The 144,179-nt window shown below is 35.5% G+C and overlaps 5 protein-coding genes and 1 long non-coding RNA gene across 10 annotated transcripts; 5 read left to right on the top strand and 1 right to left on the bottom strand.

The window, feature by feature from the left end:
- Positions 1–1,366: 1,366 nt before the first annotated feature.
- On the top strand, positions 1,367–27,199 carry LOC149960204 (transforming growth factor-beta receptor-associated protein 1 homolog). 3 transcript variants are annotated; one of them, XM_090166582.1, is made up of 23 exons: positions 1,368–1,506; positions 1,642–1,794; positions 2,677–2,777; positions 3,323–3,375; positions 3,654–3,750; positions 3,854–3,955; positions 4,837–4,923; positions 4,993–5,094; positions 7,694–7,828; positions 10,512–10,675; positions 16,006–16,138; positions 17,557–17,652; positions 18,501–18,605; positions 19,594–19,782; positions 20,660–20,850; positions 21,300–21,368; positions 21,940–22,012; positions 22,608–22,751; positions 23,336–23,436; positions 23,644–23,755; positions 25,494–25,654; positions 25,996–26,265; positions 26,999–27,199. In XM_090166582.1, the coding sequence occupies exons 3-23, from the start codon at positions 2,697–2,699 to the stop codon at positions 27,138–27,140; spliced, it is 2,607 nt and encodes an 868-aa protein (XP_090022708.1). In that variant the 5' UTR covers positions 1,368–1,506; positions 1,642–1,794; positions 2,677–2,696; the 3' UTR covers positions 27,141–27,199. The 3 variants fall into 3 exon arrangements, with proteins under 3 accessions (XP_090022707.1, XP_090022708.1, XP_090022709.1); XM_090166581.1 differs by lacking the exon at positions 1,642–1,794 and having other exon boundaries at positions 1,367–1,506; XM_090166583.1 differs by lacking the exons at positions 1,368–1,506; positions 1,642–1,794 and adding an exon at positions 2,309–2,326.
- Positions 27,200–31,641: 4,442 nt separating this feature from the next.
- Rnb (BTB/POZ domain-containing protein Rnb) lies at positions 31,642–42,147 on the top strand. 2 transcript variants are annotated; one of them, XM_090166584.1, is made up of 7 exons: positions 31,642–31,820; positions 34,244–34,522; positions 36,563–36,593; positions 36,910–37,096; positions 37,375–37,537; positions 37,812–39,364; positions 41,298–42,147. In XM_090166584.1, the coding sequence occupies exons 1-7, from the start codon at positions 31,806–31,808 to the stop codon at positions 42,076–42,078; spliced, it is 3,009 nt and encodes a 1,002-aa protein (XP_090022710.1). In that variant the 5' UTR covers positions 31,642–31,805; the 3' UTR covers positions 42,079–42,147. The 2 variants fall into 2 exon arrangements, with proteins under 2 accessions (XP_090022710.1, XP_090022711.1); XM_090166585.1 differs by lacking the exon at positions 31,642–31,820 and adding an exon at positions 32,411–32,728.
- Positions 42,148–55,289: 13,142 nt separating this feature from the next.
- LOC149960206 (ATP-dependent DNA helicase DDX31) lies at positions 55,290–84,074 on the bottom strand. Its single transcript, XM_090166586.1, has 13 exons — positions 83,924–84,074; positions 82,092–82,249; positions 78,195–78,495; positions 76,604–76,645; positions 75,019–75,083; positions 73,503–73,622; positions 61,449–61,558; positions 60,894–61,237; positions 59,547–59,606; positions 58,623–58,813; positions 57,835–57,910; positions 57,181–57,280; positions 55,290–55,628 (listed from the first exon to the last, which is right to left on the bottom strand). Exons 1-13 carry the CDS (start codon positions 84,011–84,013, stop codon positions 55,330–55,332), a joined length of 1,956 nt encoding a protein of 651 aa, XP_090022712.1. The 5' UTR covers positions 84,014–84,074; the 3' UTR covers positions 55,290–55,329.
- Positions 84,075–86,655: 2,581 nt separating this feature from the next.
- Positions 86,656–108,918, top strand: LOC149960207 (WD repeat-containing protein 36). Of its 2 annotated transcripts, none has more exons than XM_090166588.1 (19): positions 86,656–86,907; positions 88,831–88,858; positions 88,966–89,066; positions 93,388–93,505; positions 95,441–95,628; positions 95,956–96,088; positions 96,513–96,809; positions 97,080–97,229; positions 97,932–98,074; positions 98,606–98,720; positions 98,776–98,941; positions 99,058–99,166; positions 99,448–99,527; positions 105,780–105,982; positions 106,039–106,193; positions 106,950–107,057; positions 107,133–107,217; positions 107,667–107,854; positions 108,705–108,918. In XM_090166588.1, the coding sequence occupies exons 1-19, from the start codon at positions 86,767–86,769 to the stop codon at positions 108,852–108,854; spliced, it is 2,658 nt and encodes an 885-aa protein (XP_090022714.1). In that variant the 5' UTR covers positions 86,656–86,766; the 3' UTR covers positions 108,855–108,918. The 2 variants fall into 2 exon arrangements, with proteins under 2 accessions (XP_090022714.1, XP_090022715.1); XM_090166589.1 differs by having other exon boundaries at positions 108,765–108,918.
- An 18,474-nt stretch (positions 108,919–127,392) lies between these two features.
- LOC149960208 (uncharacterized) lies at positions 127,393–133,689 on the top strand. Its single transcript, XM_090165193.1, has 2 exons — positions 127,393–127,686; positions 132,242–133,689. The coding sequence occupies exons 1-2, from the start codon at positions 127,415–127,417 to the stop codon at positions 132,978–132,980; spliced, it is 1,011 nt and encodes a 336-aa protein (XP_090021319.1). The 5' UTR covers positions 127,393–127,414; the 3' UTR covers positions 132,981–133,689.
- A 3,901-nt stretch (positions 133,690–137,590) lies between these two features.
- Positions 137,591–140,869, top strand: LOC149960209 (uncharacterized). The gene is made up of 2 exons (XR_016478403.1): positions 137,591–137,806; positions 140,721–140,869. It is a non-coding gene; the product is annotated as an uncharacterized LOC149960209 (long non-coding RNA).
- Positions 140,870–144,179: the final 3,310 nt, after the last annotated feature.

Genomic DNA, 144,179 nt, shown 5'->3' on the forward strand with positions numbered 1-144,179 from the left:
AAAACTGGACACCTTCAAATCATGATTTCATTTGTAGTGATCACTTTTTAGAACGTGATATACAAATTGTAAATGGCAAAAGGTGGGTCATGCCAAAACTCATTCCAACTCAGGTTTTCTTCCTATAAAATGAAAACAAGTAAAAACAGTCTAAATAATTTTTGTTACACCCACTTGAAAGTGAAATAGAAAAAACCGGTGATGCTAACCTCTTACCTTTAAATTTTGACCACGGATCATTTCGTGTAGGTTTAATTATGTTATTATAATATGAGCGGGATCTCCTTTTGGTTTTAGCCAATTTGGTTAAGTTGATATGAAGATATATTCCTCTCTCTATAAAAGAAATGTAGTCTAAGAACTAGAAATTTTACCATACCTACAGTTGAAACAACTTTATTACAGAAATGTTATGGTGAAAATAATAACGATGAACGGTTTCAAGTTATCGAGTCCATTCAGGAACCCTCCAAAATAACGATTTTTCCTGGTAATAGCGGAATTCCTACTTCAGTTGAGAAAAGCTCTATCAATTTAGATGATCCTTTGACGGTTACTTTTTCGGGTTGTGTGGACTCATCAATAGCTACGGTTCTACATTCGGTTGAACAGAATTCAGTAACTTCCATTAGGTCACTGTTGAAAAGGAATATACTTCAGATATTTCAAATACAGTAGGCGAAATAGAAGATTTCTTAGTAAGTTATTGCCCCTGAAAACAAAAACATGTTTTGTTTGATTCAGTAAATTAATTTAAATATTATTAAAATTATTATTTCAAGGACAATAGCCTCATACCTTTTGAAGAAACATCCATTTCATAAATATTCTATTTACTTTTATTTACAATTTAGAAACTCATAATTATATAGTCAGAATATTCCCATAACAAGCCATAGCCACATCACCTGTAAATGTAAAGTACATTAAGCCTTTGACAAAATATGATTTCGTCAATTAGAATTTTTTTATTTAAAAAAAAAAGATCATCTGCTGCTTTTTATTTGGGTTTCGAAAGAATGAATTGACTTATTTACAAATTATAATGAAAATTTACCTTATTTTAAATTATCACAGCCGAAATATTCGAGAATCACATCAGATTACCTAAAAGATTACAAACACTATTCTCTATGCACGAACACATGACGATTTTTTTATTTTATCACCTAATCGACAGGTGTCGCCTAAAAGTAGTACCACAGGAATACAGAACAAATGCCGGCTGTCTGCTTGGCGTCGCCTCCGTAATAACCGCCCGTAGAATCTTGGGTCTATTTCTTTATTATGTCTATGGACTGACATAAAAAAGAAAACAAGTGTAGTCTGCTTATATTTCTACTTCGTGTTGGTGGGTTTGAACATTTTAAAGGATAAATAAAGGATAACGTAATCTGCAATTGTGATATAAGTAAATATCTCTTTATAGCTACAATTTTGAAAATATCGTACTACTTAATTAAGTGGTGTGTTTTTTTGTCAAATCTTCTGCAGTAATATTGCATGGTAAGTTTATCCTAAGCCTACCTACTTAATTGCACTTAGGACTCTTAGGACTGGGTATTAGTGCTGGTTAGTTCAAATTACAAGAGGATGGTCAGAACTGATCAGATGTATCATGTGTTAATCTAAATTATATAGTCTCAGTGGCTGTAGTAACATAGACAGTATATGTCTCCAAGGGGAAGTCAATTCAACAACAATATCATCACTGGAAGATGCTCTGTGTTTGAAAGTGGGAGTAATATAAATCTTCAAGCACTTTGAATTTCTTTGGAAGCTCCTGTTTTGAAAGTAGGACTTTGTTTATTGTTGGGGTGCCATAGAAAATAAGCCTTCATTGAAAAATGTGTTGAGAGAAAATTTTGCTTACAAATTAGAAATAACCTTTAAAGGGGCCATTATGAGAGGGTAACATGCGAAGAATGCTTGGAGACTTCTCAATAACTTCCCCAATAACCACTTCTAACACTAACTCTAGTCTTAAGTATCGTAATAGTCATATTAAAACCTTAAATCTTTTTTATTTCACTCAACTATTTTATATTTTTGCGTATTATTAATACCTTGTGTTTAACTATCGTGTGCTGTGCTACCTTAAATAAAGGTGAGCCACCCTGTTACAAAAGGGTTGTATTTTTTTTACCCACCAACAAACAAATCTTTAGTCTAAATCTTTAACAATGAAATAATCATTAAAAAACCTCTCTCAAAATGAAATTACCCTTTTTATGGAATTGAGTTTGACGTGAAGTAGCTCTTTTTTCAATAGATGTCACTAGTGTCAAAATCAAAAAGGCGGTACTTACCTTAGAGGTGGCTGAAAGTTAATACATTTTTTAATCTGCATTCCTTGAAAAAAATAGTTCATGTTATAACAAATATAAAAGTGTATATTTTGCCTCTATTTAAGTAAGATATCAAGTATTCTCTAATTTTTTTCATGGAAAAAATGTGTCCATAAAACATTTTTGTTCTCAATAGTTAAATTTAAAACCATTTTCTTCAAGTAAAATATTCTATTTTCACTAAGTGAAATATAGGTTATTTTACTATTTTTAAGCACAGCTCATAGAAAGAATTCATATAATTGTCAGAGCTGAAATTTAAATGCATATTTAGAAATTATTAGTTTAAGAATAATATATACTAAAGTTGCATATTACATTTGAACAGAAAATTTAATTTGCTTTTCCATGAGCGTGAAAGCTTTTGATTTGCTTCCGGTCATCGAAAAAGTCACAATTGGTGTTAATGAAGCCCAAGTTCATACACTAGTAAGTATTCTTTGCGTACAATTAATTTTAGATTGTTAGTCAGTTTTGTGATGCCTAAATTCAGTGGTGTATCCCGGATTAAAATCAATTCAATTCATTACTTTAGCAGGTGTCACCTGCTCCCCCTGTTGTGAACTACTGCTTAAATTAATTTAATTTGTATTATAAATCTTGGCTGCATTCAGTAACGCTCAACGAAATATCTGAAAAATTAGTTTCGTTGAGACCTTTGCTAAACGTGACATAGGATTTTGTTGAACGCTTATAAAGCTTGTTGTAAATTTTGTAAAATATCATATATTGCGGCATCTGCAACTAGCCTTCCTCAGTGCTGCAATGTCACGTGGCCTTTGAGCAACGGAAAAACCGGCTCTTACAGCTGATGACTTCGTTGCTCACTGGACAGGTAACTTGACGTCAAGACCAGAAACGTCAAAAAGCGTACAGTACGAATCCTTACTCAACAGTGAGTCCGTTTGAGTGTTACTCAATGTAGCCCTTATTCAAAATATATGTGCTTAAAGGTTGTTAATTTATCTTTTTAGATTGAATCTTTGGAATGTTGTGGAAGAAACCTTTATGTAGGAACATCTGACAGGTTAGTTGGAGAAGTTGATTTTAGACATTTTAATCAGCCTTATTGTGAGGGGAGTTGAGACATCATCTGAAACGGTTAAGTATGTCCATTTCCAATTAGGAAAACTTTGGAAAAGCAAGGATGGTGACTATGTGGCCGGCTGAATATAATATAGAGTACTGAGTCTTTCTTAAGCGCCCGGTTCATATTTATTTTAAGTTTTTCTCTCAATTGCAAATTTACATAACTCTTTCAAATTATTTTCGTGTTGGGTAGTGAATTTATTTTCTTATTTTTAGCTATGTTATTCGATATATGTTGGATGAGAAATTGGTGGTAGATGCAGATTGCGTTGTTATAACAAGTCAAAAGGAAAAAAGTGTATCAATTCATAATGTAAGTACTCTCTAATGCCAATTTTCAACATTCAGTCGTTGATGTTGCACATTTTTGTATTTTTACCTACAAATCTGTAATTTTTCTAATTATTCAATTAAAGGTGAAGAAACCTGTAACTCAGCTTAAAGCTGTGTCTGCTTTAAACCGACTTCTGTGCCTTTGTGACAACATCCTTTTTGTTTTGGACATGTACAATCTTCAGGTACAGTTGAATTATTTTTTATGAAATTGCATCTTTAGGTTGAAAATATTATTTTTGTGAAAAAATATGAAAAAGCAAATGTTTGTGTTTTAATTGTACAGAAAATAAACCAATTAGATTTGTTGGAAGTTCGAATGAAATTAATTAAACAAAAATAAAAGAATGTGAACGTGAATGAATACGAATAGTACCTTTCCCCCTTCCCTCCTTAACCCACAAATAAGACAATTGGCAACATTTTATGCTCTCTCTCCTCGCTCTGGGCTGCCTCATCTGGCTCAGCTCGTTTGCCCCTACCAGTATACCGTATCCCTATAACACACAATAGACCTTGTGGTGAAGCCTGGGGGCTGGTCCAAGGGGCTACGCAGCACCTGATATTTATAATATTTGTGGTTATTTTAGCATGAAGGTCAGGTAAATTAATTAGGCATGTCTAAGTCTTGATTTTAGGGTTTGAGTCGAATCTAGAGTATCTAAAATTTACGTGATCCAGTTTTGAATCAAGGTTTATTTTTTTTTCTCGAATTGTCTGTGAGTCAGATTTCATTTTGGTTTTCATGTACATCCTTTAAAAATCATATCCTATTAGGAAGATACCCGTTTTTCCTCAAGGTCTTTGGGAGGGGCCATGGTAAATAACATCAATGAGTGTTGTTTGGCGGGATTTTGAAAACTCGCGAGTAGTGCCTTGGATAAAAAAGATGTTTCGGGTACTTGAAAAAATTATAAAAAATCATTAAAGGATGATTTTTTAACGTAGTAAAAACCTAATTTTTAATTTAATTGAACATTATTTGAATCGGAATGTGATAGAATTATTTGATGCCAAAAAGTATTTAGCTCAAACTAATTTTTATAATAAATTTTTACATTTACAGGTTATGCCTTCTCTTTCCAAATTACGGGGAATTTCATTTTTTTGTCTTAATGAAAATCCATCCGATTACAACCCCTTCACAGTTCAGGTAAGAAGATTTGTAATTATAGCCACACTGATGAATATCGATGACTCAAAATGTGTTATTTTAATACAGCTATGCATTGCACGAAAGAACAAAGTGCATTTATGTAACATGAACGAGGATAGAATTCAAATGAGCAGAGAATTTCCAATACCAGAGTGTCCCTTAGCAATGGTTAGTAATAAGTTATAACCTTAAATATATTGTTTGAATCACATCAATTAGTGTTATTACTAGCTATGGTTGATAATTCTACATCAAGGTATGCATACCTGACATTGTAAATTACTAGGGGAATGTGCGAGTCTAATTTTTTGTGTTTCTAAAATTCAGTGAGCCTACTGGTTTAAGTTAACTTGTTTTCTAAGCTTCTAGTCAACAAGTTTTAAATTTTATCTAATATTCGAACAGGATTACAAAATTATTAAGGAACAAAACTAAACTCAGTGAGTTTCTCAACACGGCTTAGAGAATTTCAAACCGAGTGCTTAAATTCAAAGTAGTTAAAGCACACCACTAGCAAACCAAATGATAAATTTTAAACAATATCTTGACACTCATTTTCTAAGTAGGTTAGTTTCATCAGTTGTTCTGACAATATTTTGATAAATCATAGACGAAGAACGGGTAAACCCTGGACACGCGACGTACGCCTCACCACTAAAAAATGTTAGTGCCACAAGACGCACTAGTAGTTAGTTTGCTGGTGTGCTTGTTCTCCACCCTCCTCCTCTCTCCTCTTCCGGTGTTGACTCACGTGGGTCGTGGAGATCCCACATGTTGAAAGCTAAGGCTTAGAAATTTGACTTGAAGAAATATTAAATTCAAATGTTAACGATGAATTTATTGATGAAATGTTTAATGGTGAGTATTATTAACATTTCTGTATTTCACTCTTCCTAACTGCCTCAACATAATAAATTTTTGTAATTTAAAAATAAGCACTTTCTACTATCTCCACATCAATATAAAAACATACTTGGAATTCTAAATCCACAATATTTTATTGCTTTAGGGAAAACACACCACAAATTGTCGATTATTTATAATTATCTATTTACAAATATCACTGTTGAAATCAGCTGACTTTGACGCCTGTATAATATTAGGGCGACCTCTAGTGAGAGATTTGTGTTCATAATTATATGAGCCTGTTGGCAGACTGGTAGTTCCTCCTGATAATGTCAAAGTGATAGGTTAGGCTAGAAGTCACAATGCTGAATACTAATGTCTTAAATGTAAATAGACATTGTTTTATAACTAAATAAATTAACCAGTTTATATTGAAAAGCAAGTCTGGTTTTGTTATCCTTTACTTCCTAACAAACACACTAAATGCAAGATTGATTCTTTTATAAGTTGTGAAACCTTCTTGATAAGAGGAAAAGAATAATTGTATATCGCATATTAAATTAGTTTATTTAACAAAGTGTTAATAATAATTATTAATTACAAGGTACATCATAAGCATAACTGCCTCCATCAACAGTGTGTTTTTTTACGGTTCAAATCCATTCCCCGTGTTTACTAAATGAACCGATTATTGAATTTTTACAAGGAGTAATAATACATCTTAATACTTGGGAGTAGTGACAAAAAGAATACTTAAATAAACAAGGAGTAATGATGTAACCGATTAGGTTCTCAGTAAGCCTGGGTTCGAAACTTTGGGATTAAATAAATGGGGTCAACGCAAGGCCTCCAGGGTTCAAGTATTTTTATTTGTATTGTAAACCATCCTAATCAACGAATAGGTTATAAGGCAAATTTGTACACAAAAACATTACTTTTAAAGATACTAAGAGGAATTCGATGTTATTTTTAACATCCGAAAGCTTTAACAAAAGGAAAAGTTAACACTCACCAAACTACGAAGGGCCATATTCGGAATAATGGAAAAGAACTCTGTCTCGTCAGGAAGAGCGAACTACAAGTGAGCAAGAACGCTAGAGGGTTGTCGGGCTACGCGGAAGACAACTAAGATGGTGATGCGGGACTGGCTACTCTAACCCTCCCTTAATTACCTAAATAAAATACTGCCAGTCCTATTCCCCTTGGCTACTTCTTCTGAACTCCACACGCGACCTTTTAGACTCCTCAATATATATATTCCAGAGAATTATAGCGCCCCCTGGGGATGGGCGATGATATCAGCTGTCAGACCAATCATAGTTTGGTGGGCGTGTACATTAGATAAAATAATAATGGGCAAAGGTAGGAATGTAGGATATGTCTGGCTGTCAAGAGGAAACAACTGGTTCCCCCTTTGCCTAGGCCCAATTACGTAAGCTAATGAAAATTTTATAAATATAGAATACCACTTCTGTTACAATGATATTCTAAAATATGACTCATTCTTTTTATTTTTCCCTAACAGATTCAAACTGACAGGAGGCTAACAAAATGGCGCGACTTACCTCGACTATGACCCAGAGACTGGTATTTAATGAGAAACAAAAGTTCGCGCTTGCGCAGTAGCCGTTATTTTGATGGTGGCCGCTAGAGGCATCAGCGTCGCGCATCAGTAAATTGCGAACAATTTTCAAAAGCTCTCTCTCTATTGTGGAAGGTGTATGTCGCGTGTCCAGTGTTTACCCATTCTACGTCTATGGATAAATAACAGAAAATCTCTTAAGTGCTTATACCATGATCTTTATTAATGAAGAGTATGGTAGAATAAATAGATATAAACTTGACTGTCACTTTTTGAGTTCAGTCAATTTGACTATTTTATTATTATTATCATCCCCAACAAATTTTGTTTTATTTTTAGGCTATGGATGGAAAATATGTCTGTATTGCTTTAAGCAAACACTACGCAGTCCTAGATTGTGATTCTGGAAATTTACAAGATCTTTGTGACTATGATAGTTCAATATCTGTTGCTTTCATTAGGCGTATTACGAAGGTCAGTAAAATGTTTTCGATGATCAAATATTTTTTATACAGGGTGTCTGAAAATATTCGGCATGGACATTTTTCTCAAAGACCACTTACCCTAAATTTAAGATTTTTTAGGGTATATTCCCTTGTAATGGACCTCTTTATCTGTAAATTTCAGAAGAATCGGAGAGTATTTCTCGGATTTGGAAAAAGTATTTATTCACCGGCAGGTGGTAGACAAAAATGTCCAATGACAAAATAAACATTCAGAGTGCCCTATATGTGAGCAGTCCATTGCAACTTATAGTGAAATTCTTCACCAATTATTGCATGGCGGTCGTTATTCAGCAGACATTTTTTACATTCGGGCTTCAGTTGAATTCCAACGTTAAGATATTTATATTCATTGACAAAGTGGAAAAGACTACTCTGAAACCTAAGAATACATTTTTTTTCTGTGAATTTAGGGCTTTTTTGACCTAAATAATCGGTCGCGAAAAATAACAAGTTGGTACTACTTAAATCATGCATTATTTTGTACTTACAAGTTAGTTTTCAACATATCAAAAAAATTCAAAAGGTTATCAAAATTTGAAATTTATTAGTTCACAAGAATGGTGCGATGAATCAACCATTTGCTGCTATGCAAGTCTCGCAACGATAAACCAGATTTTGGAAAGTTCTTCTGACCGTATCAGGTGTGACCCTTGGTATGCCAATTTCGCTACTCGCAATTCTTATGCTCGACCTTGAAAATGCTATTAATTTCCACGTCAATGTTGTTAGCCCCTCCTCGACCTCTTCCATACACATTGAAGTCACGAACAGTATGCTGATTAGGAGTGTTATTGGGATAGCGCCTTCTAAATAAACGACAAACTAAAGCAGCGTTTCGATTACCTTTGCAGCCGTACGGGTACATTAGGCCTACATACCGGTGGTAGCGGGTAAAACACCCTGGAGCCAGGAGACATTTATTATTTTTGTAAACCACGAAGAGAGAGGGGCATGGTTGAAACAGACGTTATAGAACTGCCTACACGTTGCAGGGCTGCCAGGTAGGATTCTCGTTAATATGTTCTCTGTTACCTACATAAGTCAGGTTGTAAGGAACTATTTGTTCCTGGAGGGAAACATCTCTGATGATACCATCGTCCAGAGAGACCACAGCAGGCAAATAAGGCAGACAGGTTCAAAGGAAGACATGACTTTATTAAGGTAGTTCTTTACTTAGCTACATTTTGTAACTAAAACCACATAAATTAATACAGAAAGCCTAGCTCCTTTGGAGGCTAGGTGTGGAGTGAGGGACAAAGGTTGGTACTACCTTATATATATCTACCCTTATCTTGGCTAGGTCTACTGACCTTTAGTACCAAGCGTGTATATGCTACTCTGGCCTACTCGGCTGGAGCGCCATCTAGGGGATAATTTATGTGCAAGGAACCCTTGGTCCCTACAAGGTGAGAAGGCGAATCAATGTGGCTGTCCTGTTTCACGGTAACATTTTTTTTACCTTCCATTGCGGAAGTAAGCAGAGGTTTGCTAATTAGGCAACGTGCTCCTGGAAACAAAATAAAGGGCAGTCTAAAATCTGCAGGCGACTATGGCCCTCTCAATGTTGGTAACGTTCTTTACATTTTTTTTTCTCTTCTTAATTGTTTAGTATCCTAATAGTTCCTGGATATAAGTGTTATTATATATATATAATAAACCTTTCCGGGTCTTCTCTTTTACATATAACAATACACCTCATTGTGATAGGCCTACGACGTAGGGTTAGGTCGTGTTGGATTCGGTTATACCTAACCCAAAATACCACTCAACCATTAATGTGCGCTGTTCATGAGTATAACGAGGCATACTTGATGCGTCCTGATTGAATAACGAAAATGTTTTGAAGCGTTTCATTTTAATACGTTTAAAAAAATTGATCGAAGGAGATAAAAAATGAGTGTAAATTATTTGAATATTTTTTAATGGATTTTAATAATTAACATCTATTTTTTTATCTCCTTCGATCAGAACTAAGTACTTTTAAACTAAATAATGCATGATTTAGGTAGTACCAACTTGTTATTTTTTGCGACCGATTATGTAGGTCAAAAAAGCCCTAAATTCACAGGAATGTATTCTTAGGTTTCAGAGTATTCTCTTCACCTTTGTCATTGAACATTTTTGTCTACCACCTGCTGGTGAATAAATACTTTTTCCAAATCCGAGAAAAATTTTCCGATTCTTCTTAAATTTACAGTTTAAAGAGGTGCATTACTAGGGAACATACCCTAAAAAATTCAGATTTCTAGTATAAGTGGTCTTTAAGAAAAATGTCCATGCCGAATATTTTCAGATACCCTGTATATTTCATTTTATTGTTGTATAAAACACTAATTTCTGAAATGCTTTCATTAAATCTTTGATCAATAATATAAGCTTCACTCTTTATTTATATTATTATTCCAGCATGTAAGACAAACTTCGCTAGCTTGCATAAATTTATTATTTTAGTAATGAAAAATACAAAGGCTGAGTTATGCGTATATTGGTTGCAAAAAAATTTGCTTTGTATCTAAGCAGTAATTGTCTGCCCAGTTTCAGTGCCCTTTAACTGTAACTCCCTCCCTGTTTAAGTTTAAATAAATAAATTAATTAAATTAAGGATAATTAATTATATTCGTAACCAATAAATTTACAACTTAATTTTCCAGGAGGAATTTCTGCTCAATGGTCCAAGTGCCTTAGGGATCTTCGTTACTTGTGCAGGAATATCTGAACGACCTCCAATGCCATGGGGAGAATGCGAAATAATTTCAGTTGCCTACAGCCATCCATATATTTTAGCCCTGTCAAATGATTTTCTTTCGGTTTATAGGTGAGTTGTAAGATTTTCAATTATTCTTAGATTGACTATTTCCAGCATTAATTGAGGATGTTGATGGACATATCGTTGAATTGGACAGAACAGATGATTCCACCCTTACCAAAAATTAAGTGGTCTAGGAACTTGGTTTTAAGTTTGTATTTGGGACAAATACCAACTAAAACCATACATAAAAACAACTGATTACCAACTAAAACCATACTGCCAACTTAATATCCACTTATTACCCCTTTAACTAGTTTATTGAAAAATGCTGACAACATAAAACCAACTTAATACCAACTAAAATGTGTATACCAACTAAATACAAACTAAAAGCCAACTTATTTTTTGGTATGGGCAATGGGCGCTTGTTATAGGTGTTTAGTTCTTACAATGATTTGGTAATAGGTAATCTAATGGATGTGTGTGACAGTAAAATTACTGGGAAAAATGTCTGTTTTAGTTCATCTATTGACTATATCCTACTGAGTGAAAACTTGGTACCGAACGTTTAGTCAATTTCAATAGACGAGGACGGTTCCAACAGCTTGGGAAGTGACCATAATTTAATTACGGCGTTGGTTATGTTACCAAGGACCACACGTACCTGGAATTCGAGAGTTAAAAGTGCACGATCCACTGCCGAAGTGAGTCTTTTGGGATTTTTCTGATATGGAGAAGGTGATGAAATATACTCAAAAAATGGAAAGTTGGGTGACTGAGACGGGAGGGGAGTGCTCTAATAGTAATTTCGTAGAAGCTATTTAATCCACAATGAAAGTGACACTTTCTCATAAAAAGAGCAAGGCTCGATATACTGGACAGGACAAATGCCTTAAAAGCTGGTTTGATGATGAAATTAAGGAGGCAATAGCTTGTTGTAAAGCGGCATGTCGAGCTCACAGAAAAGCCCTAAATCAAAAAGAGGATATGATCAGAACTAAGGTGAAATGGGATTTTTACATGAAAGCTAGACTTGACTGCCAACTCTTAATTGATAAAAAGATACGAGCTTTAAATAAAAAAATAGAGAATTATTACATCATGGTCGCTGGAAAAGAGCGTGGAAAGAATTTTTGTATTTGAAGCGGCCATAGGTGTTAAAGAAAAAAATGGATCTTTGTTATTTCAACGGGAAACTATTGTGAATCATATCCAGGAATATGTTCGTGAGCTTGAAAAGCTTGAAGCTAGGGTGGCACTTATTCATAAGGACAAAGATAAACCACAAGATTAGCGAAACTCGTATAGATCTATAGCAGTTACATCTGTGCTGTACAAGGTTGTTGGTGCGAGAGCGTCTGAGTACCGAACTCGAAGCAGCTAACTCTTTGGACGAGGCGCAAGGTGGCTTTCGAAGAGACCGTAGGATAGCTGACAACATATTTGTCTTGACTCATCTAATAGAAATCTCACAAAATCGAAATCTTGACATTTTTCTGGCTTTCCTTGATATCACTAAGGCGTATGACAGTGTGGATAGAGGTCGATTATGGAAGAGTCTTGAAGCAAAGGGAGGTACTATGGAAAGCATTAATTGAACTCATTAAAAGCTTGTATAGCAGGTATGCTCTTTAACGATGTAACGAACACACCCATCAAAAGCAGAATTTAACTACGTCAGGGCTTTCCCCGGTCTCCATTATTGTTTACCGCTATTCTGGATGAGCTTGGGTTTAGTCTGTCTTCCTTCGGTGTGGGAGCTTGGGTCCCTAAGTACAATGACATGGAAGAGCAGGTGAAAGGGAAGTTTACCATCATTTCCTGTTTGATGTACACAGACTAAATTGTTTTGATGGCAAATAATGGTGACGATTTGCAGTTACTTTTTGTTATCATTTTATGTTGTTCGGTAATTAATACACTCGATTAGTAATAAAATATTTAATATAAAAAGAAACTAATTAACTGAGTTACATAAATACAACGTCCTGCGCCAGGATTCATGACCAGCCACTCCGAAGTGAGAACTCAGAAAAAAAACTTTTTAAACTTAACAGTGCTGCCAAACGAGTGATAAGGAAACTAATGACGTAAGGTGATCCCCTTACTAAAAAATAAGCTGGTTTTTTAAACTGACTGCCTACTTATTTACTATCACAATACAAGCTAATAAGCTCCATGTTAATAGCTAGTTTTAACCTTGTATTTGTCTCAAACAACATGTTAATACTATGTACATACAATCTTCATAACCAGGTTCATACCAAATTGATTTTCGCAAAAATTAAATAGCTTTAACAGCTGTTGGAAACTAGGTCACTACCGATGTATTACCAGGCTTGTTCCAATCAGAAACTAGGTCTGTACCTCTATAATACCAGCTGTTTCCATTTTGAAACTAGGTGACAACCCATGTAATACCAGGTTAGTTCCAATTAGAAACTAGTCCACTACTGTTGATTACCAGGCTTGTTCCATTCAGAAACAAGGTAACTACCCATGTAATACCTGGCTTGTTCCATTTAGAAATTAGTACAATACCCATGTAAGACCAGGTTTGCTCTGTTTGAAAACTAGGTCACTACCCATGGAAGACCAGCTTAATTCCATTTGGAAACTACGTCACTACCGTTGGATGCCAGGTTTGTTCCATTCAGAAACTAGGTCACTACCCATTTAAGACCCAGTTTGTTCCATTCAGAAACTAGGTCACTACCCATTTAAGACCCAGTTTGTTCCATTCAGAAACTAGGTCACTACCCATTTAAGACCAGGTTTGCTCCATTCAGAAACTAGGTCACTACCGATGTATTACCAGGTTTGTTCCGTTTGGAAACTAGGTCACTACCCATTGAAAACCAGGTTTGTTCCGTCTGGAGACTAGGTCCCTATCTATTTAAGACCAGGTTTGCCCCCAACCCCACATTAGCTTATTCAATTAATAATTAAAGTACTGTTGCTAGGTTAGACAGTTTTATTTTTCTTTAAATATCTTCTAACTGAAGCGCACTTTTCATTAATAATACATGTAACTTTTTCTAAAGTAAGTTCCATGTCATTACATTTTCTTCTGACATAAACTAAAAAATTACATATTTATTTATCTGTGTTGCAGGTTGTTATATAAAATTATACCTGTAAATGCCTGCAAAAGTTGTTTTGGTATCCCTTTGTTGCCCCTCTTGCCCTGGGCAGTCATGTTGCTTAACTCTTCCGAGGTGAAAAGCGTTGTCAATATTATTCGAATAACTTTTCCAGGGTCGTCATTAGGAGTCAGGTCAAAGATAGCCTTTTCTTTATCTTTGACTCTGACTCCTAATCCCTGAACTAATTCCACCTGCAAAAATTAATAAAGGTTAGTAAAATGCCTCCATATTGACAAGTTTCCTTAAATACCAAAACTGCAGGACTGTCTGTGATTTTAAATTTTGGTGTGTCTACATCTAGCCTTCTAACAGCCTGTAAATTTACGTAAAGGTATATATATATTAATTACATTGACTATATTGTATGAAAACTAACCGTAGACTGTTGACCACAGGAGCCAGGGTTTCCTTTTAAACAATCAACCAAAAGTTCTAGAAACTCCATTTTGGATGGAGTAGCTAAAAGTACAAAATTATGAAATATTTAGTACATGCATAATATATAAATCAAATTGCTTATTCGCAAACCCAATTTAAATGACAAATAAACTATTCCAACACTTTTGAATGAATGTACGAATTTCGCTGAACAAAAAAAACTGTACTTCAGCGCCAAAAAATCTAAGGTCTTGCCCATTCTATCGTCGACCTTGGAGTGTAAAAAAAATATTAAATAGTTGATCGAGTCATTCAAGTACTAGGAGTGGAGTTCTCAGGGAGGAATTATCTTGAAAAGTGAGAAAACTTCCTAGTGTCTAAAGGAAATAAACTTCGGTGGATGGTCTGTAACCTCGCAGAGAAATCCTATAATTCGTACTCCGTTGCTCAAACTTTATGGAAGACAGTAGCTGTAGCAGTGATAACATATGCAAATGAAGTTCTCAACGCTGCTAAACCTATTTTGGAATCTCTTGAATATGCCCAACGTGAAGTCGGCCGATACGCCTTTTGTGCTGGTCCGATGGCGGCGCATGTAGCCATGACGGGAGATATGTGCTGGAGCCTGATGGTGGAGCGAGAAGCACGCAGTAAACTTAAGTACCTCGGACGCTTGAAGTTCATGGCTCCCCACTGGTTGGCGAAGGAGGTTTATGTAGTCGCCCGCAATTTCATGCATTTCAACTCTCGTTTCTTGAGACGCGTGGCTATTCTTGATCGCACATATGGCGTTGGAATGCAATGTTTTGAGGCACAATCAGAAGTGCAGTGGAACTGTTATGTTGACCACCCCGTGGATATAAATTGGCTGAAAAAGTGGAGTCATCGTTCACTTCAAGTGTACAAAACTAAAGCAAAACCAATTCTGAAGACTGTTAGGATGGTAGCTTTCCCAGTAGCTTTCTTTTTCAAGCTCGGACAGGTGCTCTATTAACCGGTGAACGTTGTGGCCAGCTATTCAGATCTTCAAAAAGATGCAAACAATGCGGTGAAGATGTTGAAACTTTAGAACATCTTTTACTGGCTTGATCAGCTTTAGATGATTTCCAGGAAATCCAAGATTGGAGAGAGGGGACTTTTTATTTACCCGTTAAGACCTTCTTGGTTTATAAGGAAAGAAATGGATCCCCGCTCTCATCAACACCTTTTCACAAAATGGCATTGGCAAAAAAATCGTATTCTGTAACAGAAGAGAAGTTTGGCGACTAAATAATATTTTTTGGCTCTGGTTTTTTTTACTTCTATAAATATTCTTAGATTAATTTGGCTCAATGTAATTGTTTTAATATTATGTTGTTGTGCTCCCCTAAGCGGAGCCACGCTGATATAAAATGGCACATTTTGTACGCAAACAAATAAACCTTTCATTCATTCAGTGTTTTCAAAAATTTTCTGTTGAAGCAAAAATTTATTCATTTTTTGTGGTAACCCAGGATATTATGGATTTCCATTCTGTTTGAGGTTCGAGAAAGTCATGCTAATTCACAGGATCATATAAATTTATCATTGTACACAATAAATACGGTTGTTTTTAAAATTGTTTAGTGTTAACTCATGCACAAGCATCTGTATATAACTCTTTGGTTTTTGATTGTTTTATGAAAATGTTTGTTGAGCTAACATCACATTAGGCCAAAGCTAGAAATCAGTTTTATGCGTACATTTATGTTGGAATCAATCCTAACTAACAAAATTTCGTGTAGAAGCTAAAGTCTATTGAAAGCAAAATTTTATTCAGTGAGAATGTTTGAGGCCAATTTGGTATACTAGAAAAATTGCCTAACCTTTGGTTGGTATTTTTATGTATGATAGTATTATAGATCAAAATGTAAAGCAAAGGATTGCTTTTTTTGGAGGCTCTCAGCTAGGAAATTTTGATGGGAGGATTCTAGTCTCTTCACCAGATATAGTGTGTGCCCTAGTTCCTGTTCCGTGGCAGCGTCAGGTAAAAAAATGCCTTACTAAATTCTTATTGTTTGAGAAAATGATCTGTTTGGGGCTTATGAAACCAAAAGTAAATAGGGGGAGAAAGTCTATCACTGCCTCCAGATTTTACCTTCCACCATGCTTGAAACCCTTTTTAAAGAGCTAGTAATCCAGTGATATTTCTAACCAATAACGATAGCACATTACGCGCGAAGTAGTGCATTTGTGGTATTCCGGTCCTCGCTCAAGATGAAAATTTTGAATTTTATTCCCTGGCAACCATGTCACCGCCTCGCAATTTCAAATAGTCTCTCTGTCAAACGCTGACCATTATTTCCTTCGATAACGGTTGATTTTAATTAATAATTACTATATCAATTGTAAAATAAACAAAAAAAAGCTCGTAGCTATAGCTATTATTTCAGTTAAACTTGCAAATTGTTAGGCCTTAGCATCGTAGATTTACCAATTAGTCCCGATCTCTGCTCTTAGATGGCGCCATGCTCTCCACGATTTAAGTGAGCGTTATTCTAGTTACGGTTTATTTCTTTTCAAAAGTCGTGTTATTATTTTTAAAATGTTGCATTTTAGTTTCTATCGTATATCTACTTTATTTAGGAACTAAATTAACCAAATTATCAAAAGCAAAAGTTTAATATTCACATATTTAATAGAGAACTATTTTTCATCATGGCGGAGTACAACCGATACCTTTGTGTCCCTGTAAAGAGGTGAGGTGGAAGTCATTTCCAAAGCCCAAAAATTTTACCCCTCAAATAAGACGTCGTGCGGTTGGACCCAAGTGCCAGACTTTCTCCCCCTATTTACTTTTGATGAAACTAGTCACTAGTGATAATCTTTCGTGGAAACCCATTGTTACTAGGCGAGGGAAATAATTAACCATGCTTTCGGAAAAAGAGTACAAAGGTGTTGCACGACTGTACCTTTTTAAAATGAAGATCGTTTGGAAATGAGGAGTTACAATAAACACCTTCATACATAGTCAAAAGGGAAAACGAATCCAGCCACCTCGGCTGGCTATCCAAAAACCAACTACTACCTCAACCCTTCTCGGGCCAAAACCAAAACCCAGGGGGAGTAGCTTTATGATGGCCTAGAGCCCTAGGGGTTTTCCGTCATTAGTGCCAGCACATCACAGTCGGGGATAGGGAGAGAAACAAACAAACTTTGAACAGCCACATTCCTTTCTCTTCCCGCGGCTACTTTCGTGTCAGAAAACTCTGTCCGCACCAATTGTTTTAATTAATTTTGGGTTTAAAGGGTATCAGTGGCACTGTTGGATATTTGGTTTTAGTTAAGGCTTTTCAGTGGTAGCTCCAAGAATTGTTTAAGAAGAGCTAGTGGGACTTTATTTATTATTTAGCAGTAAATATTTCTTTTTATAATTCTTATTTAAGGGAACTATATTTTTTCTAGGTGGAAGGACTCTTGGGTGATAAGAAAGTGGAAGAAGCTTTAGAACTTGCCAGGTACTCAAACAAAGGAGGATTGCCAGAGGAACAATTTAAACAAGTGTGTTAAATCGTGTTGATTATTTGTATCAAAAACGTGGTTTGGAAATGTTTTCCTGAAAATGAAAAAGCCAGTTTGGTATTAACCAGTTAACACTACCCGTATTTTATATAACAAGAAGTCTGGTTTGGGTGAAATATTTTTCCATTTATGTATAACTCTAATTAGTTTCCTATTTTTTAGTCTGAAATAAAAAATATTTTGCCATACACTTTTCTTAAAACCAGTCGGTTGAAACAGATTTTGTTTGGTTTTATCAAACCGGCTTTATAAAACGGTCATCTTGAGGGGTCTCAAGCAGCAATATTTCTGATTAGAGTTCTAACTTTAAAATTATAAATAAAAACCTTTCAGCTATTGTAACAAAGCCATACACATCCTAAAAATTTCACATGGATCGAAACATGTATAGACGAAGTGGTTTTTTTTTTCAATTCGAAATCAAATATCTTGGGTCACAGGCAAAATATTCCAATTCAGGCTGTGTTACCACCTGCATAATATTGAACTCTACGTTTGTCTGTGTCAAAACTTTAATTAAAAAAAAATTAATAAGTTCTGTAGGGGGTGGGACCACAATCTGCAGGTGCCACTGTCTACATAAGGACATTATTATTATTATTATTATTATTATTAACTTAGTTTCGCTGTTTTTCTCCACACCAGGCAAATTTATGAAGTATCCATCTGATCATCTCGGTTCTCGATTAGACAGTCGTGTAGAGAATTAAAAAAAAAATACAATTATTATTCAAAATTATAATTTCACATTGAATGATTTACATTTCATGTTTTTAAATGTTCAGCACTCAGCAAGGTATTCCCTAAAATATTGTCTTTAATTGCAGATCATGAGGACTATTCAGCAAAAATGTGGCTTTATCAAGTTTGCCCAGTTTCAGTTTGACCAAGCGAGGGAATTTTTCCACCAAGGACAGGTGGATGTTAGAGAAGTACGTGTTTTTGGCAATTTTTTTTTATGTTACTCTTAATAAAATTTGGCAGTCTAAGGAAAAACAGCTTTAAAATAATGTATACAATTAAGATTATATATTTTCCATTGTATCACATTTTTACAAGTATCTAAAATGTTTTCAGTTATAATAGAAAGTGGGAGAATGACGCTTAAATAAAACCTGTTCAGCGATTTGCCTGGAAATAGTAATATAGAGAGAGCCAGCTAGGACATACTTGTAAAAGCATTACATTTGAAAGCGCGCTGCTTAATATTTCAATACAGAAGGGCTTGTTCAATTTCGTACCCGCCTCCTGTAAGAAAGAAAATGCACGCATGCTATCAACTTTAGCCTTTCAAATGTTATTCAGTGACCCGCGCGTAGGGGGGGGGAGTAAAAGAGGGTGTTATTTATTGAAACGTCCGCCTGACCTTGATTTAAAGTAAAAAATGCTTAGTTATTTAAAAAGTAGCTAAAAATGAGAAAAGGCTGTTAGAAGCAGTTAAAAAAGACTGCAAATCAGAATAGATGTAACAAAATTAGTTAAAAGTATAAATAAAGTGAGATTTTTAAAGTTATACAAAGAGTTGAGTTGTAACCAAGTATTGATCTATTAAAAGTTTAGAGAGTTAGCAAGAATTTTCAGTCGTTTTTGTTAATTGTGATAAGCCTAAAGCTCTCCCTAAAAAAATTGTTAAGCTGTGCAAGGAAAAGGGCACAACAGAATGGTTAAAATCTTTGTCTTACCATCAGGGGCATAGCCATCCTTTAAGCAAGGGGCTCACCTGAGAGAGGTTGAGAAGGGGGTGAAATTTTAGTACAGCCAAAGTTCCACCCAACCACTGAAACCTTCCCCTTGTCAATGCCACTGCTTTTCATATTGATATGTAATCTTACTTGAATACGTTTTTCGCATTCAAGTTTTCACTTTATGTCCATTTTACTATATCTTTTGTTATTGACATACTTCACATTCTTTTTATAGCTTATAAGTCTTTACAGCAATATGTTATCATCTAAGTCTTCATTTGTAAGAAGTTCTCCATCACTTCATGACATGGTCAGCATAAACAAGCTGTGTAAAGATGAATCTGATGTGACGAAATTCAAAGAATTCCTTTTACTTTATTTGGAAGATGTAAGGAACAGTATTGTTGATATGGAAATAAGAATAGTAAGTATTCATTTGTGATTAATTGAATCGATGAAAATTTAAAAAAACCTCCCATTTCCTTATAGTGAAATTATATTTTTTTCCACTGCATAATTCAGAAATAAGTGGTTTTAATAGTAGTGTATCACGTTTTTACTGAACTAAATTAAAAATTGCAAGATAAGCAAGAAACTGGCAAACTTAGATAACAATGTAAAAACTGAATAGAACTTAATTTATATGAATCCTACTACATTGAAAAATCAATTTGATAACAAAAATGTCTAAATCGTGACTTAGATTGTGGTGTAGATTACAGAAAAATTTAAATAAAAATAGTTCAGTGTAATTAAAGTGTAACCAAGGTTATAAATAAGAGTACTTTGTAAATGGGTCATTAAACGGGATGATGGTTTACTAATGTAGCTGAAAATAATTGGGTAAATATGTTTTATTAAAATAAAATTTTCTTGTGCAATTTCAATTTTGCGTACTTTTATTTCATATAAGTAACTTTGTGCAAGTAACTAGTATTTACCTTAATTCCGAAAAATAAGACCATTTAAACTTTAAGTACCATATAAATTTATACAACTTATCTACCGAAAATTATGTTTAACTTAATTTTTAGACCAAATTATTAGTGGGTAGTGGCAATTCATCTTATTAGTTACACATGTCAGCCATGTGAAAATTTTACTGTGGTCTAGATATGAGCTTGAACTCAGTTTTTATTTATATGAAAATAGTCAAAAGCTCTGTTTAACCAAAAACAACCAAATTGATGAACTAATCTTTGCTAGGAAAGAAAGTTTATTCATATCTAAATAAACCTTTGGGACATTTATGTTATTTGTTGAATTTCAGTAGAGTAAAAAATTTATTTTTGGTTTTCAAGGAAATAGATACAGCTCTTCTGAAGCTGTATGCAGAATATCATTCCAATTCTTTATTGGAGTTTGTATCCAAAGCAACTTGTGATGTTAAAGAAACTGAGTCTATACTTCTGCAGTATAAACGATACCATGCTCTTGCTCTTTGTTGCCAAAAACGTGGTGAAATTGACAAAGCTCTTCAATTATGGAATAAGTATGTACCACTATTAATTACGGCTGTGAATTTCCTGTAATTTTACCTATGTTTATCAATTTACAAAAAAAATTAGTTATGGTTAAAGGGTGTTTGTTTTAAATTAACTTGTTTTTAACTTAAGTAATGTTACCAGGTGTGATAGACATAGTGTAGGACCATTCATGCCGTATTGCACATCTCTCTTTTCTTAGGTATAGTAATGTAAAATCTCATCTTCCAACATTGCTAAAATATACTTTTAATTTTAACAAATGGCTCATTCAGTATATAGTATTTTAACTTGATTGTCGTTTAATACCTACGGAGATTGAGTCCTTTTGATATTTATGGGTAGAATGATTAAATTCAAAATTAGCTGTAAGAATGTTTTTGAACTTTACTGTGGAGGATTGCTGAACTGTTTGAATTGTTGCTTGTTTTTAATTAATTGCCTTCCATTTGTTTAGGATGTTATCTGGTATCCTAGAGGATGATTCTTTTCCCGGTGTCACATTTCTAGTCACATTCCTAACCAAGTATGTTATATGAATGATTTATTTATACTTAGGAAGGTGGACTATGTTGATAAAATTATTAGCATTGCTCTCAATTTCACTCCCAAAAGCAAACAAATCAGCCAGATTTTAATCCCTAGAAATTACATCTTCTGACACAATTGAAGCACATCCTGCTGATGTTTTTCTTCTTGTGAAAGGAGAAAACAAACCATGATACCTGCAGATCGTTTTAACATAATTATTCTCCTTAAGTATTAATGAATACTAGCTTAGAAAATAATGAATAACCTTCAGTTGACATCGTACACCCTACTGGTTAACCTTACAATTTTGTAATGGTTTAACGTAAAAATTTATAGTTTTAAAAGAATCCAGTTTTTGGTCTTAATTTTTTTTGGGGTTATTTTCCATTAAAATTTTTAAGTCGATCTAAATGGAATTAAGACCAAATTATTTTGGTTATGGTCATTTCAATGATTTCAAAATATTAAATAACTTAAATTAAAATAATTATCTATGCTCACTTTTGTTTGCCCTAACTTTAGTCAGATTAGTCATAATACTAAAATAGTATATTTATAATACCTAGTCTTAAAGATTATAACCTTCTATGGAAGTATTCAGAAAATATCTTGGAACATGATGAAGAACTAGGATGTAAAGTGAGTAAAAGTTTAATAATTTTTTGAGGTGTTGCATTAGGAATAAAATACTTAACATTAGATTTTCACTCCCAAAAAGAAGCCACTGTTTTCATATAAGCTTAATGACTTTTCATTCTGTTTAATTTATTGAGATTCAAAAAGTGATTTTGGAGATTTGGTTACTTTCTGACGTACTGTGAGAATTATTGAGAGCACACTTCTTTTATTTATATTCATTTCCAGGCTTTGCTCAAAATTGCGCAAGCACTATATTTAGAGCGTGCTCCTAAAGTATTAACTATTTTATGCATGTACTTGTCTTTATTATTTGTCAGAATCACCCATTTCAAATAACTAAATATGATTAGTTTCAAATTGTTAAAATTTTCATTTATTGCACAACTTAATTGCCTTAACTTTCACAATTATCTTTCTTTCATATTTAAACGTTAACATTATTTTTGGTGCCGTGAGTATGGATTCATTATTCTGTTGTGGGAATTGTTTTAAAATATATCAAAAACATTATACTTTTATATAGCTCTTCATTATGTACATATGAGATGTATGTTGTAAAACATTAAATTTTTGTAAATACTATTTATATTTCTAGATTTTCACAGACAGGAATGATGTCTTTGAAACATCTGTAACTGAAAATGGATTAAAGGCGGATTCAGTTGTAAATTTTTTACAAAGGTTTCCTATTGCAGTTCTGAGGTTCCTGGAAAATATTGTGTATGAAAAAAAGTTCAAGGTTGAGTATTTTGTGTATTTCTAAAAACCATTATAATTTAATAAAAAGTAAACCAAAATTAAGGTAGTATTTTATATATTTAGTTTTATCAGAAGTTTATAATATATCACTTAAATGAAAAGTATCAATCTAAGCCTTAAAAATGAAACGTGTAAATTTGCAGGCTCGACAGATTCCATTGGGCTAGAATTTCCTGGCAAAGTAAGGATGTGTACAAAAATATCATGTTACAAAATTTGCCATGAGTATTATTTTTCCTAACCATGTAAAATGTTAAAATTACACTTTGTAAGATTATGTACTAATTAATCAATCAATTTGCCTATACATCCTAGTTTTGGAAATTCGCAATTTGATGAAGTTTTCCTCTTCTCAAAATCATTTTGAGAAATCTGCGGGGGCCTGGGAAGGTACAGGTTTCAAGCAAATAATATTAGCATGGTAGTGATATTAAATTAATATGATATGAGATATATTGTACATTTATGTTTTTAGTAATTATTATTTGTTTCTAAATTGAGGTTTAAAAACATTAACAATGTAATTATTTTTTCTGTTAATACATTTACACTACTACTTTATAGAAAGAAAAATTTCATACTCATTTGGTTATGCTCTATTTGGAACAAGTAATATCTCTGTTAAAAAGTGACTCAAGTGATTCAGAAGAATTGACAAAAAGCAGGTAAGAACATTTTATTTCCACAGGAAAGATGTAGGTCATTGAAACCTTTAACTTTTATTATAAATATACCACAAAAAATAATAATAAACAGTTAATTGTAATATATGAATAAAAAATGTATTCTACAAATAATTTCCTTATTTTATCTGCCAAAAACTACGTAATATTTTTGTAAGTGAATACTTAAATAATTCCATTCTTTTCTAGGCAGTGTTTTCGACGTTTTTTAAAATTCTCTAGAAATTATCGGATACAGCTTATTTTGGGGAAAACACTTGAAAATAATTTGGAGTTTGAGTCTGCCATTCTCTATGGAAAGGTGTGTAAAGTTTAGTTATGTAACTAATTCCAGGAGATTAAAAGAAAGTTTCACTTTGTAATTGCTGATGAAATGGATCATGAGTAAAATTACTTTATAAAGAAGAAAACATTGATGGTTTGACACATTTTCTGAGAGTTAGTTGAATCATGAAATTACTTGATGTACTAACAAAACTTAAATGAAACGCAAGTTTTGTTATATTTTTAATAACTTTCAAATATGCGTACTAGAACTGCGAATACTTTCCTTTTAGAAAAGTTTGAGTTGGTATCACTACGGAGTCCTATTTATAACAAAAGTTTTCATGATTATGGAACATCCGAACATATAATATAGACCAAGGATCAAACAAGCCGAGGGCTTAAAAATGTTCAGCTTGGCACTGAGTTCAAGGGTCTTCTAAATGGTCAAGGGTCTTCTAAATGGTCAAGGCTCGGTTCGATACTCGGCCCTAAATGGATCAAACAAGGGTCTAAAAACTTCCTCTGACCAAGGCTGATTATTGTTATAGACAATGTTTTTAATGATAGAATCACATAAGCAGCATTTTTCTTTTGATAATTTGTACCACTACATGTAATCTTGCCATAGACCCTAGTATAGTCAAAGAAAGGTTGCCACTATTATTCTATGTGAGCTATACAGGGTGTCCACTAAAACATGGACCAGGGTGAATATCTCCAAAACATTTTAAGTAGGAATTTGAAATTTGAAACCTACTCTGAAAATTTCAATGACCTTGAACCATGTCTTCAAGGTCATCCAAAAACTCGAGAACCGTAAGTGTTTGAAAGTAGGTTCCAATTAGAAAGGTGTTCCCCATCACTTTTCAGGCTTAACTAGGCAGAACCCGATTGGATTCGACCAACAGGAAGTCGAGAAAAAGTTTACCAAATTCACAATGGTCTTAAAAGGGAAAATTGCAAGAAAATGCTAATAGCTCCAAAAAAAGTCGTGCTATGTTATCAAAATTTGCTAGACAATCTCGTCATGGTGGGAGATATTAATATTCGAAAAATTGTATAGCCTTGAACCATATTGTAAATAGTCATGTAAAAAACATTTTGAGCTTTGCCCTATTCCCGCCAATTTCTCCATGACGTCAGCGTAATGGTCACATGGCAACCCGGTGATCTTAAGAGAAGCAGTATACTAGTCAGTCTCTCCCTGCCTCTCCAGCTAACCACTTCAGTTAATGTTAAATAGAATAGCTTGCTAATAAATTGTTTTATTGTTAACTATGAAGTATTCATTCATTCTTTAAGTGTTCAAACTTACCCCTCCTTCACATATCATCAAGGTCATACTAAAATTATCTCGGAAACCATTTTTTTATAGCAACAATTCCAATTTTATTACAATTTCAAAACTTATTTCAAGTTATTAATACTTAAAATGTGACGAAGAACAACTTTCTAAATGGAATTTTTGCTCTAAACCTAATGGTTCGCGAGATAATTTTAGTATTACCTTGATGATATGGTTCAAGGTCATACAATTTTCCGAATATTAACATCTCCCACGCAAATTTCGATAATGTAGCATGACTTGTTTTGGAGTTATTAGCATTTACTTGTTATTTTCCCTTTTACGACCAGTACGATTTTAGTGAACACCCTGTATATAGTTGTCACTAAGCCATGTTCTTTTAAAATTTGACCTTTTTAATCAGGGATGTAAATTACCCTAATTTGATATAACTGTAGCCTAACACTTTTTATTCTTTTAAATCAAGCTAGAAGACCATGATAAAGCCCTTCGTATCTTAGTTCACCATCTGAATGACTATAAATCTGCTGAACAATATTGCATAGAAAATGCTGCAGGTCAAGAATTAAAAAGCAGACAAAAAATATTTCACTGCCTTCTTGGTGTTTATCTAGACCAGAATTTAGAGTAAGTTGTTACATAAGTTTTATTTTAAGACTATATAAAAGGTCTGGTTTAAGAAAATTTCATCCCCCCGTATAACAAAATGGGTTCAAACATCTTTTCCCTTCGTTATTCCCATATTGATAGTGACAGTAACCTCGTAATTCAGACTTCGCAGGTCTCAAGGGTTTTGTATCAGTTTACAATTTTGACAGCGCTTACTTTGCCAGATTTAAAAGTTCAACATGGAGGGGTTCCAAGGGGGAAGCAAAAAGGATGTTTGAACACTTTTTCGAGTAAGGGGGTGAACATAGGCTTTTAACTCTTCTTACTATTTTTCTAATGGAAAATTTACTTATTTACAGCACACTAGTGAGAGAAGCTCTTTTAGAACCAGCGATAAATTTGTTAAATAGTGACATTGTGGAGTTTGATACAGGGAAGGTTCTACAACTTCTACCCAGTGATTGGTCAATTAGTATGGTACAAAAATTTCTCCTTCGCTCACTACGTTTGAATAGTCATCATGGTAAAACGATACATTTGGAGAAAGCTCTTTCTAGACAACAAACTCTTCAGTTTCAATTGCAAAAAATACATTATTCATCTGGAGTAGTTCAAATTACTGAAGAAGAGTAAGTTAAAAATACCAGTAGTATCATTTTAAACTCAAAACAGGGGTACTGAAATTTTAGAAGTAATTTATTAGATATTGAACCCATTCCAACTCGTTTATTAAATGCATATTTTAGTAGAACAATATTTTAATTTTTTTTAAATCAGTGCTGCCAAAATTTCATTCCTGTTCAACATAATTAAGCTTTTACACATGGAATAATAATCTTATATATTAGCTTAAGCTATTATATGATGTCATAGAATATAACTTCTATCCCCAAATTTTTCACATTGCTTAGAGACATTTTTTACTATTGTTATATTGTCTTAAATACTTTGGTTGCAAGTTCACCCCTTAGCTAGGCCAGTGCAACCTTATTCAAAATGATACATTTACTGGCCAATTCATTTCTTATGAGGAGATAAGTTAGAAGCAATTTAATAAATTATGTTAATTTCATGACACTTTTCATTGAATTAACGCGACCTGAGAATACAAAGGCAGCATCTTGCTCACAATGTTTTACCGAAAAAAGTACACGCCTCTTATCTTTTCCCAACCAAGGGAATAAAAACACACTGCTTGCGTTATAGTTGCAGGCTCGCTCACTTTTTAGGTGGGAAATATCCTCCATAAATCACAAAAGCAGAGACTATTCTCAGCTAGTAGGAATTAACTCTTTCTAATACATTAATGTTTATATAGTTTTATTTTTCCATTGCATTCTCATGGTATTTTTTCTTTTCTAGACTTTGTGCTGTTTGCAAGAAACAATTTAGTGAGGCAGCATTTGCTTGGTATCCCAACAGTTTATTGACTCATGTTCATTGTGCAAAGCAGTTAAAATGTCCTGTGTCTGGAAAATCATTTTTGTGCCCACCTCAATCTTAAAAATGATTCATAATTTTAATCATAACATGTAACCTTAAAATGTTAATAAACTCATACGTATAAATGGTTAAAATGAACGTTAATGAAATAAATCTTGTTTATTAGAGGTTTTTACACTTGTATCTTATTTTCTCTTAAGATTCTTTTTGATTTCTTTTGGAAATTCTTGGCTCACATGAGGTAAATTTCGCTGGTTTTCTCTCTTTGACTGTTTTGTTACATGTATATTGTAAAGAAATCATGATGTTTGTTAACATTACCATCTGCATTTATTAGAAACTGATTACTGATACTGATTGAAATTTCCCAGGCTTTTGTGATTACTAAGAATAGAATTTATAGTTGGAAATTGTTCTTATTCTCCCAGTATAGAGATGGGAGATTCAAATTAAAGACAAAAGGTTTTAAGATATTATTGAAACAATGACAACACTGTAGAAACAGAGTGAGACACAAAGGCCTATTTGTTGGCCAAGTTTTGAAGAATGGCCGGTTTTTCTGACCAGGGCTTAGCTTGAAAGATTTAAATCTAGTAATTTTGGTGCACATTCTTTTGATTATACAAAACTAAATGATATTTATGTTAAATTGATTTAGTAATATCAATTGACAAACGCGTATCATTTAGTAGGAGGTATTTTTTCAAGAATTAAGTTTAATTTTCTTTGCCGGTTAAAGCACAAAATCTCAACATTTGATGGAATGTGTGAACTTATGTGTTTCGGGAACCAAACTATACTCGACAACAAAGTTGTGTAAAAATGTTGGCTTGTGTGAATAGGTGTTTAGAATGTTTGTAATATCCTGTTTCGGTAAGTGTCTGACGTACATAAGTGAAGGTTATTCTTGGTGGTGAAGAAATAAGGCCGATAACTTACATATAAACTAGATCTTTATTGCTTCTACTTAATTATACTAGCTATTACATTTATAAAACCACAAATTATTTTGGGGCTAGGTAGGCTAGGTGTGGAGTGCTTAACCCTAGGATTTATGGCAGTTACATATTTGTAAATTTTATATTCAATTTACCAGCTGTATGGGTTAGATAGCAGACTCTTTCTGTCTCTTTCCGAAAAGCCAAGTTAAAAATGATTGTCCGACATTTTCCCCCAATACCAAATCCCCCATTTTCATTAGAATAGATGAGACAAAATCCCCGTACAAATTTATAGTTTGGTTTTGGCAGAGTAGGATTCTTATTTATAATAAAATTGTAATTTTTACTTCTTAACAAAGATGAGATTTTTTGTAAATTTTTTAATCTCACTTTTACAATAAAACAGATTTAAAACCCCTTTTACGATAAAAACAGATTTAAAATAGGCGTTTTAAGTCATATTAGCTTTCTTTCCTGACACGAAAATTGCTTAGTAAATTCTGTTTTTGTTTTATCTATTTCCCACTCCTCTTCATTGACAGATATTTAGAACATTATAATAGTAACACTGATTTGTCTAATTTTATATTCATCATAATTTTCATTGGCTGCCATACGTTTTAGGATTCCCATTAAGCTTCACAATTGGTAGCGTCGTGGTAAAAGGGAAATTTAAATAAAATTTTAGCTTTTAAGTAATTGTAACAGATGCTACAATTTACATGGTTTGCCAACGATGAAACGGTGGTTAAATACTCCTAGCTATGGTGAATAAAGGTGTTATTTTTAGGCTTGGGAAGGGTTATAATTACTTATTATTATTTGAGGGTCAAGTGGTAGGGTCTAACCTAACCTACCCCAGACCTGGAATAAATTGGGTAAATGTGGATAAATTTGGTTAATGGGAATAAATTTGGCAAAAGTGAAGAACAGCCCCCCCCCCCCTTTTTTTATTAGTTTTTTTTTAGATGAAAGCCCAGTGTGTAAGGAGTACGATGGTATTTTTGTTATTTACCGCAAATGAGAATTAGTGAAGTGAACGCGTTTTGAAAATCGCCAATTTCAATTCATTTTCGTAACTTGTTTAATGGAAGTTCTATACTTTTTCCCCCGAGATAGAGCAGGACACGTGAAATCAAAATGTACGTTTGGTGTGTACTAAGTAGTAATACTGAAAATGAAATTTGTAGTGGTAGTAGGATACATGACGTAGAAATAAGTGTGTAGACTATACTTAATATTCCAAATAAGGGATTTGGGTGTTATCTGAATATGTAAATGATATGTACCTTAAAGTACTTCGTTTTCCACGTTTTCATAAGGGTCTTATGCTACTTTTGCTATAACATAAGTGTATAACAATGTTATATATTATGCTATAATTATGACATTGTCTATTGTTTATTTTTTGTAGAAACGTCCTTTGTATATTTACCACCTCGTCAGGCTAAAAGCTCAATTTTTAATAATAATAATCAGCTAGGCTAATACCCAAGGCACCTCCTTAGGCCCAAGTCGCATTTACTTAAATTTACTCGCATTTACCCAAATTTATTCGCATGTATCATAAGTTTATAACTATGATGTACCCAAATTTATTCGCATGTACCATAGGTTTATAATTATGATGTACCCAAATTTATTCGCCATTTCCAAAATGTATCTATATTTAGTTTATTTACCCACGTTTCCCTATATTTACCAAAATTTATTCGCAATAACCCAATTTATTCACATTGGCCCAATTTATTAGCAATTACCCTATTTTATTCGCATTTACCCAATTCTATCCACATTTAGCCAAGTTTAAAGGGCAACGCAAGCTCTGTGGCAAAAAAGAAGAAGCACCGTGCTTTTTAACCCCCTACATCCCCACTCGGTACTGGCGAGACCACGTTGAGTTTACCGTAAATTTCGCACTTTGCATACATAGTCACACAAATGCCAGCTCACTTGCGTTGCCCTTTAATTGTATTTTCCTAATTTATTTGCAAATTAATGTATACATTAATTAGTCTATGTTGTCACTTCCTATCCTTCTAAAACCATAGAATCCTTGGAACGACCAAGGCTTAGGAGCTTAAATAAACTACAATATACTGTCAAGTGCTGTTAATGCAATTAATAAAGTGTTCGGAGAAGTAGGTTTATTGAAAAAATAGTTGAAATTCAGGTTGAGCTTTTCTGGGGCATTTACAAAGTCTTTGCAGATTCTTTTGACCCTAGGCCTAACTCTTCTAGGCTTGTTATGGGTTTTAAAAACGCTGGTGGAATATCCCACATCGACGACTTGTTCCATTGAATTGGGAATAATACTGCTAGAATTACAATTACGATTTCAGTTGCCATGGTTACGCGGGACCTTTTCTGATAAGACTGTACGAAATTAATATTTATAATTAGGTGGTAGCGCCATCTATATTTTGTAAAGTTATATGGCTAAAAAAAATAATTATGAGCTAACTCACCGTAACTCGAGTTAAAAAGAATCGTGTTGACAGAATAAAATTATTTTTAAACAACTTCAAAGGTTTGTTTGTTACGAGTAATCATACATTTCAATTTCGCATCAGATTCGCGAAAAAATAAATTGCAATAAAGTTGCCCCCACTAGAGACAGATGCCACCACGGTAGAACGATAAAGTTGATAAAGTTTAATTATTGAACGAAATTGGTCCCGCGCCAGCCAGATTTATTCCCAACTCAATGACTTGTTCCATTTTCGGAAAGTGATCTCTTAACCCACGGCCAACTATGATCTCTTGCACTCTCTCGCGCTACAGCGGCCGTTGACGTTTCTGTGTTAACCTATGAGCAAAAGATGTGTATGACGTGAGCGCCCCTAGCGGATTATTATTTTTAGAATAGTTTTTACATTGAAGCCAATATAGAAACCGAGCGTGACGCTGAACTCCTACACGTTATAATACAGTTTATAGGGGTAAAATCCTTGCTCGCGGAATTTCTACGAATGTGTTGGCCACTGTAGCGCGAACAGTGCGTGATCAAAGTTGGCCGTGCTGAACCGAACCGTATTGGTCATTTTCCCCTACTTTTTCTAAACTACTCATTATTTAACTTCATCCGCACAAACCAAAGATAATTTAAACTCGTACCCTAGATTCGAAATCACTCTCTCACGCGTTGCCGATAGCGTTTACCCACTTCCCGCTGGAACTCAGAAAAAATTCGCTCCATGGTTTGCGCCTTACCGCAACCGAAGGAGGCTGATTTTTCTGAGGTCACGTGCCGGAAAAGGGTAAACGCTTCGTAACAAAACCGTCAATGGGAAAACTCTCAGTATTCGAATCTAGGGTACGAGTTTAAATTATCTTTGCACAAACCGAGCGAGTTTATAAATTTCAATAAAGCTACATTGGGCTGACTAAAATTCCGACGCCAAAAATTCCTTCTCAATTTAGAGGTTTTCCATTGGCTTAAATAAATATGTTAGTAGCCAATCTAACGTAGTCCACCTTTTTACTGGTTTGTGGTGAAACAAACCGTTAGTGAAGATTTTTGAATGGAATAAAGGTACAGTGGCATACTTATGAGTAATTATGTTACAAATGATATAAGGTGTTGCACCGCCTAGTTAGGTCTATCCGTATTTCGTTTCTTCGGGTATCCCACGTTATTGAATTTTCTCGTTTTTCAAAAATATAAAATCGTCTGCTTCAAAAATTCAAAATGGCTTCTTGACAGCAATATTGTATATCGAATTAAAATTAAATATAGAATTATATTCATGCCAAGTTTTTTTTATATATAACTAATTGTAAACATGGACTTGAAAGAAGTAAGTCTGATATGTTTGGTTTGGATTAGTCACACATCTGTGTATTTTTAATACTTTTATGTCTACGTTATTTTTCTGAGACAATGTTTAGCTGTGTTGGCCACTAGATGGCAACAGAATTATTTATGGTCGTTAATTTTAAATTCAGTTTTTGAAAATAAATTAATTTACAATGTTCTAAGCCAGAGATGTTTTAAATTGAAATTTTTGTTGAGAGAGGTGCTAAATCTTTTATAGAGTAATGGCATTGCTACGTCACACTACGTCACCCATGATTTTTCCTATTCATAAAAAACTTCGCGCCCACAATAGAGTAGTATCACCTCGTAGTTTTGGCCATGGCCGCCATTTTAGGCGCGTTTTTTTATATATAGGAAAAAGCATGGGTGACGTTGCGTGACGTAGCACTGACACTAATCTATGGCGGCCATGGCTAAAGCTACGGAGTGCTACTACTCTATTTAAATAAAATGTCGATGATATTTTTTCATTGAGAAAAATGCACCCAAATTCAAACTCAGTTCTTTAGTTCTTTAGTTCGATTGAAGCCTGACAAAGTAGTAGAAGTAATGCTAATCGAACATGTCCAAGTACGTAGTAAGGGCCTTACGGAACTGAGCACAGCTGGGAATGTCCTTTAGGTACTCCGGAAGCAAATTCCACTCCTGTACAGAGGAGGAGGGAAATGAATTTTTGTGGATGGCAAGTCTGAAACCCGAAAGGATCATAGAGGTGACCCGTTTGCCTCTTGAAGGGCGACGCCAGTAGGATAAGACCGCCGAAGCTATTTACGATAATAGCCATTGAACTACTCCATGCGAATCCAACACTATTCACAAAATGCAGGGCACGCCGCTCCCAGTTGATGGGGACAAGACTGGCGAACAGTACTCTAGGATCAGGAGGACGTAGGTTTTAACTACTAACGACTTTGTTGCTAGGGAGCATGGAACAAGTTTCCGCGTAGGAAACCCAGGGACCTAGCGGCCTAAGCCATGACACGGTTGGTGTGGGTGGACCACTCCCAGTTGTCTGTTAGGGTCACTCTTGAGATATTTTTGAGTGGGGATTGTTGCTACCACTTGTTGAATTCATTGAATAAACGCTGTTTAGTGAGTTAAAACATTTAATAAAATAAGTTAAGAACAATCATTATTATATACAACGGGAGCTACACGCCTGATCAACACGAAGACACAATGCCGAAAGGGAGAATACCCCCCCCCGACTTAGCGAACTGAGCGGAGGATCTATGCAGGTCTTCTAGGCATAATTACAGTGTAGGACATAATCCTCATATCACAGTCCATTTCCAATACATACTTTGCGGTAGCAGCCACTGTGCTCACTACACTTGCCAATGGTGTCGAGGTTGAAGAGCAACGCAGTCCTGTGGCAAGAAGATCGTTCTGGAGAGTGCTACGTTGTCAGCGAAGATGTAAAGTTTGGGGAAGACGTTGTCTCCCATGTTGTGTATGTAGATTATGAATAGGAGAAGCCCCAGGACTGATCCTTGCGGAACTCTTATGTTCTCGAGGTATACTGATAGCCAGTTCATTGTCAGACACCCGACAGTGTAGGAGTGAACAGTTTGTGATGGTGATATACCAAATTGTCATAATTTTCTTAGGTTTAGCCTTAGCTGTTCCCGTGGAAGAGGTGTAAGATTTTCTTATGACTAGTTAGATTAGCTAATTTTGAAATGCCTATAGGTATTCTGGAAAAGATTGGTGGTCACATGATTTCGTTACTTTTTGTCGTATGGTGAACATATTTGAGCGCGCGCTTTTTTTTTTCATTTTTAATGCGAGCAAAATCGCGCTAGTTACAATCTACTAATATATCCAGAAAGCGCAACCAAAAATTAACTCTTTTAAAGACTTTTATACTTGTATTTTTAGTAATTATCTTTCAGAATCACCTATTCAGAAAAATCTAATTAGGGGAAAAGTTAACATGTAGAATGTTAAGGAAAGTCAGGCAGTCGTCACAATGTTATTTCCCCACTCTAAAACAATTCACTTCTTAAAACTTTGATTAAGTTACAGTATTTCATTGCAGTTTTTCAATTGCTAGTTTTGAATTAAATGAAAAAGAAAAATAGGATGCCTTAAAATGAAACATTTTCCATTCTTTAATTTGAAAGATAAGCTAAGAAAGCTAAATGTCCAATGGATAGTGTAATAGTAAAAACCATTTTTTAACTTTACTTTAAGTGTAGGAGAATGGAACTTTAGCTGCTAAGAGTATCAAAGTGGGTTGACTATTTAAGTCACTCGAAATGTTGTAGGTTGTCAAAAGTATTACTCCTGTAAGAAATCAAGGATCTGACCAAATTTAATCACGAGATACCTCCTACAGCCCGAAACTACATAACTCACTTTTCCTTCAATAATAAAAAATGCTACATTTTTTTTAATTAGGGTACTCAAGTTAAGAAAATGAGTGGAAATCTAGAGCAGAAATCAACTCAGTCTTCCTTTAAATACCTCCTTCATTGTCTGCAAAGTGATTCAGCTACCTCAGTACATAGCGCACTAGTGAAAATTAGAAGTAAAACGTCAGGAATAAGTGGAATTGCTGAATTTTACAAATCTGGTGGACTTAAAATCATTTTGCCTCTGCTAGAGAAACCAAAGTTATTAGACCTGACTGTTAGTATCCTCGCCAACTGCTGCCTCAACACGGAAGCGAGAAACTGGGTAGGGTTTATTTTATTAATCAAGAATGTACATATTTTGACACAAGTTACTTTAAAAAAACATAGGACTTTTAATACAGATATAACAAGAATGTATTGGTTTCTACTTAGGCAGAATGAATATATTGGATGATGTTTAGTTTTGTTTTTTATAACGCAGTTCCCAGGTTTTGATTCCTGCCCGAGGTGCAATGATTTTTCTTATTTCTTATTGTTTTAATTCCTGCGCTATAAAGAACAAATTAAATCCTATGACTGCAGGCTATGAAGGACCAGTTTCAAAAATCAATTTGACTTCGGCATGATCAAAAAGTGTTAAATTTAACCCGTCTAAAAAGTAAGCGAACCATAAACCGATTGAGTCCTTCAGAAATTTTATGTCCGAGGACCGTTTACATGTGACCTCTGTAGTCCAATGGATGTGGCCATTGGGATGGTTAGTTTTAATGTATCAATTATTTAACCAAAATGCACTGTTGCATATTATTGAGCGTTTTGCACAAAATATTCAGTTATGGTACGAAACCTAGCATATGTGATTTCTCCGTTTGTACTAAAAGAAACAAATTTAGTTATCAGAATTTTAAAATAATTGGTGGAATAACTTTGCTAATGAGATGAAATCAAATTTATCACTAAATTTTAAAATCTAAATGTATCTAGTATAGAGGATTGAGACACCGACCAAATGAATTTATATTTTTAATTTAACTATAGAGTGCCAGTAGCTTGAAACCCTGCGACGTCACCAATGTTAAACGTCTTTTGAGAAAAAATGCGAGTTTTCATGACAACCATTACGGAAGCTACGGCTGTGACGTCACTAACTTTTAAAAACGCATCCACAGCTAGCACTCTATAGGAGTCTTCTAAAACAGATTATTATAAATGGGAATATCCCAATGAAGTTTTAATATTATTATTATCATCATCAAAGGGCAGGAATCAAACTCGAGTTTGATTCCTGCCCGAGGTGCAAAGATTTTTCTCATTCACTAGGGTATGGGAGCATTATTAAATAAAAAATGAATTTTAGCATTGCTCCAAATCTTTCTCATCTTCAAAAAAATAAATCAGCCATAAATCTCATTGGATCTCTGAAACTGACGACTTGGCGTCTTTCCGCCACACTTGTTCTGGGGGAAAATTTTCAAACATAATACCTGTTACATAATACGTAGTAACTATGTTGAGAAGATCCCTAAGTGTAAATAAATACATTATTGGTAAAAAATTTAAATCATAAGGCCTATTCACAAGGCCCACATTTTTACCCAACTCTATTTTTCTAAATACATTATCTACAATTTTGTGCTTTAAAAAAAATATCTACACTACTTTGGCAAAAACTGGCTAAATCTTGTGCATACACTAATGTAAAATATAAAGAAACTGACCACTGATGCACAGTATAAAACCCTTTATTAACAACATAATGCTGCTTACGTTTGGACTTGATCTCTCAAGTCGTTGTCAGGCAATAAAATTGCGTTTACCACAATGATTCCGTAGATTGCGACAACAGAAAAAAACATTTATTATGATTAAAAACTGTACAAAAATACGATATTGATCTAAATTCATTTCACTGAATACAATAGAGAGCAAAAAACACGAATGATGGAGATGAACGGGGAGGAAGGGTGATAACAAATTTTTTATAGTTAAATGTACAGTGGTGTAATGGGTGATGGATTTGTTTATTAATGTCTTTTAGTTTTAAGATTTCAACCGATTCTCATGTATTCAGTTTAAACCAATTTTTTGTACTCTTTTCAAGTTCTACTTCTTTAAAATCTATATTATGCCGTGGTTTATGACTTTGTGGCCTGACGATACCTTGGAGGATTAAATCAAAACGTACATAGTATTATGGTGTTAATAGCGGGTTTCAAACTGTGCATCAGTGGTCTGTTTCTTTATATTTTACGAATCTACACTACTTTAACAAAAAAATCATCAAAATTGAGCTTACAGTTTTGTAAAAAAATCTAAAATGACAAAATATTTGTAGTGACATCTGTATTTGGTTTTATTGCAGGTAATTGATAACAATGGAATAACACCAATACGTAAGTATTTAAAATTAATATAATAATAGAATAAGTTAAACTAAGTAAAAAACCACTTATTGTACAATAAAAATTGTACATTTATTTTTATTGTATAATAAGTGGTTTTTTACTTAGATCAACTTATTTTTATGTACAAGTGTCACCTCATTAACTTTTAGATTTTTCATATAGTAGTGGATGATTTTAGATATTTAACGCTAGGGGGTGTCGTTGGGTTTATTGGGTATTGGTATTTCAGGCATATTTTAAAGAGCTTTTAATTGGAATGGTTATATTACCATTTATAAATATTAACAACCATTTTTTACTGTAGTGCATGCTTTCAAGTGTTTAGCTTCTGAGAGTGTACAGAACAGATGTTGTCGAGCCCTTGCAAATCTTGCTTTGTCACCAAAAGGAGCATTCATGTTGCATAAAGAGAATATTTTATCAACTATTGTCAATTTTCTCACGAATACAACAAATTCACTTTGTCAATTAACAGCCATAAGAGCCATTCGGTAAATATTACAGTTTTGAAATATTAGAGTAAAGCTTTGACAAAAAAAAGTCCAGTGTTGGCAGTATAAAGAGAAACCAGTTAATTATAATGTCGTAGTAGGCCAGACTTTGATGATGATTTTATGGAAACACCTATTCTATTGTATCCATGTTCTTAATCATGAGATATTATTGGACATGTGTTATTAATTTGCATGTATATTAAAAATTAAAATTAACCAATATAAGCTTTTCGGTCATTTTAACCATTTGTTTTTTTTTTTTTTTCATTTTTCAGACTGTTAGCGAGTGGATCTTTTTATAAAAGTATACTTATTGAAGAAGATGGAATAGTTCCAATTGTAGATTTGCTGAAATCCGCGAGTAAAGATGTTGTGTCATGCGCTCTTAAAACTCTAGCTAATCTCACTGAAAACTGTAATCAAGAAATTGCTCAAGAAGTAAGAGATCATATGGCTTATCTGAAATTTCATACCAAATCAACCTGTGTTAATTTATACTTTCCCATAACTGTCCACTAGGTCCTTCCATAATAAAACTTAAGAGCCAGACTTGCGAATAGTGATGTTTTTAATGGGGGTCTATTTGTTAAACATTTTTAAAAAGTTTTATAGAGATTTGATTTCTACTAATTAGTTAATTATACATAATTAAGTGTACCTTTTAATGTTTGAAATTACATTGAGGATTGGTAACCTCCTTTTTGTTTTACAGATTCAGAAAAGTCAAGGTTTAGGAAATTTATTATCTCTGTGCTCAAGTGAAGATGGAGAGAGCAGAGGAAATTCATTATTGACATTAGTCAATCTCTCAACTCAGTCAGTCATCAGACCAATGTTAGGAAATGCCGGAGCAATACCACTGCTAATCAGTCTTATTGACAATAGAGTATCTGGGAAACCAGATATAATCAGCTTTATTATAGCCCTGTGTTTCTACTGTCGAGAGTCAGTTAATCGTGTTAAAATAAGAGATGCAGATGGTTTAAAAACTCTTTTAAATCTTCTTCGTTTGGAAGACTATTCGATTGCTCATAACAGAATAATTCATTCATTACTCGCATTTCGTTACGATGAGGCTAGTTTGGATGTTCTGATGGAGCTTGGCTTGGAGCTAGTACTTGTATCTCACTTAAATAATTACACTATGAAAAATAAAAAAAACCATTTGGAAGTAACACAAACTGAGCATGATAAATTACTTGAAAAAGTTATTGCGGCTGAGAAGAAAAGAACTTTTGTTAAAGCAAATCCAAATGAAATATCTCGAGAACAAGCGAGTGAAATAATAAGTGTCATGAAAGCTGACAAACTTTCAAAGGTGTTCTGCATACATAGCCCTAGTTACCAAATTGTTCAAAATGAGTTGATAGAAAAACCTAATGTAACCGATGGGGATAGCAAATACATTGAAGCCCAAAGTCCTTTAAGTGTTAGCAGCTTTTGTGTGTCTCCAGATAGGTCATCATTAGATTGGAGTCTCCCAAGTTCACCACTGAGTAATAGGCCTAATTGGTCTCCTTGTTCCTCTCCCTCACCATCTACTTCATCTAACCAAGGCTTTGATATGTCATCCAGAGCATCTTCACCAGCATCTATTCAATATTCACCTATTCTCCATAATGACAACTACAGCGATGTAGAAACTATAAGTATAGCTGAATCGGATAAAAACGATGTATCACTTGATTTGGCACCTAAACAAATACCAAAAAGAAGGCAAAGGAAGAGGACAAACAGTGACAGTTCTAGTCCTAAAAGGAATAAGCTGATGAGACATTCATTTTCTAGTACCAGCTCCAGTTTATCTGCTGATGTCAAAACATATAACTTGGGTATAGCTGAAGAAGAAACAATAGGAGGTCAAATAATGTTACTTTTATCTCATCTATCACAAGTTGATAAACACAGCGTATCCATCGCTACTAAACAGTGCATTGAAGCGGTACTTAACTATCTTTCGTGTTTACCTTTTATTTCATCACGCGCCCAAAGGCTGTTGATTCGTCTTTTTGGAAATTACAAATGTTTTGAAGTTTTGGTACTTTTTAATGTTATTGATCTAGTAAATGAGAAAATCGCTGTGATCCACTTTGCGAATGAATGTCAATACTGTGCAAAATTAGGTCGCATTAAACTAAAACTTACATCAGTTCTCACAAACGTATCTGAATCAGGATATGGTATTGGAATTTTATCACACATAATTTTAACTGGAACTTTTCAAGAGATTGCCCGATGTGTATTAGCTATTCCTCACATGATAAGGTACGTAAATTGTAAAAAGAAACTATGTAGAAATAGTGGGATCCGAATTATGTTTAAAGGGGTTCCATCACTATTGAGGACATAATAAATTAGGAGAAAAATGGATTACAGATAGAAGTCCTCAGAAATCTTTTTGAGTGTTAATAGAGTTTCTTAAAGCAAGTGGTGGTTCCTGTCTAGTTGTATTTGCTCGCACTATATGTCGTTTGCGTAAAAATAAAAACAAGTTGTGTGAGCATGCAAATCTAGCCTAAAACGTGTGGCAAATTGGGGGCTTTTCGGAATCGTGATTATTAATCACGTGGTTTCGGGAAGCCTTTCGCTTTAAGTCCCTGAAAGTCCTGCCACCTAGAAGTTCTTTTAGAAGCATTTTTGTAAATTATTTTTACTTTTTTTGATAGAGCCGCCACTTGCTTTAAAATAAATTTAACAAAAAATATATAAGTATAAAATGTTTCTCTTACGTCACAAGACAGAGCTTTATTAATATAATCGTAGCACTAGAAATTCCTTGTGACTTTATCATGGGCTCGTAGACTTGAAGTAAGAGACAGTGACTTAAAACAAGTTAATACATAAAAAGTTAAAAGGAACCACCTATGGACTGCATTGTACAGGATGAAAAATTGGTGAATTAGTAGATAAGTCCATAATGAAAAGGGATAATAAAGCTAAACCCTAAACAAATTTGAAGAAATTTAAAAACTTACTAATAGCTCGTACCGATAGGTCTTCGAGCGGATGAAAACGCGAAACTCGGACCAAATAAATCTTCGAGTGAATAATTAAATAAAATAAAATAGCCAGAAAATCCAACGGTAGACCGGTTTCGTCCTATTTGGGACTCGTCAGTACCGTGCGGGAAATCTGGCTTGCGACTATAACACCGAATAGAGAAACTAAGCCTAAATATTAAAAATTTCAAAACGAGTTGCATAGCAACGGAAAGCCGAAAAGGGGGAGAGTGGTGGAGATTATTATATACGTAATGTTAAGTTAAAAGGAACCACCTATGGACTGCATTGTACAGGATGAAAAATTGGTGAATTAGTAGATAAGTCCATAATGAAAAGGGATAATAAAGCTAAACCCTAAACAAATTTGAAGAAATTTAAAAACTTACTAATAGCTCGTACCGATAGGTCTTCGAGCGGATGAAAACGCGAAACTCGGACCAAATAGATCTTCGAGTGAATAATTAAATTAAATAAAATAAAATAAAATAGCCAGAAAATCCAACGGTAGACCGGTTTCGTCCTATTTGGGACTCGTCAGTACCGTGCGGGAAATCTGGCTTGCGACTATAACACCGAATAGAGAAACTAAGCCTAAATATTAAAAATTTCAAAACGAGTTGCATAGCAACGGAAAGCCGAAAAGGGGGAGAGTGGTGGAGATTATTATATACGTAATGTTAAGTTAAAAGGAACCACCTATGGACTGCATTGTACAGGATGAAAAATTGGTGAATTAGTAGATAAGTCCATAATGAAAAGGGATAATAAAGCTAAACCCTAAACAAATTTGAAGAAATTTAAAAACTTACTAATAGCTCGTACCGATAGGTCTTCGAGCGGATGAAAACGCGAAACTCGGACCAAATAGATCTTCGAGTGAATAATTAAATTAAATAAAATAAAATAAAATAAAATAGCCAGAAAATCCAACGGTAGACCGGTTTCGTCCTATTTGGGACTCGTCAGTACCGTGCGGGAAATCTGGCTTTCCGTTGCTATGCAACTCGTTTTGAAATTTTTAATATTTAGGCTTAGTTTCTCTATTCGGTGTTATAGTCGCAATGTAAAAAAAAAATGATTCCATATGCACCAGAAATGTAAATAATCTCTTATTAATAAGAATCTACTTACTAGAAAAAATGCTGTTGTTGTTATGTACAAAACTGATTTACAAATAACTTTATCATTTACTTTAGGGGCCATTACCAGCTACGGAAGTTACTGTGTGACTGTGGTGGGCTTTCACGTCTACTTCAGCTTCTAGATAGTGAATACAAAGAAGCAGCAATACAAAGTTTAAGTACTCTATGTCAGAATTGCTTTTCGCAAGCATTTAAAAGTTATATTTCATCTAGTTCTAATGAATCAAAAGCAATATGTGTATATAAAAATTTAAGTTCTGACATAAAATTTATGTTAGATGATTGTTCAATTGTTAATGGAAATCGCTCTAAGTTGTGTGAAAATTCTAACTATTTCAATGCAATGCTGAAAGGTTCATTTATAGAATCAAAAGAAAGCAAAATTAAATTGGAAGACACTTCAGCTAATGCGCTTCTGGTAGTGTTCCATCATTTGTATGGCTGCAATATTAGAAACTGTTCTCCATTCAAAGAAAATGATGCAATTTCCAATATTGAACTACTTACATTGTGTGATAAATTTTTAATTGATAATTTGTCAAAAATAGTAGAAACTGAACTGATTTTGAATTTAACTCCTAAATCAGTAAAAACCGTATATGCACATTCCATTAAGTATAACCGAGAAGAATTAAGTACCGCTGTCCTCAGGTATGTAATGGTGGGTGAAATGTCTAACTCTGAGAGAAAAATGTGTTTTCTAGATTTAAATTCTAGCCCTTCGATTCACAAGGTTTTTATTGGTGATATTAAAGACACTATACTCAAACAATTTCCTGACAGTAAGTCAGCCAAAAGTCTTGAGTTAGAGGATGAAATTATACTACCTGAATAAAAATATTGTGTTCCTTTACATTATTCCATAATATAATTATTTTATGTAACTTACATGTATATAAATATATTCTACACTGATTTCGAAACTCACTTCTTTCATGTATTTATGTATGTAATCTCACCATTTCAGATTTGATCTTTTAAAAAGTGCTTGCTGTTTCATGTTGGGTTTCTTGACCTTTCTTCCCAGTTTGTCTTAGAGCTATACTTGTTGGTAAATTAGTGGCAACATTTATAACGTTATTAGGTTTGTGTGGTTATTTATTTGGTATAAAATCAATCTCTTTAAGGTTTGAACTATGAGACCAATTTTAACATTCACAGCGAATGTTTGAAATTCTTTCTTTATGCAATTTCGAAATCAACTTCTAAAAGCAGAATGTTAATTTCAATCAGCCCTTTCTCCAATTGTTTTTCTGCTTTTCGTTTTCCAGGTTTTACACTGTGAAAGGTTAATGGAATATATACCCCTGTAGCACACGAGAGTCGGATTCAGGTCGGTTTTGGGTCGAAAGGTCGGTTTGAGGTTAATGACCAAATGCCGACCCAAAAAGTCATAATCTTTTTTGATTAAAAAAAATATGTACGTTTTTCAGACTTTTTTTAGGCAGGTTGGCGACCGAAATATATAGTACAATTTCCGACCTTAAAAAGACCTTACATTTTTTCGGATAATTCAGACTTTGGGCATATTATGTGTTTCATGAACCCAAAATAGTACAAATAATACTGTGCTCACTTGAATACTTAGAAGAATAAATATATATTTTTTGTGCTAGCTCTCAAATGTTTTGAAATTCGCGCTGTGTAATATCGTAGCTCCATCTGCGGTAGCACGGCCAACTTTGATCACGCGCTGTTCAAGTTGGCCGTGGCGGTAGTATTAATTCTAGCTAAAAAAAGAAACCGACAAAAGTTCGTGAACTTGGCGCGTTCGAGGACGGTTGTTGAGATGGTTTGTTTTTGTCCAGTTTTATAGCTTTTAGTTAGTCTCAATTATTGGATATCGAAAATTCTAAAGTAAGTTTTCGATCATGTTTCTATAACATACAGTATTATGTATATTGAATTTCTTCCTTATACTACAGGCGTTGTTCTACATCTTAGGCCTTGGCCTTTTGCATACCAAATGAATATTGCTATAGGAATGTATATTTATAGGTTTTAAGCTTGCGATAGGTAAATTGCAGTACATAAAGTTGAATATATCAATAGGAAGAAAATAATGTCTAAAAGGGCTCCGTATTAAGATGAGCCTGATATAAGTGATAGGCAAAGAAGAAGAATATGATCGGAATTCGTGAAAAATGTTTTAGGACAGGTCTCAGAAAGCGAATTACCCCAAAATGTAGTTAGTAACGTTTAAACCTCCGAAAGCGATTGCCCACCAGGTCCTTCATTAGAAAAAGACAGAGAAGAAAGTGTTGTCAGTGTTTGTCATAGTGATGAGATCTGGTAAGATTTAAGTGAACCTGACTTAAGTCCTCCTAACCCTAGCTCTTCAGAAAGTAGTGACGAAGACATTTTACCAAGTATTTCTTCAGATATAAGAAATTGGGCTTTAACCCATAATGTCAACCATGATACGTTAAATGACCTTCTTCCATACTTATAAAAAATGGACATGAATTACCTGTTGATTCAAGAACCCTTCTGAAAACCCCAAGGGCTACAACTGTTTTGAATATAGCAGGCGGCGATTTATGGTATCTTGGATTTCAGGATGGTATATCCAAATTTATAGGAGATAACCCAAATTATTCTGATGAAATATCATTTGCCACTAATATTGATGGGTTACCAATATAAAAAAGTTCAGGGAAGCACTTTGGCCGATACTGGCTGCTGTTTATTCTTTTTCTCACAGTACAATTGGGAAACCGTTTATTGTCGCACTGTATTATGGTGAGAAAAACCTGGAAGCCTGGAAGATTTTTTACTTCCCTTCCATTACTGAACCGGAGGAACTCGAAAGAGATGGATTTACTTACAATGGTCAAACATATATTTGTGATTTACAAGGGCCATTTATATTAGACACCCCAGCAAAAGCCATGGCTAAGAAAACCAAAGGTCACACCGGTTATCATTCTTGCGATAAATGGGACATAAATGGTTTCCGGTACAAGTGGCGTACTGTGTTTTTTTTCTCGTCATTTAGGGACGAAATTGATGATTTACAATTGTAACTTTTTTGTAACCACAATAAATGAAACTTGTATCATGTAAAATCTAGGTTTCACATTTCCGACCTCTGAGAGGAAGTTCCATTGGAGACACTATAAGAAGGATTATGAGATATGCACTTGAGCACAAGCTTGTTCTCAAAATAAATTGGACACGGAAAAATGATTTAATAACATTTGCAAAACTTAAAATTTAAGATGTTATTTTAGGTGAATTATATATTATTATAAGTGATTAATTATAGAATGAACTAAAAATCCGTTTTTTACAATCTTGTGATACAGATTCTGTTCGTAAAAATTCAAGGTTTAGAAAAGTAACTACTTTTGAGATTGAAGAATTAATGAAAAATTGGTTGAAACACAAAACTGATCGATCTGGTGCGAGAACACGAAGAATGATGAGAATCGAATCAGCCAAGAAACTTTGCCAGAAAGGCTGTTACGGAAGATGACTTTGACTACGGTTACATGGAGCTCGGAGCGTCGACGTTTATTTTTCTCATGTAATCGCACGAACGTCGATGTTCGGAGAGATACGTCGGCTTAACGAAAACTACCTCGATCCGTCGATTTAACGCCTTACGTCGATGTTCGGCGCTGCATGTAACCTCTTAACGACGACGTTTCCTTGGCCAGTAGGGATTTTTCCTACCGCATATCCGACTGTTCCGAAATAATTTCGTTTTAATTTGAGTTTTTTTATATTATTTACTATTTATATTTATATACTAATTATATAAATATTATTTTATATACTTATTTTATTTCCTATTAATTTATAAATAATTTCAAATATTTCGAAACAATTTACTAACTACAAATTGCAATTTATAATTTATGAAACTTTTTAAATTATACTGAAAATATTATTATGAACATAATTTATAATTAATATATATAATAAATTAATCAACGTATGAAAGATGTCATTTTATATATTATTATATGAAATACTTGATATATTTATATTTAAAAATGTATGATTTTATAATTGAATAGCAATAGAAGCTTACCTAAAATTATATACTAATAAAACGCAAGTAAAGCATATTTTTAAGGAGCGCCAAAATACTCTGTTTTGGAGGGGAAAATCCGTAGTATTTTTTGAAACGACGATCATGTAACCGCTCCCCTTACTTCGATGTTCAGAGCCCCATGTTACCGTAGTCATAGTTTTACAGTGATATCTTTTATAAAAGAAAATTATAAATGTTATTGCATATTTAAATACAAGTTGTATTTAAAATATAATATTTAAATGCATTTATCATAAGTAAAGAAGCTATTTACTTCGGTAATACAAATGTGGCATGCCTTATTTTATTTACTTTTAAATAAAATTTATTGAAAAAGTTCTATGTATTGTGAAAGGTTTTTCTTTAACTGTGTACAAGATTAAAGGTAAAACAAGATGGCAAACGCTGTAATAGAAGAAATGCCAAAATATTTATTTTCACAGCTTTCGACTTGACGTATTTTTCTTTAATTCTTGAACACCATTCGTCTGGTTCTAACACCTATCTTAAGTAATTTTTGGGTCAAAAATAAGACTTATTACCAAGTCGGCCCAACTACGTTTCGGAGTCCATAAGACTAACATTTTATTGTGATGTGTAAACGTTTTGTCACTTTGACCTACCGCCACTAGGGGGCGTCATCATGCAAGTTATTTTGTTTATTTGTCTAATCAGTCAGTTCTGGACTAGCTCTTCTAGTGATAACTTCGTAAATTATGTTTTCCCTAACTTATTGTACATAGCTTGTAAATATATGAGTTTTAATATCATTTAACAAAATAAACTATGTTCGTTTAACGCAAATATTAGTGCTTTATTTTCCAAACCTCAACAAGTGGTAGCAGAGCGTGGTTACTTTCCTCAATGTGGCGCCGATTTTTAGAACAGTTTTAAAAACGGGCCTATTCTTCATTGGACATGCATGGTTTTTGAAAACGATTTTGGCCAAGGGTTTGGTCTGCAGGATGTATCAAGGTATTGTTCCAGTTTAAATGTTTTGTACAAGATTTTCAAGTTAAAGAACTGCAAACCAAATAAGTCAAGATAACAAAATGGCGGTAGGCATATCTTTGGTTGCTCATATGACTAAGTTACATTCAAGCAATAATTATAGAAGTTGGCAATATGAAATTAAAATGATTCTAAACGAAAGATTGCTTTGGGGAATAGTAGATAAATCTGAAACTGCGCCAGGCTCAGAGGCAAAAGAGGAACTGAAACAAAAATATAAAGAGAGAGAGAGGCCAAGGCTTATTCTATATTAGCACTAAGCATTAATGAAGATTTAAGAAGTATAATAGAGGGTGTACAAACTGCTGCAGGCATATGGGATGCCCTTCAAAATGTTTTTGAGCCTAAGTCAAGAGCAAGAATTGCTGTTTTAAGAAAATAATTTAACAACCTTGAATTTCAAGTAGGTGAGTTATGGCAGTTAAGAGACAGTTGGACAACGCTGGGAAGAAGATCGATGATGATGAAGTTGCGTACCAACTCATTGGATCGTTGCCTGAGTCATATCAACCTTTGGTTCAACATATGTATCAATTAGATGATGCAGTTTTTACGTCGGAAGCGATCAAGAACATTTTACTGGCAGAGTATGGGAGGCAAAGCCGAGCGGTTTTTCAGGAATCAAACGGTAATGCATTAGTTGTCCAGAAAAAGTTAAATGGTTCACGAGAAGATAACCAAAACCGGGATAACTCACTGAAGCAACGAGAAGATAAATTTCAAGGAATTTGTTACAATTGTCGAAATAGAGGACACAAGGCGGAAAGTTGCCAACTAGAAAAACCCGGACGTGGGAGGAGTTTCCGGAGAGGCACTCTGGGTCGGAGAGGTCGTTCAAATGAGATGATGTCAAGACGGGGGTTCTTGGCAACGGCTTTTTGTACATCCAACGCCACAGACCAGTGGATTATTGACTCTGGGGCAACGCATCATTTTTGCAACCGAAGAGACTGCTTTAGTACGTATACTGCATCTGCGGAAGATGATGTCAAGATTGGAGTTGGGAAGATCAAGTCCGAGGGGTTTGGAGATATCTGGATTGAAACTGACAACCATGGGCGCAAGCAACGATTTCGTCTAAACAACGTTATTTATACTCCCAGTATGAGACGAAATTTACTGTCAGGGAGATTAATCGATGAAGCTGGTTTCAAGGGTGTAATGAAGAGATATTTTTTTACCATATATTTTCCGGATGGAGAGTTTGCTTTCCAAGCTAAGCTGCAGAATAATCTATACGTACTGGATGGGAGCGTCATACATGACTATGATTGTCAAAAAGAAGTGGGATAATCTTATGACACTTCAGCAACGAAAAACACTCCCAACGCTATCGAGATATGGCATCGCAGACTCGGTCACATAAATGAAAATGATCTTAAATACATGGCGACTCATGAAATGTTACATGGTTTAGAAGGCGTAAAAGGGAAGCTAGATACCTGCATTTCATGCAAAATCAGCAAAAGTACAAGACAATCATATCCACAAAATAATAATGGCATCAAGAGTAAAGATATCCTGGAACTTATACATTCCGATGTCTGGGGTCCTGCTCCTGAACTCTCTATAGGGGGAGCAAAATATTATGTATCATTTGTAGATGACTACAGTAGACATGCAAAGCTCTATACAATGAAGACTAAGGATGAGGTTTTCAAATGTTTTGAAAAATACAAAAACCTTGTTGAACGACAGACCGGAAAAAAAATAAAAACACTGAGAACAGACAACGGAATGGAATATTGCGCGGGATATTTTCAAAGGTACTGTGAAGACAATGGAATACGCCATGAAAGGACAAATGTTTACTCTCCTCAAATGAATGGAGTGGCGGAGAGGATTAATCGAACTTTAATTGATATGGTCAGAACTTATGGACAGGAGATGAAGTTGCCAAGTAATCTTTGGGCAGAACTCGTTTACACGGCTGCATACCTGAAGAATAGAATGAAGCATGCTAAGCTTGATAATCAAGTACCTCTGGAACGTTGGACAGGTCACAAACCGAGCGTAAGACACCTGAAACGAATAGGATGTCTATCATTTGTACATGTTCCAAAACAACGAAGAAAGAACAAATTACAACAGAGGGCAAAACTAGGAGTTCTTGTGGGCTATTCTTTTTCTACCAGAGGTTATAGAGTCTGGGATCCAGAAGACTAGATTGTAAGAGATACTAAACATGTCACTTTTGATGAAGAAATGATTGGGGTCCTTCATATTCAAGATTCTGGTACAGTCCAAAAGCAAGAACATGGAATCTTACGAGTCCCATTATGGTCAACCTCGGAGCCGAATGTAAAGAGCGTAGAAATTTCGCTAGACAAAAATAAGGATATACATTGGGAATCACCAGAAGAGATTCAGATTCCTACCAAATCAGATGAAGAGACATCTGTAGTCGAAGAGAACCCAGAGGAAGAGTATTAAGTTATTCCGGAACTACCTGACAAATCTAAGGATGAATTACCCGATGGCTGGAGTCGGGAGGTTCATGTTCGTAAGAAGGGGCAAACGAAAGGAGATGTTGATATTTATTACAAGGGTCCTTTTGGAGGAAATACTTTAAGATCGAAACCTGATGTGGCAAAATATCTCCAGGCGCACAATTTAAATTTAGATCTCAACTTATTCGATTTTTCGAAAAAGAATTTGGATATTTTCTTATCAGATCTACGTGTGGAAGACAATGATGAAGATAAATACGCAGCATATCATGCAGAGGTTATAATACGGAAGAATTATGAACAAGCAATCAAGTCACCTCAACATCAACAATGGCAAGAAGCAATGGAGGAAGAGATGAAAACGTTACACCAAAGAGATGTAATAGAAGTTGTTCCAAGACCAGAAGATAAGAAAATCCTGGGTTGCAGATGGGTATATGCACTTAAAAAGGACAACAACAATCAAATCCTACGTTACAAAGCCAGATTAGTGGCACAAGGCTATACTCAAGTAGAAGGAATTGATTATGAGGAGTCATTTTCACCCGTAGTTGACTTTTCTTTGATACGAATGTTTATTGCCATTTTTGTAGTCACAATGGGATGGATACACTGCCATCTAGACGTAAAAAATGCATACCTATACGGAACCCTAGATCAAGAGACGTATATGACAATGGTACCTGGTTTTGAAATGGCAAACGTTTTATCACATTGTATTAAATTGTAAATTGAAGAAGGCTTTGTATGGATTGCAACAAAGTGGGCTGCAATGGTTCAAGGAACTTGACCGATCTTTTAAAGAGTTGGGTTTTCAAAAATTCCCTGGAACAAATTGTGTATATCACATACCCAATCACGTCATAATCCTAGTATATGTTGACGACTTGGCAGTACTAGCGAAGAATAATAACATATTAGAAGATACGTACCGAAAATTGTCAGAAAAGTATGAATTAAAAAGACTGGGACCTCTGAAGAAATTCTTAGGTGTTGAATTTGAAGATGTAAAGAATGGAATGAAACTTCACCAATCGACTTACATCAAAGAAATGGCTGGAAAGTTTGGAATACATCTGGAGAAAACAGTCAACCTGCCTATGAATTCAAGTGTAATATTGACGAAAGAAGATTGTCCAGTTGAAGAGGCAGAGAAAGAACATATGAAGAAATTTCCATATCGTTCATTAATAGGAAGCTTATTATTTATAGCCAATAGAACCAGGCCAGATATTCTGTTTTCTGTGATAGTTCTATCGCAGTTTAACAGTAATCCAGGGTTCAACATTGGAAACTTCTATGCCAGCTCACCAGATTCGTATTATCAACTGCAGATTGGGGATTACATTATCAGAAACAACAGAATACCAGATTAGTCGCATACACAGACAGTGACTATGCATCAGATCGAGATTCAAGACATTCGATAAGCGGTTATGTATTCTATGTCGGAACATCACCAGTCATCTGGAGAGCTATGAAGCAGAAAAGTGTCACACTATCTACGATGGAAGCAGAATTCATTGGTATATCAGAGACTGTTAAAGAACTTTTATGGTTGATGCCCATAATCAATGATTTACACATTTTTGGTATAAATTTTCCCAAAACATTAATTTTCTGTGATAACCAATCCGCTATACATTTTACTAAAAATAATATTGAAAAATATAATTCTAAACATATAGATATAAGATATAAATTTACTAGAGAAAAATATGCAGGTGTTTTTGATATAAAATATGTTAGATCTAAAGATAACGTTGCAGACATATTTACGAAACCTTTAAGTAGAATTAATTTTGATAATTGTGTTGAAATACTACATCTAAAACCTGAGTGTGGCATGCCAAAGTAGGGGGAGTATTGTGATGTGTAAACGTTTTGTCACTTTGACCTACCGCCACTAGAGGACGTCATCATGCAAGTTATTTTGTTTATTTGTCTAATCAGTCAGTTCTGGACTAGCTCTTCTAGTGATAACTTCGTAAATTATGTTTTCCGTAACTTATTGTACATAGCTTGTAAATATAGAGTTTTAATATTATTTAACAAAATAAACTATGTTCGTTTAACGCAAATATTAGTGCTTTATTTTCCAAACCTCAACACATTTAGCGTCTGCAGAAGTAATTTTTGGGTTGAAAATAAGACTTATTACCAAGTCGGCCCAACTACGTTTCGTAGTCCATACGACGAACATTTGGAGTCGGCAGAAGTCGAACAAATGACGTCGGGCCGACCCAAAATCAAGTAGGACATTTCGACCTTAAATAGTGAGGTGGGCCGACGTCTACCCGACTCGTCGAATTTCGCAGACATTCGACGTCAGCCCGACTCAGAATTGCTACAGGGGTAATGGTTGTAGGTTTGCCATTAATTATGAAGATTCTTGATACACCTCTGAAAAGTTACCTTACATATAATTAACAAATACTTTGAAAATGGATATTTTAGGCTGTTTAAGGAGAATGAGCTTTTGATCATATTAATCTTTCGTTAAACCATACAAATTTCATAGATTCTATCCTTTACCTCTTACTTTTTCCAGAATTTCCAATAGTCTTCAGTTAACTGCCACAGATGATCATTAAACCAGAACGATTTTGGAATATTTTTTAGTTCCATTTGATGAAGCTGAATTTAACATAACTCTTAAAGTCTGGTTTCTAAGTAACATTCACAATATCCTCGAGCATTTCTAAGCCTTGAAACTCGCTTATAAAATTAGAAGGGTAGTATGTGTTATTTTTTTTAAATTATAACTAAACTAAATGTACTCTAAATCCAAAACATAAGCATCAAAATCGTATACCAACTTCGTAATTGCCATAAATAGTAATTCCCGGGTATACTCTATTTGTCAATCACATCCGAAGACTTTTGTTTAAGGAAACAAATGAGATAACTGGCCTATTTGATTGGCATTTAAGGGGAGGATAATATCTTTCCCCGGGCATTGTAACCCGGCCACCTGAATTAATGGCTTGACTTAGGCCTAAGGTTGTGTATTAGCCTAGCTGAAATAAATTTTTGGTATGACCAAATGTCACAACTTGTAATTGTTTATCTATATACCACCCTCAGTGTTTCGTTATTTAAAAATATTTCAAGCTTCTTTAAATTAACTTCAATTGAATAGTTCCGGGAAATTAGGATTTCACCTAGAAAAAATTAGAGACAAGCCAATCTCAACGGAAATGTGTTCAATAAATTGAGTTAAATAAGGAGAAAAAGTTTTCCAAAGTTGGAGGGGTGTGGAACTGCCTCCAAAAATGGCCGCCATCTTGGAAATTTCGTTTTTTTCTATTTTACGGCGAACGGCTAGAGCCTATAGCTATCTTAATGGATCACTTAATGTTATGCATAAAATTTCCTATCGAACAAGATATTCCTTGAGAAATTCAGGCATTAAAAAGATACAACAAATAAACAGCCACCATCTTAGAAAATTTGGTATTTTGGTTTTTACGGTGAAATGTCTTTGTTGTTGAGAATGCTGTCCTCTATTGAAAGAGATACAACTCAAAATCCTATATAGCTTTAGTTAGGGTGCATATAATTGTATTATATATAAAACATTTGTGATAGAAATTATTTATTAATTTTCATCTATAGTATCACTTTCATTGTGGTCATGAATATATCTTTCAGAGTTTGCACATTGTCAAACATTATATTCAAAATTTTTTGCACGACCAGGATTTTCCACAGTTAGTAGAAATATTAATTTTAATGTACGGTGAAGATCTAGTGGGCTGTCTTACAGTAAGAATTGGGTTTAAAACCATCTTGCAATTTCCGCCCCTATTCTTAGGGATTCAAAACGTTGCCAATCCAAAGCTGAGTTTGAAGGTAACTTTAAATTGTAAGGGGTGGCAAGCGGCACACTTTGACCCTAGGTCCATTGTGCAACCCAGAACCTTTGACTTAAGGTAAAAAATCATATTTCCAACACAAGATGCTCAAACCTTTGAGCCGAATAATAGTTACAGCTACAAAGAATGTGAGAGGTAGTTTCCTCAGCCAGACAAGCCCTACAAATTAGGTCATCATGGACTCCAATTAGATTTAAGTGTCTGTTAAGTTGACAATGACCTGTAAGTAGGCAAGTTACCAACCTTTTCTTTTTGCATGTTTCCTTGAAAGTCAGACTGACCCAATGTGTTTACGTTTTCCGTAGTAATTAATAACTAATGAAGATGACTTTTTCCTTATTTTTGTTCTTGTTTGATGGTACAATTTGTCTCATCATATCTGTCAAACACTACAACCGAGCTTAAACTGTATTGATATTAAATACAGGGTCTTTTTTTTTGCTCGGAAAAGTGTTTTTTTTCAAAAACTATTTATAGTACCGATTTCAAATTTGGAAGGTCAATTCTCTATACCGGGGGACATCAGTTTGAGAAATTTGAGCGTTTTCGGTAATGTTTTTCACCAATTTTGAAAAATTATTTTTCGACCACTAGGTGCTAGATAAAAAATTTCTATTATAAAGTTGTAGGCCGTCATCGAAAACCCTTAAAAATTGTTCACTCGACGAAAAACAATTTATTTATCAGTGAAAATTTTAGCTTGAAAAATTTACAAGTTGGTGAAGCCAAATTACGATTGTTTGAAACGATAATTGAAACCGAATTACCTAATCCAGTTGAAACTTTGGTTAAAAAAACGACCGGATTTAAAAAACACGAGGCTATAGGTCAATCCTAAACATGCATTGGGTATTTAAAGGAAAACTTTGGGAGATTATTATCAGTGTTTGATAATATTTCGAACAATGCCTCGTTATTCAGTAGCTGAGCGTACCGAGATAGTTGCCATTTACTATGGAGAAGCAGCGCAAAACCTTAGAAGAGTGACTGAAATCTTCGCAGAAAGACATCCAAATGGAGCACCATCTGTAAATACAGTAAGACGAGCAATTCACGATTTCAATCAATTTGGTAACTTGCAACCTAGGTTTCGCGGATTGGGTCAACCGGATTTAGACTTCGAGAACAATGTACTCGCGTACTTTGTGGCATATCCTCGTCACAGTTGCGCTAACGCCGCTGCTGATTTGGGTTGTTCTGCAAATCGTGTGTGGAAAATTCTTCGTAAGAATCGCTATCACCCATACAGAGCTACGCTCCACCAAGGACTAATTGACGGAGACCATCAAAGACGTTATGAATTTAGCAACTGGTTACTAAATGCTGTCCAAGAAGATAGACAATTTTTGCGCCATGTTTTGTTCTCCGACGAAACGTCATTTTCTAGAGATGGGCCCTTTAATCATCAAAACAGCCATCTTTGGTCTGACATCAACCCACATTGGGGTTTTGAATATCTCACCAGGTTCAATTTGAACGGGTCAATGTTTGGGTTGGACTTGTTGGAAACCGTTTGATTGGTCCCTTTTTCCTGCCGACGAACCTCAACGGCCAAAGGTATTTACATTTTCTACAGAACGAACTGAGTGACGCAATCGACGACCTTCCATTGGCTGAAAGACGTCAGTTGTGGTTTCAGCAAGATGGCGCCCCTCCGCATTTTTCCCGGCAAGTAACTGAGCACCTCAACAACGAGTTTCCTGAAAGGTGGATAGGGAGAAATGGTCCAGTGCATTGGCCAGCAAGGTCACCTGACCTAACACCGCTGGATTATTTTCTCTGGGGATTCGTTAAAGCAAAGGTATACGCCACGCCCATTGAAACTAGGGAGGAACTCATTAGACGAATAATCAGTGCTTGCCGAGACGTCACACCAGAAATGGTAGAGAAAGCGTTTGAGAACTTAATTGTCCCAAACCTGTGTTGCAGCCAATGGTGATATTATTGAAAATGTTTTGTAAAAATTTATGTGAATAAAATATCTGCATTTAAAAACCAAACGTGTACATTTTTTCAAGTGTGAAAACTCTACTACGTTTGTATTAGACTTGTTCCCTTTTCAATTATCGTTTCAAACAATCGTAATTTGGCTTCACCAACTTGTAAATTTTTCAAGCTCGAATTTTCACTGATAAATAAGTTGTTTTTCGTCGAGTGAACAATTTTTAAGGGTTTTCGATGACGGCCTACAACTTTATAATAGAAAATTTTTATCTCGCACCTAGTGGTCGAAAAATAATTTTTCAAAATTGGTGAAAAACATTACCGAAAACGCTCAAATTTCTCAAACTCATGTCCCCCGGTATAGAGAATTGACCTTCCAAATTTGAAATCGGTACTATAAATAGTTTTTGAAAAAAAAAACACTTTTCCGAGCAAAAAAAAGACCCTGTATAATCCATGTATTGTTGCAGAATCATTTCCAGGTTTTCCCTGACCATTTTTGTAGAAAAAATGAATGTATTTTTTAATACATAACAAACCATCGTTTATTATCCAAAAATGGTCAGGGGAAATTCTTTCCAAAATTTTCTACAAACCCTGTAGTTGAATCAATAAGCAGCAGCTTGTTACTAGATTAATTTAGTAAAATAGGAATTGTATAGTAAGCCACATGTTAAATTATTGAAAACCTTGTCTGTATTGTATTAAAATTTATTAATATTATATACAGCTGTTTAAAACTACTACCTTTTTAGTAAAATTTATTTTTTCTTTTTCTTGAAATTTATCTCATTAAGTCCACTACTAAATTCTGAAACTTCACTAGATCTCTTTAGGTTTTGAATATTTGATGGCCTTCTATATTCTTTCTGGGAATAGGTTTCTTTGCCAAAAGATTGTCTGTAGCTTTGGTGGCCCATCATATTAGATGATATTTCTGATGGAGTTTCTTGAAGGCAAAAGCTTTTGGCTACGTGTCCCAAATGTAAAGTGTTGAAAGGAAGAAGTTCTTTAACTGCTTTGGGATATGATGCATAAGATCGTACGTAAGCAACACACGCTAGAAAGAAATATTGATGTTAAAAATATTAAACTACAATTTTAACTATACTAACAATATTAAATATGATTTAGAGCTAGCATGCAGTTCTATATTCCGAAGTTGAGATATTCAAATTAGCAGCTACAAACTAGAATTTAGCCCATCACACGTTTTTCATTCTTATTGACATTGATTGCCCCTACCCTATTACCAAGCAGAAATTAAATTACCAAATAATCAAACTATTGATGGAATTTTTGTGTTGGTGTAAAATTGCAAAGCAAATAATTTTGCTCTGGTGTAAGCAAATAATTTTAAACAAGTGTATTTTTGTTGCCCTACGAATTAATATCTAAGAGATGTTCATAATCTTTGGGAGTGTCCAAAATCTAACATTTAGGTGGAAAGGTTTTTCTCAAAGTAAGCTAATATTGCTATTTATGTCCACCCACTAAACTTGAGGTCCCTAAACCACTAAGGTTTTCATGTACATTGAAGGCTTTAACAGTAATGGCTAAATTATTATAAATACAATTCTATAAAAGAGACAAAAGTTGTTAAATGTTTTGAAAAAGTTATTTGTCATGAAGTATCCTGTCTCTTTTATAATTTTATTTACACTAAGATTTTCCATTTTCATGAATAGAGAATATAAAATAAAGCACATGAAATGAGTATCCTAAAAAGATTTTAAATTCTAATTCTGAAATCAAGACATGGATTTTACTATTTTTTTGGCACGTGCCAATATATACTACAGAGCCATTATTCTTAGTGTCTTACACTTGCAGATTTTATCTTACACTGCAAGAATTATATGGACATTTGAACTATTTAGTGGCCCGGAAGAAGGACAAACTACCCACTTACGTAGAGAAATGAAGCAAAAATAGATATAAACATATTGGATGGTAAAACGATTGAAATTTACAAAAAGTAAAGTAAAAAATTTCCATTAATCCAAATTAAGACTAAGGTAATTAACTAAGCCTTTGCAATAGACATTGAAAAACCAATGGTAACTGAAATGGTTTTCTTCTTATTATCTAGGTTATAATTAAGATAATTTAAAATACTTCTATGAATGATAATTAATAGATAGTAGTAATAATAATAATCAGCTAGGCTTATACCCAAGGCACCACCTTAGGCCCAAGTCACCGAGCGATTTTTAATGCCTTAAACAATTGGAAGGGTTACAATGCGTAGGAGGGTGGTGGCAAGCCTTTCATGTCACGCAAGCATAATACCAAGGAATGCTTTATTTATTAATTAGAATAGCTAGCAAAGTGGCCCTTTTCACACTATCCACTGACTGACCTTGTAAACATGCTGTAGATATATGGGATTTTTATGTTCAGAAGGCATGAAGCTGTTAAAAGGGCCTCTGGCCTGTTACAATGCAGATAATAAACATCTAAAAATATTTGGTATATTAGAAAACCACTTGGGTGGTATAAAATGAAATGCGGCCCATTTATTGATTGCTTAGATAATAGTAATTATATAAAAAATGTCTTTTCAAATTGTTAATTAAATAATTGTTGAAATTATTTCAAACAAAACTTACCATTCCTAGCACTTTCAACCATTATGTTATTAGACAATATTGCATGTTCGTATATATCTTGTAAGGCTGTACCACATTCTTCCGTTGTAACAGGACTTCTCTGTAAGTAAATAATATGCTTATACAGTACTGCCCATTACAAAGAATCAATTTAAATAAATTATTGCTAAATAATGCGTATTAAATTCATTTTTGGAAAATATCTACCCTCAATTTATTTTATCTAAAATGTTTTAATATTAACAACCTTGATCATAAAATAATAATAAATGGCACTTAGGCTTGCCATTAGGTTTGAAGTTACCAGAACCTAACCCAATTTGTGGCAAGCCCTAGTTACATTGGGGCTTTATTACAATAATTATACTAAACATATGAAGATGGACAATAACAATGCTTCCATATAATATGGGTTTTCAACAAATTTTTGCATAAGTTGAGAGGTATAAGATAGGGCACTTGGATTAGATTAGCAGACAAAAATATGTCATTGTTAGGAGTGGGTAGTTCTGAGAACTACTTACAGGTTGCTTAACAAAAATTGCATGCAATGAACAGTAAACCAATACTAAAATATTGCTCCTAGCTACAATAAGGTAAAACTATTTAAGCCAATTTATACAACCACTTACTCTACAAGAGAACATTTTTTACCTTTCGTTTTCCCTGAATAGCTGAAAGTAATAATTTTGATGCTGGAAGTATTTCTTTCACTACCATTTCAGATAAACTACAATATAAAGAAAATATCAATAGGTTTAATCAGGAATCCATAACACATGTTGGAATGATCTCCAAAACACTTTCTATGCCATTGTGGCAGAATTTTTGCTGTTAGGCTTCTTCATAATATAATACTCAGAATATAAGTAACTTTTAGCTAATTAATCTTCATTGTTTACTTAGAATGATAATTGCATGTACCAGTGTACACTTCATACACCCTCTTAGTTTTCCCAGAACTGATGTGACCATTGAATATAAAATTTAATACAGAATCCGTAACACCACTTAAGAATAATTATCCAGCATATTATTTTTCCAGTTCTACCTTAGCTAGAATGGTACTCTTGATCAAATGAAGAGATTAAATACTACGTTTGCTTTCAGATTTAAATACCGAAATTAACTAGATAAATTTTGCACCGACCGTTGATGATTTTATAAGCTCTCTAAAAACTTCATTAAGTGAGGAAATGAATAAAAGTTTCGTAAGTTTATTTTCCAGAGAGTTTATTGCAGTCTATGGCATCCATTTTCTTCTTGGCAGTAAGCATACCTGCACAAAACACTACTCTTTTAACAACCTCCGACATTAGACTTGTATGACATTTTGGTCCAACTCATATTAACAAAAAAAAACCATAAGGCCAGAAATTCAAGTAGCGGTACAGATATCTCATTCTGTGCTGCTACCAAAAACAATGAAATTGTTCTCTGACCTGATTTTATGTTTCTGTAACATCTCTAAAAACTGGTTTTCTGATGGATGTAAAAATATCACAGAACTTCCTTTTGTTCCAATTCGTGCAGTTCTCCCAATTCTGTGAATATAATCTTCCACTGATGATGGACAACTATACTGTATAATCCAGTCAACATTTGGTAAATCCAAACCTCTCGCAGCTACATCCTGATAAAATTAATTTTTAATTATTTTTTTGCAATGTCTTCAAGAGTTCTACTTAAACGCAGCAGAATACAAACACATACTACTCATGGATGGTAATAATCCTACACAAGACCCGCATTCGCCACCCATCGTCTGCTGTCAGCTTACCTCTAGATCTCTTAAATAACGCGTCTTGACTGTGATGACTTTTAACATTGCCAATAAAATTATGAAAGGTACCCTTTGTAATAAGTTAAGTTTGCAGACTCAAGTTTCTTTTCTGTCATAGTTTCATATTTATTGTTTAATAGAATTAGTTAAATAATCTTTAACAAAAAAAATTACATTACATTACCTTGTCAATTTAATTTACATAGAAAAACAGTAAATCAATTTATAATTGTTGCCTCCAGCTCGTTCTAAAGACGCTATTTAATTTTTAAATCCCAAAAGCCCCATAGCGGCCCGGTGACTACCTCCGGTACTACTTTTTATTTAAAAAAAATGTCAAATTGCATAACCCGGGAATATTCATCTCAATATACTTTAAAAATCTTAACTATTTCTTCTGTATAAGTCAGATGTGCATACCAAAATAGAAGAAAAGCTCTGTTTTAGCATGGAATTTTATCTATTTTACCAAGAGTTTGCTATGTTTTGGTCAATGATACCATAAAGGTTATAAGTTTTCTAATAATTTATGTTGATATATTTTCGCCTAATAAACAGAGTTTAAATTAATTACTGGACTTACAGTGCATATAAGAACTCCATTATTTGTTTTACGGTAATCATGAAATATTTGAGTTCGATCCTGAAAAAATAATTAAACATATTAGAATAAGTTTGCAGTTAATAGTTCAGTAAACCAAAAACAAATAAATAATATTGCATCCTATATGCTTTTTCCACCATCTTTTAAAATGGCAGCTGGTAGTTTTGTATTAAACATAGACCCAGAAAAGGTTCTTAAAGGGATAATGAAAAGCCTATATTATCTATATTTTATCGATTCCTACTCCTAAAAGAAGTACAAAAATGATACTCACGTTACGAGATAATTTAAATTCAATTTTTAATTTCGTTAAAAACTGACTTAAATATAATTTAAATTATCTCGTAACGTGAGTAACATTTTTTTTACTTTTAAAAGGGAGTTGTAGAGGGTGAGTTGAGAAGTATGCCTGTTTTTTCCTCATTTTCCTACAATGCGTTAAAAGAGTGCCCGAGAACTTCAAAGTGTGACCTACTAGCCCCTGGAAGTAGGCTGCAACAAGCACAAAACCAAGCAGCAGGGACTTTAAATACTGTTTAAGTTTATTTTTTTTACGCTGGTTACCTCGATTTTTTTACCTTTTTTTACCTAACCTTAATGTTCGCATTTCCCTGCTGCTTGGTTTTGCGCTTGTTACAGCTTACTTCCAGGGGCTGGTAGGCCACACTTTGAAGCTCTCTGGCACTCTTAACTCATCGTAGGAAAATGGTAAAAAACAGGCATACTTCTTAAAATTTTTGCGAAACCTTTTGAAACACCCTGTAAAGGCTTTTCATTATCCCTTTAAGATATTTTACAGGGTAAACACTTAAACATCATTTACATAACTATAAAAAATATAAAAAATTAATCATATTGAATTTGTTTGCTGGTAAATTTTTTTGCTAATTGACTGAATGTTTGTGCACCTGTTCCTACACAGTACTGATGTGCCACAAAAGGGCAGAACCGATCTACTGTTCGAATCTCTGGCCTAATTTTGACTTTTGATAAGTATTTCTTAACTATAATGTCACTGAGATTTTTCTATTATTTTTGGAGTAAGCACAAATATTAATTAAATATGTTCACAAATCTGTTGTCCCTTAGAACTGATATGGCCTATTTCAGGTTAAAGTGCACTACAAGTGGTCAGGCAAAGGGAGGTGGGAAAAATGGTTGGGAAAGTGAATTAAGTTACTCTCTCTCCCCTTCTACAATATTATTAGTTTTTCTTTAATTTCCCATAACAGACTAAAAACAGTAAAGTTTATATTCTTGACTTTCCCCCTATCTGTGCTTGGTTACTTGCATTGCACTTTAAGTTTTAGGTACAAGCAGTATTACCTGTTGCTTCATATTTCCATGTAGTTTGAAGAAATCAAGTTTTAAATCACTTTCATATAGTAGATCTCTTAATATTTGAGAAAAAATTAAATAGTGAAAGTCAACCACATTTTGTGCTGACATAAATATTAAAGCTTTTAGTTTTCCTCTGGAACACAAATCAATTAAGAAACATGAGAGAGTTAAGAGCCGTAGTTTTACTGGAGCAAATAAAATATGTTGCTTCAGATTGTTTGGGATTGTAAACTCAATGCCACTGTTGGATAATACAACCTCTTTTGATTTTGGAGTGATATCAATCATCACTGGATTTTTCATTGCCAAACCAGCGACTGACTGAACTTCTGTAAGGCAAAAATTTTATACTATAAGACATTGTAGAAATACCACCATGAATTCATTCATTCTATTAAAAAAATTTCTGGATCAAGTTAAGGCTTCAGTTATTACATTAAATGCAGAGACACAGCCAGGTGGTAGAAAGGTAATAATAGATATAAATACATTCATGATATCAGTAGTAAATTTAATTCAGCACATGGCAGATATTTTTACCATTGGTTAAAGTTGCTGAAAGTAAAATAGTTTGTCTTTCCGTCAAACTGCATTCTTGTACTTGTTTCACTATATTTGCTATAGTTTCTTTAAACCCAAGTTCTAGAAGTCTGAAAATAAGCATTTAAGAATGATATAATACATGAATTTCTAAAGATTTATACTGTATACATTCCTTCAATATCTTAATAAAGAAATATAAATTTGAAATTATCTTACTTTCTACAAAGAGTGACTTCAAAAAGTTGCATTGTTTGAAAGATTTATTGAAGAATAGGAATCGTACAGGAACCCCAACCCCGACCCTGACCCCGATAGTCGGGGATCCCTGGGTTTTCATCCCTGTCCCCGATCAGGTTGGGGTGGGAAATGAGTCGGGGTTTTTAAAAAGGTCGTTTTTTTGAAAAAAAAAAAAAAAAACGTTTTCTAAACGTCTAGACTAATAAAAATAACTGACGCAGACAGCCAGTGTTCGTTGTGCATGCTTGAAAAGGAGTCTGGACAATACCATTATTAATTTTACCATTTTTAGCGTAGGATAGGTATAGGATTCTCTATTTTTTGCAAAATTTCGAAGTCTTTAAGTATGACGCACAGGCACAACGGCACTTTGTACTTTTTAAAGTGATGGTATGGTTTGATGCGTTCACTCCAGTTTTCTCTTTAAATTATTGTAGTTATTGGCAGTCAACACATCAGGTGCATCTTTAGGGAACACCAGAAGAGTATATTATACCATGGCGCCTAAATTATCTGTAATTTGGGATCATTTTGAGAGTATACCTAACAATAAAAATTCTGCAAAATGTATACACTGTTGTAAGACTCTGGCAATAACACATTCATCAACTAAAACTCTTTGGGACCATTTAAAACGACTTCATCCACATCATGAAAAGACTGCTAGGGAAGCTTCCAACAATCAGAAAAAGGAAAAAGAAAGAACACTTCAAAAAAGGAAGTCAGTTTACCATCTATTTACTGGTAAGTTAAGTTCTTGTCGCAAATCTACAAGTCAAGGACAAGAAATTGATGTACCTAATAGAAGTGGCTGCGTCGGCAGATTAAGTAACTTACAACAAATTCAAAATTAATCAGATTTCAAAGAAATACAATTTTATTCAGCTGACGATGATCAGAATGAAAATCCCGATTCAACTATATCACCAGCACCTTCACCGTGCTCTTATCAGACTTCTACTACTACTACTACTAAATTTGTAGGCCACGGCTTTGGAACTATTAATCGTAAACCAAGACAAAGTTCCGTTCTTGATAGATTATTGGTTTCATGGTTGGCTGACACTTCGCTGCCATTTCTAACAGTTGACAATCCCAGATTAACACATTATATGAAGTTCTTAATCAGTATCCTCATTGCTATTCCATGCCCCATGAAGGGAAGCTAAGGTTGTCTACCATGCCCTTGCTTTACAATGCGATTAAATTAAAAATAAAGCAAATTTTTGAAAATGTGGAGTGGTATTGTTTTGATATCGACATGTGGATGTCGGCAAGTCACCATTCATATCCGAGATTCGTGGGACACTACATCGAAAAACCGATCTAGGTTAGAAAAATGGCAGCGCTGGAGTGTAAGCCTGTGTACACTCGACATGACAGCAAAAGTATTAATGAAGCACTTGATAACTTTCAAAATGAGCGGGGTTTGAAAAGATAATCTTTGCACTTGGCCCTTCGGGATTCGGAGATAAACATGGTTGCAGAAATGCTAATCGGTCAAATAGATGATGCCAACTGTTTCCTACATCTCCTCAATCTAGTTGTCACGAAGGGAATATTAGATCAACATGCAGTGAAGGATATGATAGCGAGAGCCATAATGGTCTCTCATGATTTCACATACCAAGTCAATTTCCAAATAGCTCTAAAAAAGCTTTTGAAGACAAAGGAAAGAAAACACTTAAACCTATTAAAAACCAACCAACTCGTTGGAACAGCACGCATTGTATGTTGAAAAAAATTATAGAAATTAAAGACGAAATAGTTACTGCAACCTAGGAGCAACAACAAACACAAGGAGAACGCATCTAGCCTTTAAACACGCTAACGAAGGGTTGTGTACGAATTTCATTGAACGAGCGTCACGAGCCTTTATGATTAACGTTTTACAGGCGGGGGGAGAATTTTCCACTTTCCGACGGCAGCAGGCGCTAAAGCGTCTAGCCAATGAAAAACGTACAGAAGAAAATCCACGATTTTTGACGGGTTGCGTTCTCCTTGTGTGGGGTGTTGTGTTTGTTGCTCCTAGCTGCAACAGGGATGTTTGAGTCAGATGGAGTATCTATTGGCAAAAGTAAGCCCAAACCTAACGATTGGTTGCTAATTGAACCGCTTTGTGAATTATTGGGTTGTATTTACGAAACTACTCTTAGGGAGGAAAATCTTTAATCGGAGGCATTAAATCATTTGAAAGCTCTAACCTATGAAAAGTGCGAAACTCGATTAAATTGTTGGAAATAAAGTAACATCCTAAATCTGTCAGTCAGTATCAAATTTTTATTTAACATTAAACATTAAACAAAGCATTAAATTATAAGGTGTTAACAATCATTACGAACGATCCATTGCCATGAGAACGGGTTAAAAAACCAGAAACAAGCAAGGGTGCCAGGCAGACAGATTAAATTTCCTAATTTCTTTTACAAAGAGCGAGCAATACGTAATAACTTATTGACGAAGTACTATTCCGAACAAAGTTCAGCGTATCTCGATAGGCGCAGTTCCAGCGTGCGTGCGTCAACTAGTACTGATGGTTCCTACTGGAGGAATTCCACAGAGGCCATCGAAAGACTTTCAACTCAAAATCAAAATGATCCAATTTCAACTGTAAACCAGTCTCTGACAATTTCATACCACTCATTAGAAATTGAGGTAACGCGTCAAATAGATGGTTACATGCACCATATTGATTTAGATCCGGATGAAGATCCATTACAATATTGGAAAACCAAGACACTAAATACCCAGATTTCTCGAAGCTGGCCAATCAATAACTGACAGCTCCACTCAGCAGCGTGGCCAGTGAGAGATAATTTAAAATTGGTAAAAGAACCATAACTGTGTAACAGACGGATTTTCGCGCATCCTTAGTTAACAACAGAGCTAGGCCTGAGGTAAGTGTGGTAACAGCATTACCTGCTTGACAATCTGCCACATCCTATTTCCTACTTATATTATATTTTTGTATAACTGTGAAGACTACTGTTATACTACTTTATTGTTTAACTTACGTCGTTATGTTACTAGTGCTAATTCACGGTACTAGTGCAGACGCTGGAAGTGCGGGACATAGGGCAAAAGTGCTATTTATTATATACGTTTCGCCACGCACCGGACAGAGGGCGTTATCATCAGTCGGGAGATATATACTTCGGCGGCAGAAGGAGAAGGTCAGAACCGTAAAGAAGGGAGAGAGAAACAGGAGGGCTGCGGAGAGATGAGCCTCCGCTGCAATAGTCCAGTCCAGCCAGTGTAGTTGTTCTTTCACTGAACAACCCTCTCATTAGTCCTTGGTTATCTATTAAGTTCGACCAGTATTGTTTTGCCGTCTATTATCTAGATGTACAGAGGTTAGTGTAGGGCCTATTTTCACCGGTCAGTCGCCATGGATCTAAATGCATTGGTGAGTGTACTTTGCCATTATGGTTTCTCGTCGCTATTTAACTATTAATTTACAAATACTACTTTAAACTGATATTTAATTCCTTATAATTATTATTATTATTATTATTGAGTGGGGTGGCAAGCCAAACACTTCGACCTAAGGTCCATTGTGCATCCCCAAACTGGTTGACTTAAGTAAGTCCTATTGCCGACATAAAGCTTAAAATCTGCCCGGCCGTGATATTAGAGACGTCATACGTCTCCAACCGATGCATACCCAAATGCTCAAACCTCTGGGCTGCATAGTAATCGCAGCTACAGAGTACATGTGAGGCAGTTTCCTCCTCAGCTAGACAAGCTCTGCAAATCGGGTCATCACTTACCTCAATAAGCGTTAAATGTCTGTTAAGATGGCAGTGACCTGTAAGTAGGCCAGTAACAATCCTAATACTGGACCTAGAGAGCGAGAGTAATTCTCTAGCTCTCTCCCTAGATGGGCCAAGAGTGAACTCTTTGGCCTGCCTTTGACCCTCAATTTCAGACCATTGTCTGAGTTGACGATCCGACATAAACTTGGAGATTAAGCCGCGTACAAGTCCTCGGGAGATGGGGAGAGCAGGTTCTGGACCAATGAACCCAGCCCTCGCACCTTCCTTGGCCAAGGCGTCGGCCCTTTCGTTCCCAAGATGCCCCTTATGCCCAGGTACCCAACAAAGTTGAACTTTATTGTGCAACCCAAGAGTGCAGAGGAGATCTAAGCAGCTAAAAACCAGTTTAGATAGAATACTATACTGGCTGAGAGCTCTAAGACCAGCCTGGCTATCTGAATAAATCTGGATAACCTTCCCATGATACCCCTGATGTAAACAGTGAGCAACACAGGAGCAAATGGCAAAAATTTCAGCCTGGAATACACTAGTGTGTATCCCTAGACTTTCATAGAAGCCAAAATTATTAGTAAGGCAATACATCCCCGCACCAGTGCCATAGTGTGTCTTAGGACGATCTCTCCTCTGGTACCGAGGGTCAAGTGACTCCACTCCACACGGCTAGGGAAGTTGACCTCAAAAGGTTTACTAAAGTGGAGTTTAGTAACCATCAGATCAGAGCCCATTGTTAAAATCGGCATTCCTTACTCTTGTACTAGTTAAATAGGCTTAAGCCTTAGCGCGTTGTAAATTAATCGATGTCGAACGATTTAAAATTAAACGTCTTTTCAAGTCACTCTTTATTGTATTTTTAATACTTTAAGCTCGATCCCAGGTCTACTGGAATCCATATCGGTTACAGTAAATAAAAAATGGCACCTGAACTGGGGCACGAGGTTTTCTGTAAGCCTTGTTGCAGGTAATCTTTTGTCCATTGGCACGTGTTTTGCGGGCCTTGGCCAAAGTCTAGATAAATTGGTTTTGACTTTTTATAATGTCGTCTTTGAGAAAACTATAATAGAATGTCGTTATACAGACACTTCTAGCAATTAGCGTTGGTATACGTTACTTATCCTTTACTATTTTTTTCCCGGAGCTATACTCTAGGACACATGGCGCATTATCACAATTGGCGCAATCCAGTGGCTGAGGATGAAGAAGAGTCATTGGAACGGGTACAAAGAATACCAGTTGCTCCTACTAGAAATATACCGGTTACTGGAGCAGGTGATCCCTCGGAATTTAGATTGAGGGCTCCCAGACTCTTGGTCCCTCAGAGAGTAAGAAACCCGGAACAAACGACTGATTCTCTAACGGCTGGTTTATTTCCTTCAGGCAATCAAGCGACACTTTCCTCCACGAGGAATGCACCTCCAGTCACACCCACGCCTGAGGACCATTTACCCCGAGAAGACACCCCTCGGATAAGACATACTATTTTTGGGGATTTTCCAACGGTTGGTAGCCAGCGGAGAGACGTGAGTAGGAATGATTTTCCTTGCCAAAACACCTCTACTAATAGAACCACGGGGAATTTGGGTAACTTTGATAACGATCACCCCTTACTTAGAGAGCCAGATGCAGTACGTAGGCCCGTTGGTCCTCCTATAAACACTCGGGAAAGTAATTTTCGAAGTAGTCCCTTTTACTCTGAGACTAGAAATACTAGAGAGGAAATTCCTCAAGTAGGATACAACCAATACCCCGACTTCCTTATCTTTCCTTTTCCAACTAAATGTACTAAAGGGGATAAAACTCAGTTAAATAGTAACCTACATAGTCCTCAAGGGACAGGAAGTAAAGGTAAAGCTCTCCCAACACGTAATGACCAACTGGACGATTTGGTAGGCGTAATGAAACAATATTTTCAAGGGTTAGCGGCTAATCAAGCTCAAAGGAGTGTCACTCAACATAGGCCCAAACTACCCACTCCGACGTTTTATTTTTCTGGCGATAAGCGTGAGGTCTACTGGAATCCATATCGGTTACAACTGATACCAGAAAATGCCGAAAAATTGGTGTTCCTTTATTATAACCTGAGAGCAATCTATTACAAAATCGAAAATGTGGTAGATGAATACCAAAGATGGCAAAGTTTAAGCAAGCCTAGCAAGGACAAAAACTTTGAGCTTCCAGAAGTTCCGGAGTAGGAGCTAGAGATAGAAGATAATGAAGATTCCATTCCATTTGATTTTGATCAAGATAGACAGGGTGTCCACTAAAAAATGAACCAGGGCGAATATTTAAAAATCTGTTTTAGGTACGATTTTGAAATTTTCAAGTCGTATTTTTTTTTCCCATCAAGACAGAATAGGCGATATTATAAAGTCAGATATGCTTGCTCAACTTGTTAAAATGGGATAACGAAATAGTACAGTTATCTTTAATGAATTTAGATTTTAATTTTTAACTATTGACCACTATTTGTGGGTCATATTTATTACAAAATGACTCAACACTGCTTGCCAAATTGTAAACATGGCGGTAAGGATGAAACTGCTGGAGCCATGGCCATTTGTGACTTGTGCCTGCTAAGCTTTCATATTGCTTGTGTGGGCATTACTAAAACAGAAGCTAAGAGATTCTACTGCTGTCCACTCTGTAGAGCTGGATTACAGAGGGCTATTACAGCTACTAAAGACCTGGAAGAATCTAAAAAACTTATTACTTCCTAGCAACAGGATATTGAAAAACTAAAAGCCATACAGGTATCTAAACAGAAATGTTCATGCGGTGATCACATCAGCGTACTAGTCTCCGAAGCGGAGACACTAAAGAGAGAACTTGATACTTTAAAAAAGGACATAAACACAGTAGATGAAAATTACGCAGAGGATCTCGATTCCTTAAGGACAGATGTTAGTATGCTGAAAGAAAATACCTCGCAACAATTGCTAGAAATCTCCAATAGACTCAGCTTTTGTGAAATTCAAGAACGACAAGAAAAGACAGAGGGAATCTATCTGCCTGAAGGAATTCAAAACAGTTCTGATATAGATGAGGCGCCTGGTGCAGAACAGCCAAAACCATGTTCATTCGCAGGAAGATTAGTTGCAAATAATATAAAATCAACCCTGAACCATAATGATATAAAAAACTCCACAAAATTAGGTCAGTCAAACAGAAATAAAAAACACGGTAAGCACTACCATTCATATGCTAAAGGAAGATTAGTTACATTGGGCCAAATGCCAAATGACCTCATTGATGAATGTAAACTGAAGGCAGCTGAGGAAATGGATGAATATTTCATAGCAAATTGCTCTACCAAGACTACAGAAGATAAGCTCCGCATCTATCTTAAGGAGATGCTCAAAGAACCAATTCATATTCGACAAGCACAAAGCTATAATTTGGAGAAAACTTCATTTGTAATCAGTTACTTGCAAAATAGTTCTGAAATATGTGTGGCAACGCTATGGCCAGCTGGTGTATCCTGTGTAAAACTAGGGAACACAAGGCAAAAGAAAACCTGGCGTCTTAACGACCATGTAACAGCCTTGGAACTGTCATCTACACCGAACTCAAAATTTGTAATATCACGGTGTCACAGAACACAAACTGAAGTTGATTTAGCTAATCATTTATTAGACCTTGGAGTCGAGGGTCTAAATATAGGAATTCTGAATGAATCAACCAACTCTAAATACAAAACATTTCATTTTGAATACAGTAGAAAGTATGATCATTTGATCCTGGACTTAACCAACTGGCCTCGCCCTATTGGCGTAGCCTGATTTATTTCCCGCCTGCAAAGGAATCTGGATGACACAGATGGTGGGAAACTTCAACCCAATAAATTGGTTCGTAATGATGACCCAGTCTGACTCACTGATCAAGACCCACACTTGATACCACTACAAAAAGGGATAATAATAGCTCATCTGAACGTCAGAAGTTTACTACGACATACAATCGAAATCAATCATTTATTACAGAAGTATAATGTGGACCTTCTGGGGCTATCCGAAACCTGGCTGTCAGACAGTATACATGATATATCAATTGATAATAATAACTATACTAAAAGATCGAGTAAGGAAACGTGGCGGGGGTTTATGCGTCTTCTACAAAAGTTCACTGCAAATATCTTTACTATCAGTTGAGGTTGACATTGTTAGCTCAGAATTAGAAACTAGGTGGCTCTGTATCCATAGGAAAAACTGTAAACGTACTGTTATCGGAATATGCTACCTCCCCCCGAATGGCAATTATAAAAACTGTAACTTGGACCTAAAAGCTCAACTGCAAGTATTAACTGATAACCCACAGAATGACGAAATTATCTTTCTTGGGGATTTTAATACAGACCTAATGGGATCTGTATCAACAAATGTACGCCATCTGAAACATAGCACATATGGATTTCAACAGTTAATTAAGCAACCGACTAGAACTACTTTGACAACGACAACGCTTATTGACCATATATATACTAACATGCCTATAAGAATTAAGCAGGTAGCAGTTATACCAATGGGAATTTCAGACCATGACCTTATTGTCTGTATCAATAAAAAAAGCTGCCCTAAAACTATAAAGAAAGTCAGAAAAGTCCGAAACTATCGTAAATCCACTGCAGATGTTATTATAAAAGATATTCTTCAAGAACTTAATGTAGAAATGCCGAACATCATTGATGTTGATACTGGAGTAAAAACTCTAAACTGCACTATACTACAAGCCCTAGATATACATGCCCCTTTCATATCTAAGAGAACTAGTGTATCAGATCCACCATGGTTAAGTTACGAAATTAAGCATTTAATGCATCTACGTGACGTTTACTACAAGAAGAGCAGGATACCAGGCTCACGATTTCTGGAAGAACAATATAAAAAATATCGAAATCAGGTAACTGAGAAAATACGAAGAGAGAAACTTAACTATTTCAAAAAGAACATTCATTCTGAGAGCAGTAACAGATGTGATGTTTGGAGAACTTTAAAACCATTTTTGAAAGCTAAAAAGTCTAATATCGATATAATTGATCGTAATGGTAAGGTAATTACCACACCTAAAGACATTGCTACGGAATTCAGTAACTACTTTGCGTCAGGGGAACAGAATATAGCAGGGATAATAGATCCCTTTCCCCCATTGGTTCAGCAGGAAAGTAAAGAAAAATTTAAATTTCACTTGGTAAGTGAGGATACAGTTTTTCGCTATTTAAAGAATACGCCGATAAAGAAAGCTACTGGTTTGGATAACATACCACCAAAGTTTATACGATGCCTTGCAGGAATAGTAACCCCGTTTCTTACCAAAATTATAAATATCTCTTATGAGACTTCAGAATTTCCTACTGACTGGAAAATAGCCAAAGTAGCACCCATATATAAAAAAGGAGACCGGACTAAAATGGAAAATTATAGACGTGTTTCTATCTTACCATGCTTTTCGAAGTCTATTGAGTACTTTTCTCTCAAACAACTACACGACTTTCTTGAACAAAATAATTACTTATACCGACTACAATCCGGCTTTCGACCAGGCTATTCCACGACGACAAGTATATTCTACTTGTTGGAATCATTGTGGACAGATTGAGTAATGGTCACTATGTAAGTGTCCTGTTTGCTGACCTGAGTAAGGCCTTTGATACTGTGGATCACGACATTCTTTTAACTATACTTAAGAACAAGAATTTATCTACGGAGGCACTGAAATGGTTCAAGTCCTACTTTACTAATAGAAAACAGGCTGTGGTAGTCAGTGGGGAAATCTCAGATTACCAGAATGTCCAGCAAGGTGTTCCCCAGGGAAGCATTCTCGGACCGACATTATTTAATGTATATACCAGTGATATAAATCAATCTCTGGCTACAAGTCTCTCTAAGGAGTATGCGGATGATAATGCTCTTATAAATTCGGCAGCAACAATTGATGAGTTAATGAGGGAATTGGAGAAAGTAACACAAAATTTTAAATCCACTTTGAAATCTAGGCGCTTAGTACTAAACGAGGGGAAAACTGAATTTATGATTTTTTGCCCCAATGGAAAATCATTACAACCAGATGACCATAACACGATCGTAGGTACTGAAATAAAGAGGGTATCGTCCTACAAATATCTTGGGGTCATAATAGACGATACACTAACATGGAAACATAACATCGATTACGTCATTAAAAAAACTACAGTCGGTTAGGTATACTAAGACCGCTACAAGCATCTCTTGACACAGACACCCTAAATATATTATACAAAGCCCTTATACAGCCAATTTTCACCTATGGTGATATTTTTTATAACCCGGCCAGTCAATCCAATTTAAAGAAAATACAAATTGCTCATAGTAACGGTGCACGTTTTGTTGCCAGAAAGAAGAAAGGAACCTCAGCTACATATACACGAGACCAATTAAACTGGCTCACACTGAAACAGCTTTATGTTAAAAATATCTTGATACTTATGTATAAAGTGTCAAAAAATCGCTGTCCAGAATATCTTTTTGACTTTTTTAGAAAACCTGCTGAAGTTCATAAACACCAAACCCGCGGTTCTAAACTAGACTTTTATTCTGATCATCTAAAAACATCCTTACATAATAAGAGTTCTAAACATCGTGGTATAAGTTTGTGGAACAATATGAAAAGCGAATTAAAACAAATAGACCATTTTAAACAATTCAGGGAAGATGTGACAAAATATATTATTAGTATGGACATATAATTGTATTGAGACTATATTTCAGAGTTTAAATTCCTTATTTTATTTTTTAAATGAATACTCGGGACCTCTTTGTAAATCAGATTTTTTTCTGAAAGAGACATCCAATAAAGCCTTTTATTATTATTATTATTAAGATGTAGGGGGAAACCTACTGCAAAAATGTCAATGACCTTGAACCATGTCTTCAAGGTCATCTAAAATCTCACTCTAGAACCGTAAGGGTTAGAAAGTTGGTTCCAATTAGACACGTGTTTCACGTGACTTTTAAGTACAAATAGCTTTGACCTGATTGGATTTGACCAATAGGAAGCCAAGAAATGCTAGATGAAAAACAAGAAGGTTGTTAAGTTGATAACGTGTCGGAAGCAAGGTTCGGGAGCTGATAACTCTAAAGATACTCGTGTTAGAGTACTGAAATTTGCTACACATCCTCACCAGGATTGAGGGTCATTAGTTAAAAAAATTCATCGACCTGGAACCATGTCTTCAAATTCATCCAAAAACTAACGCGAGAACCGTAAGTGTTAGAAAGTTGTTCCAATTAGAAAAGTGTTCCACGTCACATTGTAGGTCTAATTAGCTTTGATTTGATCGAATTTGACCAATAGGAAGTCGAGGAACTGTTTTTCAAAATCACAAAGGTCGTTAAAATGAAAATTGAAAGAAAACGCACAACTCGAAACCAATTCGTGTTACATCGAAATTTGCTAGACTAACTCATTATGGTGGTCATCATGACAACATTTAAAAATATTTTCAAATTTTATTTTACGCTAAGCCTAATATTCATTCAAAGTTTATTTTTGTAAGTACAAAGTTAGTTGTTTCTTAAGAAATAATAAAGTTATGTATACTATTTGAGAAAAGAGCGAAATGGTTCGGTTATTTTATAAAAATGGGAGAAATGAGCGCTTAGCAGCGGCAATTTTTCTAACACTTACGGTTCTCGCGTTAGTTTTTTTATGACCTTGAAGACATGGTTCAAGGTCAATGAAATTACTAAACTAAAGACCCTCAATCCTGATGAGGATGTGTAGCAAATTTCAGTACTCTAACACGAGTATCTTTAGAGTTATCAGCTCCCGAGCCTCGCTTTCGACGTTATCAACTTATTATTTTGAATAATTACAAATGCAAATTATCCCTGACCCTGTTTTATGGGGTTTTTATCTCCCCGTCCCCGACTAAAATCTCTCCCCATACGATCCATATTGAAGAATATTTATACTATCTTTTATGGAGTTGAATTCTAGCAATTTTTCAATGCAGGATTCAAATCCCACATGTTTACCATAAGCCATAAAATACTAAATATACACATACCGATCAGCTTCATCAACTATTAGCCACTTCACAAATTGCAGACTTAAATTTGTTGTATGTTGTAGATGATCAATTAAACGGCCTGGTGTTGTTACTAATATAGTTATACCTTTTCGAATTCTAAAGCAAAAGAAAAATATACAGCACAATTGGTAATACTAAAAATGATGCTAATTTTTCTAATAAAACTTCCAGTCAGAAATCGTACTATTTTAATGCATTAAAATTGTTTGCAACATTTACAGTCAACCTAAATAAAGTTTAGTTAAAAGGAACCACCTATGGACTGCATTGTAAAGGATGATAAAATTAGCGAATAAGAAGATTAGTTCATAATGAAAAGGGATAGTAAAGCTAAACCCTAAACAAATTATAAGAAATTTAAAAACTTACTAATAGCTCGTACCGATAGGTCTTCGAGCAAACGAAAAGACGCGAAACTACGACCAAATAGATCTTCGAGTGAAAAATTAATTAACTTAACGTTGTGTATATACTAATCTCCACCACTCTCCCCCTATTTGGCTTTCCGTTGCTATGTAACTCATTTTAATATTTAGGCTTAGTTTCTCTATTCGGTGTTATAGTCGCAAGCCAGATTTCCTGCACGGTACTGACGAGTCCCAACTAGGACAAAACCAGTATACCGTAGGAATTTCTGGCTATTTTATTTAATTTTTCACTCTAAGATCTATTTGGTCCGAGTTTCGCGTCTTTTTGTTTGCTCGAAGACTTATCGGTACGAGCTATTAGTAAGTTTTTAAATTTCTTCAAATTTGCTTAGGGTTTATAGCTTTATTATCCCTTTTCATTGTAACCGATTTCGAGCCAGGGGGAAACCGAATCGGGTTGAATAGAAATAAAAAAACCTTATTATCATAAATGAAGTCTTTATTAGGGGTCACAAAGGGGTTTACAGTATATTAAGAAGCTTATCTTAATCTATCATAGGATGGACAAAAAATATGAGTTAAAGAAATTATTTAACGTTATCAGAGAGGAGAGCGGATTGCCTCAAAATTTGTGTGGGAGAATCTACCCTTACCAAAAAATAAGTTGGATTTCGGTTTGTATTTAGTTTGTATACACATTATTAGTTGATATTGAGTTGGTAGTAAGTAGGCTCAAGTTGTCAGCATATTTCAAGTTACTATTAAAGGGGTAATAAGTTGTTATTCAGTTGGTAGGAAAATACTGCTTTTGCTAAGTTTATAATAGTTGGTTTTTAGTAGTCAGGAAATTACATAATATTTTTAAGTTGCTTTTAAGTAGTTAAATGTAAATGTTGATTCTGATTTAGTTGGAAATAAGTTGATTAATAAAGAGGATTTAAGTTATTTTTAAGTAGGCATTTGTCCCAAATACAAACTGAAAACCAAGTTGATATACAAGTTGTCCTAAGTGGTTTTTAGCCAACTTATTTTTTGGTAAGGGTAAGTGCACTATTTAACAGCACAAGGCTGCCGATAATAGTAATATTTTTTAGCATAAATAGAGGTATGGTGAATTTACTGACCTTGCTTTCTCAGACTTTTTCTTCTCACCCCCAATGAGACACCCAGGAACAATCCAAGTAAATGCCTAGAAAAAATTTGAAATATTAGAATAAGCCTGGAAAGTGATAGCAGACCTTCAGTGTAAATTTTTTGTTATTGAAATTTGTATAAGGATTATTATCTACTAAAAATATTATTCAAATGCTATAAACTAGTAAAAACTTTTCTCTACCTAATGATTTCTTTTTTCCAAGTTATTTGACATTGTATATTATTTTAATAATAATTTAAATTTAAGTATAGCTTTAAGCAGCCGACATAACCTACTCATATGGTGAGAAGGAACAGCTGTAGGTGACTTTTGAGTTCAGAAATGTCAATTGTGTTTGAAAATAAACTTTAGTTCTTTATTTTCCCAACAAAAGGTCAACCACCTATCACATCAAGACCATTTGTAAGGTTCACACTAATTTAACGGATGAACATTGAGGAATTTAAACTACGGAATTCAACATTTAAATAATTTAATATTGAAATATTAAAGAGCTTATACCAAATTAGGTAGTTAAACTGTAGCCGTTTCCGGCCCTAGTTTTTGCCCCAACGTGTTTGGCAGCACTGCTCCATGGTAGAGTTAGCGGAGTGGTAATTTATTGTGTAGCTCGCTCTAAGGCCTCCGAAGGCACATTACCCAACCTTCATAAGTAAGGAGCAGCTACAAAACGTATGCCGGTCGTGTGGACGTACTATTCCTCGACTTTTGTAAAGCCATCGATTCAGAGCCTCACGAACTCTTGAAAGCATTCAAGGACAGAACCTCGCCTGGCTCTCTGCCTACCTAGAGGGCTGCTCTTTACGTGTCATCTTGCCCAGTGGTGCCTCTGATTGCCTTCCTGCTTCGTCAGGTGTCCCCCAGGGCTCCGTACTTGACCCACACCTTTTCGTCATATTTACCAATGCCATTGGTGACAATATTGTATCGAAACTGTACGTCTTTCCACTCAACGGTATGCCCTGCTCTTTGCAGCCAATGTGGGCTTCTTGTGGAGCATCAGCATGACTCGCATCCTGTCAAATTTCAACTGGTCAACCCTTGCCACTCATATAAGTGCTAGGTGTCTCACCCTCATGAATAGTGTCATTCATGAAATGTGCGGCGCTCTGGTCCCCTTATCCCGAACTATTTCAACTTGGAGCCAACCACAGAGAGGCTGCAGGAAAAAATCTCGTTCTACCAGGCTTTCACCTTGCTTCTCGGAAGCAGTTATTTATCCCTTCTTCTGTCCAGGATTAGAATTCTCTCCCGGAACACCTGAAAACTATCCCCCTCAGTTCCCACTTCCAGAAGGAACTCACTGTATATCTGGATATCACTGTCTAATTTAAATTTTGTAGTAATTATACGTATCTCGACGTGATGGGTCTCGAACCCTTAGTCGGGCAAATAAAGAACTTAAGAAATGTATAGGTATGAATTAAAAAACTTAATTTAAGCAGCTAAATTAAGAAAAGCAGAAAGTTATTTTAGAAATTGGGAACATAAATCTATTTAAGTTTAATTTATTCTATAGTCGAATAAAACAAACATTGTTTTATACTACTTACACGGCATAATTGAACAAAACATTCATAGCTCTGAATTGCAAGCTAGAAAACAAAAATTACATTAATGTATCAACAAATTATTGAAACACTGAAATCATTGAAATTGGAAAATAAAAATGGTATACCTTGAAGAAATAAAACATGTGGTAAAAAGCAAATGGGGTAGAGTAGTTCAAATGCCTTTGGTGTTATCAATATGTGATGGAGACATCTAATTCAAAATAAATATGTCCCCATTCAACTAATTCCGTGGATTTTATTTATCCTAGGATACAATACCACAACTTAAATGAACCCTTATTACTCGAAAAAGGGTTCAAACATCTTTTTTGCTTCCCCCACGAAACCCCTCTTTTGATAGCGACGGTCAACTCACTCTCCTGACCTCTCCATGTGGAAGGATTAATTCTTGCATTGTAAGCTCTATCAAAATTGTCAACAGCTACACATTACGAGGTAACGATCACTATCAATAGGGAGATAACGAAGGGAAAACCAAAAAGATGTTTGAACCCAAAATTTGATACTGGGGGATGAAATTATCTGAAATTAGGCCTTAAAATTAAATACATTGATATCTATTTGTCATCACAGACACAATAGAGTGAAAAAAGAAAATTTTATCCCCCCCAACAATTTTCCTCACAACCATTGGAAATGCACAGATATGCAGTCAAAAACAGCAGTGGAGCATCCCCGAATAGCATTGATAATCATTGCTATCTAAATCAGACAACCCCTTCAATTACGTCTTGGGTGTGCCAGTGATTAGCAGACCAAATTAATGTAATCATAAATCAGAATCTAACGCCCATCAAAAGCAGCCAAAATTAAAGTTAGATATTTAGCCAAATTAAACTTTAATTAATAAAAAAAAGAGTAAAAATACATTCAAGGTATTGTATCAAAGAATTGGATGAAAAAAAATTAGCTTTAGCAGAGTACTTTATTATAAAGGCTGGCTATTGCTATGATGATACAAGAAATTAAAGACTTTAAAAAGTCATGGTCTCTGTTAAGTTTTTTTTTTGCAGTGAAAACTCATACAAACATAATAGCTCTATTAACCTTGGTGGAAAATAATCCTTAGGATATCTTTTAGATGTGAAACTTCATTGGGAATTCTTTAGAAAAATGAATCAATTGTTTTAAAATTTCAGGATTGCTTTGGTTTCTAACTTGTGGCTTAATTTTATCTTTCAGGCTGGGGTCAGATTTAGTTTTATGGTTTCTTTATACTAATAACTTGATCAGAAACAGAACCTAGCTTGATCGTGTCACCAAAAATTGTAAGTGTTGGTGGTTACCCAAAAGCTGGAAAGATCTAACTTCCTATCAGAAAAGGTTGATGATGGCACTCTTATGGTAGCCGCACAATCTTTAAAAAATCAATACGAGCTACATAGAAGCTATTTAAGGACAACGAATTAGGGGGATCCTATGATAGACTTATGGTATATTTAAAAACAAAATCCTTTTAACACATTTATATTGAGCTTAAACAATCATGTAAGAAGGCTTGTACTAAAATGTTCGAGCTCTCATGTGTTCCTTTTTTAGCCACATAAATAGATATCTTCACAGAACAAACCTCACGTGTAGGTAGAATCACTAAAGCATGTACTCCATCTTTTCTCTCTAGTTTTGGATGTTGTGCTTGAAGCATTTGCACAATTGGAGTAGCATAAGCTAAAGTTTTTCCCGAACCAGTTGATGATTTAATCAAAACATCGCAACATTCTAATATCTTAGGGATGGCTCTTTGTTGAACTGTAGTCATTTCAGTTACGTTAAGTCTGTCACGTAAGCAAGCAACAAGGTGAGGATGCAAGTCCAAACTTGAAAAGTCTGCACTTGAAAATAGTGGATCCTGTTTTTTCGACACCTCATTCCTGAATCGAATGAGAACACAATAAAAAAGCCATTAAAATTATAAACACATATTTCTACCAATTTTACAGAATTGTGATACACTAGTGTGTGCAATTTATTAAGAAATACTAAAATGTTTTTAACATAAAACTTTTAATTATATAAATTAAAATTTGTGGTGTACTATAAACAAATTAAAATACGTTTTTAACACACGACTGATACTTCATGGTTTATTAAAATATTAAAAATACCTTGTAAGGACCGCCATAGAGGGCGCCCCAGGAGGGGGGCAAACTCCAACACCTCTAGTGGTTAAATACCAGAGGTGCAGGAGAAATAGATATAGATGAAGACGAGACTAGAGAGGGGAAGGTATGAGACAAGCGGCGGAACAATTAAACAGTGAGTGCTAATAAAATATAATTTATGTTGTTTAACCAAACTCAGGCGTCTCTTATATTTAAAAATCTAAGTAATTTATTGTAATACTCGCTACGTAGAAGAGAGTTCATTACAACCTTCGTTAAAATTTTAATTCGAGAGCTTTCGCGGTTATTCATTACATATTTTGAAACAACTAATTTCACTACAGAAATATTTAGTTAACATTTCTCTTATCTATGTACAATTTTTGAATATTTAATTTTTAACTCTCCCCTACCTTTAATTTTTAACTCCCTCCAATTTTTTACACATTGTTCCTTTATCTAAATTTAAATCTCTCTTTTGAAGTAATGTTCTTTAAAAAAATCCATCTTATGTCCTGTTGTATTTCAGATATGATTTGCAATACCATTATATTTGTCGCCTAACTTTACACATTTTTTATGTGTACTGGTACGCAAGGACATTCATGCCCTTCCGCTCTCTATCTATCACTCTAGGGATACTGCCGTGGTTAAAATCATTTCCCCTACCGTTGATGGGAATGATGAACTCACGCTGGCATCTGCTTACTTTCCTTACAATGATTCTCTGCCCCCACCATCACATGAGGTGACCAATCTGGTCAACCACTGTGAGCGGTCGGGAAAGAAACTCATTATAGGTTGTGATGCGATCGCTCATCATGTTATCTGGGGCAGCAGCAACTGCAACGATCGTGGTGATAAACTACTGGAATACGTGGTTAGTACGAAACTTCATATTCTTAATAAGAACAATTAACCAACTTTTGTTACTTGTAACAGAAGTGAGGTCATTGATCTCACGCTGTGCACAGAAAATGTCGTAGCTCTAATTAATGACTGGCGTGTGTCCAGTGAATCATCACTGTCGGATCACAGACACATTTGCTATTAAGTCAGGTGGAAAGTGGTTCAGGTTTATACCAAAGTTTGCAATCCCAGGCGAACCAATTGGCCTGGTTTTAGGGATGATTTAAATCTTCATCTGAAGGATGATAACCCTAGGCTGTCATCGGTGCTGGATTTTGATTTGGCTATTGATCGCATGCAACATGCCATTATCGACTCCTACCACCTCAATTGTCCGGTGAAGTCTACCAACCAGCCAAGGCTAGTTCCTTGGTGGAACCATGAGATTGGTAGCCTTTGCAAAGAATCTAGGAGGCTTTTTAACAAAGCTAAGAGGTCGGGTGACTGGGTTGCCTACAAGCTCACGCTCACTGCATACCATAAGGCCCTCCGCGAGGCCAAGAGGGACTCGTGGAGGAATTTCTGTGAGAATATCTCTGATATTCCCAGTACGGCAAAGTTAATAAAAATTATGGCCAACGATAAGACCGAATTAAGACTGTGCAGAGCGATCTGCGCGCCCTACAAAGGCTGGCTTGTGTCAGCATCACAGGAGCTATGAGAACAGCCCCAAGTGCTTCTCTAGAAATTCTGCTGAACATTCTTCCTCTTCATCTTTTCATAGAGGAAGCTGCTATGGGAGCCTATTGGCTCAACCAGAATGGTTGGTGGAAGGCGAATATTTGGGATAATAGCCACACCAAGATCTACCGGGAAATTTCAAGTCAGCTACCTGTCTACCTAATTTGTTATGATATGATGGCTACGAAGTTACATTTTAGTAAGCCTTTCAATACTTATTTTCCAAGCCGTACGTAGTGGGCTAATCATAGTACCCTCGGGACCAGAGGAGAAATCGTCTGGTTTACCGATGGGTCTAAGACCCACTCTGGCTCTGGTTCGGGGATGTATTGTCTTTCTAGCAATCTCGGCTTCTTTGAAAGCCTTGGTGTTTATGCTAGTGTTTTGCAGGCGGAAATTGCCGCTATTTGCTTCTAGGTTGACTTTTGTCTTAAAAAGAAGCTTCATGGCAAGGTTATCAAAATTTATTCGGATAGTCAAGCAACCATCAAGGCTCTCAATAAGTTTCAGGTCTCTTCAAAACTGGTTTATAGCTAGGCACCAACAATAACGTTCAGCTCTATTGGGTTCCTGGCCATCGGGGGTACTACGGTAATGAGAAAGCCGATGTCTTAGCCAAGAAGGGGGCAGAGGCTGGGTTCTTTGGTCCTGAACCTGCCGTTCTTATCCCCTCTAGCATAGTACACGGCCTTATCTCTAAATCCATGACTGACCGTCAACTCAAGCCTTGGCTTGAGATGGATGGCCAAAGGCAGGCTAAAGAGTTTATCTCGGGCCCCTCTAGGCAGAGAGCTAAGGAGCTTCTTCTCGCTTGCCAAATCTAATATCAGGTTGGTCATTGACCTACTAACAGGTCACTGTCTCCTTAACAGACATCTTTACCTGATTGGAATCAGTGATGATCCAATCTGTAGGGCATGTCAGGCTGAGGAGGAAACTGCCTCTCATGTGCTTTGTAGGTGCGATTACTACGCGGCCCAAAGATTAGAGCATCTTGGTATGCATCAGCTGGAAACTTCTGATTTCTATTATATGCCGGCCAAGAGGATTCTCCGTTTTGTGTCGGATATCGGGCTCTTTAAGTCTTAAGGTTCGGGGTTGCACAATGGACCTCTGGTCGAAGTGGGCGAACGGGCATGTCCTTAGCCCTTCACCCCTTTCACTAATAATATTAATGTTCTTTATACCTATAAATTTTCTTTTCCGTTTGACTTACATAAGATTTTTGCATTCTTTACAATTCAATATAATAGACAGAAAAATATGGCATATCGTAAATCAGGCGGTTGAAAATGGCATGCAAGATTAAAAAGAAGAAGAGATTTAGTTTTTATTCGCAAAATATAAATATTCCTTTATTAATGGCTGGATAAAACTACACAAAAACAATCCTTTAAGATTGATAGTCTCATCTATTAATAGTGTGACGTACGCAACAGCAAAAATGTTAGGAAAATTATAAAACCTTAGGTAGGCCACAATGGTCATAATTTAAAAAAACTCGTATTAATTTGTAACATAACTAAGAGAATACAATATATATGAAGATATTGTGGCTAGCGGTGGTAAGTACCAGTATGAAAAACATAACTGGTAGATATTGTGTATTGTGAAAACAGTCACCAAAATAGGGCGGAAGGTGGCGCGCAGAATTAAGGGACAGAGAGCAGCAGCCCAGGATCAGCGTAGCAGGCAGAGCAACTCGGGACTTAAGTAGAGTTAGAAGGAGTTGTTTATTGTTAACATTATAGAGAACACAACAGTAGAGTACTTACAATTTTACTACTGGTAAATCAGGATTATTTTTAAAAAGAGATGAAATAGGTTTATGTTTATGCAATTTCTGGTGGGTTTTTTTATTGTTGTTCGTTTCCTTTACATTCATATCTTTCTTAACAGATTCAGCAGGCTCAGTGTTTAATTGGTGATTTTCCTATACAAAATCATTAAAAAATTCTTAATAATATGCATTAGAATTTGTAACTTAAATTAAATATTGGGTTTAGGTTATAGCATAAGTAATATAATAAATACAAGTATGACCCTTCCTATTCTCACAATGCTTAGTTTTTTAATGATAGTCACCAAAGACCATATAAAACCCAAAAAACTGTTTTTTTTTGGTTTAAACCAGGGTTTTTTAAACACTGCTTTATTTTACTTTTAATCTATTTTTCGCTTTTGTTTACCCGTGCATACCATAACAAAGTTTTAGCTAAGACCATTTACACCTGGACTAGAGTCCCCGCTACTGAAGCGCCACGACTGGCCCTCTTATAAAACTTTCGCCCACAAAAAAAAAGGGACCTGAGAAAACACGTTTACTTCGTTCTCTTTCTCCGTAAAATGTTCCGTTCGCCCATCCCGCTGCCATCGAACCGTACTACGGAGCACGAAGCGTTCACCGCCTCGGAAAGGGGGATGAAAAATAAAAGGGGATTAAGAGTTTGTGGACAAAATTCGCAGATTTTCTCCGCTTTGTGGTGTTTTGGTGGGGACAATTCAGAAAAAGCGGAATAGCGTTACTTCTCCAGTCCAGGTATAAATGGTCTTAGGTTCTAGTTTCGTTTGTTACAAGTTTCACCAGAATCAAGTTTTAGTTTAATTTTTATTTTGTATAAGAACAATAGCAACATTTTCAAGCGAATCAAAGGAAAATATAGGTAAAACCATAATAAAAAAATAGGATTCTTATCAAAAAACCGTAGATAAACTAAAGTGAAATGTTTTCAGTTTATAAACATGAAAAAACCTAATTAATTTATAGGAAGGAATTGAAAATATATGAAATTTAATTTTGGAATAATTTTTAGTTAATTAAAAAAAACAACGTTTTTTTTTAAAAACATCACTTACAAGTAGACTACCCGAGGTGGTTATCACCGATTTTGTTGAAACTCGGGGGTTAGGTAGACCTTATGGTAGTATGAAAATTCGCAAAGGGAAAAGTTGCAATGGGCTTAAGTTTTCCTATGGCAACCCAAAATGTTTTTGACCTCTCCATTTAAAAAAGCATCTAGTGTGATTTGAGAAGAGGTTTTAATTCCTAGCGCTAGTAACCTTTTGGATTTTATGTTTCAAGAAAACGTTTATTTCACCAAATTACTTGAACGATTTGACAAAGATGACAAAACGCCCAAAGGATTCCATTCAACCTTAAATCTTACAGTATTTTAAAATAATTTAGAATAAACAGCCCAAAATATCAAATTGTATGTTACGAAACAGCAACTTTATTAAGGCAAAAACTTTAAATTTTTGGTTTCTAATCGATCTTAATTTCGCATCTCTCAGGAGTTTTGTAAATCTTCTGGTTTTATTTCTATTTTGATTCAGTGAAAAATTTCAATTTCACAGGTGGTGTATTTAAAGGGCAACGCAAGCTCTGTGGCAAAAAAAGAAAAAGCACTGTGCTTTTTAACCCCCTACATCCCCACTGGGTACTGGCGAGACCACGTTGAGTTTACCGTAAATTTCGCACTTTGCATACATAGTCACACAAATGCCAGCTCACTTGCGTTGCCCTTTAAGATCAAGATTTAAAATTTTAATTGGGGTGGTTAAACATATATCTATGATTATCCAAAGAAAAAAAAACATTACTAACTTCCAATTTATGTTTCTTCGTGACTGGTCTTCTTCTTGAAGTGTCATTATAAATATTGATTATTAACTCGTTATCCCCAAAATTAGCCATGATTTGTTTATAATTTATAATAAAACTTTGTTTATTATTTCCACGTGGCCCTCTAACTAAAAGGAGAGTATTGACAAGACTTTTTAATTTGTCTGTAGCAGACGCTAGATCATTGGTGCAACCTTGAACCTCGGAGAAGCTAGCGCCTTTACGCCACCTGGGGCGTGATTCTACTCTTATCGTTAGGAGTTAACGAAAGAAAATTTTCGTTGGCTCCATTGAAATTATATTAGCTAACAAAAAATTATTTTCGTTAAGTAGCTAACGATAAGAGTAGAATCACGCCCCTGGACTCATGGCGTTTTCCATTGGAGTTCTCTGAGCGCTCCTAAATATAAAACGTGTCCCATTGGGACAAAAAGAGCAAATCCAAAAAGGAGGCACGTCTTCCATTGGCACTGTTGCTACATCGCGGATTGATCCGAGCTGCCCAAGGTTGGTAAAATTTGGACTAGAAAAGGTTGCCTCGAAAAGGGGGCTTTGATTTACCCGTCGTCTGATTCTAGGTCTGTTACTCAGCCTTCTACTGTAGTACATGACGTCACTGGTTCGGAAAATGCTAGGCTTCTCAAAGTTACAAGTGACGTCACCTGGTTCGGCCAATAGCATTTATTTTCGTACGTGAGACCCCCTTGGAGCTGCCCCAACTCGAGGGACGGGGAAACCAAAAAAGAGCAATTTTTAAGCAAAGTGACTCCGAGAAAAATTCGTATTCCATTGGGCCGGCTGGAAGTCTAGTCCTCCAAGCACCTAGCGGAGTTCTCCGTGGTAGAGCGATGACGTAGAAGGCCAATCCGGATCACGCTCGGAGCAGTCCCAATGGAAAACGCCATCATTTGGTTGCGAATAGTCTAAATGATCCCATTCAATATTAAATCTTTCAGTATTTTTAAATAATTTTGATAATTAAACAAAATAAAATATTGAATCATATGTTACACTGACTTTAAACCTTGGAAGAATAAAGGGGGGGGTAGCGACCAAATGGCGATTTTGTTTCACCTGTGGGCTAAGAGCCACCGAAGCCCCGCCCTCAAAATCGGGGTTATTTACACCTCGCACCATAGATATAAGAAATGTATATAAAGGTCTAGATAAATTTCGGGGCGTCTAATCCTAACATAAAATACGGAATTGTTACCTAGCAGACACCGAGGAAGGCACGTGACCAAGAGCGCGAGCTCGCATTTTAGTACTAAGTTTTTGACCTTTCCGCAGGCCGTAGTCTTTAGACACCATCTGTTGGTGACTTTTATTATAATTTTTAAGTAGGAGACAATGGCTCTCGCAACGATAGCACGAACTTTCTTACCGATAGATAGCGCCTTATAAGGATAGCCTGCAGAAATTACGCGTTTCTGCTAGCTGTCACCTCCGTATTCACTCCCTTTGAAATATTTTATCTAGACCTTTATAAACGTTTCCTATATCTATGCCTCGCACCATAAAATGGTTAATTTTTTTAATACCTATCATGGCGGAATAGTAGAGGAGGGGAAAGGAAAGAAGGCGCTAAATCCGACAGCGTAGTGCCAGTTCGAGGCGGGGGAAAGCCGAGGTAGACTTTTTAAAGAATTCAAACCCAAACAGGTAGATCGCGCCACGGTCGTGCTGGCTGTGTTGGAGGAATAGATAAAAGTCTACCTCGACATACCCCCCGTTTCTTCATCCCCCTTTACGCGATTTCTAAAGAGGAACGTCAGTGCTTAGCCCAATCAGAACTATCAATACCACTCCCGGGCTATTCCTCTATGTACCTATATATAATAATCCTCCTTGGATCCGCTACTATAGCGGGAGATAGGTGACGTCATTCTCTCTGGTGACATTAAATTCTTGGCAGAACCACTCTTTGAGCTCTGATTGGCTGAGATCTGGCTATCGTCTGCCACGGCGTTTGGCCCATTTGCCAGTTACACGGCAGCATTCTAGTTACCTATGAGATTTCTATGCAGCGTTGCCAACCGTACTATAATTATAGTACATTTCGATAATTTTACCTTTCGAAATTTTCCGTACTATAATTTCAATCGCGTACTATATAGTACGCTTTTTGCGATAATTGTACTATAGGTTTACTATATTTCCGATATCTGTGCGATAATTTAAGAAATATTAGAAAGTTCCTTTTTGTTAACATAAGAACGGCGTTTCCAGTTTCTTATGTTACACCTATTAGGCTAAGAATAGTTGATTTTATAAAATATCTTTACGCTTGCCCAACTTGTTGAAATGTTGCCCTGGAATAGTTCAGCCAATGCCTAAGAATGAGTTCATAAACTCTTTAGTGGGAGGGAAAACGGGGAGGCAACATTTCAACAATATGGCCAAGGTTATTTTATAAAAAGAACTATTGAAATATTATACTCCTTGGAGTGTTTGGTTTTTACTCGAAAATACAGCCACGTGACTAATCAAGCGTGTTGTAGCCGAACGAAATCGAAATATGTTAGTAACGGCCAACTATGATAAAGTGCTACCATGCTATAGCGAGTAATCAAAGTTGGCCGTACTTGTGTACTATAATTTTCTAGAAAATTCGATAATTTTTGGGCTGCGATACTATAATTTCAGTTTTGGGACCTGGCAACGCTGTTTCTATGGTATTACTGTAATATTTTATTTTTTTTGGGTCAGAAATTATTTGACAGCACTGTTTTAAAATTGCGGACAGAACGAACACGTGTTTAGGGTTAACAATGCACAAGAGTTTTATGTTATGATAATGGTTGTTTAAAGAAACGCGAATTACGATGGCTGCTAGTAAGATATTTCAAAGTTATAGAGCGTTAGGGTTTGTAAGTAATGATGTGCCATTAATCTCACGATATATCAAAGTGCGTAAAGAGCATTTATTAATTACTGTTGTTGACTGTTGTTTTCACACTTATGGAGTAAGTATAAATTATCGAAATGTTTATTTTATAACAATAATTCTGTTTTAAAAAAATGCTTTTGGCTCTCAGGCTTAAATAGTTACAATAGACCAGTTTTAATAAATCTAAATTCGCAGTACTTCATGGGCCATGGCATACAAGTTAAAATACGAAGCCTAAATGGAATAGATAAGCTAAATAGTCTGCAATCTGCAACACGTTATACCTGAGCCTTTATGACTGGTATAATTCTGAAGATGTTAATTATATAACACTTACTTGAGAATGAAATAGAGTATGTTTTAGGCGAAAGGAGCCCATAAATTAAATTAGTATCTCTCATAAGCTACCTTTTGCGCAGATCTGTATCTGGCCATTATGTTGCACTTTAAATAATTTTTATGGCCTATATTGACTTTTTCTGTAATATCAACGAATTTTGCTGAAAAAATTGACATAGCAGCTGATGTGATCTAAGGCAAAGCTCATGGTGATTAGCTATTACACAAGCTCCATTATACCCCACCCAATAAGAAAATTGTGCCCCAAATAAGTAGGGATGCATCAATATGTCGGCCTATTTTTCTAATATCGGCTTAAGCAAAGCTGATATTGGCCTATACCGGTATTAGAAAAATGTTTTCAGAAAAACATTTCAAAATAATAAAATTCTCGATTAACTAATTAATGATAATATTTTATTTGATTGGCCGCGCCACAGATGCCAGACTTCAGAAGCTAGATCAATCCTTTTTTGAGTGTAAATCAATTAAAAAACAACTGTATAAAATTTTTGATAAAAAATAAGTATCTCGTAAAATGTAAAGAAACGTTCGGATAAGCTCTTGCAAACCTTTTTCATGAAAAATTATAATAAAATGGTATGAGAGATAACTGAACCCAGGCCCGGACTGGCCATAGGGCAGATCGGGCAAATTCCCGATGGGCCGGTCTGGGCAAATTCTTGGTGGGCCGATCTGGGCTGTCTAGCCAGCGTCTAGTAGGGGCCGGCGTCTCTACAATGCCCGAGCCGATTTTAGGTGCCCATCCGAGCCTGACTGAACCGTCTTTTACAATGATTTTATCATATACACTACTGTTATGATAGATAACTTTGTTAATATTGGCAACGAATAGCTGATATATCGGCTGTACCCATATTGGTGCATCCCTATAAATAAGTAAATTGTTTGGTAAATACCAATAAGTTTGGTTTGAACTGATTAATATTAATTTTATACCACCAAATGTATTTCCTAAGATGGTTGAAGTGCTTTTGACAGTTATCAATTAAGATTATCAGTAAAATAATGATATTGATAATCGATCCTAATGGCTGATCAATAGTTATAATTCTGTGGCCTAAATTGCGCCATTATAGGGAAATAGCTTTTCACTGTTGTCAGCCTATTTTCTGTTATATTAAACATTTTCTATGCATGTAATCCAGGGCCAAGCAAATAAATTTCATTCCCTGGGGCAAAATATGTCCCCTCATACCCTTTATCATACCCCTATGATGGGCCTTAAGAAGTAAGCTTGTGGCCCTTGGGTATTTTGCCCTCTGCATAGCCCTGATGTTACAAGAATTTTGGCCCATGTAAATAAATAGTTATTAGATTTGGAAATTGATGTAATATTTTCAGGAATGGATTAACAAATCTAATTATAGGCATCAGCCTACTGGTGGTGGGCTAGTAGTGAACTATATTTCTGTAATAATTAGATAGACTCTTACATGATTTGGTGATTGTATGGGCTCACGCCCCATTACAAAATTAGTTATAGGGTTATAAAAGATCCTAATCGAACCCCCCAGGTATACTTGTATGTATTTTTTTATATTATTTTCTTTCAATCGTATTTTACAAAAATGAAGGCCTGGGTGACCTAGAAATCCAAGTACAAATTATTTTTAAATTTGTTACTTTTATTTTTCAGAGTGATCATTTAAAACTCCTTAGTATAAGTAAGTGTTATTTTTTTATGTCACTGAATTTGAAATATTTTTAACACTACCACTAGGGGTATATTTTATTGAGAGGGGAAACTAATGTAATTGCCTTTCTGTTTTAGGTAACCCTCTCGAACATGATATTTTGTGTTTGGCTGGGGATGAACGATATGTCTTTACAGCCACTGATAAAATAATAAGCGCTTGGAGGCGGGGTACTGAAGTGAGTGTCATTATCATAGTTAATTTGAGTTTAATTGTATAACCCAAAGTTAATAAAATAATTGTTGAAGATAAGAAACGATATCAGCTTTTTCCGTTTCGTTTTTTTAACAGGTTAAAATGTTAATGTAAATAAGATATTTTTTAATTATTGCTAATCTGGTTTACTATTTTTTAACCTTATATATATATATATATTCGCTCAACAGCGTTTATAGTGTCACTTATATTCTGTCATTCCATCTTGTGCAGTATTCACTATTAATATGTTTTAATTAATATGTTATGACTCCTTACTAGTTTCGTCAGTTTAGTGTAGTGTAGGCTTTGCTATTATCATTGGTGTTTAAAAACTCCAACAACAAAACTGAAGGACTAGTCTACTGCCTGCTGTAACCGGTATCCTGATCCCAGCTACCATCACTGTATTCCGTCTCCTGGTTAACAGTTCCCGAAAGAAACCATGGATAGTCTACTTCGCCAAGACGTTGAAAAGTTATCTGGTCCAGAGACTTGGAGGAGTTGGAAACGACAAATAGTCGACATCCTCACTGTACGAGATGTTTATGAGATAATTACCGGCGACTGGATTGAGCCAACGGAACCTTTGCCTTCAGCAGCAGCAGCAGAGAAGAGTATGCAACTGTCAAGAAAAAATACTGAGTGGCATTCAGTACAGTCCGGGGTTGTTCTCTCTGGACAACGTAACATTCGATGACTGCATCCTCATTGCCTGCATCTTCGAGTTTCTACCTCAGGATCAGTATCGAGAATTCGGTATGCTCTGGGACACGCTGCCAACAGAAAAACAGACGGTTGCAGAGCTGGAACGTCTGTTGATTGGTCCTGCAATTCGAGAAGGTAAAGCTTTCCGAGATTCCTCTGGTCTGATGGCGAAAAGCACTAACGAGATAAAAGGCATGAGGCGTATGCGAGAATGCACCAATTCCCAAAAGTTCAGTCACGTTGCAGAAGACTGTCGAGGACAAAAAGAGCTCCTAGAAAGACGAGCGTTGACGAAAGTAATCGCATCAGCATTGGGGGTCTGATTGCAGCAAACGGTCTCGTTGCTTGCTCATCTTCTGAAGCAGCATGGTATTTTGACTCGGGTGCTACACAGCATATCACGAAGGTCCGCAAGTTCGCTACTCCAGCGACTCTTCAGATTTTAAACAAGACTCAGATGACAGCGGATGGTGAAGGAGACGTAAGGATTCATTTCCTGATTGGAAAGAGACTATCAAGAGGTAGTCCACAATATCTGGCACATCCGTGACTTTGCCTGCAATGTTTTCTCGCTGAAAAGCGCAATGAAGAGAAACAAGAATCTGAAGTTCAAGGTCACAGCAAATTCTTGCGGTCTCTATGAAGTTGTCGGAGGCAAAAGGAACCTTTGTGTACCTGACAAGGTCGAGAGTCTGTATCGTCTGGATATCAAAGTAGAGCAGACATCATGCTCCGCTCACACCGCAGCAGATCCGAGGAATGACTGGAAAGCAGATCTCCAAGTCTGGCATGAACGCATGGGTCATCAGGATAAACGGCATGTAGCAGCGACGTTACGGAGATTCGGATACGAAGTTCTAAACCAGACGTCTGACGAGCTCTGTGAAGGGTGCATCTACGGCAAGATGACTAGGCACAGTTTCGGAACTCATTTGGAGAAGGCTACAAAACCAGGTGAAAGGATCCATTCAGATCTCAAACGACGAGACAACCAAATCCGTCGAAGCGTCGGAAGACTTGGCTACCGGACACAATGAGGCAACAGTCTCTGACGAAATGTCAGACAATCGCTCTGAGAAGAGTGGTCCGGTACTCAGAGATCGTTCAACGCTCAAGAGAGTTCAGCTATGCCATACCTGTCATCCAGGAAATAAAGCTTTCCTGATCTGTGATACCTTACCACAGACTGCAAGAGAAGCGCGTTCAAGCAGCGAATCCATAGAATGGCAGAAGGCAATGTCAGATGAGCTTTCAGCAATGAAGAAACACGATGTCTACGAGATGGTCGATCCTCCGCGTGGTCGGAAAATCATTGGAAATTGTTGGATTTTTCGTACGAAGAATGATTAAGATAATACTGTCATCAAATATAACGCCCGGCTCGTAGCAAAAGGCTACACGCAACGAGAAGGTATCGACTACGACGAGACTTTCGTACCAGTTGCCCGCTTCGAGATGCTACGAATTTTTCTCAGTCTGGTCGCCAAGGAAAATCTTATTCTAAGACAATTTGACGTTAAAACTGCATTTCTTCATGGAAAACTAATCGAAGAAATCTATCTGCTCCAACCCGAAGATTACGTAATACATATAAGGGAAACTGAAATAGTGAAAGGATAATTTGATATTTTTATTTAGTAAATTTCAAACTAAATGGTTAATGTTTTGTCTTGTTCTGGTAGTTAACGGTTTAATGTGGCTTATAGCTTATAAGTGTTACTTTTCTAGCTACTACTTGAATCAGTTTCTAGCATTTCGGATTCATTTTTGTGATTGAATTGTTAAAATCGGCCATCAGTGCAACGGAGCGTTCAGCAGCGTCGTTTACTACTTTTGACAACGGTAGCGGACGAGTCTGGAAGTTACGGAAAAGTCTTTACGGTCTCTAGCAATCTCCACGATGCTGGAACGAGTGAATTGGCAAGTTCCCTACTTAACCATGGATTCAAAAGCGCTGATGGAGATCGATGCCTATATATCCTGTCAACCAACGACGTTTTCTTGGTCCTTATCCTCTACGTTGATGATGGAAGTACAATCGAAGCGGTAGACGATTTCCTCCTTAACTTCAGTGACGAATTCTAAATTATCACGGGAAAAGAATCAACCTACCTCTGCCTGAAAATCGAAATGTTGAAAGACGGATCCATATTTCTACACCAGAGCGCCTATGTCGAAAATGTCTTGGAGAGGTTCAGCATGCAAGACTGTAAACCAGTAAAAACTCCCACCGGCAGTCCAGACACGACCGATCAGAGTCAAGAGAGTTTCGAGTCAACGACCATGTACGCCTCGGCCATCGATAGTCTCAGATACGCAGCCACAGGAACACGACCTGACATAGATACGCTGTCAATCGAGCATCTCAAGCCATGGCCAATCCCACAGTCGCTGACTGGAACTGGGTTAAAAGAATCTTTCGATATCTCAGAGGGACCACAACACTTGGTCTCCTATTCAAGGCAGGCGACTCCGTGACGACAAACCCTTACAGCGATGCGCTGGCTGCTAAAAGACGAGACGTTCAACGTCTGGAGTCGTATGCCTAATTGGTACAACTCCTGTCATTTGGGCGAGCAGGAAGCAACAATCCATTGCCCTATCAACCACGTCTGGGTTGAACTGGTTAAGTCATTCCTGGGTGTCATAGACGATAATGTCCCGACATTACGAGTTGACAACGCAGGAGCCATCAAACTCATAAAAAAATCCAGAGTTTCACCGTCGAACGAAACATATTAGTATTCATCAATACTACGTTTGTGAACTGGTTGAAGAGGGCATCATCAACGTCATGTATGTCCCAAGTGAAGAACAACTAGCGGACATATTCACCAAGTCTCTGTCCGCAGAAGTCTTCATTCGTCTTCGTCAAAAACTCTACCTACGTTACCATGAAAAAGTCTTCATCGAGGGCGAGTGTTTAAAATAAGAAACGATATCGGCTTTTTCCGTTTCGTTTTTTTAACAGGTTAATATGTTAATGTAAATAAGATATTCTTTTTTAATCACTGCAAATCTTGTTTACTATTTTTTAACCTAATATATATATATAAATTCGCTCAACAGCGTTTATAGTGTCTCTTATATTCTGTCATTCCATCTTGTATAGTATTCACTATTAATATGTTTTAATTAATAAACGTTTGTTATTTTATTTAATATGTTATGACTCCTTACTAGTTTCGTCAGTTTAGTGTAGTGTAGGCTTTGCTATTATCATTGGTGTTTAAAAACTCCAATAATAATCCTTTATTAATTAGGCTTGAAATCTTTTTTAAATTAAATAAACTGATACTGTTCCTGTACGAGATATATTAAATATATTGAAGAATGTGTCTGGCTTGTCTGTGTTTCATTTGTAAGCCTGTACAATAGCAAAATTATTTTGTGTAAAAATCCCAAAGGGGAAAGTTTTTTTCCTAAATATGTTTTTGGGAATTAAAACCATTTTATGTAAAATAGTATTTACTAAGGAGGATATCCCCAATTAAGATGATGTTATAATAATATATAAATATTTTTCTCATGGAATGACTGTAAAATTAATGCAATTTGGCTTCTTTTGTAATATTTTGATTTTTCATCATTTACAGTTAGAACATCAATATATTGGACATGAATTCCCTGTTCACCTCTTATTGCCATTTGCATCACATCTTCTATCAGTTGATCAATCAAATAAGCTTAAAATGTTTGACATCAAAACTGAAGGTATTTTACCAAAGTAATATATTCAAAAAGAATTCAAGGTTTAGCCAAGAATGTATTTATTTATACCTAGGGAGAATGTCTATGTCAACACGGTTTTTAGCCTTTCTCTCAATCCACCCGTTGGTCCCCCCAGTACGCTCCTCCACTTAAAATAAAACTAATAGTCCCGGTATTTCATTGGCTGCTTAAAATTTACGTCACCTAACGCGATGGTAATCAAACGCCGGTGACGTTTTGTCCCCCCCCCCCCCCCCCCGCGCGTGAGACAGTGGAAAGGCGTTCAACGTGCCCGGGGATTGTCGCAACATAATCATTCTTCCTAAATATAAATAAATACATTCTTGGTTTAGCTTTAAAAACAAATTATGTACTAAAAACCTGTATTAACAAAGAGGAGGCAAATGAGATAGACCTGATACAAACAAGTTGATTCTAGTAGTAGACTTGGGTTGTTACTTTAAATGAAAATTCAAATATTTTCCATTTTGGCGTTTCCACTGTCCCAAAAAAATTTATAAATAAATAAATAATAGCTTTATTAGGATCACCACCCGAGGGGGTAACCACTTCATGTAGTAGGTGTACACTTCTATTTGTATTACGAATAAATACTACAAATTACATTGTAATACAGCGTAGTATTGTAATATGGTGAATTGTGTAATACGATGAATTACCTTGTAGTACCGTGTAATACTGTGTTATGTCGCGTAATATCAAGTAATATTGCGCTTAGTAAGTGTAGTACGTTGTCTATTAAGATGTAGTAATATATAGTACAGTGCATTGTTGCATAATATTTTAAACTCATGTATTACCAAATTATTTTGTGTAATATTGTAAATATAGGGGAAAATACTTTTCAAATTCGATTTAGGAAAGACAGAGGGAACGAGTGGAACTCTGAGGCAAGGGCGAAAGTGAAGAGGGAATGGTGTGGGGGGACGACGTTTACTGGCATAGCCCGAGCGGGAAAATCACCGATGGTATGACGTTTATGCCTCGGTTTACGCGTACAACAAGTTCCGACAACAACCCATCCCCCATTATTTAATTAAATTAAAATGGCTTTGTCTTTAAACTCATTTTACTTCTAAAAGGACATTAATGAACTTTTGCCACTTGTTATTAAAGTTTCTCGCCTCACGGATAAAAAACAATTGATAGTTTAATGAAAACTATTTGGTTAAAGGAAGAATATTGTTTGCCAGATTTAAGGCTGTGTCCGGTTTTTTGGGGTGGTTTTTTGGAAGCCCATATCTCTGAATTTGATGTTTTTTTTTTGTCAATTTATATCTATTTTTTTAATTTTTGTAATTTTTGAAATTTTTAAATTTGTTAAAAATTTTCACAGGGGGGCCCTAGGAATCGTTCAGAATCCCATGTTATTTTCAATGGGAAAATTTAAATTTGTTGTTGTCAAAAACATTTTTCGTTGCCATGGCAAAACGGTTGAACATTGAATAAATTCCCTTTAGGATTTTTTAAGTTACATAAAGGTCTACCAATCCCCCGAGTTTGAACAAAATCGGTGGGTTACACTTCGGGATGTCTCCTTGTTAGTGGACTTTAAACTAACCTATACATCCCAAATAAAATGTATTGTTAAAAATTACAAGCAAGCCAATCAATGTGAGGGGGTACTTTTATGTCTCATTTTGTGTCAAAATGTGGCTTCATTATCTGGTCTTTACTTCGTCACTAGTGCCATCTGTTACTTCATGTAGAGCCGACACTTGCTTTAAAACTTACTTTTGCATCAATAACATGAGGCATCAATTCTATATTTCAAAAAGTGGTGGGACAATGTTTTAACATTTCTGAACTACAAACTCTGACTGAATAGAAATATATTGTTTTTATATGAGTGAATAAAATATACTTTCTCAAAAGTATTTAAAAAAATTTTAACTTCATTTTCTTGAATAATTATAGAATGCATCATTGATATGGGCATGGATCTGAAGACGTTTAAAATATCCTCAATAATGCATCCAAGTACATATCTCAATAAAATATTATTGGGCAGCGAACAAGGGTCTTTGCAGCTGTGGAATATAAGGACAGTTACATTAGTATATACTTTCAAAGGATGGGACAGTTCTGTTTTGGTGTTGGAGCAGGTAAGACTTTTTAGTCTATTGCAAATGGGCTATGAGTGTTTTTTATGTCAAGGTTAATTTATAATTTACTGATTTAACTTAAATGGTATAATTTAAATATTAGGAATCAATATAACATATATGCAAACAGACAAAACTTATGTATGCCATTTATTTAACTCTCTAAGACCAATTTAGAGCAACATTAAAATAAAAAAATGTTCTGCCTCCGTCAACCTCATGACAGTTAGGCGATCTATGTTTTATGGATGTATATATGAATAAATTTATTATTATATTTTAATTGTGATTGATCTTTCATCCGTATTAAAAAAAATTTCAATATAGGCTCCTTCTCTAGATGTAGTTGCCATTGGTCTGGCATCTGGTAATATATATTTACACAACTTGAAATACGATGAAACAGTTCTGAAATTCACTCAAGAGTGGGGACCGGTAATTGGAATCTCATTTCGAACAGGTATAGTTTTTTAGTTATTTTAGACTATCATTAAAGGCAGGAATCCATACCTCTACTTGGAATGCTTATCTTGTCGTATCGCATATGGTAAGATCACTCTTGACGGCTTTTACCCCGCCTATGAGAGAAAAAATCCCCTCTGTGCGCGATCCCCTCTCACTTAGTTGTTTGTTAAGTTAACATAGTGACAACAAAAAAACCATCGGGCACATCGAGACGAAAATCTGCCTCGATAAGTATTTTAAGTAGAGGTATGGATTCCTGTTAGGGGTCATAGTCAGTCTACCAAAGTATAAATAAATACGTCCTTGATCATCTCGTGTAGGCTAATTGCAGAGAAAATAAGTGTTTACGTAAACACTTAGAATTGTAAAATTAATAATTAAGTCATTCAAAAATAATGATAAAAAATATTTGTTTCTAGATAACACACCTCATATGGCCTCTTCCAGTGCTGCAGGGCATATAGCAATTTGGGATTTAGAAAAAAGGAAACTTCACAGCCAAATTTTTAATGCTCATCGTGCAGCTGTAACTGGGCTCAAATTTTTACCAAGCGAACCATGTTTAGTAACTTCATCTTCAGACAACTCTCTTAAGGTCTGGATATTTGACCAATCAGATGGAAGTGGACGACTTCTAAAATTACGAGAGGGGCATTCATCTGCCCCTACCAAAATTAGGTTTCATGGTGTGAGTGGCAACAGTATTCTTAGTGCTGGTGAGTTTTTACTAAGTATATTTTATATTGAAGGAGCCCTATTGCTTTGAAAGCCAGTTAGTTAAGTAGATAATTTATTTACGACATTTTTTAAATATTTTTGTGAGTATAATTGAGAATCTACCAACTATTTTATTTAAAGTTGCATATAGTAAATTAATAGTAAAATTTAACTTTAATAATACTAATGGGTATTTTTATTATTAATGATATAATATTAACAATTTTAAATTTGTAGCACCATAATAATGATTGTATGTTTTCTTTAAGGTTTGGATGGGACATTACGATCTTTTTCAACAAGAGGTGATAATTTAAACAAAAACCTAGGCCAGGGATCCTACAGTAGAAAAATATCTAAGAAGAAAGGAATCCTCAATGACCCACTGAAACTTCCACCAATAACTGACTTCACATCTGGTAATTATTTTGTGCTTTAATAATAATAATAATGATAAAAGTTTTTTATTAGGATATTTCTATCAGGTACAAACTGTTTTACATAGAAGTCCGTTTAATTTAAATTAAGTTATATAAAGTTGATAAAAGTTTTTTAGTTCAGATTTAAAAATGATTGGTGATTTATGACTTTTTAAAGTTGAGTCCAAAGAATTTGCCATTTATTCTGATACTTTTATTACTAATTTTGTTAGTTTGATTATGCGTATTAAAGTTAACTTTTCGGTTTATAGTACTATAATTATGGTTATGGTTTAATGTTTATCTGATTGAAGATTTTATGCATTAGTACAGGAATCCATACCTCTACTTGGAATGCTTATCCTGCCGTATGGTAAGATCACTCTGACGGCTTTGTCCCCGCCTAGGAGAGAAAAAATCCCCTCTGTGTGTGCTCTCCTCCCACGTAGTTGTTTGTTAAGTAAACATGATGACGTCAAAGAAACCGTCAGCCACATTGAGACAAAAATTAGTATTAATGTGTGGTTAGGTTTATCCAGCCCAATTCTTCTCTGGCCTCTGTTGCTGAGGGTATCTAATACATCTAAAAGTATTTTGTCAGTATGACATTCTATCTGATGATAAACTGTTTAAACATAGTTACAATAGGTAGTTAGATACTTTCCCTGAAGGAGGCTCATTATAAACTTTTAATTTTGTTAGAAACAACAAGAGAAAAAGAATGGGATAATATAGCAGCCTGCCATCGTGCTCAAAATATGGTCACAACATGGTCTTTTGACAAGTGTAGAATGGGTGATCATAAACTGAAAAGTCAAAACCAGTTTCAACAAAACATTGCTTTGGTATGAGTAGCTTTATTATCTTAATATTATGTCAAACATTGTTGAGTTGGTATTACCATAAGTAATATTATAGTAAGAAATCAGACTTGACATGCATGCTTAATTAAAAATATTCAATATTGAAATTTTTTTTATTAATAAAAGATCTGCTACTTCATGGTTTTATCTAAAATCTCAGGGAGATCTTGGATTGTAGACCTTTGTCAGCCATGTTGCTTTTGGTATAATGTGGCTGTGTTGAAGGACCATTATTATTATTAGTAGTAGGGGTTGGGTAGTTTGGTCAATCCCAACCCAGCACTTCGACCAGAGGTCCATTATGCAGCCCCAGCCTTTTAGACATGGAAAAGCCCAGTCTCCGAAACAAAGTACAAGATTTGCTTTGCTGTGATATTGGAAAGAAGCATTGTCTGATAGCTTCTGAGATTTGAAATGTGTAAAACCATGAAGAAGCATACCTTTTTTAAAAAACAAATTTAAATTATGCATGTTTAATTTGTTGTTACAGCAACTGTTTTATACTTTTTGTAGTGTATTACTCTCAGTCCATGTGGAAATTTTGTTATTATTGGATATTCCAAAGGAGAGGCTGAGAAATATAACATTCAGTCTGGGATCTTCAGGGGACATTATGGAGATAAAAGAGGTAAGTTCGTGACCTTAAATGAAAAGCTCGATTTTAATGAATATTTCATTTATAGCACATATTGGATCAGTGAGAGGAGTGGCTATTGATGGCCTTTGTCAGTTGGTAGTTACAGGAGGAAGTGATAAACGTATTGTATTTTGGCATTTCAAAACGTGTGATAAAGTTGATGAGCTGGTTCTGGAAAATCCTGTATCCGCGTTAATTCTACATAGAGAAAGGTTAGTGTTTCCTGTATTAGTGCACTCACAATTGTCAGTGGTGACTGGGTTGACTGTTCAACCTTCATAAATGGATTATGGTTTACTGATTTTGAGTTTTACTTTTTTATTTTTAGTGGGATGATTGCAGTAGCTCAAGACAATGCTAGTGTATTAATCATTGATCTAGAAACTAGGAAGATTGCCAGGAGATTTTCAGATCACTACGCTACTATAAATGATATGGTGAGTTAAGTTTTAAATTTATTTCCTTAAATAAATGTGTATAAAAAATTTTTTATCAGTCTTCAAAATGAGTTTGGTTATATATTAAATAGGAATATGAAAGTAACTTAAACTTCATTGGGGGAATGGATAAAGGTGGGAGATAATGAAATAAAATTGCTTACAGGTTTCTACTACGGACTAAAGTTATGCTTAAAATTTAACAAGTTCTACCAAAGGATGAAGTTCCTTAAAATTAGCATTTTGTAATTTTTACTCAAATATTTAAATATATTTTTTAGGCATTTAGTCCTGATTCCAGATGGCTCATTATTGCAACTATGGATAAATTAATTCGAACATGGGACTTGCCAACTGGAAGGTAATTTAGTGGAAATTAAATAAATAAGGGCATAATTTTCTTTACGTGATATAAATAGCTCCTTAGTGGATTAAAGGATGATTAATGAGTTAGGGAAATTGAGTAGCTCTTCGCAAATGGAGAAAAATCTTTGATATTTAACTCCAAAGTGGTGTGGTGGAGAGTGGTAAGCACTTTCACCTCACTACTAGAGGAGCAAGGTTCCATGCCAGCTTGTGGCACTGTGTGAAAACAGTTAACAATTCTTTCTGTATTCAGTTTGCAAATTTTCTCCCCACAGATCCATGGGGTTTCCCCTATTTTGCAAAAAATTGTTGAGTCTAATCGTAGTAGTTAGTGTAGAGATCTGTTGGCTAACCTGGTCACCTGAAATAACGGCATTAAAAGTCACATTCTGAGTTGGGGCTGGTAAATATTATTAAATTTAATAATTTTCATACAGTTAATACAAACTGAGTAATTTTAACGTAGTAGAGGTAAACTAGAAGTAATTTTCTTCGCTAGTTAATATGATAAATTTTGCAAATTCATGCAGTATATGAAGAAAAAGGAAAGGTGTTTTAGTATAAAATGTCACACACTTTCACCAACAAAGCTGGGTGAAAATGTTGGTACTTGTTAATATGCCCTTAGTGGATAGTTCCAACAATGACAATCCGTGGCTCTTTACTCCCCCTGTTTTTGTTTATCAATCCATTATCCAATCATTATGAAATTGATGGTTTTTCATTTATTTTTAATTTATTATACAATTATCCAGATATTTCTGAGGGGCTGACCACTGTCCGTAATAGGTGTACAAGCCCATAGCTTTGACTACGTAAGCGATTACAGATTGAGCACTACTAAAAGGCTGTACTTGCTGTAATCAGTGTACCAAATTTAAGAAAGTGGTTAGCCCCTTGGATATTTCTCACATTTTCTCATCTTAAATCCAACAAATTAAACCTAGGAATATGAAAGACATTTGTGCTCAGATAGATATGCAGGATGTTTACATAAATTATTATTGTCAATATATCTTATTAGACTGGGTCACTTTTCTCTAAAGTGGTCATTTTAACAAGTCTAGCGGCATTTTGGGTAACATTTGGCCAAATGAGTTTTTTTACTAATTCGGACCTCCTGAATGTTATATATGTATATATGTTTTAATTGATTTCATTACCTTGTAATCTCGAGCAGAGGTCACTAATAGAGGGCGCACCCTTTCGCTCTCCTAAGTTGATCCCTTCCCCCCCCCCCAGGACTGACCCCAGTCCCTGCTCGACGTTGAACACATCAGTCATGACAATAAAGCTTAGATATTTTATTTAATATGAGTTTAATTTGACAACAATTAACACACATAATACTGAACACGGATTTCGATGTTGGCACTCCCGATTTTGGACCGGATGCTCAGAATTCAAGATGGCGGATGTTTTCTTACAAGTATGATTTTACTCCCGAGGCCGTTTTTTTGGCCGTTTTCAAGGTTGTTTTTGTCGTAGAATGCAAAAATAATTGTTATAGACTGTTAAAGCAGTTATTTGACCGTATTATATTAAAATTTTCCATTAAATAAATAGATGATCATGGAAAAAATTACATAATATTGTGTACTGGGCTACTTATTTCGGCGATAAGATTTAATAAGATTTGAATACAAGGCGAAGTAGTGGAAATCAATTTCCTTTTGATAAAAAAAGCTTTTTTCGCTTGCCTATGCAATATTTTTGAAGAAAATGTGACAAGTTTAAAATTATATTAAAAAATTTACTAAATTAAATAAACTAATTAAACGAGAATGCGTTTCTCGATGGGAAAGGGAAAAAGTGAGGAATAGGAGACGCGTTATTGATGTGAAGATGACATTTTCTAACTCATAAACCATTTTTAAAAGCGTTATTTGAAAGACTAATTTAGGAATTTATCTGTAACTATTCATATAAAAAGTATAAATTGTATACCATGCCTTCTTGTTGTGTACCATATTGTACCTCTTATACAAGCAATAGAAAAGAGTTAACGTTCCACGTTTTCCCAAGTGAAGAAAATCTTCGGATATTAACCGAAAAGATTTTAATTTAAGATACATTTTTCTAAACTAAAAATATTTTCAGATTTTTCAAAAAAATTTAATATAAAGCATTCTCATGTTAAAAATAATACCCTATAAATTGAAACTCTAACTCTTGTAGTTTTTGAGAAAAATGCCCGGTCTGATCAATTCCGGACACCTTGTGGACTTTTCGACCTTTCTGCGTTTTTAAGCAGTTTTTGCATCATAGTCCATAGGTGGTTCTTATTAAAGGGCCACACCGGCGTTTGAAAAATTCGGCCCAAATTTAGCACGTGGTAGCAGATACTACCATTCCTTTTCTGGTCAAATTCAAACGCCGGTGTGGCCCTTAATCTTTATCTTCACGTACATTTTATTATCCAAGACTATTCTCCTATTTGGCTTTACGTTGCTTCGCAACCAGTTTTGAAATTTTTAATGATTAGGCATAGTTTTTCTTTTCAGTTTAGTAAGTCACATGCCAGATTACGTGCACGGTACTGATGATCCCCAAATATGGCGAAAGCGGTTTACCTTTGGGGAAATTCTGTCGGTTATAATTTTTCTAAATTATTTTTTGACTCTAAGATCTATTTGACCAGATTTTCGCGTTTTTTATTTTTTTCGAAGACCTATTGGTACGAGCAGAAATCCATACATCTACTTGGAATGCTTATCGCCGCCGATTTTCGTATCAATGTGGCTGACGGTTTTTATGACGTCACTATGTTAACTTAACAACCAACAACGTGGGAGGCTAGCGCGCGCAAAGGGGATTTTTGGTCTCGTAGGCGGGGTCAAAGTGATCTTACCATACACTTTACGGTAGGATAAGCATTCCAAGTAGAGGTATGGATTCCTGGTACGAGTTATTCATTTTCAAATGACTTTAAATTTGTTGAGGATTTAGTTTTTTTTGCTTCTCTTTTTAATTAGGACTTTTGTACGTTTTCGCATATTTACTAAAGTTTGTAATGAACCTTGCTTCATTATTGAATTCGTCTCTGATGATACCAATGTTAGGAGTCCATGATGAGACCAGCGGTTGAATATGGCAGACAGACTTAGAAGTTAACTTAGAATTATTATGAAGACATACTGTTACTAGCTACATTTTATTATACAACCACATAAATTACAATATGGCCTAGCTCCTATGGAGGCTAGGTGTGGAGTGATGAACATGAGTGAGGGTCTACTATATATACCCTTCTATTATCTGATCTACTGACCTTTACCTCTAGACCTATTTATTATCTATGTCTACTAAGGGTGGCGCCATCTAGTGGCTGTAATTTATTAGAAGGAACCCTTGGTCCTTACATCTCCCTCCCCTTTAAAAATAAAATTAGCTAGTAAAGTTTTACAAAATAAGAAAATAAAATATATATATATACAACATATGTAGATATAGTCACAATACAATTTCACAACGCATCAAAGTCTTCTTCGTCAGCTTCTTCGCACGCTATGTCCCTGACGCGACCTGGTACATCTTTGTGAGATTTGTTTGGAGATTGGTCTATCTTGCAGAGGTTTTGATCTTTTGTCGTCCGTGGGTACAATGGTCCCAAGATGCCTCTTATGTGACCCTCCAGGGAATTCTCGACGTCTCTATACGCACTTAGGCGCTGATGACACGTGTTCGGACCTTGAAGAATCACTCCGAGACAGGATCCTTGACTGAAGACAGACACACAGCAGGCAGGCAGAGAGCAGAACCTCCAATGCAACAGATCCTTTAAAAACAATTGCCACATGGTCGCAGTGCACTTACAGGACAATTGAGTAGGTTGACGCTTAGAAGTACTCCGCAGCGGCCACACTGTTGACTCTGGACCAATTTTAAAGCCGTCGCTGCCCCATACATCCAATCCCCCCATGGGCCACCATATGTAATGAACCTTGCTTCATTATTGAATTCGTCTCTGATGATACCAATGTTAGGAGTCCATGATGAGACCAGCGGTTGAATATGGCAGACAGACTTAGAAGTTAACTTAGAATTATTATGAAGACATACTGTTACTAGCTACATTTTATTATACAACCACATAAATTACAATATGGCCTAGCTCCTATGGAGGCTAGGTGTGGAGTGATGAACATGAGTGAGGGTCTACTATATATACCCTTCTATTATCTGATCTACTGACCTTTACCTCTAGACCTATTTATTATCTATGTCTACTAAGGGTGGCGCCATCTAGTGGCTGTAATTTATTAGAAGGAACCCTTGGTCCTTACATCTCCCTCCCCTTTAAAAATAAAATTAGCTAGTAAAGTTTTACAAAATAAGAAAATAAAATATATATATATACAACATATGTAGATATAGTCACAATACAATTTCACAACGCATCAAAGTCTTCTTCGTCAGCTTCTTCGCACGCTATGTCCCTGACGCGACCTGGTACATCTTTGTGAGATTTGTTTGGAGATTGGTCTATCTTGCAGAGGTTTTGATCTTTTGTCGTCCGTGGGTACAATGGTCCCAAGATGCCTCTTATGTGACCCTCCAGGGAATTCTCGACGTCTCTATACGCACTTAGGCGCTGATGACACGTGTTCGGACCTTGAAGAATCACTCCGAGACAGGATCCTTGACTGAAGACAGACACACAGCAGGCAGGCAGAGAGCAGAACCTCCAATGCAACAGATCCTTTAAAAACAATTGCCACATGGTCGCAGTGCACTTACAGGACAATTGAGTAGGTTGACGCTTAGAAGTACTCCGCAGCGGCCACACTGTTGACTCTGGACCAATTTTAAAGCCGTCGCTGCCCCATACATCCAATCCCCCCATGGGCCACCATATGTAATGAACCTTGCTTCATTATTGAATTCGTCTCTCATGATACCAATGTTAGGAGTCCATGATGAGACCAGCGGTTGAATATGGCAGACAGACTTAGAAGTTAACTTAGAATTATTATGAAGACATACTGTTACTAGCTACATTTTATTATACAACCACATAAATTACAATACGGCCTAGCTCCTATGGAGGCTAGGTGTGGAGTGATGAACATGAGTGAGGGTCTACTATATATACCCTTCTATTATCTGATCTACTGACCTTTACCTCTAGACCTATTTATTATCTATGTCTACTAAGGGTGGCGCCATCTAGTGGCTGTAATTTATTAGAAGGAACCCTTGGTCCTTACAAGTTTACCCAAAATTACACGAATTTATCGAATTTTACAATAATTTCATCAATTTATACAATTTTAACCAAATTTACAGAAAATTATAAAGTTTTGAAAAGTTTATGAATTTATATAACTTTCCAAAAATTTACCAAAATTTACAATATTTCGTCTATATTTTCATTAATTCTACGCAAATTAAGACATAGAATATAAATTTACCCAATTTTAGATATATCAAGTAAATTTGCCCTATTTTATCCCGAATGTAGGCAATTCACATAATTTCTTAAAATTTCGCTAATTTTTCAAAATTTACTTTCATTTACCCAAATTTACCCATTTTACATAAACTTACCCAGTTTAATTATATTAAAAAATTTAATATATTAGAAAATTTTAAATATTTCATAGGGGGGACCCTTAGAATCTTCGATTTTCCTATGTTAATTAACATCTAGGAGCAACAAACACAGCACCCCACACAAGGAGAATGCATCCTGTCAAAAGTCGTGCATTTTCTTGTGTACATTTTTCATTGGTTAGCGCCTGCTGCCGTCGGAAGGGGAAATTCGGAAATTGTCTTACCCCTCTCCGTAAAACGTGCAGCGTAAAGGCTCGTCCAATTAAATTTGTACACAACACCGCGTTAGCGTGTTTAAAGGCTAACTGCGGTCTCCTTGTGTTTTTGGTCCTGGGTTAACATATTATGTTCACCATCATGGACGCCATCTTGAATTTTAAGTTTCGGACCAGGGCTAATAAATTGCTTGAACAGTCTATAACAATTATTTTCGCATTCTATGACGTCAATAACCCTGAGAACGGCATTTACGGAATAACGTCCGCCATATTGGGCGCCATCTTGAATTCTGAGCTTCTGGTCCAAAATCGAGTGCCAACATCGAAATCCGTGTTCAGGAGGTCCGAATTAGTAAAAAAAACTCATTTGGCCAAATGTTACCCAAAATGCCGCTAGAATCCTATTTTGACGAAAAGTTAACCAGTCTATGTGGTTTTTTCGATATTTGATGTCATTTCTTTTTTTCTTCTAGACTAGTTGATGCTTTTTTTGTGCCAAATGCTTGTACAAGTCTGACATTTTCACCAGTTGGAGATTATTTGGCAACCACTCATGTAGACAATATGGGTGTTTATTTGTGGTGTAATACGACATTGTATTCCCATGTAGCATTAAATCCACTTACAAATGACTTCACACCTAAAATAGCTACTTTACCTTTAGTTACTATTGAAGGTAATATTATTTTTATCGTTCGGGTTGATATAAATTCTACATGTGCTATTTCATAGGTGCTTCATCTGTTGTGCAAGACATGCAGATAGGAAGCAATGATGACATTATTGACGAATTTCAAAGCCCGGAACAAATATCTGACGATTTATTGACTTTATCTTTGTTGCCTCATTCACATTGGCATAATTTACTAAATCTGGATATCATTAAAGTAAGATATTTCTAGGACCCATTGTGACTACATATTAAAACTATGGTATTGAGACTTTTTATATTTGTGAAAATGTTTTAAATCATTTTTTAAATTAGCCCCCCCCCCCCCCCCCACCTTAAAGGAATCGAGTTTTATTATTCTAAATTAAATTAAAGGTCAGGTATTAACATTAATTTATTCATCTACACCCTTGAGTATTGAATGTACATAGATTGCCTTTGAGTAGAAAATTACAACTCCATAATTTATCAAGTCTCTCACTAAGAGAGCTACAACTATATCAAGTTATTTGCTATTCTTCGGCCGATTGAAGATCCATTCTTCTTGTACGCTTGGCAATAGCTATAATCTGATCCGTGCAACTTATTGATGATGTGATAGGTGAATATTTATAATTTCATGATATTAGTCTTTTCTTGTTTAATTTTAAATTTATATTTAGTAAATTAGTTTCTATAGTCTTATGTGGCTCAAACTTTGATATCAAATATCCCAGGTCTTTATCCTGGTATTTTTTACAGTTTTGCATTTCTTGTCCAAGTTCCATCGCTTTCTACTGCACACACAGGGCTGTAGCTAAGAATAATTTCGCCTGGGGTGGTTAAAAATTTGGTGCTAACCAATAAGCTTAATTCTCTTATAGAAAAGTTATATTTGGCCCCCCTAGATCCTAACGTCCCGCCTAGCTATGGCCCTACTTGGACATTTAAAAACTAATTTAATATTATAAACCATTTTTTAATAACTTTACAGAAACGAAACCAACTAATTAAACCTGTTCAAATAACAGAAAGAGCCCCATTTTTTATTCCTACTATCTCTGGCTTAACTCCAAAGTTTCATGTTAAAGATGTCAAAGAGGTACTTTTTAAAATATGTGAATTTTTATCACAATTTTTATTCTTCACTTTTACAAATTGTTAAATTTATAATTAGAGCTCAGAAGAAGTTGTGAAAATAAACTATTCTGCAACTTCAACTTTTGGAGCATTACTTCTAAACTGTGGAGAAGAAAATGACTGTAAGATTGAAATATTTATATAAATTTTTAAGGTTGAATTGATCATATCAGTCTTATGGGTGTGAAATTGGCACTAGGTTCCCAGTGGGAATTACTGTTCACATTAGCAAATAATGAAGCCAAATATTGATAGAGAAGATCTTGTGTAAAATTAATGAGGCATTTTATGTTATGATTCTGAATTATAATATAACAATAAATTTTACTTGGTATATCTAAGCATTAGCAAGAGGTGATAATCAAATCAATAATATCTGAATAGTATTTCAATGAAGAAATTTGGTTTCTTTTGATTTCGTAGCTTAAATTACTTGCATGACGCACGCTCTAGACAAAAATTGTGGGGGGGAGGCATTATTATTATTATTAATTTATCTTTTCAATTTAGTAGAAATATATAAACTAATTTGGCCCAATGCTAATACTACTCAATTTATGTATTTTTTTAGATTCTCCAGTACTTCTAAAGTTAAAAGAAATGGGGCCATCTATGATTGATGTTGAATTACGAACATTGGCGCCAGATTGTGGTGGCTCTGAAGAGTTAATGGAATATTTCCTGTTAGCAATTGACTTTGGGCTAAACCGAAGTATTGATTTTGAACTCATTCAAGCTTATCTTGCATTATTTCTTAAGGTAATTGAACAATTTTTTTTTCCAAAATGAGGTGGTATAGTGTAAAAAGTTAGGATAGTAGTATAAACCTTTTTTTTAATTAGGGGATTTTGTATGGGGTCTAGTATTTCTTTTTTCAAAAGATGTTTTGAAGTGTAAAAAAATGTTATACTAAGAATTGTAATTAATACTTGGACCCTAAAGACTCAACCCAAAGATTTAATAATTATTATTAGCTTAGTTTGAGTACTCAATATTTTTGATGAATGAGAAATTTTAATTAAAAATGTCAAAATTGTTTCGGGTTTTAACTGTAGGTCTATGCTTAGTTTTCCGAAAAATATGGTTTTTTCCCTGCGTAGAAAAATTTATTATTGGCCTTCCGTCAAGCCCGGCTTTGCCTCTCTCTGCTGGCTCTGCCTCTAGAAAAACGCATGCGATTTTGCTGGCTTTGCCTCTCTATAAAAACATGTGCCATTTTGCTGGCTCAGCCTAGCTCTCTAAAAAAACACGTGCCATTTTGCTGGCTCTGCCTCTCTATAAAAAACATGTGCTATTTTGCTGGCCATCCATCAAGCACTCTAGGCTTTGCTTAACTCGCTAAACGAACACGTGCCATTTTGCTGGCTCTGCCTCTCTAAACGAACACGTGCCTTTTTGTTCCTGCTCTAATCAGTGTTTAGAATCTCACAGGTTAATATTAACTTTTTGGGCTGTTTGTGCAACTTCTAAAATGACTATTAATTTAGAGTTACTTTGTAAAAATAGTAAACGTTTATCAACCTCTAAAAATTAAGCTTATGCTTGTTATTGAAATATCATTCAGTAAATTATTTTTTTTGTTAAATTGATGTACTATTTTGGTTTACAGCTGCATGCAGATTCTCTAAGTAGTTCGGAAAAACTTGGTTTACAGCTGCAAAAATTACAGAAACAGCAGTTGGAAATCTGGTTGAAGTTTCAAAGGAAAATTAATCAGTCAATATGCTTAGTTAATTATTTTCGAAGTGCTGTTATATAAAATATTTTCAGGTAATAACATTTTTCTAATAAATTAAATTGATGTAAAATCATTATAAAGTTGAGGTACAAAAAACTATGTTATATTTCAATTAAATAATTTTCTGCTAATTTTCGCAAATTGAGCATCTTTAATATTTTTCTGCAAATTCTTACAAATAGGCGCTTAAATAAAACATCCTTCAAGGAAATCGCAAAGTAATGTTTCAGAGAGCCAGGACCTGCTAGTCACTTTTTATATAGTGCTTGTTGAAATAATGGAAACCTTTCACCTGTAAACAGAACGTCCTGTTTTTACTAAGCCTTATTATGGCAAAAAAAGCTACTCGGTTAAAAGGGAACACTGGTTGCATACTGTAAGGGTGAAAAGTTTACATTATTTAATAAAACACTATTTAAACAATGACTTGCAGGTCCTGGTTTTCAGAAATATTACTTGGCAATTTCCTTGAAGATGTTTTATTGAAGCGTCTATTGAGCATCTTTTTAGTTGAACATGCAATGCCTAATAATTAAATTAACATCCTTGATTAAACAATCCTTAGACAAGTAAAAATTATTAATTATATGCATCTTTAGTATTACTTCATGCACTATATTTTCTATTCTTTAAGCACTTTTCCACTATTTTATTTAGAGCCAATGAATGAGCTTCGTGTTCAATGTTTACTCGACAAAATGGGCATTCCATTTTCTTTTTCTTCCAATTGTTGATGCAAATGAAACAAAATGTGTGACTACAGTTTAATGTTACTGGCTTTTTAAATAAATTGGTGCAGATACTGCAAATAAGTTCTGATCTAAATTCTTCATATACGGAAAGTTGAGAGTCATCTGATTTCTCTTTTAAAAGCATTTTCAAATTGAGAATTTCGTTTTCTTTATCTTTCATTTGCTGCCACATTTGTAAGGATGTTGCCTTCTCTTTATACAAAGATTCTTCCAACCATTTCATTTCGGAACTGTAATCTAGTGATTTGGAGTTAACTTTTTTGATGTCCGTTTCCATTTGAGAGTTCTTTTCCCGTATAGTTTCTATTTGTTCCTTTATTTTTATTTTCATAAGTTCAAAGTCCTCAAGCTTCATTTGTATAACATTATTCTCCTCAGTAGCTGCATCGTTTGTTCGCATCTCCAATTCATTACTTATAGATTCATTTCCTGATTCAATAATTTTCCATATTTCATTAAAACTGACAAATTTTTCTTTTCCAATTAGATCTTTTGTACATGGATTACGGTTCTTATTTTGTATTTCCCTACGTATCGTTTCATTTTCGCTTTCAAGATTTCGTATTGACAAACGAAGCTGCTTGATTTCTTTGGAGTTATTTTGATTTTCAATTTTTCCATTCTTTATATTATTATCAAAAGTTTGTTTATCATGTTTTTCCTTAATGAGAGTTTTGCATAATTCCACAATCGAATTTAGATCTTGCAGTTGAACTGCTAAGTTTTCCTTAACATTAGCTATTTTATCCCAGTTCTCATTTAATTTCGTTTCTGGAAAATGTTCAACAATGTGATTTATTTCATTATCAGGTGTCTTAATTTTGTTTAAATTTTTCTTCAATGCCAAATCTTTTTGTTTAAATGGTTGCATTGGTTGGGCAGAAGCTGTTTGATTTTTAAATTCATTACATTGAATCATGGTATCACCCTTCTCAATTTTATGGTCAATAATTTGTTTTTCCACTTTAAACACCACCGTTTCGTTTGATTCCATAACTAATGGAGAAACTGAGAGGCATGGTACATCCACTGTTCCCTCTGAATCCGATTTTTCTTTACTTAAGACTTTGACTTTTCTTCGAAGAACAGGTGTTCCAACATCCTCAACGTTTTTATCAAAAACGTAAAAATACTGGGAGTTTTGGCTTGTTAATCTAGAAATAAAAGTTGAACATTTTAGCATTATGGAACATATGTTATAATCAGACCAAAGAATTAAGGTAAGGCTCTTGTAATTTTTATTTTTCGTGTGTTTTTCCATCTTGTAGATGTAAAGTTTTTAGTTTCATTCAAGCTTATACCATAAAGTTGTTTTAAGCTTAATTTTTGATATTTTATTAGAAGTAAATGGACAGTAGTTATCAAAACGTTGTATTTCCCTAAGGTGGCATTTCCCTTGTGATATTGTCACTGTTTTCATATTGCCCTGCTCGTTATGAGACGGCCCAAAAGCTTTAATGTTGCCCTTTAGCAGCTTCTTTCCCTTAAAGATAGCATGGGGGTGAGCACCACGTACAGTATTATAATACCGTCCGTGACGTCAGCTTCCTTATGTAACTCTAGCCACTCTTGCCTTTGTCTTTAAAAATGTTTGGCGCCACTGTACAGGGAAATTTGAAAAAATGAAGAGGTCTTCCATATAGATTGCTTTGTCGGTTATATTCCCTTTAAAAAATATGGTACTGGAAATGATATGTAAAACGTTCAGAATTTTGATATTTTAATGTAATTTGTGCGTGACCATCTTCAATTTTAAAACCTCCCAAAAACTACTTTCCATCCAACTGTTTCCCCCAAAATGACCAATTGGTAATCTTGATCTCTGTAACTAACTTCCAATTAAGGAAATGCCTCTGTTTTATTGCCGCGATTTCAACAAGCTATGTTCATTTTCGTCTGAGATAATTTTATAACATTGTTCCAATGGAACAATTAATTGTCACCATTATTTTTGCATTACTGACCTCTTGATCTATATAATTATACATTCCGATAAAGTTATTTAAATTTAAAAAATGTAAAACCTCTAGACATAACTCTACTTATTTAACGCAATTTATTTATGAAGAGCTATTAAACAATAAAATTTTAAAACAAGGAAAAAACAATTGAAAACGTCAAAAGTCGATCTTCAATTGCAGAGGTACTGAAAAACGTAGTAAAGTTGAAAATATAATTTTTGAAAAGAACAACACTCGAAATTTACTCAAGTTTCGAGTCATATCATAAGTTACAACATGTTTCTTATATGGTAATATATAATTTACCCGAATAGGTTTTTTCTTCCCCACCTCATAGAATCACTGTTAAAGGGACTTTAAAGCAAGTGGCATCTCGACGTGAAGTAGCTCTTTTTTTCAATAGATTTCGCTAGCGTCGAAATTAAAAAGGCGGTACTTATAGGTACCCCTTGCGTTGATTGGATCGTTGGTAAATTGGTCAATAACATAAATTACCGCAATTATAAAAAATATTTTTACACGGGATCTATAAATTAGGTTAAAGTCCACTAAATGGAGTATAAGTTGTCTAACCCGGCCACCTGAATTAAAGCCTTTAAAAGTCGCTCGATGACTTAGGCCTAGGGTGGTGCCTTGGGTATTAGCCTAGCTGATTATTTAACTAAAATACTCTACAATGGCTCTATGATGATGTTATCATTTGGCTATTTTGAATTTGAGCTTCCTATGCCATAAATAGATGGCACCAGTAAAGTCGCGTTTTTCAAAGAATCTGATAGATTCATTGCCATCTCTATTGTGGGGTGGCGGAGTGGTTAGCACTTTCGCCTCGCAGCAAGAGGAGCCGGGTTCGATCCCAACTTGTGGCACTGGGTGAAAACTAGGAACAACCCCTTCTGCGTTGAGTTTGCAAGTTCTCTCCCCACTGGTTTAAGGGGTTTCCCCCCGAGATCTTCGGTTTCCCCTTCCATAAAAACTTGTTGAGGTTAACGGTAATAGTTAGTGTAGGGAGCTGTTGGCTCGCGTGGCTTGCCACCACCCTCCTACGCGTTGTAACCCGGCCACCTGAATTATAGGCTTTAAAAGTCGCTCGATGACTTAGGCCTAGGGTGGTGCCTTGGGTATTAGCCTAGCTGATTATTATTATTATTATTATTATTATTCATGTGGGGGTAAAATTGTAACAATTATTGGGTAAAGTAAGGAAAAAAATCTTGTTATGATTGGGTAAATTGGCTAAAATTGGGAAAAACGACGAAAATCGTGTAAAAACGACCGGAATAGGTGAAACCGAAAAAAAGGGTAAATGCGAGCACAATTAGGTAAGAACGATCCAATCTCGCTCTAAATGCATAAAATCGATTGAGGATTTTTTAACAATAAGTACTTTTGTTTTTTTTGTGTTTTGTTTTGTTTTTTTGGTTTGTTATTTGTCAAGGATTACAGTAATGCAAAAAGTTTTAACCGCAAGTTATTATTTAAAAAGATATGATCAATGTAAAATTGCTACTTGCTAACAATTTTTACAACGGAAAATACGACATATTCCGAGATTTCTGTACGTGTTGGATAAAGTAGGACTGATGACGAAAAATATTAAGGCTCAATTGCAAAACAGTACTAACTTTTAAGGGTTGGGAATTTTCCCGTATTTCCAACGCAATTTAGCCTTTTTTTAACCATACTATGTCATATTATATGTCTTCTGTGTGATGTTGACTTATACAACGTCGAATTTATTTTAAGTATTGGCGCCTAACGGCGCCGCGCACTCACTTCGCTCGAGCGCTGGGGGCGCGCGGCGCCTCCCCAACCCCATACTAAAAAAAGCTATGGGCCATCTATAACGCAACCTAGAGGACAGTACCAAGCCTGACGCATCAAGTATCGTCAACCCGATATTAATCCAACTAACCTAATAATATAAATAACCTAACCTATTATCCGCGCCAAAACCCCTAAAATGCATTGAAATACGGCGAAAATACCGAAAATAAAAAAGTAAGTTAGTATGTTTTGCATTTCCACATTTTATTTTTCGTCATCAGCCCCACGTTATCCACAACGCATTAAAATCTAGGAATTTAAAGAATCGTCGTAGGGAAAATTCACTGCAAAAGGCCAATGTTTAAAAATTCATATCTTTGTTAATATTCATTTCCGCCAAAAAAAAATAAAATTAAAATAATCCCCATCTTGCCCTCTATCCAAAAAAATATATAAAAAAAATCAGGTGGGGGGCAGCTATTCTATACGTAACCCAAAATTGCTTTCAAGTAACAATTTTAAATTTATCATATCTTTCTAAATAATAAATTGCGGTTAAAACTTTTCGCATTACTGTAATCCTTGACCATTAATAAACAAAACCAAAAAAAGCCGTATTAAAGTAGAAAACACATTTTCGGTTTGCACACGTTTTAAAAATTTAGTAATATCTGGTCGTTAAATCTAATTTGTCCTCAGTCCTACCTCATCCAACACGTACAAAAATTGATGGCAAGTAACAATTTTAAATTTATCATATCTTTCTAAATAATAAATTACGGTTAAAACTTTTTGCATTATTGTAATCCTTGACAAATAATACATCTAAAAAAATAAACAAAACCCAAAAAAAACAAAAGTACCTATTGTTAAAAATAGCCTCGATGGAAATTGGGTAAATACGACCGAAATTGGATGAAATGTTCAAAATTATTTAAAACTTTGAAATATGGGTAATATTGATAAAAACTGTTTAAATTGGGTTAACCTAGGCGAAAATTGGGTAAATTCAACAAAAAGTAAAACTGTTGAAATTGGGTATGTTTTTTTTTGTCCGTTAGAGACTTCGGGTTTTTGTTTGATTCAAAAAACGTCACTAAAACGTCATCAGAGTGTAACTTTGCAAATGCGACTTCACCCCCCCCCCTTCCCCCGCAGCTCGAAAGTCCCTTAATTTAAGTTAAATTCTGAATGAGCTGGAAAGAAATGTTCAAGTTCCCCTGCAATTTGATATCTCAGTGTCTCCTAACAAAGGAAATGCGTACTGAAGATTTTAATTTCGTGTGGTTCCTCCCAAATAAGCCAAAAATTAGATCAAACTTCCCCACATTTACTTCTGCAGGGTTGCCACGGTACCTGGAAAACCTGGAATTCCTGGAAAAGTCGGGGAATTTCAATGTGGGTCTAAAAATCAGGGAAATGTCAGGGAATTTAATTTCGGTTGCAATTAGGAAACCTTTACTAAAATTTAGGGTAAACAAATGCAAAATTTAGCCACAAAATAAGACAGGGAAAATCTCCGGAGATAGTTAGGAAAAACCTTGGAAAAGTAGGGAATGTTTATGAGAAAAAACTGTGGCAACCCTGTTCTGAGTACTGACGATATCGTACCGTGGTAGATGATATTTTGATGAGCAAATAACCATGATTAAACCACCTAAAATTACTTTTGTATTACGCATATCTCACCTGAAAGAAATCCGATCCTTTTCCTTCAAGCTGACGCTCTGGCCCAAATGGATTTTCTTTTTGTTGACGATGCATTCGATGAGTCCTTCTGTTTCGCGACGCAAAGACGAAATTCTCCAACCGGCGAAACCCTTTGTGAAAGCGAAATCGGAATTTTTCCTTTCGATGTTTAAACTAACACCATTTTCTTTGTTGACCAACACAAAATACTTTTTATTGGAGTTATCGAGAATTAGCGGAGGTAGTCCTTCGGGTTGCAAGAACTCGTGATGTCGTAGGCAGTAGCTTTTCCCCATTTTGCGACCTTTCAAGATTAAATATTCCGCTCGAAATGTTAATACTCTTTTGTCACCAAACTGGAATGTAGATGCTGATTATAACCGTAGAGATAATGCACTTTGAATGGTCCGTATCTCTGCAGGTTCGCACCGACAATACGTTCCTAAACATCCGTTAAGCCTTATCAGTTACGAAATACCGTTATATAATAACTATAGATATCTCACTCGTGCCTTTTAAGCCTTGAGCAAGAATGAATTTATACAGGGTCTTTTTTTTTGCTCGGAAAAGTGTTTTTTTTCAAAAACTATTTATAGTACCGATTTCAAATTTGGAAGGTCAATTCTCTATACCGGGGGACATCAGTTTGAGAAATTTGAGCGTTTTCGGTAATGTTTTTCACCAATTTTGAAAAATTATTTTTCGACCCCTAGGTGCGAGATAAAAAATTTCTATTATAAAGTTGTAGGCCGTCATCGAAAACCCTTAAAAATTGTTCACTCGACGAAAAACAACTTATTTATCAGTGAAAATTCGAGCTTGAAAAATTTACAAGTTGGTGAAGCCAAATTACGATTGTTTGAAACGATAATTGAAAAGGGAACAAGTCTAATACAAACGTAGTAGAGTTTTCACACTTGAAAAAATGTACACGTTTAGTTTTTAAATGCAGATATTTTATTCACATAAATTTTTACAAAACATTTTCAATAATATCACCATTGGCTGCAACACAGGTTTGTGCGCGGACAATTAAGTTCTCAAACGCTTTCTCTACCATTTCTGGTGTGACGTCTCGGCAAGCACTGATTATTCGTCTAATGAGTTCCTCCCTAGTTTCAATGGGCGTGGCGTATACCTTTGCTTTAACGAATCCCCAGAGAAAATAATCCAGCGGTATTAGGTCAGGTGACCTTGCTGGCCAATGCACTGGACCATTTCTCCCTATCCACCTTTCAGGAAACTCGTTGTTGAGGTGCTCAGTTACTTGCCGGGAAAAATGCGGAGGGGCGCCATCTTGCTGAAACCACAACTGACGTCTTTCAGCCAATGGAAGGTCGTCGATTGCGTCACTCAGTTCGTTCTGTAGAAAATTTAAATACCTTTGGCCGTTGAGGTTCGTCGGCAGGAAAAAGGGACCAATCAAACGGTTTCCAACAAGTCCAACCCAAACATTGACCCGTTCAAATTGAACCTGGTGATGATATTCAAAACCCCAATGTGGGTTGATGTCAGACCAAAGATGGCTGTTTTGATGATTAAAGGGCCCATCTCTAGAAAATGACGCTTCGTCGGAGAACAAAACATGGCGCAAAAATTGTCTATCTTCTTGGACAGCATTTAGTAACCAGTTGCTAAATTCATAACGTCTTTGATGGTCTCCGTCAATTAGTCCTTGGTGGAGCGTAGCTCTGTATGGGTGATAGCGATTCTTACGAAGAATTTTCCACACACGATTTGCAGAACAACCCAAATCAGCAGCGGCGTTAGCGCAACTGTGACGAGGATATGCCACAAAGTACGCGAGTACATTGTTCTCGAAGTCTAAATCCGGTTGACCCAATCCGCGAAACCTAGGTTGCAAGTGACCAAATTGATTGAAATCGTGAATTGCTCGTCTTACTGTATTTACAGATGGTGCTCCATTTGGATGTCTTTCTGCGAAGATTTCAGTCACTCTTCTAAGGTTTTGCGCTGCTTCTCCATAGTAAATGGCAACTATCTCGGTACGCTCAGCTACTGAATAACGAGGCATTGTTCGAAATATTATCAAACACTGATAATAATCTCCCAAAGTTTTCCTTTAAATACCCAATGCATGTTTAGGATTGACCTATAGCCTCGTGTTTTTTAAATCCGGTCGTTTTTTTAACCAAAGTTTCAACTGGATTAGGTAATTCGGTTTCAATTATCGTTTCAAACAATCGTAATTTGGCTTCACCAACTTGTAAATTTTTCAAGCTCGAATTTTCACTGATAAATAAATTGTTTTTCGTCGAGTGAACAATTTTTAAGGGTTTTCGATGACGGCCTACAACTTTATAATAGAAATTTTTTATCTCGCACCTAGTGGTCGAAAAATAATTTTTCAAAATTGGTGAAAAACATTACCGAAAACGCTCAAATTTCTCAAACTGATGTCCCCCGGTATAGAGAATTGACCTTCCAAATTTGAAATCGGTACTATAAATAGTTTTTGAAAAAAAAACACTTTTCCGAGCAAAAAAAAAGACCCTGTATATACTTAGGGATAATGACTATGTTCAGACGATCTAGCTGCGTCATTGCTGAATTAACCCCCCCCCCCCCCCTGGCACGAGTACGGCGCCAGAAGACGTCAACTTTAGGGACCCAATGAGATGACGGGATGATTTAATTTTATAAGGGGGGCGGAGCTTACTCTTCGAGCGTGGTGGGGCTGTGGAGCGACATTTAAAATCATCTCTACATAGTCATTCCCGCCAGTAGAAATAAATGTCATGTTGGTCTGAGATATATGATGGCACAGGGTAAGTAAAAGTGTAACTGACGAGTTGATGACGTCGCTGGAAGTCACGAATAACAAGAATAGGTCGCAGATTTAAATATAACTACGAAAGTAAAACTGCTTTTCTAAACAGCCGTGATGAATTGGAGCTAGCTATCTTTAGTTTTACCACAAGTATATAATGTATATCGTACAAGTATAATCTTTCTTTGGCACATGTACCGGTGAGGCACTTTACTCAAAATGGGCAGTAGCGGCGCTAAGGTTTTTTCATGGGTGGGCTAAATATTTTGTGGCCCCTAAGAATTTTGTGGCCCTTACCATTTTAGTTACCCCTTATAATTTGGTGGCAGCTGTGGCTTGCTTATAGCTTCTACATATTTAAAAATTTGAAAATTTAACTCAAAGTATAAATTGCACTCTTCTCTTTTTTTTACTAAACTCGTCAACAACCAACGAAGGATTGTCTCTTAACCTATTAGATAAATCTCTATTTATAGAGAGCAAGGCTAAATTTGTTAATCGATTTTCAGACATTGTTGTTCTTAAAAATGATTCGAGTCTATTAAGTGTACTAAAACTACGCTCTGAAATAGTATTAGCAACAGGTATGCATAATACAATTTGGAAATATTTTACGAGATCTGGGAATGCCTGCTCGTATGTCAATAAATATTTATAGCAATCGGAAACATTTTGCAAATTTTGAGGTTTAAGATATTCATGTTTTCACCGCTTTTGGTACTAAATAACATTTTAGCAACGTTGACCTGATTTTTCAGAGACTCCATTTCAAAATTAAATCTTTTGTAGTTTTGACAAAACGCAGTAATTTTTTCAACGTTCATAAACTCGCTCGAATTTGGGTCTGATGCGCAAAGTTCTTCATAAATAGAACAATTTTCTAACAATCTTTTTTTCATTTCTAATACGAATCTATCTAAAATTTCAAAATAAGTTGCTTTAAGTTGGTCGCCAATAGTTTTGAACTCCGTTTCCCGACTTCCTATAGTACCCGTTATTATGGTACCTTTTAACCTTTTGTTTTGAATAATTTTTCTTTTCATTTGTACTTTGACGGAACTATTCTTTTCTGGTACTGGAATTGAGGCTGAGAGAGCTAATTGTTTCGCAACATCCCAAATTTGATCGAATCTTTCAGAATTTCGGTCTGTTTCTAACTTTTTTAATGTGGCACCGCAAATTGCTACGGCTTGAGTTATAACTACTTTTGGTTTTTGCAAATATTCAGACAACACATTTGTTACGCCTAAAATCTCATCTAATGCTACGACCATTAATAAAATGCTGAAATTTTGAAGCTGGGAATGGTACCCTCTACATTCGGCTGGTTCCTCAGATTTGCCACTTTCAATTAAGTTTTCTAAAGCTAAAATTACAGCATTATATCTAGTTCTAAAAAATTATTTACATTTTTTTTTACTGGACCATCTAGTGTCACAACTCTGGGGTAATTTTAATATTACATCGTATTCAAGCTCTTTTTGGGCCTCTTGAAAATACTCACTTCGAAGTGACGAATTACTTTGAAATGTATAAATTGCCTGTAACAAACCAAGTGTTTCACGAATTATTGGTACATTCTTACAGGTATCCACCAAAACTAAATTTAGGCGATGGGCGTAATAGTGCACATATGGACACATCCCACCCACAGCATCCTTAATCCTAATGTTCACTCCCGACTTACTTCCACTCATTACACTCGCTCCGACATATGTTTGCGCTACACAGTTTGATATTTTTAACCCATTTGATAAAAGAATATTAATAATCGCGGAAGATAAAGATTCAGCGTCAAATTTATGTAAATCAACAAAAGACAAAAACCTTCCAAGAACCTCTCCCTTAGTGGTGGTAAAAACTTCTCTGTTTCGAATAGTATCTAAACGGTGTTGCTTATTTATCTGTGAAGTTATAGCTCCTCGTTTCTTAGACTGTAAAAAATGTATGTACTTCGTTTCCGCTAATTGGTGGGTCGATTTCTCGGAAGTAAAATGTTCGTGAAATTTCTCATTCATATTTTTCCAATTTTTAAAACCAGTTGTGAAATATGTTTTTTTACCACTGCTTGGAAAAGGACGGCATCAAAAACAGTATACCATGTCATTTTCTACAGAATATTCCAAAAAGGGATATTTTACATAATAAATACTATTGAAACTTCGTTTTTGACCCCTAATAATCGTTTGGGGAAATGATAAGAGCCTTGGTTGAGCGAGTGGAGAATCCATGTCGATACTAATGTCAGGAATAATTTGAGTTGCATTTAAATCAGATAGAGCAGGAGTTAAATGGTGCACGATACTGCTATTCTCATGGAGTTCTCGGGAATTCCTGGAAGCGACAAATGAAAGTGCAATGTCATTTGAATTGTTTGATTCACTCTCACTAGGAGCTCCTATTAAGATATTATCAATAACTGATTCTTCAATGCCTTCTACAACTTTATCGAAAACAGTTTGACTCGTTTGCAACATAGAATGTTTATTTATAACATCGTTCGATTTATTAGTTGAAAGATTACTTTCAACTGGAACCCCTATAGCGTCCTTCAATAAGCTTATTTTATTGTCAGTACTATTTTGTTTTGGTTCGGATTCTAGCGATTTGTTTTCGTTGTGGGAAAGTTGATTTTTTAAAGATTCAGTAGTGGTTGGTAAGTCAAGTTTGTTCGCAATTGCATTTAATTGAGTTTGTTCTAAGACTGGAATTGATGTTTTGAAGTACTTATTTAGAGCCCCTTTTTGAGAATTTAAAAATTATTGACTGGCTTTTCGCAACTTTGGCTTCCGGACGGAAATTTTCTCCCACTCATTTCTACAATTTTTTTTTAATTTGTCAATACTTAAATTTACCGGATATAATTATCTAAAATGTATCTCTAAAATCCTTCTAATTCTCGAGGAATATTTATCTTAGTAAATAATAAGACTAAGTTTCTAAGATATTAGAAAAATGACTAATAATAGTAATTTGCCTTGACAAAGGCGGTTTGGAAAATATTTATCTACTATTAGTTAGCTAGCCTTGAAAAAGGCTGTTTGGAAAAATTAATTATTAATAGTTAATTAGCCTTTAAAAGGCTGTTGAAATAATTTAAAATAAAATTAAACTATCAACTAGTCATTTAGCTAAGTGTTTATATTTTAAACAAGCGCATTAGGGCTTCTTTAAACCTCGAGGAGGTAGAAGTCCGCTCTTGCCAAAATAATAGAACAGAAAGACTAAAGACTTAAAATTCGAGGAAGACTTTCAAAATAGACCTGACTCGTTCTGGAGCTCAAGACGAAATGGAAAGAAATGTTTAAAAAAAAAGCAGCTTAGCGGTCGAGCCTGGCATTGACCATATTTCGCAAAAGTGGTGAAATCGAAAAACCGCAGAATTTTCCAGGAAGCGAGAAGAGCAAGGTCGTTTTATTGTTGTGGCTATCGTCGCGTTTACTGGACCCCCTTCTGAGCTTGTATCCGAGCGTCGGATTCCGAGCATTGACGTGCATGCCCGCTGGGGTATTTCCCGAAATTCCCTCAAGCCCCTTTCTTTTCTTTCAATTGTTCATTAAACTTTCTCTCCATTTCCGCTCCCTTCGCCTCCCGAATCTATCTGTTTATGGTCTACTATCTTTTTGAGTAAACGAATTGATTTTTAAAGATTCCCCCCCCCCCCCCGAAAAACTTTACTTGGCAATAAAAACATAAAGAAATTTCAAATATCTGGCCTCTTAAATATAAATATGTGGCCCCTCTCAGAAATGCAGGGGGGCTAAAGCCCACTTCAGCCCACCCTTAGCGCCGCTTCTGAAAACGGGCTGAAGAGTTTTTCAACAATAAAATTCTAGAAGGAAAAAAAACAATTTAAAACCTTCAATGCGAGTTTCAATAAAATAAAACAATAAAAATATTAAAAGTATAAAATGTTTTTCTCCACGTCACTAGCTTAAGCTTTGAATTCTTTATTGGCACCGTCGTGGTTTTCAAATTACGAAATCTTTATCGGCTCGTGTGCGTGCTCCCTATCTTCAATAATTATAGCTAGTGACGTAGAAAAACATTTACACGTGACCTCCCGTCTTTTATATAAACAACTATAGACGCTTCAATAAATCATCATCAAGGAAATCGCCGCTCGCTTTTTCTTCTGTCTCTTGGTTTGACCACGCCAACTTTGACACTCGCGTTATAGCGGGAAAATCCTTGTTAATGGAATTTCAGCGAATGGGTTATTCGCTGAAATTCCATTAACAAGGATTTTCCCGCTATAAACCATGCTATAAACTATTGGCGTTCTGCGCCACGTTCGTTTTTAGTTCCACATCGAGATATATATATATCGAAGTGGGACTATTGCTATGGATGGATTGTCGTTAAGTGTTGTGTGTGTGTTTGTTTGTTTGGTGTGGAAAGCAACGACACGGCAGATGGCGCTGCGAAAATAATTTGCAGTTTTGGCGAAACCAGGATTCGAACTCACAAACGGCCAGTCAATAACTCCAAATAATGACGCCTTTACGCTCTCGGCCACTGGAAGCTTACCAGAATTTGTTCGGAACTTCTACTGTATTCTCGTCAGTTTTAGCGACGCGGGGGGAGTTGGCTAGTTAAGTTGTCGAAATTCTCGTCCCTTTTTCCGCCTTATTTTAGGTATATTTTCGGAGTTTAAGGTCAAGTGAACCTCAAACTTCGCGTCGGGTGGTGGGTGGTGGGTGGTGGGCACACTCGCTTAAGATGCCTCGCTCGAAAGTGAGTACTCGAATAAACGAGCTCGAAAATTTTAAATGTTCGGGTGGTGAGCAGTGGTAGGTGGGCACACTCGCTTAAGATGCCTCGCTCGAAAGTGACTACTCAAATGAACGAGCTTGAAAATTTTAAATGTTCGTTTGGTGAGCAGTGGTAGGTGAGCACACTCGCTTAAGATGCCTCGCTCGAAAGTGAGTACTCGAATAAACGAGCTCGAAAATTTTAAATGCCCTCTTCCCCATATGTACTTATAAATGCTCTAAAAGCCCCACAATGAGATACTTATTTTCTAATTTAAAAGAAACTACGAGTTCAATCCACACTGACGAACTTCCTTTTGGGTAATAAAAGCAATAGAACCATAGAGAAACAATTATAAATTGAAGTCACTATCGGGAGAAGGTATTATATTATTAAGAACACGCGTACGCTTAAAAAGTTAAAGCATTGAAGACTCTATTTCCTTTCACACACTTACGTACCGCCATTATTAATTATTGGACTCCCATACTCATCCAAAAACTAGGGGCATATCTATGAATGTAAATTTTTATTACGATAATCTTTGCCGTATACCATTCGCAAAACTTAGGTATATTAACTTACAAGTTCACGTAAAGACTACCCGTTTATAGCTCTACCACAAATAGATCGAAATTTAAAATATAGCTTTTTGTCAAATTACCTTGCAAGTTAAGTCAAAACCATTATGCATTAATCAAGAATGAATTTATGTACTTAGAATATGGGAGACCAAAAAATCCAAAGCAGTCGGACTTAAGCTTAATTACATTCAAGGGTATCTTTTTTTTGAATTTGTGCAATAATAGGAATTTTGGTGTTTGAACCATACCCAAATGTTTGATATAAATTTCCTAAAATAAACATATTTGAATCCCAGTTTAAGAATTTCTTTAAATCATTTTTCCACTAATTTCAATAATTAAAAAAAATATGTTTGTCGTGTTTTGCTTACCTATTTCACTTTTGATACTTTACGTCTATCTAACGATAGGAAATCAAATGACCTCAACAGCTTATGAATTGGTTTGCCCACCCGTGTATCCTGAGGGTGGGCGGTGGCCACTCTTTAACATAGAATGGTAAATAGTATATCTAACTATAGGAAATCACATGGGCTCAACAGTTTTTATATTAGTTTGCCCACCCGGGTCTCCTGATGGTGGGCGGCATCCACTTAGGGTGGCAATTTATATATCCAACGATAAGAAATCACAAAGCCTCAAAAGCTTTGTATTAGTTTGCCTACCTGTGTCTACTAAGGGTGTATGGCTTTGCCCACTCGAATACACTGATGTGGAACTAATATTACGGCCTGGGCCGACTTGTTATATTGGCTTCAATGCAAAAACTATTCTAAAAATTATTTTCCGCTAGGGGCGCTCAATGCCGAGATATATTTTTGTTCGTAGATTAACCTACGTAGTCTAGATTATCTTTGGATTAACATAGAAACTTCAACGAATGGGCTGCCCGCTTTGCGCGAGTCTCAAAGTTGGCCGTGCTTTGACGGTCTAATTAGCCCCGCACTATTTTTCTACCCAAACTTTTTTTAAATATCAACGGGAGCCTGTGAAGGTTTTAAGCGAATAACATTTGCAAGGTAGTTAGATGAATAAGTATATGAGTCCACTGAAAATGTTAGTTTGTTGAATTCATATCTATAAATTAAACGACAAAGATAGTGGACGAAATCGCTGATAAGAAATATATACAGCGTGTTTAAAGATGAAATAATCCACCTGTGAGGTAAACCCATGACTGTATTTAATGATACTTAGGGAGAATGAGTATGTTGAGACGATCCTTGAATTTCTCCCCGGCCACGAGAGAGGGAGGAAATACGTTACCGTCGTGTGCTTCAAACGCGTCAGTTTTACGGAACTAATAAGTGATTTATTTTCACTTGTTCCGGGATTTTGGAGTAGGGTAAGAAGAGTAAGGCTATGACGTCATTTTACTCCGATTCTGTGACGAATAGTTTGAGTCGGAGTAAAAACGTTTTTCCAAAATGGCTGCCTTTTGGCCTTTTTAGCAGATAAATTCTGGCTATCAAACGACAAAATCCGATTTACCCTCTTTACTCCTCCTTTTCAGAAGGAGTTAAAAGAGTAGCGCTAATACTCCGGAACAATCGAATAGTTTATGGGACGGAGTAATTATCAACCCGGAACCGGCGAATAAAACGTTTTAAGGTAAAAAGAGTACACTTTTAGTCCGAGAACAGGCGAAAAGAAACCACCTACTGCCGATTTCATTTGATTTTTTGAAAGTGTAAACTTTTATCCGAGAATAGGCGAAAAAAACCAACCTACTACCGATTTGATTTGATTTTTGAAAGTGTAAACTTTTAGTCCGAGAACAGGCGAAAAAAACAACCTACTGCCGATTTGATTTGATTTTTGAAAGTGTAAACTTTTAGTCCGAGAACAGGCGAAAAAAACAACCTACTGCCGATTTGATTTGATTTTTTTTTGGGAAAGGAGCTTACTCTTAACCCGGCCACCTGTAAGGCATTATAAGTCGCTAGATGACTTGGGCCTACGGTGGTGCCTTGGGTATTAGCCTAGCTGATTAGAGCGTGAGGGGGGATTGGAAACAATGCTAAAAGTGATCAAAAATGCGTATGCTTTCTCTGGTTGTGGACAAGCAATACTTCGGTTGGATTCTAATAATCAGCTAGGCTAATATCCAAGGCACCACCCAAGACCCAAGTCAGCATTAGGGTAATTCCATGCCAAATCACCCGTTTTCGGAAACATTTTCCCACGGCACCATGCGCGATTTCGACGTTACTTTACACGTTAGTAATATAGATAGTTTTAGTGGGAAATACAAATTTTTAGCCCAAAATTCAACGTAGTTTTTAAAATATGATTTTTTGAAAAAATGATGTCTAGGGTGTACATTTTCGAAATGCCGAAAATCTTGGTATGTGCGTACGAATAACTCAAAACGTATTCAAGATAGACCCACGAAACGTTTTATACTATAAATATAGGTAACAGTGAGTAACTAGAAAGTTTTTTTCCGAAATATATAAATTAAGTTTTTAATAAAAAATATTTGAAAATGGCGATTTTAACTGAAATTTCGTTTTTTGAGGTATACTAAAGATGATGTTGTCGCCAAGATATTAAATCGGAGATAAATATGAGAGTTGACATTATGTTAAATGGACCCAATGAACACGAAAATAGCGCTGAAAGAAATCTCAGGAATTTAGTTTTTGAGTTATAGCTACGTGAACCGACCTATTTTTTGAAAAACTACTAAACATGGTAGTGATTGCGGCAAAATTACGGTACGTAGGGAGTTGAAAATCAAAAAAAGGTTGCCACCGCTAAAAAGCTAAGGTTTTAAGCTACAAAATACGTAAGTAAAAAAGTTGTTTATGGGAGACCTAAATAACCAAAATCAAGATTCAATTTTAACTTATTTCAACTTGCTACGTAAGTTCCAAAACTTCGCACACGTGGCGCGGCAAACTATAACGTTTGTTTCTAGTTTCTACTCTTAGATATTCCTTTTTTACGGATTATGTCGTAAAAAAGGAATATCTAAGGGTAGAAACTAGAAACAAACTTTACAGTTTGCCGCGACACGTGTGCGAAGTTTTGGAACTTACGTAGCAAGTTGAAATAACTTAAAATTGAATCTTGATTTTGGTTATTTAGGTCTCCCATAAACAACTTTTTTCTTTACTTATTTTGTAGCTTAAAATCTTAGCTTTTTAGCGGTGGCAATCTTTTTTTGATTTTCAACTCCCTACGTACCGTAATTTTGCCGCAATCACTACCATTTTTGGTAGTTTTTCAAAAACATATTTCGGTTCACGTAGCTATAACTCAAAAACTAAATTCCTGAGATTTCTTTCAGCGCTATTTTCGTGTTCATTGGGTCCATTTAACATAATATCAACTCTCATCTTTATCTCCGATTTAATATCTTGGCGACAACATCATCTTTAGTATACCTCAAAAAACGAAATTTCAGTTAAAATCGCCATTTTCAAATATTTTTTATTAAAAACTTAATTTATATATTTCGGAAAAAAACTTTCTAGTTACTCACTGTTACCTATATTTATAGTATAAAAAGTTTCGTGGGTCTATCTTGAATACGTTTTGAGTTATTCGTACGCACATACCAAGATTTTCGGCATTTCGAAAATGTACACCCTAGACATCATTTTTCCAAAAAATCCTATTTTAAAAACTACGTTGAATTTTGGGCTAAAAATTTGGATTTCCCACTAAAACTATCTATATTACTAACGTGTAAAGTAACGTCGAAATCGCGCATGGTGCCGTGGGAAAAGTTTTCCGAAAACGGGTGATTTGGCATGGAATTACCCATTACGACTTTTAATGGTATTAATTCAGGGGGCCAGGTTCCAACGCGTACGAGGGTGGTGGCAAGCCCTTCATGCCACGTGAGCCAACAGCTCCCTACACTAACTATTACCGTTAACCTCCACAAGTTTTTATGGAAAGAGGAAGAACTTTGGAGGAAAACCCCTTTAGGCAGTAGGGAGAAAACTTTCAAACTCAACTCGAAAGTAATTGTTCCGAGGTTTCACTCACGACGTCAGTGCCTTCAGCTGGGATCGAACCCGGTTCCTATAGCTGGAGGCTAAAATTCTAACCACACCGCCACCCCAGTAACCCACAGAAAGTTAACACGCTGTACTTTAAATTGATTTCGCAACATTCTTCTGACGTTCACAAGAATGATACGCGGAATATTTTATCGTAAAAAAATGTAAGGTAGATAACACTTTCAGTGTCAATGTGTATCTTGTTTCCAACGCTGAATAGTAGACCTGTTCGTGAGATGGAAAGTCTTTGTAACGAGCTATTTCACATGAGAGCAATTGATAGCGGAAATAGTTTTACACTGAACCAAAATGACAGTAAAATATATTATGTACACGGCCCATCCGAATTTCGTTTCTCGAAATTGGAGAAGGTGAAAAATATTTCTGACTTGGCGATTGTGTACTCGCATGCTGGCTGGAGAATTTTGGGTCCGAGAAGAATCGCCGCGTTCGACAGCCCGTCCTGTTTGGTCAACGGAGAAATGGTCCTCATCGGGAATTTCATCGACTTGAAAGAAGGTGACCGCATCTCATTCGAGTAAGTTCAATCGCTTTCTTTGGACCGAAATTTAATCTGTATAACTTGAGGGGCTTTACAAATCTTGGGTACAAAGTAGGGAGAAATACAAATAAATATTTCTGGAAATATTGGAAATCTGAGAAATCCAGATAAATATTGGACTTCTCGAGAAAAACGCAGAAATATTTTCAATATTTTAGGAAATTCAGAAATGGGAAATATCGGAAAATTTTAGAATTAATGGAAATATTTCAGAATTAACGGAAATATTTGAGATGTATCGGAAATATTTCTGAAATATCGAGATATTTAAGATGTATCGGAAATATTTCTGAAATATCGAAATATTTTAGATATAACGGAAATATTTGAGATATATCGGAAATATATGAGATATATCGAAAATATTTCTTAATTATCGGAAATATATGAGATATATCGGAAATATTTGAAATATATCGGAAATATTTGGAAATATTATATCTGGTGTGCATTTTTTCGAAGTGGCTAGTCCTTTGGTATAACAATAAAGCTTCCTGATGGCGTTCTTCCCGTGCTGCTCCAACAGATCCCGGAGGGAATTGCGTGTAAAATTGTGCCGTTGCTTCTCGAGAGAGCAGCTAGTTTCCTAATTGCTCCCTGTTTCTCCGAGATTAGTGAACCGACCAACATTAGCAGTATAGTGATACGAATACTCTCAAGACATTATTAAATTGGATTCTTCTGATATTAGCTTGATTTGGGGAAGTTGTCGTATTGAATTTTTCAAATTGAAAGTCTTGCCATAAAATGGGTCAAAAAGTTACGCGAAAATGCCTAATAACGGTCCAGTTTTACCACCTACAGGTATTACTACCCCTAAGTATGAAAAATAACAAAACTACACTGCTAATATAATATACATAATTTCCAGATTATTTCAAGTAAACAATATAAGCATTATAGCGAGCTGTACACTTCTCTCTAAGATATTGTATTATGTACTTCTGATATCAGCTAAGCTGGGGGGTGGTCTCATTTCTTAACACAAAGTTCACGTCTCAGCGATGGTAAAACAAGTTCCTTACTGACGGGAGATAGCCTAAACTAATTTCGCAAATGGTTGTTTTTTTCGGTCACTTTCCCTTTAAGGGGGTTGGTCGGAGGGGGCGGAAATTAACGGCACTGCGTGCGCGTCAAAGAGCTCTATCGAATGAGACCCACTTGTTTTTTTCGGTCACTTTAACTTTAAGGGGGTTGGTCGGAGGGGGCGAAAATTAACGGCACTGCGTGCGCGTCAAAGAGCTCTATCGAATGAGAGCAACTTGTTTTTTTCGGTCACTTTCCCTTTAAGGGGGTTGGTCGGAGGGGGCGGAAATTAACGGCACTGCGTGCGAGTCAAAGAGCTCTATCGAATGAGACCCACTTGTTTTTTTCGGTCACTTTCCCTTTAAGGGGGTTGGTCGGAGGGGGCGGAAATTAACGGCACTGCGTGCGCGTCAAAGAGATCTATCGAATGAGACCAACTTGTTTTTTTCGGTCACTTTAACTTTAAGGGGGTTGGTCGGAGGGGGCGGAAATTAACGGCACTGCGTGCGCGTCAAAGAGCTCTATCGAATGAGACCCACTTGTTTTTTTCGGTCACTTTAACTTTAAGGGGGTTGGTCGGAGGGGGCGAAAATTAACGGCACTGCGTGCGCGTCAAAGAGCTCTATCGAATGAGACCCACTTGTTTTTTTCGGTCACTTTAACTTTAAGGGGGTTGGTCGGAGGGGGCGGAAATTAACGGCACTGCGTGCGAGTCAAAGAGCTCTATCGAATGAGACCCACTTGTTTTTTTCGGTCACTTTAACTTTAAGGGGGTTGGTCGGAGGGGGCGAAAATTAACGGCACTGCGTGCGCGTCAAAGAGCTCTATCGAATGAGAGCAACTTGTTTTTTTCGGTCACTTTCCCTTTAAGGGGGTTGGTCGGAGGGGGCGGAAATTAACGGCACTGCGTGCGAGTCAAAGAGCTCTATCGAATGAGACCAACTTGTTTTTTTCGGTCACTTTAACTTTAAGGGGGTTGGTCGGAGGGGGCGAAAATTAACGGCACTGCGTGCGAGTCAAAGAGCTCTATCGAATGAGACCCACTTGTTTTTTTCGGTCACTTTAACTTTAAGGGGGTTGGTCGGAGGGGGCGAAAATTAACGGCACTGCGTGCGAGTCAAAGAGCTCTATCGAATGAGACCAACTTGTTTTTTTCGGTCACTTTAACTTTAAGGGGGTTGGTCGGAGGGGGCGGAAATTAACGGCACTGCGTGCGAGTCAAAGAGCTCTATCGAATGAGACCCACTTGTTTTTTTCGGTCACTTTAACTTTAAGGGGGTTGGTCGGAGGGGGCGAAAATTAACGGCACTGCGTGCGCGTCAAAGAGCTCTATCGAATGAGACCCACTTGTTTTTTTCGGTCACTTTCCCTTTAAGGGGGTTGGTCGGAGGGGGCGGAAATTAACGGCACTGCGTGCGCGTCAAAGAGATCTATCGAATGAGACCAACTTGTTTTTTTCGGTCACTTTAACTTTAAGGGGGTTGGTCGGAGGGGGCGGAAATTAAAGGCACTGCGTGCGCGTCAAAGAGCTCTATCGAATGAGACCAACTTGTTTTTTTCGGTCACTTTCCCTTTAAGGGGGTTGGTCGGAGGGGGCGGAAATTAACGGCACTGCGTGCGCGTCAAAGAGCTCTATCGAATGAGACCCACTTGTTTTTTTCGGTCACTTTCCATTTAAGGGGGTTGGTCGGAGGGGGCGGAAATTAACGGCACTGCGTGCGCGTCAAAGAGCTCTATCGAATGAGACCCACCCTGTTTTTTTCGGTCACTTTCCCTTTAAGGGGGTTGGTCGTAGGGGACGGAAATTAACGGCACTGCGTGCGCGTCAAAGAGATCTATCGAATGAGACCCACCTGTTTTTTTCGGTCACTTTCCCTTTAAGGGGGTTGGTCGGAGGGGGCGGAAATTAACGGCACTGCGTGCGCGTCAAAGAGCTCTATCGAATGAGACTAAATCTCTGGACCAACTATACAAACTATACAAGTTCGCCAAGAAGGCGATAATATTATTTTGTGCCACATCTAAACGACTTCGATAAGTAAGTGCCACACTTATTTATTACTTCTGACCATACACGGTTTCGATAAGAAGGTGCCACACTCATATATTACTTCTGACCATACACGGTTTCGATAAGAAAGTGCCACACTTATTTATTACTTCTGACCATACACGGTTTCGATAAGAAAGTGCCACACTTATTTATTACTTCTGACCATACATGGTTTCGATAAGAAAGTGCCACACTTATTTATTACTTCTGACCATACACGGTTTCGATAAGAAGGTGCCACACTCATATATTACTTCTGACCATACACGGTTTCGATAAGAAAGTGCCACACTTATTTATTACTTCTGACCATACACGGTTTCGATAAGAAAGTGCCACACTTATTTATTACTTCTGACCATACACGGTTTCGATAAGAAAGTGCCACACTTATTTATTACTTCTGACCATACACGGTTTCGATAAGAAAGTGCCACACTTATTTATTACTTTTGACCATACACGGTTTCGATAAGAAAGTGCCACACTTATTTATTACTTCTGACCATACACGGTTTCGATTAGGGGGTCGAAATTGGGGCGAGGGGAGGCGAAGTTTGAGGTTAACTTGACCCTAAAACGCCGTAAATATACGTAAAATGACGCGGAAAAACGAACGGGAATTGCGACAACTTAACTTGACAAATCCCCCCGCCTTGCAAAGAAAGATTAGAAGTTCCGAATAAATTTGTTCAGAGCGGTGTGGCTTGGTTGGTAGAGCGGTTGGTTTTTGGAGATTACGCGGCCCGCAACTATCTGTGTTCGAGTCTCGGTGAAGCCATTAATATAAATTATTTTTCGCAGCTCCATCTACCGTGTCGTCGCTTTCCACAACAAACACACAAACAAACAACAACACTTAACGACAATCCGTCCATAGCAATAGTCCCACTTCGATATATATATCTCGATGTGGAACTAAAAACTAGTACCGTAATCAGTGTACAAGCCAACAGCTTTGACTGTAATAAAGTGACTACGATTACAGACTTAGCACTACCAAGAATGTATTTATTTATACTCAGGGAGAATGAATATGTAGAGACTATCGACGGACGCGTTGAGGCCCTAACCCCGTCACGCTAAGGGGGGGGGGGGAGGGAAAAAGGAGGCGGTCTTATTTTTTGCGTCCTCGCTGCAGCGTTAATCGCGTCGAAAAACGTAATTTTTAAGAACCAATGAGATTGCAGTATTATTTGATTTTATTAAAGCGGAGGAGCATACCGGGGGGCCCAACGGGTGGAATTGGAGAGACGCTAAAAATAATCTCGACATATTCATTCTCCCTAAGTATAAATAAATACATTCTTGGCACTACCAAATGTTAATAGGGTTTTTGGCACTACCAAAGGCTGTACAAAATTTAAGGAAGTGGTTAGCCCCTCAGGACTTACAATTGTTAGAAATATCAGTAATTTTAAACCTTAATTAATTGTCAATCTTTTATTTTAGATTCGCGTGTTCCAAAAGCTCTTTCGTTTATACCGGATTTCTTAACGATACCGTCGTAAAAACAGCGTTACCTGTAGCTGCTGCCCAGAACTTTAACAGTATTGATCGTAACGAAATCGAAAACCAGAGTATTCATTCTGAAGAACGGACAGGGGCGAAAGTCAGTAAACGATCCTTCTCGTCGACGCATCCAAATGAGGTGCTGGAAGAAGACATCGACGCGTTCAAACGAAACTTCGAAACGCAAATATTCGCGTTAATATCTGTTCTGGAAGAAGCCGAGAAGAGAGAATTAAGCCTACGAGCTCAAAACGAAAGATTGCGAGAGCAAATGATCAACGTTAGGTTCGAGAACGAAAAAATTAAGGTTGAGCACGGTATTACGGAAGCGACTTTGAAGGAAACGCGTCAGGCTTTGAGTCAAGCGACTCGAGCAGAAACGGAGTCTGCTTCGAAACGTAACGAGCAAATCGATAATCTTCGAGAGGATGTAGTGTCGTTAAACTCGAAATTGGAGAAAAAGGAGAGCGAAATCGACGTTCTTCACGATTTGATTATTCAGTTGGAAAATACGAAGGAAACCACGAATTCGACGAAAGTGATAATTGAAGAGCTCACTTTAGAGAACAGGACGCTGGAGGACGCCTTGTATCTGGAAAAGGAAAGATCGTTGAAAACTTGGCAGCAACTCAAAGAAGCGGATAGAAAACTACAGTCGTTGCTCAACAATTCGACTTGAACATTATGACTTCACCGTCAGCTAGGAAGAACATTATGTAGTAGATTTATTGAAAATCAAATATAATAACATTGTTATGTTCCAGGTTTTTTATACGCACTGCTGCCAGAAATATGAAGTGATTTGGAATTGTTAAATATATGTTATTAAATTGTTACATTGCTTCACGGCCGTCGCTGAGGGGTAGGCGCCCTGAAATTCATTTGGCCCACCTTACGAAGTACTATGGAAAGCTTTTAAACTAAAATTGTTTGTAGGCGTACGAATTAAATAATTAAAAATCTAACACTATAACTAAACAAGTTGGCAAGCCAAAATATACCTCTCCTCGGAAGAGTTTTTAATTTTCAGTGAAGCGTAACTGTATCCGTGGTTCTGCGGTAGAACGCTCACCTGTCGTGCAAGAGGGCTCGGGTTCAAATCCCGGCCGATTAAAAAATTATACTACACCAAATGACAAAAAGAGGGCGCTTTTGGAAAAACCTTTTCCCTGATTCTAAGAAACTGGGTACGCAGTGATTACGCTTTGCCTGACAGACAGACCCACAGACAGACAGACACGGTGGTTGTATAACCCCTCCTAGGGTACAAAGTCCCCTCGGAGAGGTAAAAATTGCGCACTACCATGGCCCTACCAAAGGGTTTGGCTGGTGATTGCCTATTTTGGTATGCCCGTCAAGAGTCTCATTTAGCTGTAATCGTTAGGTTTCCTGCAAATAAAATTTAATAAATAAAATAAATAAATAACTTCTTTAAACCTTTTTGAAAGCAGTTTGAAATAGCACATTATTTTAATAAGAGTATATGCATAAATTATACGAATTAATTCGAGTGAAGTAGCTCTTTTTTTTTCAATAGATGTCACTAGCGTCGAAATTAAAAAGGCAGTACTTATAGGTACCCCTTGCGTTGATTCGATCGTTTGTAAATTGGTCAATAACATAAATTACAGCAATTATAAACAATATTTTTACACGGGATATTTAATTTAGGTTAAAGCCCACTAAATAGAGTATAAGTTGTCTAACTATAATACTCTACAATGGCTCTATGACGATGTTATCATTTGGATATTTGGAATTTTAGCTTCCTTTGCCATAAATAGACGGCACCACGCTCTCCAGTAAAGTCGCGTTTTCGAAGAAACGGATAAATTAATAATAATCTCTAATAACAGTGGCCTTTTCATAATACAGGTGGCAATGATAAAGCCGTCACTTGCTTTAAAAATAACTGACGTCTCCCACGCATGGTAACCGGCCACCTGGACTAATGGCTTTAAAAAGTCGCTTGATGACTTAGGCCTAAGGTGGTGCCTTGGGTATTAGCCTAACTGATTATTTATCTACATCACTCTACACGTAGCTACCAGGGATTATTTTGACTAAATTACTTACTTATGGAAGGTAATTATAGACTGCTAGTATCATAGAACATGGAATTGCTTAATAATTAAATCATCAACGACTTCATAAATAAACCGTACAATTAAGTTGATCGAAAGTTATTTCTTGATTTTAGACTTGAGTTGACCCCAAATATAAAAGTCAAGTAACTCAAGTTAGTCGGCGCGGAACTAGACAAGTACTTGAAGGAAAGTCGTCCTCTATCGCGTTAATAACATCTTTAACGTCATGCCTGCGTGTTTGGCCATCATTGCGTGGTAAAAAATGTCCTTATCAATAAGAGGTTTCTATTTGAAAACCTACAATTTTTATCTTTGAAAAACATCAAAATAACGCGCTACCCCAGAAGCACATATACCACCATGTCCGGTGACCACGATGAAGGATTAAAGGGGCGTTCAGACTGAACAACTTTTAAAGGTCAATTATAGTTTGGCCACCAAACTTGTCCAACTAATTGGCAATGAATTAAGCAGTGTGAGCTGGTACACTTTTTGAGGGACCAACACGCAAAGTTTTTCGAGTAGATGACCCATTTTAGGGTGTACAATTTGTTTTGAGATATACAACTATTTGAAATTCCACCAATGAAATTAAGCTATTCTGTGACGTCACTAACTAGCTTTCTAATTTCTAAATTTCATACAGGAAACATTAACAAATAAAAAATACGAATAATCCCATTGGAGGAAGCTAAATCTTTTGTACCCCCAAAATTTCATATAAACACATTTTTTGTTGCAAAAGCGTGAACTAGTCTGAACAGTGCTGAAGTATTAGTTAATGTGTTAGTTTTCTTATTTAAGTGTATTTTACGATAGTGCATTTTCTGGATTCCTGGGCTACGTTCAGCGAAGCTCAACGCTCTCAAAGTTGACAACTCTTTTTCCCTGAACGATTTTTGTAAAATCCAGTTTGGACGTCACGATGACAACGTTAACTCAACAAACTCAACGATTGAAAGAGCCGGTTTCTTCGTTGATAAACGGAATCGTGACGTCACAACACGTGGGAAGGCTAGCTGTGGACGACACAACAGACGATATTTTATAAAAATTACAACAATCGTAAAAGAGCGTTCAACAGGACAGAATAAAAAGTCTCAACGGAATCAATGCAAACGTAAAACAGTATAAGACAGTTAAGCGTCACTGAATGTAACGTTATCATAGCTGCGCACCAAGACTTGGTCTCGAGCTCAGTCTCACCAAACCTTTTTGTTTGGCCTTAGTCTCGTCTCGGTCTCACAATAATTTCCCCAAAAACACGAGAGCTCGTCTCGAGCTCATAAGTTTTTTTTTCCTAAACACGAGAGCTCGTCTCGGGATCATAAGTTTTTTTTTTAAATACGAGAGCTCGTCTCGGGATCATAAGTTTTTTTTTCCTAAATACGAGAGCTCGTCTCGGGATCATAAGTTTTTTTTCCTAAATACGAGAGCTCGTCTCGGGATCATAAGTTTTTTTTCCTAAGTACGAGAGCTCGTCTCGGGATCATAAGTTTTTTTCCTAAATACGAGAGCCGAGAGCTCGTCTCGGGTCCATATTTTTTTTTCTAACTACGAGAGCTCGTCTCGCACTCATCAATTTTTTTAAACACAAGAGCTCGTCTCGAACTCACAATTCCTCTCCCTAAACATTTGAGCTTGTCTCGGGCTCAATCGGCTCATACTTATTTCTGTTACTAACAATAAGTTGTTGCATAACTCGCGTGGTTAATTTCAGTCTTTTATTATCTTTTTTAAGTCTTAATGTTTTTTTTTCATATTGATGTATAAATCTTAAGTATCATTCTCATAATAAAGCCTGGGCTCAGTCTCAAATCGAGCTCGGGCTCTTAATGTGAGACGAACCCGTTCAGCTATGGCGGTTATAAAACCTCAAACTCTGCTTCGGCTAATTGCCAGCTTAAAGATGTTGCTTAACAACAGATAGACGAGAATTTCAAATTTAGTGGGTTTATCGAGCGGAAGCGAACAGTATCTGTACGAAACAGATAGACGTGAAAAATGAAAATACAGCGGAAGCGGATTTTAAGTTTCTTTTCCCGCTAATAACGAGCTAGTAAATTGGACTTTAAAAAATAGACCAAGTATAGGCAAATCCCGATATGATTGAGCTAAAAATTTAACAAGACAGTGGATAACCGTCGTTAACAAACTTGGTGACCTAGTAGCCCCGAAAAGAGACCAGATATCAAGTTTATTTTGCAGCAACATTCTAAAGGCGGATGCACACATAGCCTTCGCGAGCGAAATTTCACTGGCAAATCGCGTCGCGTCGCGTGATTTAAATAGAATGGAAGTCATGGCGCATGGGCGCGTGCGCGAAAATTCGGTGGTGAAATCGCTTGCGAACCGTATGTGTGTTTGGGCCTTAATTGATTTCAAGAAATCTTTTATTTTTTGTTAGCGATGTAAGTGGTAAGAAATTGGTTATATCTTGGAGAAGAGGAGGTGTTTTTGGAGTGGAAAATCGGAAATTTCAATAGAGGAAAAATCCCCACAAACCTTGGGGGAATTTTATTTGGGTCAGACCTCGTCTAGTGCTGCCATCATTTCGAGGAATTTGAAACCAGCAATGTTATTTTATCTTATTTAATCTCATAGAAATCTCATAGGTAACTAGAATGCTACCGTGTAACTGGCAAATGGGCCAAATGCCGTGGCAGACGATAGCCAGATCTCAGCCAATCAGAGCTCAAAGAGTGGTTCTGGCAAGAATTTAATGTCACCAGAGAGAATGACGTCACCTATCTCCCGCTATAGTAGCGGATCCAAGGAGGATTATTATCCTCTTTGGCGGAACCACTCTACGGCCTCTCATTGGCTGAAGGTTCAAGGCGAACTGGCGTCAAGCTCGGCCGTAGGCGGCAGCATTCTAGTTACCTATGAGATTTCTATGTTTAATCTTGACCACTAAATGTCTTTAAAAACGTACGTCAGACTAAAAAGACTACTCATCCCAGGAACCTGGCACTCCCAATGGCCCGGGCTTAGTTAAGTACCGCCTGCGCTACCCCTCTAGAATCACCTACTCTTCTTCAAGGTTATATTATATCCTGTTTGGGAAACTTTGGGTGTGATATCAAGGATCATTTCGGATATTTCGTAAAAGTCAGATTACGTCTCTGTCGATCTAGATTAACCAGCTGCACACTTAACAAATACACGAAAAGGATTGTTCTAACGACGAAATTTATCGGTTGTACCTGGATTCCTCAGCAGAGACGAAACAAGTCTATATCCAATCTTTAACTGTAAAAGTGCTGTATCTAATTAGTCTGTCAAAGAAATCTGAAGATGCAGTTAACACTTGTTAAGATCAGTTTAGTCGTAATCGTCTCGGTTTTATTAATGGTCGAGATAATAGCCACGGAGGACCAAAACGAGAGCAAACCACAAAAGACTATCAAATATAAGAGTAAGTTTTTATAATATAGAAATTGCGTAGAGATTCGAGTACAATCGTTGATAGGCCTAGACATCCCTTGAATTTAATTCGTTAACGGCTACTGGTATAAATATTATTAATTAAACTAAATATTTTTAATTAAATAAAAATATTATTAATTAAACTAAATATTTTTAATTAAATAAAAATATTATTAATTAAACTAAATATTTTTAATTAAATAAAAATATTATTAATTAAACTAAATATTTTTAATTAAATAAAAATATTATTAATTAAACTAAATATTTTTAATTAAATAAAAATATTATTAGTTAAACTAAATATTATTAGTTAAACTAAATATTATTAATTAAATAAAAATATTATTAATTAAATAAAAATATTATAAATTAATTTAAAATATTATTAATTAAATAAAAATACTATTAATTAAATAAAAATATTATTAATTAAATAAAAATACTATTAATTAAATAAAAATAATATTAATTAAATAAAAATATTATTAATTAAATAAAAATATTATTAATTAAATAAAAAATATTATTAATTAAATAAAAATATTATTAATTAAATTAAAATATTATTAATTAAATTAAAATATTATTAATTAAATAAAAATATTATTAAATATTATTACTTAAATAAAAATATTATTAAATATTATTAATTAAATAAAAATATTATTAAATATTATTAATTAAATAAAAATATTATTAAATATTATTAATTAAATAAAAATATTATTAAATATTATTAATTAAATAAAAATATTATTAAATATTATTAATTAAATAAAAATATTATTAAATATTATTAATTAAATAAAAATATTATTAAATATTATTAATTAAATAAAAATATTATTAAATATTATTAATTAAATAAAAATATTATTAAATATTATTAATTAAATAAAAATATTATTAAATATTATTAATTAAATAAAAATATTATTAAATATTATTAATTAAATAAAAATATTATTAATTAAATTAAAATATTATTAATTAAATAAAAATATTATTGATTAAATAAAAATATTATTAATTAAATAAAAATATTATTAATTAAATAAAAATATTATTAATTAAATAAAAATATTATTAATTAAATAAAAATATTATTAATTAAACTAAATATTATTAATTAAATAAAAATGTTATTAATTCAACTGAAATGTTATTAATTCAACTGAAATATTGTTAATTAATCTAGAACATTTAAAAAAAATAAAATATTAGTAATTAAACTAAAAAAATATTAATTTTAACAAATTGTATATAAAGTACATTAGTACTCTTTATAACATACAGGTGGTGCATAGATAGCTAAGTAAATATTATTAATTAAATAAAAATATTATTAAATATTATTAATTAAATAAAAATATTATTAAATATTATTAATTAAATAAAAATATTATTAAATATTATTAATTAAATAAAAATATTATTAAATATTATTAATTAAATAAAAATATTATTAAATATTATTAATTAAATAAAAATATTATTAAATATTATTAATTAAATAAAAATATTATTAAATATTATTAATTAAATAAAAATATTATTAAATATTATTAATTAAATAAAAATATTATTAAATATTATTAATTAAATGAAAATATTATTACAAGAATGTATTTATTTATACTCAGGGAGAATGAATATGTAGAGACTATCGACGGACGCGTTGAGGCCCTAACCCCGTCACGCTAAGGGGGGGGGGGAGGGAAAAAGGAGGCGGTCTTATTTTTTGCGTCCTCGCTGCAGCGTTAATCGCGTCGAAAAACGTAATTTTTAAGAACCAATGAGATTGCAGTATTATTTGAATTTATTAAAGCGGAGGAGCATACCGGGGGGCCCAACGGGTGGAATTGGAGAGACGCTAAAAATAATCTCGACATATTCATTCTCCCTAAGTATAAATAAATACATTCTTGATTATTAATTAAATAAAAATATTATTAATTAAATTAAAATATTATTAATTAAATAAAAATATTATTAATTAAATTAAAATATTATTAATTAAATAAAAATATTATTAATTAAATAAAAATGTTATTAATTCAACTGAAATGTTATTAATTCAACTGAAATATTGTTAATTAATCTAGAACATTTAAAAAAAATAAAATATTAGTAATTAAACTAAAAAAATATTAATTTTAACAAATTGTATATAAAGTACATTAGTACTCTTTATAGCATACAGGTGGTGCATAGATAGCTAAGTCTGGAACAGGGTTGGCAGGCAGTAGAAAATAAGGGGACCTAATCGCTAGCATGTACGAAGGTACAGGGAGCTCCAACCCATAGAAATCTCATAGGTAACTAGAATGCTGCCGCCTACGGCCGAGCTTGACGCCAGTTCGCCTTGAACCTTCAGCCAATGAGAGGCCGTAGAGTGGTTCCGCCAAGGAGGATAATAATCCTACTTGGTTCCGCTACTATAGCGGGAGATAGGTGACGTCATTCTCTCTGGTGACATTAAATTCTTGGCAGAACCACTCTTTGAGCTCTGATTGGCTGAGATCTGGCTATCGTCTGCCACGGCGTTTGGCCCATTTGCCAGTTACACGGCAGCATTCTAGTTACCTATGAGATTTCTATGCTCCAACCTGTGTAGATTCTATAAACCGTGACCGGGTATATAAAAAGCTAGTTACGGCACTGTTATCCAATAAGCACTTGCATATTCTATTCAGTGCAATAAACCTCTTATTCTATTCTTGAGTATGAGAAGCAGATACCAGATATTCCTTAACAAGGGCGTATTTTAGGGTGGTTTTGTGGGCTCAAGTATGAAATTTTTTAATGTCGCCTGCTCGCATTCATAGAGCTTTCGACGTCAGCGACATCCAGCGGCCCGTAGTTTAGTTAATAAATTAATAGTTTGGTATACCATTTAGCAAAGACTGCAGATGGCACAGAGATCGAAATCGCAGCCGGCGCTAGTTCCAACATCACTTTGTTCTCTGTCACCTTTTTGACCAGTTTTGGACTGATGTTCGTTTTTGGATATGCCAAGAAAATGTTTACCGTATAAATGTAAATGTATTGTGACGGTCCAACCAAATAAATAGTGGTCTACTAAACTTAAATGCGCATAGATTTTATCTTATATGAGCATAGTAACTTTAGTGACGAATTTCGGTAACTTATCAATAGACTTCTAAATAAAATCTGTTCAGTGTTTGTCTAGAAGTATATAGTAATACCAGGCACACTAGGCACGTGCCTAGGGGCCCCCGAGGGTCAGCGGGCCCCGAAAGATCCCACGTCAATACGCTAGTTCAAAGAATAAATTATTTGAAAAAAAAACATTAAGCTTATTTAAATTTAATAACAGTTTTACGGCATGTTTTTTCAAAATGCAAACAATCAATAACTTTGAAACTATATTGATTCTTTTTTTAATATTTATAATATAAATGAAATATGATATACTATTCCGAAAAACACTAAAAAACGAATTCGAGTAAGTCGAGATAAAGTACCGCGTAGCAGTGGCGGACTGGCCATAGACTGGACCTAACCGATGGCAGGTGGGCCCCATGATAAATTTGGTCAGTGGGACACCTTAAACCTTCAACAATATGTCAACATTATAGTAGCTTCAAAATATAATAGAAGTTCCAAAACTTTCAATATTAAATTATATTTTTACTGAATAAATTAATATTTTATTTATAAAAAAAAGTTCCAATGACATCGTCGGGGTGCCGAGGCGCTGTCGGTTCAGCGTGGATTCATTTTCAAAACAATTTTAACCATTTTTAACACATTTTTAAAAGTTTGGCTAAGCCCGAGTACCCGACGAAAGAAACTACGTAGTTGAACAGTACTAAGTTACGTCTTATATTTGGCAGGGTCCCGCTGATTTAAGAGTAAATGTGTTTAACCTAATAACGGACCGCATTGTCCAGTCACTAGATTCACGTTTTTTACAACACAAAAAGTTGTATAAAGATTTATCTTGCTTGGACACAGCAAATTTTAAAAATATTACAGAGAAGGGCCTAGAAGATGACGCCTTGGATGGTGTTAAGCTTTCTCCACGAATCAGTAAAGATGAAGTTATGTTGGAATTGCTTTCTTTTGCTTCGATCTTCGACGTATTAAAATTATTGCTTAATTGAAAAGGAATTGTTAGATGAATTGGATGTAGAAGCAATTATTGACAGATTCGCACAGTCATCTAGTGTATTCCAACGATAACTCAAAATATAGTGGAACATGAAACATGCTTTTAAACAACCGGTTAATAAGTAAAATTTCGGCATTTGTCTAAAATATAAACTAAAAATAACAATCTGTATAATTATGTTTACATTTAGTATCGACTGTATATTGCCTTTAATATGTTATCTGTAATTATTAAAAACATTTCTTTTATAAATGGCGACGAACCAGCGACCTATGAGTTGCCGTTTCAAAGAGTATTCCAATTGAAAGGAACTGTTACAACTAGGTGATATATAAAATGGTATGGCTTAATAAAAAATCGGGATATATTTTACGCGAGACAAGGGAACACCTATATTGTGGGCTTAGTAGTCCAAAAGGAAGAGGCGTTGGGACCGCAACCCACAGGTCGCTGGTTTGATTCCAGCCTGAGGCATGCCCAGTGTTATTCCTTTATTTAATTAAAAATATTATAGCATTTATCCATCTAGTTTTCGGCAGTAGCGTAGTTCGCACACAATTGAGTAAAAATAATTAAAGCGAAAAAATTATTAACATAAAACAATATTTCAGGGGGGAATGTTCCTTTTTCGGAGGGTGTCTCCCGCTGTCTACGCCTCTGGTTTTGGGTGGGCCCCCTTTGACCCCTGGCAGTCCACATTTTTAGACCCAGTCCGCCACTGCCGCGTAGCCTCTATTTCGTTTTACGGTGATCTATAGAGGTAGAACCGTACCAAAACGACTACCTTGTAACCTTGCATAACCAATCTCTTGTCCACTCTGTGACTCCGTGTCAGGCCGCTCAGCATAGAGGGGGTTGCCCCACCCTTGTTCATTTTGTTTGGCCCCAGCATAGTTTTTTATATAAACATCGTTAGGATTTGAATTGACAACATTTTCCCAGCATTAAACAAATATGAATAGTCTAACTATAATTTGGATAATCATGGTCCAGTTATTACTTCCTTTAAGTGGGTGCTATGGCATTTTTATTTATTTTTTGGTTTAAGTTACGTTGTGAATTGTCACTTATGGAATTCAGGAACGTATGTAATTAAGTGCTTCGTCTTAGAGGGGTAGGGCGAAAAGTTAGGGTTTTGCCTAGTCAAATAGAAAAAGGTTGGTTTTTGGGTTCAAACAAAGTTCAATTAGAGAGGAGCATGCAGTGGCATAGCCAGATGGGTGGACCAAGGGGCAAGTCCACCCCCTACGCTACTGAGAGCATGGACGCCGGCAGAAATTATTTCAAGTCATATAGCGAACTCGCCCGATGGAATATACAACCTTTACACATACAACGATCCGATAAATGAACGAGCAATAGCTAAAGCTTAGTAGGAATAGGGATATAAGTTTCCCGAAATTGATGTAACACGCATTTCAAGTAACTGGATCACTCTTCTTCGTCACTGCACTCCCCAAAAAGTATGGCTAAAGAAAGGGGTGATGGAGCAATTTCCCCGTTTGCCCACCTCTGCGGGCGCCCATGGAAAAAAATCATTTCCCATTTTCAAAATGGTCATTGTGTCAACTCTAGAAAAAGTTGGTTTGCTTAGCTACCCTCTTACTCCATCCTTGAGTCCTCTACTTGTATTAAAGGGGCCCCCGATAGCCTAGTGCCTACAGGCCCCCAAGGGTCTTAATCCGGCACTGTACACTTGAAATGTCTAAGGTCCCATTGGGACGGTGATATGAAAGCGTGTCGAGAAAAAGGCGGGGCTTAACTACGTCAAGTGTAAGGCGGAACACGACATTTCAAATTCATTGGCTCGAGGTTTGACGCGAAAAGAATGCGTCGCCATGGTAACAAATAGGCGATCTTCCCGCTCAAAAAAAGGCCTATAAAACAATGGATTTAAAAATCTCAATTTGTTATCGTACTTAATATTTTGAAGTAAATATAATATTCTTCGCGAAAGAAGTGTAGTGATACCATGAATATATCTAGCTATGAATATACAATAGCAATAGCCTCTCTAACCTCCCGCTAAAATTTGGGTTGGGCTTATCTAGTCACGTGATCAATCACATCTGCTCCGACCGAGTGAGGAGCATGCCGTCATTTCCTTCAGTCTCCTGATTGGCTGAAAACGCGTCACTGGTCTCGAAAGTTGCCACCCAAATCAAATCGACATGATAGAAGGGCTATATCGTAGGGTTGGATATTCATAGCTAGATATATT

The sequence above is a fragment of the Leiobunum rupestre genome, chromosome 2 (assembly GCF_980474605.1).
Source record: "Leiobunum rupestre chromosome 2, qqLeiRupe1.1.hap1, whole genome shotgun sequence".
Taxonomy (NCBI): Eukaryota; Metazoa; Arthropoda; class Arachnida; order Opiliones; family Sclerosomatidae; genus Leiobunum; species Leiobunum rupestre.

What these genes read in the sequence shown, in the direction of transcription:
- LOC149960206 (XM_090166586.1), bottom strand. Translation starts at nt 84,013, where the DNA reads ATGGCTAATTTTGGGGATAACGAGTTAATAATCAATATTTATAATGAC. An exon ending in GATTTACCAGTAGTAAAATT is followed by an intron (nt 78,496 to 82,091) that starts GTAAGTACTCTA and finishes CATTCGATTCAG; the next exon opens with GAATGAGGTGTCGAAAAAAC. An exon ending in TGATTCTACCTACACGTGAG is followed by an intron (nt 76,646 to 78,194) that starts GTTTGTTCTGTG and finishes TTTGTTTTCTAG; the next exon opens with CTTGCAATTCAGAGCTATGA.
- LOC149960207 (XM_090166588.1), top strand. Translation starts at nt 86,767, where the DNA reads ATGGCTGCTAGTAAGATATTTCAAAGTTATAGAGCGTTAGGGTTTGTA. An exon ending in ATGTTAAAGATGTCAAAGAG is followed by an intron (nt 107,058 to 107,132) that starts GTACTTTTTAAA and finishes ATTTATAATTAG; the next exon opens with AGCTCAGAAGAAGTTGTGAA. An exon ending in CTGTGGAGAAGAAAATGACT is followed by an intron (nt 107,218 to 107,666) that starts GTAAGATTGAAA and finishes GTATTTTTTTAG; the next exon opens with ATTCTCCAGTACTTCTAAAG.
- LOC149960208 (XM_090165193.1), top strand. Translation starts at nt 127,415, where the DNA reads ATGAGAGCAATTGATAGCGGAAATAGTTTTACACTGAACCAAAATGAC. An exon ending in GGTGACCGCATCTCATTCGA is followed by an intron (nt 127,687 to 132,241) that starts GTAAGTTCAATC and finishes CTTTTATTTTAG; the next exon opens with ATTCGCGTGTTCCAAAAGCT.
- LOC149960204 (XM_090166581.1), top strand. Translation starts at nt 2,697, where the DNA reads ATGAGCGTGAAAGCTTTTGATTTGCTTCCGGTCATCGAAAAAGTCACA. An exon ending in AAGCCCAAGTTCATACACTA is followed by an intron (nt 2,778 to 3,322) that starts GTAAGTATTCTT and finishes TTATCTTTTTAG; the next exon opens with ATTGAATCTTTGGAATGTTG. An exon ending in ATGAAGAACTAGGATGTAAA is followed by an intron (nt 22,013 to 22,607) that starts GTGAGTAAAAGT and finishes TTATATTTCTAG; the next exon opens with ATTTTCACAGACAGGAATGA.
- Rnb (XM_090166584.1), top strand. An exon ending in CAATGGAATAACACCAATAC is followed by an intron (nt 36,594 to 36,909) that starts GTAAGTATTTAA and finishes TTTTTACTGTAG; the next exon opens with TGCATGCTTTCAAGTGTTTA. An exon ending in GCTATTCCTCACATGATAAG is followed by an intron (nt 39,365 to 41,297) that starts GTACGTAAATTG and finishes CATTTACTTTAG; the next exon opens with GGGCCATTACCAGCTACGGA.